We start from the raw sequence: 144179 nt of genomic DNA on the forward strand, positions 1-144179 counted from the left end.
CTTTCCCTTCCTTCACCAGTCATGATGGACGTACCCACAATATATTGACCACAGAAGAAAATGAAAACGTAACTGTCCACACAAAAACATTTTTGAGATAATGTGCTCAATTACATGGTCTTTCTGTTTTCCAATTCTAAACACTAAACAATCAAAACCGTGCCTATAATGTTTGCTCTAATGTTTTCACAAGCCATAAGCATATTACAAGGATGTACAGTGGGGAGTCTGCAAGCTTCAGGACTCAAATTCTATCACTGACCACATGGTTATCTTTCCATGTAAAGGATTTCTTAGCTATTATATGACAAGTCACGGACTAGCTGAAACAATTTCCAAGTCACACCTGATAAGGACCTATATGTATCTAGGATATATGTTAAGAAATCCATATAACATAATAACAATCATCATCATAACAATAATAATAATAATAATAAACAACCAACTATTGTAAGTGGACAACAAATTTGAATATATATTATACCAAAGAAGATACATGACTGGCTTTCAATCACTTGTAAATATGCTGAGTCAACAATGAGTCATTAGAAATACACAAATTAAAATCACAGTGATATTTCACAAACCCACGAGAATGGCAATAATAAAAATGCACTGGCAAATACAACTGATGGTGAGAATGTGGAACCTCTTTATGAGGGACTCTGTTGAACTTTTCTTGAGGAGATGTAAATAAACCTATTTAGAGCAGATGAAACACAGATTCCACCCAACTCTAGCTTGGTGAATCAATGAATTTATTGGATTTACTTACAGGACAGGACTTCTTATAATCAGTTACTTATAGGAACGTGGATGACCCCCAAATAGTCATATCACCAAAAGGTCTCACCTCAATGGATAAATATATCCTCATGGCTTTAAAGCTGGAATACCCCCATATTGCCAGTCTCCCCACCTAAATTTCTACACGCTATGTACTCTAGCACAGAGGTTCTGAACCTGTGGGTCAAACTCATTTGGGAGGTCAAATGACCCTTTCACAGGGGATCTAAAACGATTAGAAAACACAGATATTTACATTACAATTCCTAATAGTAGGAAAATTACAATTATGAAGTAGCAACGAAAGTAATTTTATGTTTGGGAGTCACCACGGCTGTATGAGGACCTGTGTTAAAGGGCTGCAGCATTGGGAAGGCTGAGAACCACCGCTCTAGCACTTCCTACCTCCTGACCCCCTTCTTAGGAGGGGGTATCTATAGGCACAATTGCAAGGGTCGCTTATAGATAACCACAACTGCCCTGATTAAGATAGTGGTGGTGGGGGCTGGAGAGATGGCTCAGAGGTTAAGGGTCCACTGGCTGCTCTTCCAGAGGTCCTGAGTTCAATTCTCAGCAACCATATGATGGTTTACAACCATCTGTAATGAGATCTGGCGCCCTCTTCTGGTGTGCAAGCATACATGCAGCCAGAACACTGTATACATAATGAATAAATAAATCTTTTTAAAAAAAGATAGTGGTGACTGTTATGCTTGGAGGCCAGGGTTCCATAATTACCTTCTGCTGCTCTTACATTCCTTTAGCCCCCTCTTCCATGGTGTTTCCTTAGCCTTGGAGGGGGTGCCATAGATGTGTGGCTATTTTTCTCCATTGGTGGTTGAGCACTGGACAATATTACAGCAGCAGTCACTTGTTTGACTAAATATGTCTCCATAGTAACTACTACTCAGTGCAAACAGAGGCTTCCCTCTGACAAAGGCTGACAGTGGCAGTAATGCATGGGTACAAACATAAATTCTTAGAGGAGAATTGATAGACATATCACGTCCATTTAGCAGAACAGCAGCAGTGGCTTCCCCACCAGGTCCTATGACTTCCCTAGCTATGGGCTTTTGACCAGACACTTAACAGTACCAAATGTGAATTCTCTCTTGTAACGTGGGCCCCAAATTCAATAGGAAACTAGTTGTTGCATTTGTAACAATCATGCCACTGTTGCATCCGTGGAAACATCTTGCCTGGCATATTGGTGGTAGAGCAAGCAGCAGTCCCTCCCCCAAAGCTAGGTCTAACTGTTGATGGCATTTTCCTCCAGCAGTTTGTACAGAATCTCCTGCAGCCATGAAAGCTAGCCAGCAGGGAAAAGCTTACAGCTCAGTCCCAGTCTCATCTCTCCATGGTCTATAACAAAGTCTGTGCTACCTTCAGTACTAGGGACTTACTGTCTGTCTCGTCCTGGTGGGCAGTCAACAGCAGCATCAATCACTTGTATTGTTTGGGTGGTGGGGATGGGGGGCTTCAGGGACCTCCCCAGGCAACAATTCACAGGGAGGAGACCCACCCCTGGCACTGGAATGTTATGGCTTCTGGGAACGTCTTTTTCCATCCACAGAGGGCACCTTCATCAAACTCTTGTAACCATTGTTTTAACAATCACAGGCACAGGCTGTCGGAGGATTGTCTTTCACCTTATCGGGTGTCATAAAGCTACCAGGCCTTTCACAGCTGGGTCTGGTCCTTGAGTCCTGCGTCCTGTGTGAACTGACTTCCCATCCTTGCTCCTCCTGGTGCATTTGCAGGTCTTTGCAGTGCTTTTAATATACATCTGTAAAAACACTTAGTGATTAGCATTATATAATGAGAACTTTTTACAAAATGTGGGCAGAATCTCTGGATGTCCACCACCTCCATCTGAGCAGCAGCTGTTCTCAGGAGTCAGCAGCTAAGGGGCTACTAAAGAAAGATGATAGCAAGATTCAACACAGCATATTCCGATCACCAGGATCAACTGTTTCCTCAGAAGAGCAGCGCACGGATGGGAAGCACTACTTTGTTTATCCCTCTATCGGGCACAATTTATAGGAAAAATCGTGAGAATTTATCAACACAGAACAATGATTAGTTCCTTGGGCTAGAGTTAGGAAACTGGAGTGACCACAGAGGGCATAAACAATCTTGACGGGGTGATGCTCCAAAGCTGGATTGTGGTGACAATTATACAACATTGTAAATTTACCACATCAGTAGATTATATACTTTTTAAAAAATAGGTAAATTTATGTTGTGTAAATTGTACCTAATTTTTTTAAATATAGACAGAATTATCACTCCATTATGGAAAAAGCTTTTACAACAGTTTACAGAATTTACAGAATAATGAAGAATGATATTTTTATCTGTGGTTCCCTACTATTCCAAAGCCCCCAAAATCCTTTTTGAAAAGGAAAGCAGTTATAGCCTTCAATAGCTGACTTGGACCTTAAGTATAAATTAAGAAAACATATAACTTAAGGTAAACTCAGTAAAATAACGTTAAGTGAATTTGCATTTAATTAATTACAGCTATCACATATAAACACACTAGACATCTAAGACACATTTAGTCAGACTACTGGCCATCTGAGTTGCACATGTGGGATCACCAGCTCTGTGATCTCAGAGGAGATGCCGTGATATCAGTGGCATTAAAACTCCCCCAAGACTGTTTGCCTCCTTCACAACAGTGAACAAGGAAGGGCAAAAGGACTCAGTTCCATGATGTGTTCAGTCCTCTCTGTAGCTTTAAGGGGAGAAGGTCGTTCCCTTTGTGGCCTGCAGGGTGTCCAGTGTATGGGCAAACTGTACTTGAGAAGAAGATCCCAGAGCAAGGGAAACTTCATGACTGGACAAAGACAGAAAGATTGTCCAGTCTGATGCCTGTCTGAACATATTATAGAACAAGTTTATGAGTCTCTTTTTATCTCCAGCCAGTCTTCAAGGACCCACTGCAGTGGTACCTGGTGATGTCACTACAGATTGACAAAGCAGACCTTTCACATGTCCATGGTCCCCTGAAGATAGGCTACCTCAAATGAAGGCTTCCTTGCTACAGGGCTTTTATTTTTGTAGGGTTTCCTCCCTGATTTCCAGGCAGGAACATGACATTAAGAATGTCAGGCACTCCCAACCGAGGCCTTCCCACATATAAATCAGTTACTTGACAGGACCTGAAATGTCCTTGTCTAGTGCCAAGAAATGAATTCCAAACCCTTCCCTAAACTTTCAGTAAGATGCTGTCCCTGTCCCCTGGCAGCTGCCCACACTGCACCTGCCTCACACGGCAGCTGGCAACCACAGTACTGGGAAGGGAAGAAAGGGGTGAATCTTATTTTTAACCGTGTAACTGCTCTTCCACTCCCATGTAGTGTGCCCAGTATGTTCTTGGGTGAAATAAAATCAATTCACTATTCTTGCTGTTTCCAGACTTTCTGAGCACGGCACAGAATACTAAATTTTTCCCTCCAGAGGAACAATTAGACCGATTGGTTCAGAGACTATCACCAGAAAACATACTGAATGTAAATTACAGTTTAAAAATCATTTCAATGGGGGCTGGAAAGATGGCTCAGCAATTAAGAGCACAGGCTGCTCTCCCAGAGGACTGGCGTTGAAGTCTCAGTGCCCTGTAACTCCGGGCCTAGGGGATCTAATGCCCTCTTTTGGTCTCCTTGGGCACTAGGCAGGCATGTGCTACACAGACTTACATTCAGGAAAACATTCATATACACATAAAAAATAAAAATAAATCCTTCCACTCTATGTTTCCTGACTTTGAAGACACAGTGTAACATCCTGCGCTGAGGGATGTCAAGGCTGCCTTCAGCATGTCTAACCTCAAGTGGTCCTGGCAGTTTCCAAAGGGCTGATTCATTTCCTGTATCATTGAGATCATTGTCCTATGTTCCCAAGGTTTTCTTGATAATTGTAAAATAAATTAAAAAACAACAGATTAAGTGAAATATACTCTACAAATAAATCTATGATTAGTCAAGTAAAAATAAAACGTGGATTGGATAAGATCACCCTCAACTGTGTGAACATTTGTTACTCCAATGGGCAAATGTATATTTTTAAACAAGAGTTCATTGTAAAGGACTATGTTTTTTTAAATTCACTTTCCATTCCGAGTTAACTGCTATTTTAAAAATAAACCCCTCCATCAATTGATTTACTCAGCTTCCTGAGTATGTGCCATGTGATAACAATTAGTGTTAGAAATAGGCCCCAGTTTGACAAAGAAAGCAAAACAAATTGTAACATTATTACTGCCAGAAACATCCTTTCTAAAGCTTGCTGCTGCACCAAATTTGGAAATGGCGTTATTGAGGGGTCCACATCTCACAAGTATTAAAAATAGCCCAAAGCAAACCTAACTCTTCCGACTGGTGGCGTCTGCTTCCTCCTCTAGTGGAGAGGGATTCGTATCAAGCTTGTTTTCTTTCCTTTTATCAGAGAATTTTAGTTGACTTGCTTCGCAGGCCCACAAACCTCTTTGGAAAAATTGAAATAAAATGTCTAAGCCAAAAATGACTAAAGAACACTTCCTTTGTAGAATACAAAAAGCTGTTCTTGGTGCAGTGGGTAAAGGCATTTGCCACCAAACCCTAGGACCTGAGTTTGATTCCCCGAACCCACACGAGGAAAGGAAAGAACTGACTCCTTTGAGTTGTCTCCTGACCTCCATTCATGCTCTGGAGCATGCATGAATGCACAGAGACATGCATTGTATCAGCTAGTTTTATGTCAACTTGAAAGGAGGGAACCTCAATTAAAAAAATGAATCCATAAGATCAGGCTGCACACAAGCCTGTAGGGCATTTTCTTAGTTAGTGATTGATGGGGTAGGGCCCAGCCCATTGTGGGTGAGCAAACCATGGGGAGCAAGTCAGTATGCAGTATCCTTCCATAGCCTCTGCATCAGCTCCTGCCTCCAGGTTCCTGCACTGTTTGAATTCCTGCCCTGACTTCCTGTGTTGATGAACAGTGCTGTAGAAGTGTAAGCCAGATAAACCCTTTTCTCCCCAAGTTGGTCCTTATGTTTGATCACAACAATAGAAAACTTACGTAAGACATGCACACACTAAAAACAAAAAATAAAAAAATGTAAAGTTGATCTTATAGAAGTCAAGTTCTCGAGATGCTGGGAAAAACAGGAGTAAGAGGCATGAGGAAAGGTGGATCAGTGGGTTCTAAGTTACAGCTACACAAGAGGAGGAAGGTGGACTGCGGAGGGTGTCTGTGGAGCAGGATAATTACTGTGTATTTCAAAGGGCTCAAAGAACAGATTTTCAATGTTTTCATCATTAAAAAAAATGGCAAATGTTTGAGATGTTTAACCTGATTTACCACATTACACAAAATATACATTTATCAATACATCACATAAATATCTGCATTTTTTGTGTTTATTAGTCAATTTAAAACAAATTTTATGTAAATTTAAAAGATTGAAAACAGCTACAAACATAATAACAGCTAACAGTAAACTTCTTGTCTAGAGCAGTGTTATGTGCCAGGCATTTTCTGTATGTTTATATTCACTGTACATTTACAGTGGTGATCACATTCTTGTTAGACAAGGCATGGAAAGAAACTGTCACAGAGGAGCGAGGGCCAGGGCCGCAATGCTCAGAGGCAGGATTCACACACACCTCACAATGACTTTACTGCTTGCTTTTTCTTAAGTCAAGGGCCAGGTCATGTGATCAAGGCCTGGCTTTGACAGAAGTGTACTATTACTTTGTAATTATTACTTTCAAATGAAGTAAAATTTACATATAATAAAGTCAAATCATATGGGTCGAGCATTATATTTCTGTACCTGTGCAAACACCTGAATCAAAATTCATCTCTTGTGTCTGGATTCTTTCACCTACTGTGTCTGGGAAGTGACCAATGAACAAGACATCATTCTTAAAATGCTAATTTGAGCTGGGTGGCGGTGGTGCCTTTAATCCCAGCATTCAGGAGGCAGAGGCTGGTGAATCTCTGTGAGTTCGAGGCCCCTGATCTATAGATTGAGTTCCAGGACAGGCTCCAAAAAGCTACACAGAGAAACCCTGTCTCGAGAAAAAAAAAAAAAAAAAAAAAAAAGCTAATTTGAACTTAATGTTAATTCCAAGGTTATTTGAAAAAATTTTAAATGGAAAAAGTGGATTTTAAAATAGCATTTAAATTATTTAATGCACACATTTAATATTAAAACTTTAATTTTTATACTTATTAAAATTGATCCTGGGTTTTGTAACTAGGATTTGATGAAATACTGATGTCACTTAGTTGACTTCTGCAAAGTTAAGTACTTTTTTTTTTTGAGACAGGCATGCTCTATGTTGATCAGGCTGGCCTCTGGGCTTGGTCCTTCCACTTCATCTCTAGTTGTAGACTATAGTCAGAAGCCATCTGTCTTAGTTGGTTTTGTTTGTTTGTTTGTTTTTGTTTTTCTTGTTGTTGTGATAAAATACAAAATCAACTCAAGGGAGAAAGGGTTGATTCAGCTCATAGTTCCAGGATACCTATCATGGCAGGAAATTCCTATCGAGAGGTTTGAAGCAGTTGGGCAAGTTTAGAAGAGAATGATGAATACTTTGTGCTGTGTGGTTTCTGACAAGGGCCCCATGGCAGAAAATGTGCTGCTGCCAATCATGTGGCTGTGAGCAGACAGATACATGAGGACAAGGAGGGACAACAGAGGCCCAGACACATGACGATATGCTACCATGAGAATGATGTGTCCTCAAGAGAAACAGTCCAGCCTCACTGGATATTATCGCTTCTCTTAAAAACCCTACACCCCAACAAAACTACGTCACCAGCCACATTTCAACATGAGCTTCCATAGGAGCAGACTCCGTCCAAACTGTGTAATTGTGTTGCTCAGATTCTTGAAAAAGTCTACGTGTGAGATTTGGGGAGGTGAACCCCAATGTGTGATGTGTGATGGTTGACAGAATTGTGGGACTTACTAACGTGAGCCTGGCTGATAAGAATTGGTGGGGAATGGTCCTGTGGCCTTCAGGACTACCGACAACTAACAAAATGTGTGACAGGAATTCTCAGGCAAGACGAGAGGAGGGTACCTCTGCTCTATTTAGATGGCTTTTGAACAGGACAGTCATCCAAGACAGAAACAGAGTGATGAAGAGGAGAGCCACAGAGAACGACCAAAAGAGAGAGGTGGGCTAACATCACAGACACGTCTAATTAAGAAAACAGAAGTTTAGGAGAGTACAAGAGTTATACCTTCTCATAGGTGTGCCTGAAATAACATAGGCTTTAGAGACACACAGAGCTCATTTGTATCTCTGGTATCTTATCTTTTGATTTTGACAACTTCACAGGCAGCATGAAAACAGAGCACTCATCAGAAACTGCCATTTATTGATGTGACATTATTTGTAAATGGTAATAGAGGTGCCAACTACACACAGGCACACACATGCATGCATGTGTGCATGGGTGTGCAAACTTCTGCATACATATACATGTACAGGCACACTCCTGCACACACACACACACACACACACACACACACACACACACACACACACACGCTCATTTCTTCCTAACAGTCAACACTGTGCTAAGTAGTCACTGTGACAGACCTTCTCAGTCTGTATTCTGTACCACATATCCAAACGTGACACAAACAATCTGTATTTTTTTATGATGCCAACAGATCTCAGAATACAGTGGTGCCACCTAATTAGCACGATTACAGATGTTTCATACATGTGTACCGATATGCATAGAGAAATATTAAAAAGTGACTAGAATTCAAATGCCTCAGTTACAGCTAAGCACTTATGCACTTCCCAGTAGTGCCTGGGACTCAAGGGGAATCTTTAGACAAAAGTTACAATTGTCCAAAAGGAGGGAAGAGAGGGGAGTGGCAAAGAAGCTCTTACAAGAGCCCTGGTGTGCCAGTGAGAGAAACAACAGACTGTCCAACCAGCAGTGTACAGCATCTCACATACTCTAACCTGAGTAATGCACATGCATGGTTCTGGAGTCAGATGGCCATCAGACTCAAACTCTGAACCTAAAGCTTACTGTTTGTATGTGATATTACGAACACTCACTTTTCCAACTATATAGTACTTATTTTTCTCATTGACATGACACAGTACCTGAAGAAAAAAAAAGGCTACCCCCCCAAAAAAAAGAAACCTTAAAAAATAATCCATCACCTATGATTTCTAAGAGAAAACTAAAATCATTCAACACGCACAGTTTAAAAGTGGGCTGATAATCAACGGATAAAGCAACTTGGTAAACAAATGAAGGACAACGATTCTGCTGGTGTATTTTGTGTTGCTGTAACAAAGGACTAAAGTATAAAGTAACCACATTTATCTGGCTCACAATTCTGATAATGAAAGGGTCAAAGAACATCGCAAAGGCTTTTTGTTTTCTTAAGAGTCCCTTCTGGCAAGAACTCACTCAATTCCTTGCAAAGGTGGTTCCTTCATGACCTAATTAGCTTACACTGAGCTCCTCTTCTTAGTGTCTGCTACTTCAAGCCCACAACACTAGAGCCAATGCTTCCAGCATATAATCCAGGATGCCCATGCCATATCTTAACAACAGACAGCAACCTACTATTATCCCATCACAGAAAACAGAAAAACCTGCACAAAATAGGCACGATAGAAATTTCGATAGTTATCTACTCAAAAATCAGACATTTTAGGTTTGTGAATTCACTGTCTTAAGATGAATGACTTGTCAAAGGTTTAACAGCACTTTGAACACAATAATCTACCCTCCTCTAGAAGACTCATGAATGCAGAGTGGCAAACAGAAAACAACCACTGAAATATGGAGGAAGACGTGAATAAGAACAAGCCAACAAGCGAGTCAGCGGGTACAGCCCAAAGGATCTACCAGTGTGCATCACTCCAGTTTCAGAAAAGGAACAGAAACACTATTTGCAGAAATCATGGATGACAGTTTCCTGAGTCTGATGTTAAAGATACCAACAGATTTCAGGGGCTCAGAAAACTTCACATAGAACAAATACATTCACGTCGGTGAAATCGAAGGGCTGAAACAAAATAGTAAAAGGGAAAAAAAGGTTTTTGTTTTGTGAGACAGTCTCATGTATCCCAGATTGGCCTGACACTCACCACATGGCACAGGCTGACCCCAGAGCCTTCTGCCTCCACTTCTTCAGTGCTGGTATTACAGGAGCGGATGGGCCACTGTGCTCAGCAGGTTCTGACCTTTTCACCTCACTGGTATCATCCCTTAAGGGCTCTAAGGTAATCACTTCCTTGCAGCTCCTTGAACAGACCAACAAGTCTTCCTTTCGAGGCTTCCCAGTGTGTTTTCTCTGCATAGAACATTGTCTTAGTTAGGGTTTCTATTTCTGTGGAGACACCATGACCACCACAACTCTTACAAAGGAAAAACATTAAATTGGGGTGCCTTACATTTTCAGAGATTTGGTCCATTGACATGGTGTGACATGGTGGCATACAGGCAGACATGATGCTGGAGAAGTAGCTGAGAATTCTAGATCTTGACACACAGGCAACAGGAATCGGTCTGAGATCATGGGCGTGGCTTGAGCATACATGAGACCTCAAAGCCCGCCCTCACAGTGACACTTCCTCCAACAAAGCCTGAACCTGCTCTAACAAAGCCACACTTCCTAATAGTGCCACTCCCTTTGGGGGCCATTTTCTTTCAAACCACTACAAACATTCTTCTCATGTCTCTTCCCCCTCTTTGCACAAATGGGCTTTTCAATGAGACACTTTAAAAATCATTTTTCACTCCTCACTTACTTGAGCACCCCACCTCTAGCCCACTGGGCTCTGACTCCTGATCCCTCTACTCTCCCAAGCTTTATTTTGTCTCATAGAGTATTGCTTATTGTCTGTCTCCAATCATTAACAGCTCATCACTACAAGGGCAATTTTAAATGTGCTAATGTATACAAATGCTTAGAATCTATGAGTACAATTGCTATCATATGATTAGTAGCTATTTATGCTAATTCTTTTGTAGAACGAAGGCAAGAAGTCAAATTGAGAAGCCTTGACCGCCAATCAATCATATTTAAAACATCAATTTATGTGCTCGCTTCGGCAGCACATATACTAAAAAAAAAAAAACAAAACAAAAACAAAAAAACAAAAAACATCAATTTATTTCTTGCTGCCACAGCAGGTAAGTGCTTTAGGTGTTGCAAAATTGTTGCTGTATCAGCTGGAATGCCTCTGGATTTCTGATTGGCAGTAGCTTGTGAAACAACATTTATTTACTTTACAAGAACTGGGAGGTTGTAGGCTCAAGATTCCCAAGTGCCAGAATCCAGTTCCAGCAGGAGTCCAGCTCCAGCAGATCAGAGAAACTGAACAGGAGATGTGGAATTCGTAGCTAAACACACAAAGGAGATTTATCTGAGGGAGCAAAACTTAATTCCCTTTTTCTTTTAATATTTATTATGTATACAGTGTTCTGCTTGCATGTATCCTTGCAGGCCAGAAGAGGACACCAGATCTCATTACAGGTGGTTGTGAGCCACTATGTGGTTGCTGGGAATTGAACTGAGGACCTCTGGAAGAAGAGTCAGTGCTCTTAGTTGCTGAGCCATCTCTCCAGCCCCAATTCCCTTTTTCTTTATTTTTCCCTTAGTCCTTTTATACCACCTAAGAAAAAAATCTCTATGCAAGAAGGAAATCACAAGTTACATATTTTCCAAAACCAAATTAAAATCTTTACATAGGAAGAAATCACATTATGATCACAAGTTACATATTTTTCTTAGAAGCCCGCATGTAGTTAAACATTCTCCTTTGTATTAATTTTGTCACCATAACATCTTCACCCCAAAGCAATAATTCTTTTATTATTAATTAACAAAGGTTTAAGCAAGCAGAGTGTATTTCAGCCAGTTCCTTTGTACTAGCAGGCAGCTGTCTGTAGTTCCAGTGTAGCTAATTCCTATTCTATTGCTACTTTACAGAACTTTATAAGGAAGTGGCCAGCTAACCATCTATCTTTCTTTACACACAATAGGGTCATTTAATTTCCTCTCACAACTTTATTTTTTCAAGGTGCCTACCAAAGCCTGTGACTACTTCTGTAAGCTACATGATCGAGCAACTCAGACCTAACCTTGGGTGCAGGGACATAATTACTTTCTTTGATCTTCAGCCTGCTTTTCCACAGGCAGAATTCAGGTGTCTATACTGCATGAAACTTCCTTGTTTCCATTTTCTATCCTTGGCAAATCTCACAGCTCTAAGTGTCATTGGTCTATAAAAATCATCTTCATTATGATCTGCAAGTAAACTGCCTCGTGAGTAGTGGGATTTTCCCATGGAACAATCATATTATACTAGATACAGTAGGATTCCACTCAACAATCACACCATGAGAAATACAGTAAGAACATAATAGCAGCAAGCAGAAGCCAGCAGAAACAAGAGGCACTCTGGAGACAATCCCGCCCACACACACACACACCAGGGTTTTGCCTCTCTGGGGTACACTCAACGTAGCTGTGCTAGCCAGTGAGCTGTACTCCGTAAGCTCTACTGCCAACTGCAGCTCCTCTGACATGGTAACCGCCACTCAGGTCAGCAGCTTTTGTTCAACATCATGGCACTGGGCAAATGGCTACAAGTTGTGGATGTCATGTATTCTCACATCATGTTTAGACAGGAAGAGCCAAACTATTTTTTTTTCTTGGTAATTCTTTCCCAGAATCCCTCTATATGGCTACCTACCTCTAGCTGCAAGAGAGTCTGTGAAGAAGGAAATTCAACACACAGGTCCTGTATCTGCTAAGTATGAAAATGGCTTTTTACTACAAGCAACTAACTGTATTTTCTGTAGCTGACAATCAGAATCAGCTGGGGACCTGGGAAAGAAAAAAAACAAAACAAAACAAAACAAAACCCAGGGCTATAACTGAGGGGGAATGAACCACAATGTCCCAGGAAAAGGAACTCCTTAAGAGGGTCTATGAAGTGTATGATTAGAGTTGGAACATCAGTAATAACCCTAATATATTCAGACACAATGGTTCTGATTATCTGAATATTAAGGCAGGGCAACTTTCACTTTATACTGATTCATTACAATAAAATGAAACACAGTCAATTCATTTCTACATGATGAATTCCACCAAAATGTTTGTAGGCTAGAAAGGGTAATTCTGACATGGTTTCCCCATGTAGCTGTGGCGATCTTGGAATTCACTATGTAGACCAGGCTGGCCTCAAACTTGATACCCACCCATCTGCATCTGCTTCCTGAGTGCAACTATTAAAGGTGTGTGCCAACATGCCTGGTTCTTAAAGAAATATAAAGGTACTAAATATATCAAGGTTCACTTTCCAAAGCAAACAAGACAACTATTCCTAAAGAGATAAATTGTAGTTGTGGTTTGTGCCTCTAGATGACACCCTTTCTTACACATTTCTCTCTAGGTAAAAAATCAGAAATAGCTGAAGCCAGGTGCAGTGGCACATGTCTTTAATCCCAGCATATGAAAGTAAATTCACATCACACACACATTTCCTTATGTGTTTGTAAAACACCACTATGAAATTTACCAAAAAACCCTAGCATCATCTACTACCAAAACCCATAGTAGATAAACAAAAGGGGAATAATACATACTGCTGCACACATTCAAACTGGCTAAGACAGGATAAAGACAGGGAGAATTTGGGGACAAAGGCAGAGAAAAACCCCTTGCCCTGGAATCTAGTTGAAGCCTTTGCTAGCAGCAGAGCAAGGATTCCAGCACAATCCACAATTGTTGGAGGTCTGTTCTTCCCAGCTCTAAACCTGTCAGTTTCTATTAGTTTCACCAGAAACTTTATATAGGAAGGGCATGCACTAAGCTCCTTATGCAGTGGCTTCTGCTTTTACATGATCAGATTATGATCCCATTCATGAAAGAGCCATCTCACCAAGAGACAGAGGCATTTTTTTTTTTTAAACACTGTAGTGGTTTGAATGAGAACAGACTCAGATATTTGAACTTGAACTCTTGATTCCCCAGTTGGAGGCAGTTGGGGAAGTTTGGGGGGTGTGTTTTTGTTGGAAGGCGTGTGTCACTGGAAGCAGGCTATGAGAGTTTAAATCTGGCTCCATTACCAGTTCGCTCTCAGCTTCCTGTTCCAGCTGCCATGCCTGCCTGTTGCCATGCCTCCCTACCACAATGGACTCTTATCTCTCTGGAACTATAAATCCAAATAAACTCTTCTATAAGTTTTGTAGGCCATAGTATTTTATCACAGCAACTGAGAGTAACTAATACACTTATGAAACTTGAGATGCAACCCATGAGTACATATGGCTAATGCCAAGCCAGGTGACTGCTCACTCTTCCTTGTGAAGCCCATTTCCACACTTGGCTGCACCTACTTCCTGTGCCTCTTCTTTTAAAGAAGCCCACACTTGTACTCCTGTGTATGTCTTACTTTCCTCTGAGTTTAAGCCTAAATTAAAATATCTTCAATAAAATTTCTAATCCTGCTTCACTTGACATGGGTATTGTGTGCATCAGGAAAATCCATCAAACCCAAATGCCTCTCAACATTAGAACAATGTACAATAATGTAAGATGAGCAAATCATACCTTCTATAAGAACTTGAGTCAATTTCTAAATTTTTATAACAACAAAAGAGCCACACATACAAGTCCAAAACCAGAGTTTCACATTTATTTCAATGGTTCAGAAAATATATACACACATATATACACATACATACGATGTCATATGTGTGTGTGTGTGTGTGTGTGTGCGCGCGCGCGCGCGCATGTGGTGGTATTGTGTTCCCCAATATATCGTGCACTCTAATAAATTTATCTGGGGTCAGAGAACCGAATAGCCACTAGATATAGAGGCAAGAAAATGGTGGCACACACGCCTTTAATCCAATCACTTGGGAGGCAGAGATCCATTCGGATCTCTGTGAGTTTAAAGCCACACTGGAAACAGCCAGGCATGGGGACTCACATCTTTAATCCCAGGAAATGGTGGCAGAAAGTAGAAAGGTATATAAGGTGTGAGGACCAGGAACTAAAGCTGGTTAAGCTTTCAGGCTTTCAAGCAGCAGTTCAGCTGAGACCCATTTGGATAAGGACACAGAGGCTTCCAGTCTAAGGAAACAGGATCAGCTGAGGAATTGTGAGGTGAGGAAGCTGTGGCTTGTTCTGCTTCTCTGATCTTCCAGTGTTGACCCCAGTACCTGGCTCCAGGTTTGTTTTTATTAATAAGACCTTCTAACAATTCGTGTAACATGTGTGTAGATTAACACACAAAGAAAACACAGTAAAACATTAAAATTGGGAATCAAAGTACAGAGTGTGGAAAAGTTCACTGTATTGCCTGCCTTGCTACCTTTCTGTAGCTTTAGGATTTTAAATATAAGGACACACATCTCAGTAATTACACAGAGCTAACCTACACCACCTACACGCAGAAACACTGGCAGCAAAGTGATAATGCAGAACAATGAGAAGGATAACCTTGTGAGGGAGAACATCGCAGGAGCTTCTGATACTGCAATACCTCCACTCAAGTATTAATGTTGGAGTTTCTTTTCTAGTTATTAATATTATATAGTTCACACATTTTTTTTCTGAGTACATAATTCCACACTGGGAAAAGGTTTTTTTTAAAAAAAGGGATAACATATATAAAAATATTTTTGAAGGAAAATCACTACTCATGATTTTGTGGGTGTGTGCATGTATAAAAATAAATGGTTTTGCCTTGTAAGGTATAAGGGGGCTTTTGCTAAGGAAGCCACACACCCAAGGTCAGGCTATGGAAATGTACTCACTGTGAGCTAATCATCTTAATTTTCCAAGAGATAGTTCTAATACAATCACCAATTCTCAACACTGGATAGCTTGACATTAGATAATATGTTTTTCTAAACAATTTCCATAGATTGTAGAACATGCTACAGTAAGAGTTTCCATACACATTCTGTATATACAGCTTAGGTTCTATTGTGAAAACCTGAAAGTTTCTGTTGTTCAAATGTTATAAATAATTTATATTGCTCCTGGGTCAGTTCTACCGATTCTGAACAGCCTTTTCTGACACCCCCATTAGGATGTCAGTATGTCTGCTGAGCCCTCTGCGGCCGACTCCCTGCTGTCATCAGGCCACCTAAGTGTCTCCATCCTCGTCATCTGAGTGGGTGTCATCATCTAAATCCTCATCACTGTCCTCCTTCCCTTTGCAGCTTCTTCTGTGGTTAAAATCTTGATTTTCAGTATTTGCTGAAGTTTCTGGTTCTCTATTAAACCTAAATAGAAGAAAAGTTTATGATTATTACCCAGGCTTTCATTATTAAATGGTGGAGGTTAAAAAGGCCTTACTTGTCTCTGCCTATCAGGAGCCTACAGAAAGAGACAGAGAAGAACCTCTTTAAAGACAAGCTTCCCCGAGTCAGCAGATTCTAACACTGCTGTGAGAAGAGCGGACTCAGGAGTTGGTAACAGGAGTCCATTAGGGACAACTGCTTCGAAACAAGCCATTCTGCATAATGAAGACGAAGCCCAAGGCTAAAGAGTTATTTTCTTCAACATATGTCACTTTATACTCTAATAGAAAAATTTAACAAAACTGTGACCCTTTTCCTGCTGGGTAGAAAAATGCTTGTATTAGTGGGAGAGATGCGACTTCAAACTGAGTCAGTGCTGCCCAAGAGAAAGCCCGTGGATGAATTGCTAAAAACAAACTCCAACGTAAAAGGAAATACTCACGGAATAACGATGTCTTCTTTCTTTCCACACTTTGCACAAACTTCAAGTTCACAGGCACATGGTCTACACATTATGTGGTAAGAGTCTTTGACCGTCTTTTGTAAACATTTAACACTGAAAGAAGGAGGGAAAATTAAATACTGATTTTTACTACTTAAGATCTACTTGATGTGACAAGAGAAGCTGTGGCTGAAGTATGGGTTCAAAGCCTAAAAGCTGAAAACTAGACTTAAAGCTCCGATATTTGTCTTTTCTCTGTGTGTGACCTCTGCAGAGGTCAGAGGTCAACCTGAGGTAGGTATCATTTCTCAGATACCATCATCTTGTTCTTTGAGACAGTCTCTCACTGTCTTGGAGCTTGCCATGTAGGCCAGGCTGGCTAGTCAGCAACACACAGACCTGCCTGTCTCCGCTTCCTCAACACTGGGAATGACCAGCTCACAGCTCCGTTTGCACCTGGCTCTTCATGTGTGTTCTGGTGACTGAACTCAAGACACTCACGTTTACACAGCAAACACTTCACTGACTGCTCTGTCTCCCTGGACCCTAACATCAAGCTCAGACATTTATCTTATATCATGTTAAATAACGGAGTATTTCTAGATCAAAACTCACAGCTGCAAAACAGCACCTGATGGTTGACCACCTCCTTAAAGTTTTTAAGTGTCATCAAAACTTGTTAAAATAATATCTATATGCAAATCCCAACTGCATACACTACCAATAACAATCCACACAAAGAATAAAGCACTGAACAAAAATTCTGTGAACTACTGTTGGTTGTTATTTTACTTTTTTGGCTCTTTGCTCTTTTGGGGGCCCACCAACAGCTCTCAAATAACACACATGGAGACTTATTATTTCTTATGAATGTGCAGTTTTAGCTTGGCTTATTTCTAGCCAACTTTTCTTAACCTAAATTCTCCCATCTACCTTTCACCTCTGGGCTTTTTCCTTTTCTTCTGTAAGTCTTACTTTCAACTCTTATTCCATGGCTGGCTGTGTGGCTGGGTGGTTGGCCCCTAGCATCCTCGACTCCTTGTCCTCTTCCACCTCCTTTTTTCTTCCCAGATTTCTCCTCCCATTTATTCTCTCTGCCTGTCAGCCCCACCTATCCTTTCCTGCCAAGCTTTTGGCCCTCCAACTCTTTATTAGGCCAATTAGGTGTTTTAGACAGGCAAAATATCACAGCTTCACAGAGTTAAACAAATGTAACATAAAAGAATACAACATATCTTTGCATCATTAAAACAAATGTACCACAGCATAAACAAATGTAACACATCTTAAAATAATATTCTACAACAGTAAACCTAATATACAGAACTAACTGAAACATTACTAAAAGAAATGAACACCTACATTGGCTATATCAACCACACCCAGGGCAGGTCCCATGCCCAGAGTACTTGGTCAACACAAAATGAACTCAATGATATTTTTGTAAACTTTTGTTTTGGCTTTCTTTGTTTTGATTTTCATCTTTGTGGGTTTTTTGTTGCTGTTGTTGTTCATGCTTTTTATTGTTGTTAATTTTATTTTTGTTTCCTGTTTATTTTTTTGGGGGGTGGCATAAAATTGGGTGGGTAGGGTCTGGGAGAGTTGGGGGGGGTAGGAGAAACATGATCAAAATATATCATACAAAGAAAAATTTTAATTAAAAAAATTGAAGACCACCCGGGGTGGGGGTGGTTCATGTCTTTAATCCCAGCACTTGGGAGGCAGAGGCAGGTGGATCTCTTGTGAGTTCAAGGTCAGCCTGGTCTACAGAGTGAGTTCCAAGACAGGCTCCAAAGCTACACAGAGAAAACCTGTCTCAAAAAAAGCAAAACAAAACAACTGAAAGACCTAGCTATGAGGGAAAATGCCCCAAGTGTAGCTAGTTTTCCTGCCTTGCCCACAGTCAGGACAAATCTTTGTCACCCTCCAGTCCCACAGCCGCTCAGACCCAACCAAGTAAACACAGAGACTTATATTGCTTATAAACTGTATGGCCGTGGCAGGCTTCTTGATAACTGTTCTTATAGCTTAAATTAATCCATTTCCATAAATCCATACCTTGCCACGTGGCTGGTGACTTACTGGCGTCTTCACATGCTGCTGGTCATGGCGGCGGCTGGCAGTGTCTCTCTGCCTCAGCCTTCTGCTTCCCAGAATTCTCCTCTCTCCTTGTCCCACCTACTTCCTGCCTGGCCACTGGCCAATCAGTGTTTTATTTATTGACCAATCAGAGCAATTAGACATACAGACCATCCCAGGGACTGGGGTAATCAATAAAGTGGCAATATTCTAACAAATCTACAGATTCAATGCAATGTCTACTAAAATTCTGTCTGACCTTAATATTTCAAATGTTTTTATTATTATGTCTGTTGTGATAATCTGGTAATCTGTGTGTTGCTGTTACACCTGGTTCAGGACACCAATAACTGTGATATATAACACAGCAAAGCAACTGGTGTGTCACATGGGTTCTGACTATTCTGCTTACCAGGCAAAACCACGGCCTCCTCCTCTCCCTCCTCCCCTTACTTGTGTTCACAGTATCGAAATTAGGCCACTCACAGCCCTGCGTGGCCCTGAACTGTTCAAATGAATAGAAGTCACTGATCTCTTCTAAATCAAAAGCCAGAAACAATTCCACGCTGTGAGGAAGGTATACAGAAAGCCGAGACAGCTGGAGATAGAACTAAATAGCTAGCCAGACTGTAAAGGCAAAGACAAGTTCCTGAAGGGAATTAAAAGTGCTACTCTCATGGACACAGGAATGGCAAGACAGGAACAGCCCTGTGGTAGAGATTACTATACTGGTGAAGATGAAAGTTCCAATCTGCTGCATTCTCACACACCAAAGCCTAATCCAGAACAAGTCCCTAACTTGTTTTAATTCTACAGTGACTAAGGGAGATGAGGGAAGCTGCAGAAGGAATGTCTGAAGCTGGCTGATGTTGGTCCATGAAGTTTAAACAATGTGTAAGTTCAAGGTCTGCTCTAGGACCACAGCAATGCCGCTGATCTAGTTAAGATAACAGACGAAGGTGGCCACACTCCCCTGAAGATTCCCAATGTAAACAGTAGTGAAGAAGAAGAGGCCCAGGCCTTTCTGCAGATAGGGAGAAGTCAGTTCCAGGTTCCAAGGCTTGCCAGGAATGCTTGCCTGTCTTGTTAGGGGCCAGAGTAGCTGCTAACTTTAAACAAAAGGGCAGCGCTCACCTACCGTTTGGAAAATCCTGGGGTTCTGTAAATGTGCTTTGGCTATGCTCCACAAATGGAACAACAGAGCTAGGATGAGGACACAGCTGTTTATAAGGTCATTTAGGGAATATTTAAGCCCACTGTAGAGATCTGCTGCTCATCTGGAATGCCCCGATCACAAAAGAGTGCTGATATAGACAATGAAATGTGTGCATTTTCATGCCTGCTAACACAACATCCACTCTGCAGCTCATGCATCAAGATGTGTCAACTTCCAACTCTTAGGACCTAAGAAATGCATTTTGTAAAGCTACAGCTGCCAGACAATTCTTGCCATGGATCTGAGAAAAAAAAAAAAAAAAACCCTCTGGAAAAAGTTATCATTTTAGATAATGCCGAGCAGAGGCTGAAGCGGAAAGATAGCGGGGCTCCAGGATTTCTAGAAGGTAAATGGGCACTGGGACAGCTCATCACCAACTACATCAGCCCTAAAAAGGGATGTGTAAAACACTGATTTGTCTCAGATGTAGCTAAAGAACTGGTCAAGAAAACATGAACAGAAGCAGGTGATGTATTTTTATTTGATATTAAGGAGCAATAAATTGCATAGAAAATACACAAATTTAATTACTGTGAACAATAAATTATTATTTTCTCTAAAAAAAATATAAGTGTTACAAATCAAATCTTGAGATACATACATCTTGGACAGGGGGTTCATCCTGAAAACACAAGGCTGATTCAGCACTAAAACCCAATAAAGGTTCATAAAACAATGTTCTAAGAAAAAAACATGGCCATTTAAGATTTAACTAGAATCATCCTGTGTGAAGTAACCCACAGAAAGACAAATATATTACGTATTAACTTATATATGGATTTAATTCTAAGTCAATGATAACCAAGCTGCAAAGCACAGACCACAGAGGTTAGGTATGGAGTAAGGGACTGAGGGTATGGGTGTTGTGGGATATTTGATCACACTGTTAAACCTGAGCATGTGTTTGCATAAATTAAATAAGATCAGGGCTAGGAGGTGGAGCCAGGAACTAGTAGACAAAAAATAACCCTAGAGAATCAGAAGGAGTCTGGAAGATGGATAGAGAGATGCACAGGAAGTAGTAGGGAGGGACTTTGAGTGTGGCAGTCTTTTTTTGGTTTGGTGGAACAGAAGGATGTTCTCTTTTCTGAGATGCCAGCAAAGAGGGAAGGCCAGCTAGTTGTTCCTCAACCTCTCTGACCCAGCAGATTTTCACCCCAGCCTCTGACTGAGTCTTATTGATAAATAGAACAACAGAGATCTGGTTAAAAATCTACATTTAGTGTCAGTGGCAGGAGGCAGATCTGGCCTGGGATATAAAAGTTTGTCTGTCAGGATCAGAGCTGAGGTGCTCCTGCTTGTACATCAAGTGATCTTCCCCTAGTGAGTCATCTCTCTACCCCTGCAGCCCACATATTTTCAACACATATATCCCTAACTTACAACCCAATAATCTCACTGAGATCTTTATTCAAGGAAAATGAAAATGACTGTTCATACAAAACCCTGTCTGAATATTAACAATGGTTTAACTTTAAAGTGGTAAAACATAGTACACTCTAAATGTTTCTCAGCTGGTCAGTGCATAAAACTCTGCTGTGCCCCTTTCAATGGACTCCTACTCAGCAAGCAGCCCTGGGCACACAATATGGATGAACTTCAAACATCACATTTGGCCTCAGAAATGGTACTCACATCTCCACTGTAAGATTTCCTACATCTGGCATTCAGGCTTTCCTGAATGTACAGAGAAGGAAAACAGATGGGTGTTTGCCAGTGCTTGGCAAAGGGTAGGACTGACTGAAGTGCCAAGGAGAAAGTCGTGGGTAATTACAATTTCTTCTCTTCCACTTGGTGCTGACCTCACATCTGTATAGGTTAAAACTCCCACTGTACACGGCAAAGGGTGGATTTTAGAGTGCACAAATTACACGCCAAGAGCTTCAACTGTGAGAAATTAGAGTGTAAACAAAACTTAAAATAATAAAAACCTTTGACATAGGAGCTAAATGAAAACAGTTACTAAATTTCTGTGGTAAACTGTTTTGGTATACTTGGATTCCAGCATTTCAAAAAGCTTTACTAAATTATTCTGTATTTAAAAATAGATTTAAAGATCACACCATTAGGATCATAAGGAATAAAATCTCAATCATTCCAATGGATTATGAACGTTTCCATAACACTTTTAGCTTTAATTTCTTTCTTTTTTTTTTTATTAAAGATTTATTTGTTATTATATAGAGTGTTCTGCCTCCATGTATACCTACCTGCACACCAGAAGAGGGCACCAGATCTGATTATAGATGGTTGTGAGCCACCATGTGGTTGCTGGGAACTGAACTCAGGACCTCTGGAAAATCAGCCAGTGCTCTTAACCTCTGAGCCGTCTCCCCAGGCCAGCTTTAATTTCTTAAAGTTCTAAAATAATGCTAAGTCTCTCTTGGTTTAGGTCATCTGATAATTCAAGGAAATGACAGAGTGTTTTTCTTTTTGATAAATATTTGTCCCATGCTAGAGACTGTAGATGTAACAGTCTTATTAAATAAGAAACACAGAGCCAAATGCAGAATTAAAAGCCCAAAAGGTCAGAGCAGTAGCTGAGAGCTGAGACTAAGACCACCTTCTTACCCTTCACTGCTGCTGCTGTCCTTCCCCTGAGAAAGAGAGACCTACTTCCTGTGTGTCTGTCTTTTTATTGACTTTCTGTTCTGCCTTCTCATTGGTTGTAAACCCAACCACTTGACCTCCTCGTCACTGCCTGTCTATACAGACCTCCAGGTCTCTATGGTTGGTATTGAGATTAAAGGTGTGTATCTCCAAACTGGCTATGTCCTTGAACACATAGACTCTGCCTGCCATGTGACTGGATTAAAGGCATGAGCCACCACCACCTGGCTTCTGCTATGGCTTGCTATTAGCTCTGACCCCCAGGCAACTTTATTTATTAACATACAAATAAAATCACATTTCAGCACAAATAAAATATCACCATAAGAGATTTCAAGAAACAACAGATCTTTATGTAGTTAATACAGGGCTCAAATTGTATTCATGGGAACTTTCAATGTTAAGATTTACATATAAATCTTGAAAATGGCTCTCTTGTTTTACAGTCTGCAGCCAAAGGGGTCCTGATCCTTTAGCTAGTCCATCTGCTTCAACAAAGGTGACTCCTAGGAATCACACATCAGCATGTTACACTCAGTTGTTAAATGCAGATCCTTCGGCTCCATGCATTGTTTACAGAACTGAAAGCTTGGGAATGAGCCCCATGAATCTGCTAAACTCTTTAAGAAATTTCTATGCCCACAAACATTTGAGAACTCTTGACATCCATAATAATAAATGGGGTTTCCTGGCCCTGGTAGTGATTACAATAACCAATTCTAAGAACAGAATGAAGTCTGAAAGCAATTAGTGAAATTCTTTCTGAAAACCAAGTTTTGTTTAGGATGGTATCCCTGAATGAAAATACGAAGAGACTCACTTAAAACAGCATTTCACTTTCTATAGAGGTGATGTATGTTTGGACAATATAAATGACAACATTCTTTACAGTCTCTATTTTCTATCTCCCAAGAGGAATGCCAGTGTGCCCTTTCTTTCAAAACACATAATCCAGGCTTTGTGCATGTGCAGTGAGTACAAGTGAGTTCCCTAGCTAACACAACTGCATTTAAAAAAAAAAAAAAAACTCAATACACCACTTAGTTTTAAACCCAAAGGACCTTGATCATTAAGTGTGAGAATAGTTTACATAGCACTTTAATTGGCATCCATTCCAAGTTGCATAAAACCCATAAAGTATTTTAAAACATCTTTAAAACTAGCTATCAATCTCTAATCACTCCTGAGTACTTTTCCTTATAAAATTTGTAGTATGAAATAAATTTAAATTCACCTAATTATTTATCTTTCTTAATTTTCCCTGAAAATTATTGCATTAAGGAAATATCACAGGTGTTAATCTTAGTTTTTCCTCCTTTTTTATATTCTGTGTGTGTGTGTGTATGTGTGTGTGTGTGTGTGTGTGTGTGTGTGTGAGAGAGAGAGAGAGAGAGAGAGAGAGAGAGAGAGAGAGAGAGAGAGAGAGAACTACCATTCAACATTCAAGTTATTTTGGCTATGTATATATTACAACTAATCAGTTTAAATGGAAAATCTGGCTAAATTAAAACACAATTTGCTCTTATAAGCCATATTGACTGATAAAGCAATCAGTAACACAAATCTTGAAAAATAACATAATTTGTTTACAATGCAAAACACAAAAGAAAAAACAAGCGCCGACTACTTGAAATCAGGAACAGACGGGGAGTTTTCAATGTATCATGGCAAGCTCTAGAGAATATTTTGAAAATAAAACAGTAGAAAAGAACATGATTTGGAATGGGAGACTAGCTCAGTTTTGACACTTCCCTGTTACCTTTAAAAGTCACTAGAACTTTTTGAGTCTCCCTCTTCATAATGGGTACCCGAACAGCTGACACTTGAGCAGGACAAGTCAGTAGTCCTGGGTTCTACAGCATCTGAATGACATTGTGTCCACTGCCCCAGCAAACTCATAGTAAACAAAAACCTCAGGACTTAGCATTGTCCTGACAGTCGAAGGAAGATCTGTGAGTGGAACCAGTGGGCCAAACAGAAACAAATTTCCCTCTGCTGCTTTCTCAACTCTGCCTTAGTTTCCTGGTTACCATGTTCTGACTGTGGCCATCATTAGCCCTCTGTGGTATATGCACACAGGATGACTGACACCTGGGTAAACAATGACTGTCAGCACCTCACCCTTTGGTATGCAAATGAGAAACTCAATATTGGCAGATTCACCAGGTACTTCCCTCCAGTGGCAATAAGCAACCTATGTTGTTTACAATAAGGAGAGTCTAAAAATAATCTATGGGATTAGCTTCTACTAGATTTTTAAGAACTTTTTTAAGGAAAACACCTCCTATTCCTATTCCAAAAACTTATGTAGTAGTTACAATTCATTTCCTGGTGTCTCTAGACTATACACTCCAGACTAAATAGACAGGTAATACTACCTCCCCTTACTGCAATAATAGCCTGGAGTAGGTTAATTTATCATCATAGCCATCATCACCACCACCACCACCATCATCATTTTGAGACAGGGCCTCTCATCATTATCACCACCACCACCACCACCATCTTCATCTTGAGATAGGGTCTCATCATCATCATCATCATCATCATCATCATCATCATCATCTTGAGACAGGGTCTCTCTGGCTGTCCCTGAACTCACAAGGCTAGCCTTGTAGACCAGGCTAGCCTTGAAGTCACAGAGACCTTTGCCTCCGTGAGTGCTGAGATTAAAGGTATGATCGACTATGCCTGGCTTGATAATTCTTAAAACAATACAAAACATTCACCTTTGGCCAAGAGCAGCTTATTAACAGAAGAATGAAAAATGTTTAGGGCTGGTGATTTTCAATGCTATGGAATGTAGGGACACAGCTCTCTTTGACTCATCAGTCAGTAGCACCTCACTGGTGAAAGGCTGTTTTGTTGTAGTTGCTTTTTGTTTGTTTTTTGTTTTTTACTCTTTGGGGGCCCACCACCCAGCTCCCAAATACATATACAGAGACTTATTCTTTTTTTCTTTTCTTTCTTTCTTTCTTTCTTTCTTTCTTTCTTTCTTTTTTTTTTTTTTTGATTTTTCAAGATAGGGTTTCTCTGTGTAGCTTTGCGCCTTTCCTGGAACTCACTTGGTAGTCCAGGCTGGCCTCAAACTCACAGAGATCTGCCTGGCTCTGCCTCCCTGAGTGCTGGGATTAAAGGCGTGCGCCACCACCGCCCGGCTTGAGACTTATTCTTAATTATGAATGCCCGGCTTTAGCTTGGCTTATTTCTAGCCAACTTTTCTAATTTAAATTATCCCGTCTACCTTTTGCTTCTGGGCTTTTACCTTTCTTTATTCTATATCCCTTTCTTCACTTCTTACTTCATGGCTGGTTGTGTGGCTGGGTGGCTGGCCCCTGGTGTCCTCCTCTCCTCCTCCTTTTTTCTCAAAATTTCCTCCCTTCTCCTCCTATTTATTCTCTCTGCCTGGCAGCCCCACCTATTTCTCTATCCTACCTAGCTACTGGCCATTCAACTCTTTATTAGAACAATCAGGGGGGTTAGAGAGGCAAACACAGCTTTACAGAGTTAAACAAATGTAACACAGGCTAGACAAATGGCTCAGAGGTTAAGAGCACTGGCTGCTCTTCCAGAGGTCCTGAGTTCAATTCCCAGCAACCACATGGTGGCTCACAACCATCTGTAATGAGATCTGGTGCCCTCTTCTGGCCTGCAGTCATACATGCTGTATACATAATAAATAAATAAACCTTTTTTTTTTTTTTTTTTTTTTTTTTGGTTTTTGTAACACAAAAGCAGCACATCTTCACATCATTAAATAAATGTCCTGCAGCATAAAAGAATGTAACACATCTTTAACTAATATTCTACAACATCCATGCTGTACAACTTATTTCACACGCTTTCCAGGCGAGGGACTGGCGGAGCTGGGCCATGGAATACTTACATAAACGGTGATAGATGTTTATTTTGATTAAAAAATAAAAAATATGATTCAGTATTTTTGATGTCAGAAATTGAGCAACAAAACCAAACTTTTAAGTCTAGTTTTCTCTTTGTTACATATATATTTGAGGTCAACCAAAACCTCTTCTTGCATATAGTATTATTCATATTCATAGACCACCAAAGTGATAGAATAGCAGGAAACAGACACCTGGTGTACATCGGTCATCCCAGCCCTGGGTAAGCTGAGGTGGCATGGCAGGAGTGAGTCCAAGGGTCGTCTAAAGGGCACCATGCGACTTGGTCTTAGCAAACAAGCAGACAGCAAAACAACAGAACAAATGAGAGAGGACCTAGAGCAGCTCGTGGTCCCCTGCACTGTTTGTGAGGGGCGGAGGGTGGGAGCGACTCGGCTCCTCTTCCCTCTCCCAGGCTACTCTCGACAAGGTTTCCTGTAAGCATCAGCCACACTACTCCCCCAGTCAGAGTCCACGACTTTTCTGACCCCTTCTCTCCTGTTCGTATTGTATTACTCCTCTGCAGTCATATGTTGTATGCCCGGGGTCTCTGTTGTATGCCCGGGGTCTCTGTTACGATTCCCAGCCACTTCTGGAGTCACATGACCTTGCATTCGCTGTCAGCGGTCAGGCAAAATGCTTAGTCACTCCAGGGCCTCACTACATAATCTGAGCTCAGGTGGTCACATAATATATACGCATGCGTGGTGTAGCTAGAAGGCCACAGTTTCCCCTCCGGTAGGCCTACTCATGACTATACTTTCCCTTCCCTAATAAAAACTCTTATAGTGGGTGCTATTGTACCTTGTGTTCTCTTGAGCCTGGTAAACAATACCGACAAATAAATAAGTCTCCCCTTTTACTAATAACTACCACTTCTAGCCATCTGCTCAAAAACTGCCTGGGGCCCCATATCTCTAGAGAGATTATAAATTCTTGCTGATAGAAAGTCTTCATATTTTCTATCATATACAGTACAATGTCTTGTACACTTAAGCTGCTGTTTAAAATGATTGTGAATTGAACCACATCTTATCAGGCATCCCTGCATTTTTTTCAATTAGAAATTAAAGAGCTATGTCTGGGATAATATCTCTATTAACCTGGACTTTTCCAAGGGATATTTATTGTTCCTCATAAAACAGTTATATAATTGTCTTTAAATTCAGCTCAGTCTCTTGGTTCTAATAGTTAAATAAAACTTGTTCACATAAGACATGGTTTTCTAGCAGGTGCCTTTAAGGGGTGGGTACTAAAATGCAGTGATGTGATAGTTTTGTTTTTTGTTTTGCTTTCAGACCACGTCTCATGTAGCCTAGACTGGCCTCAATGCAGCCAAGAACAACCTTCAACTCCTGATTCTCCTGTCTTTACCTCCAAAGTGCTGGGATTACAAGTGTGTGCCACCAGGCTCCACTCCTACGACACAGTTTTGAAAGGATACTATGTTTAATATAAGGATATTATATTGGATGGTTTTATGTCAATTTGATACAAGCTAATGTCATCTGAGAGGAGGGAACCTCAGTTAAGAACATGCTTCCATAAGATTAGGCTGAAGGTAGCCTGTATGGCATTTTCTTAATCAGTAATGGATGGGGGAGGGCCCAGCCTATTGTGAGGAGTGCCATCCCTGCACTAGTGCTCCTGGGTTCTAGAAGAAGGCAGGCTGAGCAAGCCATTATGAGCAAGCCACTAAGTAGCACCCCTCCATGGCCTCTGAATCAGATCAACTCCTGCCTCCAGGTTCTTGTTTGAGTTCCTGTCCTGACTTCCTTCGATGATGAACTGTGATGTGGTGTTTGGTCACAGCAATAGATATGCACTGACTAAGACAACCTCTTTAGGTAGGCTAGCCCTAAATATTCAAGATCTTTTCATTTCTCTTTCTCCTCCTTCCCCAAACTGTGTCAATTTCCTGACAATTCTCTGTAAAGAATTACTGAAATAATTCTTATGATTACCCATCAACTGAAAATAATTTCTAATTTTAGAGGATATATCATTTCCCAAGCCTAAATAGTAAATATATTGTTTGTCCCACTTAGTCTAAGACCCTAATGTAAAAATAGAAATTACAAATTGGACAAATAACCCAAGTGCTACATTTAATTGGTAAAAATAAAACAATCTATAGAAAGCCAGTCCTAAGGCCATAAGCACATACACATCCAATTTTTGCCACCTGAATTATGCACTTTACAATTACACAGAGAATGAGGGGTAGCTTGCACTGATCAATGGCACACGTCATTCATCCAGCTCTAAGAACAGAAGGGAAAGCACCTTGGGTGCCATGGAAGTTGCCTATCTATACAGGGTTACAGTGTCAGAAAGACCAGTATTGCAGCAGTGTCTGCTCAGCCAACACATATAATTAGTGAGTGCCAATGGGCTGGTACTGAATGTAGTATCGGAGCCAGACAAGCAAGGCACTGGCACTAATGACCATGTTCTCTGCGAACCAATGACTTGTTTCCTCTGAAAAACGAGGGCAGTGCTACTCTTTCCTGTTCGTTCTCTTTTGTGGTTTTCGACCAGGCTGTTCCCGAACTCCTGGGCTCAAGCTATCTTCCTGTATCAGCCTTCCTTCCCTGGGAGGACAGGCTCACACCACATTTAGAACTGGGGAATTGTGGAGAGTTGGAGGATTAACTGACAGAGCCAAAATTACCTGAGATACCTAGTCAACAGCCACTGCCATTCATCTCTGTATCTGACTTAATGTCCTTTGACTGTCAGGTAAAACCTTTGGAAGGTATTAACTTGATAGACCACTAGTTTCTACCATCCCAAAGGCTAGGAGTGTGCTCAGCTAGCATGAGACCTATAGAAGGGACCAAGGGACCCCGGCCTCAAGGCAGCTGCCTACTCACTGTCCTCACTAGTGGATTTGGAAGTGTCTTGATTTCCTTCTTTTGTTCTGTGACTGTCAAGTTAATGTAAACACTTCCATGGGGGAACATGCCACTCAGGGCAACTCAAGTCTATGTCCTTAGCTACAGGCACTCATATTTAGCTCAGAAAAAAAGAGAAAGACTATCTCTTATTTCTGTTGGAGTAAGAGCTGTCTTCTGCACTGGATTCCTTTTAAAAGCATGATGATTGACTGAGGCTGTGGGAGAAGGATCCCGTATTTAAGACCAGTCTGGGATATATAAGGACTTCCAAACTAGCCTGAGCTACATAGTGAGACCCTATTTCAGAAAAATTGAAACTAATTCACTAATCAGAAGAAACAAAGGGATTAGTCTATAAAGAGTACAGTTAAGGTCTTAGTCTTAGAATCTGATTAGAAAGGAAGAGCTCCTGGTGTGGCACCCTACCTCTGTGACCCCAACATCTGGGAGTGGGGAAGAGATCAGAGGTTCAAGGCAAACCTGTCTCAAAAGACCAAACTAAAGGGAAGGCACAGGTCCCAAGGATATGGTGGCATGAGGTTCTTGGCAGAAACTCATGCCCTCTCTCAATGTCTTCCAAATATGACTTGTTTTGGCTTCTCCTACCTTATAGAAGCCTCCTCCCGCCCTCCATCTCCTATTCTTAACACTGCAGCAGATAGATCAAACAATCTATCTTTCCCTACTAGACTCCTCAAAACAAGAGGAATAACCCTATAATCGTTTTTGTTTTCACTTTCCATTTATGTGGAAAGCGTGTGAGCCGACATGATGAGCTGCTGGAGCCCACAGAACCCACAAGAGGCTATCACATGCCAGCACAACTGGAGTTACAGGATCATGAGGCACCACATGGGTCCTGGGAATGGAACCCAGATCCTGTGCAAGAATAGTAAGGACTCTTAACCACGGAGCCATCTCTCCAGCCGCTCTTTAGTTGTTAAACCACAGGATTATTTATCTCTGGTCCAACAGACATGTCTGCGAACAGGTGAGACGAGGTACAACAATAACTTTAAAAGGAATAGTAAAATTTATTCAATGCAATTAAGTATGAAGTAAGGGCAAGAGATCTTATAAAGTAATTGGTCTAAAGGGTGTCAAGAAATTTTGACACCTTTTAAATTTATATTAATGGTTAAAAGATTTTGCCCCTTTCTCAAGAGGTGAAAGAAGGCCAGGAATGAAATGAATTCTGTTTTTTAAATGCCCTGGGCCAGGGGGATTATATGTTTAACTCAAGACAAAGAAAAGCACAGGGAGTTTAGATTCAAATGCAAATTCAGCTAATCCCAAAGCCCTGTTTTCCTGCTCTCTCAGAGCCCAGCACTAAGCCTTCCAAAGGTCCCTTCCCTCCACTCAACAAAAGCTTGGGGCTTCATTAAATCTTCAAATGTCACCAATCTTGTTTATTGAAATGTTGAAATGGTCTGGAACTGTGAACTGCATGTACTTGTAGTTTAACATACTCTGCTTAGAACCACCCTGTGCATTTCTTTTTAAATATGTGTATTTATAGAAAGACAAATAGGTTTTACTTTTAGATTGTGAAATGCCTTTTGTTTCAGGTAACCAAGCAACATTCTAGTAAAATAAAATAAAAAAAAAAAACCTTTAAAATATTTATTTATTAAGAGCGAGAGAGAACACCTGTGTACATGCTCATGAGCATGTCATAGCACCCAGACCACCCACCAAGCAACCTTTCCCTGGTATCAGTTTAGACTCGTTATAAAGCAAATACTCACATTTCTATTAAAATTTCTAAGCTACTTCTCTTTCTCTTTTCATCCATTAAACAAAATCACCAGTAATAATGCATTAGCCGTTGTTTAACTTTGTCCCAGTATTACAGAAGAAGCTGACATAGAATAGGCAGCCAGTCACAGCCTGGGGCCTGGACTACAGTTGGATGCATTCAACTAATTACTTAAGATATTCAATATTTGATCATGATTTAGTTTGTGCTAGGTGATTTTGCTCTACTATACGCTAGAGGTGCAGAGCAATTTAAGGTACATAAAGGGAAAATATGATAGGATGATACACTTGGTGTATTTTCAAGCTGAGGTACTTCCATTTATACAATGGGTTAATTAGGATCTAAGTTGAGGAACATCTGTGTATTTGGGCTATAAATCTTAACAAAGGATAATTTTTCTAGGTGGTTGACTTAAGTAAAGTATTTAACATTTTAAACTAAGTTTTACTGTCAGCATCATCAGCAGATTCAAATTTCTTACAATATGGGATATATTTTAACACACAGTGAAACAAAGCAGATACAGGTGAAGTATATTCCTACAACACTACAGTCATGGACTGGGCTGTGAAATGCCTAATGTGCCACATGTCAGTATAATCAGAAACTCATGGTGTTCTAAGACTAGACAGTTGACCCCATGAGTAACACTTTTAGATTACAAGAATTTAAAACATTCTAACCAAAAAGGTGCCTTGGATTAAGGACTATCTTAAACTTCCAGAATCCAAGTTACAGCAGGTATAGGAAGGCCCTTATGTGAAAAATTCTGATACCTAAAAGGCATCCTTATGCACAAAGACAGAAACAGGAGGAACTGAACAAATAAGCCACACACCACCCGCACCGGCCACCCCTGCCCACTGGCTTATGACTCACTGCTGCACTGCTTTGTTCTATTACATCCCCCCCATGGCTTCCCACATTTCAGCACACCTGGTGTGAAACACTCCAGTTTAATCCTCTTCTTCCTTTCCCCTCCCCCTTTCCTTCCTGGTTTCTGGAGAGAGGACTGAACGATGTATCTCAAGCTGGCCTAGAACTCCCTATATTTTAGGTTGACCTTTAACTTGTGATCCTCCTGCCTCAGCTTCCCAAGTGCAGGGTTTCCAAGTGTGGGCCTAGCTTGGACGTAACCATTTCTTCATTTCCTTATGAAGGTTGTCATGCTATATAAAATGTGTATCAATTACATTTGCAGGTTTGGGTCTTGTTCTGCTTTAGATACTGAATCCTAGCTAAGATCCAGAAGGGCAGATGAAAAAGGCTTTTCCTCCCTTGTCTTCCTGGAGCTCTGCTTTGACTAGTATTTCTCAGGCTCCTGTGAGTTATACTTTCCTTTGCATTTGCTTAAACTTCCTTATTAGTGATTTCCCTTGATGACTGTCTTAGTCAGGGTTTCTATTGCTGTGAAGAGACACCAGGACCATGGCAACTCTTATAAAGGAAAACATAGGGTGGCTTATAGTTTTAGAGTTAGTTCATTATCATCATGATGAGACATAGCAGCATGCTGGCAGACATGGTTCTGGAGAAGGAGCTGAGATTTTTACATCTTGATCAGCAAGCACAAGAAGTGAACTGTTCCCACTAGACATAGCTCCAGCATATATGAGACCTCAAAGCCCATCCCCACAGTGGCACACTTCCTCCAACAAGGCCATACCTACACCAACAAAGCCACACCTCCAACAGTGCCACAGTGCCAATCCCTATGAACTTATGGGGTACAATTACATTCAAACCACCATAATGACTTATCTGTATTTTGTTTTTATACAATACTGTATTTATATAATACCTCATTTCCTCCATTCTGAGATTGTGACATGACCTTCAGTGTGATAGACAGCAGGCCCTGAGTCTTCTTTAGCCCTCATCTCCCTTGATGGAACAATGGATCTTATGAGACAGACGAGAAATAACCACTTCTAGAGAAATCTGCAAGTTATCTTTCACATAATGGCATACTCCTAACAAAGACAAGCACACAGGACATAGCACAGACTACCAAGATTAGAATACAAGTAATGGACATGGAAGAAACAGTTAAGTGACTTCACCTGTTACAATGTCTGCTAAAAGGCAACACTGTAACGTCCATTGTGTATTCTTCAAATTGCTTTGGGAGAAAAGCTGCCAGGGGAAAATGGAAAGCAGTGGTGAAACCTTACACACTTTATAGGGAAGGCACCTTATAGGAAAGGCTCTGAAAGCACATACCTTGTGTTTGACTTATTAACTAAAAGTACAAGACTTACTACATAGCTAGTTTTTAATTGCTACCTAGAAAACAATTATTCATTCATGGAAAGCTAAAGTTGGATGCTCTAACCACCTATCTTACAGCTTAATTTCCCTGCTGCCAATTTGGATGAGTTAGCGTAAGATTCAACAGGCTTGTTTATAAGTGATGGTTTATGGTTTTATAATTCTGGGGATTGAATTCAGGATGTCAGCATACTAAGCACACACTCTCCCACTGTGCTATACCCTTAGCCACTGGAAGGATTTTCTTTAGCAAATATGCCAGAGAACGGGAAGAAAACACTAAAAATAAAAAATCAAGACATGTATAGCACTATCTAAAAGACTCAGCAGAAAAGAAAAATGTAAATACTTTACATTTGATTGGATTGTTTTATATTGTATACAAATTATATATATTGAAATTGATATTGTTAGAAAGTGCTATATGTATATTTCTAATTGTACTTATAGCATTCATTTAACAATATAATGCAATTTTCTGATCCTTGAATGTTGTTATTACCAACTATTAGGATATAAAGAAATGAAAGTTAGTAGTTAGACATTATAATAGAACTTGTAGTTATATTAGGTATGTTTTCAAGATTGAGCAGATATATTTTAGATAGACAGGTCATCTTCAAACCCTTCAGAGATCTACAGAATATGGCATTTAGAATGTTTTAATAACTTAGAAAATTTTTCTTTTTTGTTATGACTATGAGACATGTCGGCTCCTGGCAGTACCAATCTACTTCAGAGAAAATATGGGCATTGAAAAAACTGCAATTGGAGTTAACTTTCATTGTGGCAAAAGTTAGCCACTGGACAACAAAGTATCCTCAAATCAACTGCTGACAAACAAGACAGACAGGACACCAAACAAAGGACTACTGATTCTTGCCAAAACAAGTGTGGTTATGTCTTTATCAAAAGGCATCTTCTGAGGTCAGGACAATATGGCACCATCCCTGGAGTGGCCTTTGCAATCCGGAAAAGGTACAGTGCCCTTTTCTTCTAAGGCAGCTGAACAGGCAGTGGGCCGATGGCTTCTGATGTGCAATGGGACAGCAGCTGAAACAGTTATTCTTGAAGAGTAATTAAACTCACGCCTCTCAATAGTAGACTGACATTTAATAGAGGGATGTGGAGAAGAATGGGATGCTGAGTTGAAGCCACATACACACACACAGCCAAGAAGAATGGACAGCTGAATTAAAAAAACATCAACAATTTCCAGAATTTAAAATCCTGAATCATGACATGACACTAGTGGAATTCAGGTGTTTCTGGTATATAGACTGCTCTCACCCAATGTGAGGTTGAACTGTTGACCTTGTGTACATCCTACTTCACAAATGAGTCTGTCAGATACACTAAGCCTATAGGCTGAAGATGATGCCCCAACACTGCGGAGAAACCTCAGATGACTATCCAAGCAGCTGGCTGTTTCTGTCAACTCACAATTTTTTGGAAGTTGCTTGCATGTACTTCCTGTTTTTATTTTTGTTAGCTAATATTATTTCCTTCTTGGGTCTCTGAGGGAGTTGAAGATTAGTTAGTTATGGTTGAAGATTAATTAGGATAGAAAGTGAATTAGATACAATAGGATAGATAATGGAATTATTTTCTCTGAATTTGTCAAATACAAATGAACTAGACATTGTTTAGGTATTTATTACTTGTATATATTGTATATAGTTATTGTACTTTTATATATAGTTTTTCTTATGTTAGTTATAAGATTTTTCCTTTTTTCTTTTTATTAAAATAGAAAAGGGGAAATATGGTGATATTTTATTTGTATTTAAATGTTTTTTGTATGTTAATAAATAAAGTTTCCTGGGGGTCAGAGCTATTAGCAAGCCATAGGAAAGAAGGGCAGTGGTGGTGTACGCTTGTAATCCCAGCACTTGGAAGGCAAAGCTAGGTAAGTCTCTGTGTGTTCAGGGATACAGCCAGCATTGGATACACACACACATTTAATCTCAATACCAACCATAGACGACATGGAAGTCTATACAGACAGGCCGTGACGAGGCAGTCATGTGGTTGGGTTTACAACCAATGAGAAGGCAGAACAGAAGCTCTATATAAAGACTTTAATACAGGAAGTAGCTCTGTTCGGAGAGGTAGGACCACCGCAGGAGGAAGAGTAAGGTTTTAGCTCTTAGCTCTGACCTCTTGGCTTTCTTCTTTGTATTGGTTCTGTGTTTCTTATTTAATAAGATGGTTGGCTACATCTACACTCAGCAATACTTACAATGAAAAAAGGAAATACTGAGAAAGCAATGCAGGGAAAAAAACCCTAAATAGCTAATTTAGTTTTGACCCTTTCTTGAGGCTTTTTAACAGTATCAAGAAACACATAGATATGCAAAATAAATAGCCAAAATTAAAACATCCACAGCTATGAAATATCCTTTTTCTTTTTTCTTGGAGATGGGGTAGCTCTGGCTGTCTGGGAACTCACTATGAAGACCAAGTTTGTCTTGAAGTTACAGAGATCCTGTATAAAGAGTTGCTGTGGTCCTGATGTCCCTCCACAACAGTAGAAACCCTAACTCAGACAGTAGTGCACCTTCTTTCTGTATCAGGAGCCTGTGTTAACACAGTGGACCCTGCAGTCTGAGCCAGACAGGGTCTCACCCTCCTGAGACTTCACTGATCATGTCCAAAGTGGCTTATGATTTAGCTAGTGAGTATCTCACCAGGGCATCAGGAATGGGGAAGCACGCATAGCCCTGAAGTCTATACAAAAGTCACCTTTAAGCCTGAATAAAGGCTTAAACTCCTGAATAAAGGCATGTGCTATCATGCCCACCACTATTAAATATTTTAAGTAAACAAAATCTCCAAACCTGTAGTTCTAGATTTGTAAAAAGGCTAAAATAGTTTTCACTGGAAATTAACACCCTGCGATAACCTTTACTGGAGTCAGATGGCTATCACAAACTCCTCCGATTTCCTCCCATTAAGAGAGAACGCACATGCAAGTAAGATGGTGGGTCAGGACTGTCTGTGTTTCCTGGCCCCCAGGAACAGCCAACAGCCCTCACAAACCTCAAACCCAGTCTCCAGCAGATGGGTCGGTGGTGCAGAGGAATCCCATTTTTCATCACACTACATCACTTGGAGTGCAGTGGCAAAGGGCCACCTTAAAAGGGCAAGTACTTAAAACTGGGCAACTGTGTGCATCTGAGAACAGAGAGCTGCCACAAGGCAGAGAGGCTAAATTAGCCTGCCATGGTTCTATGGTCAGAAACAGTCCTATGGGTTGGTTGTGGAGAGCAAGGAAGCCTAGCCCAGGAACAGAAGGGCACAGAAAAAAGCATCCCTTCTCTCCTGAGTCCTGGACCAGATTTTTATCAACTGACAGTAACCCTGGAAACTGACAGTCCTGGTCAACCTCTGGAGCAACTCACCTGTCATTCACTGCTTTAAAGCTAGAGAGAAGCAGCCCGGGTGGATACCTGACACACACCTGCAGCGTGACTGATGACTCCAAAGGCCTAAAGGAGACTTTTGTACAGACTTCCGGGCTATGTGTGCTTCCCCATTCCTGATGCCCTGGTGAGATACTCACTAGCTAAATCATAAGCCACTTTGGACATGATCAGTGAAGTCTCAGGAGGGTGAGACCCTGTCTGGCTCAGACTGCAGGGTCCACTGTGTTAACACAGGCTCCTGATACAGAAAGAAGGTGCACTACTGTCTGAGTTAGGGTTTCTACTGTTGTGGAGGGACATCAGGACCACAGCAACTCTTTTAAAGCAAACTTTTAATTGGGTGGCTTACAGTTCAGAGGTTCAGTCCATTAACATCATGGTGGGACACAATGGTGTGCAGGCAGACGTGGTGCTGGAGAAGAAGCTGAGAGTCCTACATCTTGCAGGCAACAGGAAGTGGACTGAGTGTCACACTGAGAGAAGCATAAACAAAAGAGACCTCAAAGCCCGCTCCCACAGTGACACACTTCCTCCTAAAAGGCCATACCTACTTCAACAAGGGCACACCTCCTAAAAGTGTCACTCCTTTGGGGGGGCCATTTTCTTTCAAACCACCACAACTACTAAAATGAAGACACCTCTGGAGGGCACTGAACATTTGTGACAGACAGGCTTGATCACAGCATAAACCACAGTAAAGACAAGAGTCCACAACCAAGTCAGCTCCTACCCTTGTACACAGACCTGGACGTCTCTGAGTGATACGGCTAACTGAGGTCTCACTGAGGTCTCGAGAGGAAACTGCTCAATGAGATCCTCAAATACAACCAAAAGGGACATTCTAGCAGATGATCAAATCACAAGGAAGAAATGTGAAATCTACACAGCACAACTCTTCAGAAACACCAGAGTGGGTACAATGCCAGGAGATTTAAGGTTTACTGTAAGAAATGAACACTGCACAGGGTGGTGGTGGCACATGCCTTTAATCTCAGTACTCAGAAGGCAAATACAGGTAGATCACTATTAGTTCAAAGCTTGCCTGGTCTACACAGTGAGTTCCTGAACAGCTAGAGCTACACAGTGAGACCCTGTCTCAAATAAACAAAAAAAGAAATCAACAGCTGCAAAAATGAATACAAATACCAGACTAATTCAACCCAGGACCTAGGAAGGAAAGTCAGCAGTATAAAACAAAAGTCACGGCCTGAGGAAATGGCTCAATCAGCAAAGTGCCCACACAGAATCATAAAGATCTGTGTTCAGATCCCCAGTACCTACAGAAAAGGTAGTGTCTGCCTGTAATCCCTGTGCCAGGGAAGTGGAAATGGGGAACCATCTTACCTAAGTCAAAATGGCTATCGCCAAAAGAAAAAAAAAAAACCAAACAAACAACAACAACAACAACAAAAACACAAATGAGGGCTGGGAATACACGTCAACAATTCAAGGGTATGATGAAAGAACTCTTATAAACACCCGATAGGAATGTAAACTTTGTGCAGCCACTATGGAAATCAGTTTGGAGGTTCCTCAAAACTGAAATAAACAAACAAACAAACCTAACAAGTGGAGACCTTGTTAGTACCAATCCTGGGTATATTCCTGAAGGACTAAGTCAACATACCATAGAGATACTTGCACATCCACATTCATTGCTGCTCTATTCATAAGAGCTAGAAAGTACACTACACGACCTTCAGTAGATGAACAGGTTTAAAAAACAACAACACGGTACATATATGCGATGACAAATTAGTCACACAGAAAAATGAAATGACATTTGAAGGAAAATGAATGGAACCAGGAAATACTACGAATACAATACTACAATTACAATATTGCCTGTCTTCTCTCTCTCACATAGATCTAGGTGTGTGTATGCCGTGCTATTAGAAAGGGGCCATGAAAGAGGAAGACAAAATTGTAAGGGACGGGGGTGGGGGGGGTGAGAAGGTGAGGGTAATGGAATAGCTGTAGTATGAAAGCACAAGTAGGGACTGTTTGGAGGGAGGGAGAGGGTGGGCAAGAAGGGGGCAACAGAAGGGGAAGACCCTCTACTAGAATAATGTATAACGACACAAATATGTGCAAATGCCGTAACGAGACCTGTTAACTTTGAACGCTAACTTACATGGTTTAATAGATAGATTAGATATAGACAGACAGGTAAACAGATACATAGATACCAAGTGAAAAAAAGAGAAATGTAACTACTTTTAGTATTTTTGCCTTACATATGCATATATAAAGCAACAATGACCAAGTATATTCTAACAACTACTACATGAAACACCAAATTAAATAATATAAAAAGAATACACTAATATTTATAGTAAATATAGTCATGTTCTTTGATACAGCTATTTTATCAAATTGTTCTTACTCAGCTGAAATAAAGGATGATACAAAAGTGACCCAGAATTATAGAAAGGTTAAGGGAAGAGAGATAAGAAACTAAGCTGGGTATCTTTTTTTTTTTTTTTTTTTAAGATTTATTATGTATACAGTGTTCTGCCTGCATGTATGCACTACAGGCCAGAAAAGGGGACCAGATCTCATTACAGATGGTTGTAAGTCACCATGTAGTTGCTGGGAATTGAACTCAGGACCTCCGGAAGAGCAGCCAGTGCTCTTAACCACTGAGCCATCTCTCTAGCCCCTAAGCTGAATATCTTTTCATCTTGACTTAAGTCTCCAAATGAAGGAAACTGTAAATTACAAACCAGTGATTCATATATGATAGTCAATTTTAGTAATCTTCATGGAATTAAGAGGTCAGACTCCTTTTAAGAATTGGCATAATATCTGTATATAATGGCACAGGCCAATAAATCTCAGCATTCTGGAGGCTGAGGTGGGAGGGTCATTAGTTGGAAGCTGGTCTAGATCACACAAGGACACACCCTTTCAAAAAAAATTCATAAACACAATCTATAGTAAATACTACTACTTAATCAGTGAAAAGTAACATTTTATAATAACTAGGCTTTTCCCACTCTTCCTCAACTCACCTACTAGGAAGTTTCTATAAAAATTGGACAAAACCATGAGTCATCTGTCTGCTTTCATAAACTAAGACGTGGCATTCAAAATGAAATTCTACAGAAGAGGAGAGGATTGTTTTTATTTTTTCTCAAGTTTATCTAAACACATTTGAGAGTTAGAAAATGGACACTATGACACACATATCACTGGGAAAGAACTCACCACTTCTTAGGCTTTGACAGTGGTTTGTACTTGCTGTATTTTACACGCCACTCAAGAACTTCTTTGCAGCGCTGACACACTCCATCATGAAGTTTGGCATTAATTTTCTAAAAACAAGTAAAAATACATAAATTAAGAATCACATCCATAAGCCAATATGGCAAGTCCCATTAAAAAGGTTCATGGGAATGTTTTAAAAATAACCTTGAGTGGGCAAATGTCTCAGCAGGTAAAGGTGCTTGCCAACAAGCCCGAGGACCTGAATTCAATCTCCTGAACCTACATGGTTGAAGGAGAACCAACTCCTGCAAGTTGTCTTCTGATTTCCAAGTGCATGTGATGGAGCACACACCCACACGTGCACACAAAAAATAAAAACAATTAAAAAGTTAAATGCAATAACCTAACTTTATCTATATAACAGTCCATGACATAGCATGTGCTCTATGTATATTATTCAACTTGGTTCTTTAAAAGCCAATAGTTCCTAACCTGTCAACATGTTAAAGAGTTTCCAAGGTGACATTGACAACTTCCTCATTGGCCCTGAATGATATGAATACTGGATAATTAAGACACATGAATTTTACTGTTTGTAAACTAAACCTACATAAAAATCTAATAACAGAAACACAAGATTATTATTTCAACAATTCAAATTCTACCAATGACTCTGAATTAAATTGAAAATTCAGAATTATCAGTTTATTTGGGATGGCAGTAACTGAAAGTTAAGATGTGCCAGTGAGAAGCAAGCAGGAAGCCAAATGGCATTTTGTTTCTTTTTTTTTTTTTTTTGCTCCTATGTAAGGAAAATGTTTTACAAAGGTTCCTTGGAGGCCCAGCCTTAAACAAACAGAACTCCTCCAGCTCTCTTGGTTTTATGAGAATACAACATGAATGTACACATGATGTAAACATGGACAGCTAGTAAAGAAAGGACTTTATGAGGAAAGAAAACATTTAAGACTTTATTATCAAAATGTGTTTGTATGAATAGGCAAGTTTAAATGTACCCTAGGTCCTCTGTTAAATGTACCCTAGGTCCTCTGTAATAGTTTCGTATCTTATGTAAGACATGTTCACATGCTACAGGATTTAGGTTCTGAGAATTCTCTCATTTCTTTTGATGAAAGAGGAAGGCTGGTCTTTGCCCATTGTTGGAAAAGATATTTGCCATTGTAAAGGACATTTTCTTTTCTTTTTCTTTTTCTTTTTTTTTGTTTTGTTTTGTTTTGTTTTCTTGGTAAAATTTCTCCAAGGGGGGAAAAAAGTACATCACACAAGATGCAGATTCTTTGGGTGGCTATTCCATAATGAGTTAAAACAGTATTTGGATTAGGTCAGCTGAAGCAAACAACTGGAAAGGCCCTGCTAGCCAGAAAAGCTGATGAGGGGGGCTGGAGAGATGGCTCAGAGGTTAAGAGCACTGGCTGCTCTTCCAAAGGATCTGGTTTCAATTCTCAGCACCCACATGGCGGCTCACAATTGTCTGAAACTCCAATTCCAGGGGATCTGGCATCCTCACACAGATATAGATGCAGGCAAAATCCCAATGTACATAATAAATAAATAAATCTTTAAAAAAAAAAAAAAGCTAGGGGCTGGAGAGATGGCTCAGTAGCTAAGAGCACTGGATGCTCTTCCAAAGGACCCAGGTTCAATTCCAGGCACACCCACATGGCAGCTCATAACTGTCTCTAACTCCAAGATCTGACACCCTCACACAGACATACACACAGCTAAAACACCAATGCACATAAAATAAAAATAAATAAATTAAAAAAATAAAAGCTGATGAAGGTGAAGTAATCTGACAAAACTTTTATTATAAGAGAATATATTTCAAGGGCATTTTCAACATCCATAAAGTATGCTTTAAATACTTATATCTCAGCTGAACTCTCATGAAGAGTACACTGTTACTTATGAACTATGTGTGGGTTTATTCTTTCTTTCTTTCTTTTTTTCTTTCTTTCTTTCTTTCTTTTCTTTCTTTCTTTCTTTCTTTCTTTCTTTCTTTCTTTCTTTCTTTCTTTCTTTCTTTCTTTCTTTCTTTCTTTCTTTCTTTCTTTCTTCCCTCCCCTCCCCTCTCTCCCCTCCCTCCCCTTCCTCCCTTCCTTCCTTCCTGGCATAGCAATAGACAGACACAGGCAAAGAAAGTTCAGCATGTCTCCCTCTGTTTATTGTCACCATGCTATACTATAGAGAAAGCTTCATGCCCACACCAAAGCCCTCTGCTCACTGTCACCATGCTATATACTACAGAGAAAGTTCTGTGCCCACATACCAAGTCCCTCTTCCTCTGCACTCTGGCACTCAGTTGACCCATACAGGGATGGCTAAGAGGGGCAGACTTCAAATTCACAATTTGTCAATGGTCTTACATCATCTGCTGCTTGAAAAATCTTACAACTTGTATTTGTGTCATTTAACAATTTTAAGACTACGTTAATGGCTTTGAACCAAAGTCACAACGTGAAACAAACTTTCTAACTAGAGTAAGTATCTGAGGATGCAGGAAATTTCATTAGCTGCAATTGTAGTACATTAACATACACTGCTTGCCAACCAGGAAGCATTAGTTGGTTTCTTGTTTGTTTCTCTATACAATTTCTGACCAGTTCATCTTGATTTATGAAGCCCTGCGTAATTTGGAAACTGGTTTCCTTAGGGTGGATCAACTGCAGAACAAAACAGGTCTTTGTGGGAACTTGTTCTGAGTGATCGGTGAGGTAGTATAAACAGAAATCTTGTGTAGGGGTCACGTGATCAACTGGAACTACTACAAAATTAACTTGGTTTTTATGTGTTAAGAAATGAATGAGGTTGGCAACAAAGACTATGTTCACTTAAAAGTACATGCATACAGAAAGAGGGCAATTCCAGAGAGGTGAGCAGAGACAGCCAGATCCTACTTCTAGGAATTGCTCCGTGCCGGGCAAAGGAGATGGCAGTCTTACCTCACACACTCCTATTTATGTCTAATCCTCCTTCGGCAACTTGTTTTAGTATGCCCCTCAAGGTAGACGGTCACAGGCTACTGTGCAAATATAAATTAAAACTTGGTTTATGCTGGGTGGTGGTGGAACACACCTTTAATCCCAGCACTCCAGAGGCAGAGGCAGGTGGATCTCTGAGTTCTAGGCCAGCTTGATCTACAGAGTAAGTTCCAGGACAGCCAAAGCTACACTTAGAAATTCTGTCTTGAGAAACCAAAATAAATAAGTGTGTGTGTGTGTGTGTGTGTGTGTGTGTGTGTGTGTGTGTGTGTGTAGAGGGAGAAAGAGAGAAAGAGAGGGGAGAGAGAGAGAGAGAGAGAGAGAGGGAGGGAGGAAGGGAGGGAGGGAGGGAGGGAGAGGGAGAGGGAGAGAGAGAGAGAGCGAGAGCGCGAGAGCAAGCGCACTAGCAAGCTTGGTTTAGAAGAAAGATCAATCTGTTCAACAGGCTGCTTTCTAGATCTTTTATTTGTTTTTTTGTTTTGTTTTGAGACAAAAGTCTTGCTATGTAGTAGTCCTGGCTGGTCTAGACCTTGGTGTATAGCCCAGGTTGGCCTTAAACTCATGGCAATCTCCCTGTCTCAATGTCCTAAGTGTAGGGATCACAGGTATACCCCAGCACATGTAACTTCCAGATTTTTAAAGGAGTAAAATTGTACATACTTAGGAATTAGTTGCAGAAAATCAGGTACAGAAAAATGAAGTGAATACTTCTTAAAAGTCAAAATTAATGTAGTACATCAAAAGATACTCCTAGTGGAACGTAGAGATAATGTCTTAAAATGCCTTTGCTTATCAAGCCATACCAAGCATATGTTACCATGTAATTATCTCTGCTATGAATAGTCCATTGCCAGACAACAAATCTTCCATAATGGAATCCTAACTAGGAACTGGGTAAGCATTTAGAGTCTTGGAAGGTAACAAGAGCAAACTAACTACAACATGTATCAACAAGTAGATGAGCATTTCACAAGTTATAAAGTATCACTTAACAGAAAGATACACCATTTGGAAGAGGAAAGGAATTTAAAACAACTAGTAATTTTTCTTTAGGATGCTTTTGGTATGAGGTAATTATTTCAGCAGTGCTGAAATCAAAACAATTGCAGATGTCGTGTCTCATTTCGCTTGATTGGGAAAAAAAATTCTTAAAGGAAAATGTCTATTCCAACTGCTGCCAACAGGGATCACCATAGATGGGCCTGGCAGCCTTGCTGCAGGTAAGTAAGGAGTTTTACTCAGAGATAGCTAGCTACATTACTGCTACTCTGGAAATAGGAACCTTAATGTTAATTATATTTCAAGTGCTCTACAGGGGCAGGGCAGAGACTAGAGAAGGAGGGAGGGAGGGGGAGAGAGGGCGAGTGTGTGTGCTTGCTCTGGTATTGGGGAGTGACATCCTGAGTGCATGTGTTATTCACATAGGCATGGCCTCAGGCCCATGAAGGAATGCCAAGGCCTTCCTTCTCCCTGGGGTGAGGATGAAGCATGAGAAAGCCTTAAATCCTCTGGTCATAGGTCTATAAAGAAGGCCCAGTACATCACAAGACCACCTTGAAGAAATAGTATTATCAATTGAGCCCTTCTACCACGGAAGTGTCAAATCTGCACAAAAGTTGAAACAATCTGGTGTGGTGGCTCATGCCTGTGATCTAACACTCAGGAGACTGAGGCATAAAATGGCTATGCGTTTAAAGCCAGCTAGACTACAAGTTGAGACAATCTCAAAAATATATGTGTATTTACACAAACCACAGACATACAGGAGTTTTGCTTGAATGCGAGTAGCAAGCCATGTATTATGAGTATATAATTTATGATATTGGAAAATAATGCTTTAAAGCCTCTATAAGCTGCATATGTAACTCCGGAGGTTGCATGTCTTTTCCTGTTGCAAAGAAAAGATTTTAAGTTGTAAAGTCTGTTATCAGACATGAACAAGAAAATATTTAAAATTTGTGTGAATAATTTGAGATTTATGAATTTTATGAACTAAAACATAAACTACAAAAAATGAAAATAACATTATTTCTGCACATCCCCACCTCCTCGGGAGACTATGGTCTGAGAAAAAGAGAAAAAGAGAAAGCTGTCATTGATGGTGTGGTGTACATATTATTATTCACACGCAAGTTTGTTTTTATACATACTTAATATGGAATTTGAGCTTTTGGATGGTAACAAATTAATTGTAATACAAGCCGTTTTTCATTTCAGCTAACTTTACAAATAAGCATTCTGAACAAATAAAAGTGTCTGGTTTAAAAATATATATGTGTATTTATGTATGTAGATAAATATATGTATACGTACATACATGGGTTGATTTCTACATCTAGCTATAGGCACAACGCCTAAAGACAAGCACGGAGTCTGCCCTTCCCCATTCCATGTGTGTACACACTTGCAGAAAGTTACAGACACGGAGGCATTTTTCAGAGTAGCCATACATTTTGTGAAGACCAGTTTTCCCAAATGCCTTTCAGAACTTGGAACTGTAAAATCTGTTTCATCTGCAAAGGCATGCAGTGTACTCACTGTGGCTTGAATCTGCATTTCTCTAACATCACAGCGCTGCATTTCTTTTCTGCAATGCAGCCTCTTGTTGAAGCATCTCATCTGCTTAGTCTTCTGCCCAGTTGTCTTTTATCAGACTCTTCATGTTCTGTACTTATTCTGAATATCAGCCCTTTGTCAGATAGATGTTTTGAAAAAATATTCTCACAACCTAAGATGTGAGATATATTTTTATTACCCCTATTTTCTTAGCAGCTGATGTCTTTAAATTTTAATGAAGAGCAAGACAGTAAGTTTGTGAATTATGAATTATACTTTCTAAAATCTAAGAGACTTTTGTTGGAGAATAACATAAAATTTCTACTTGTTTTCTTCTAGAAGTTCAGCAATTTTAACTTTTACATTTAGTCTATAACTCATTGTGAGTTCATTTTTGTACAGTACAGCATACTAAGAGAGGTTCTTTATCAGTTATACACAATGTCCAATTGTTCCAGCACCACTGGATTGCCTCTATTTGCATTAAAAAATTAAGTACATGTGGGCTTTCTCTGCACAAAACAAACATCCTGTCATTAATATATGTGACCATTCTTTCTCCAATACCTCATCGTGATTATGGCAGCTTTACAGTAAGATGTGAATCAGTACCGAGTTCTCTGATTTTGTTCGTTGTCAAAATTGTTTGACTATTACAATTTCTTTTAAATTTCTATTTAAATTTAAGAATGTTTATTGATTTCAACAACAAAAAAGCCTGCTATGGGTTCGATTGGAATCACACTGAAAATATAAGTCAATTTCGGGGAGAACTGGCATCTTAACAATATTGAATTTTCTTTTAAAACAATTTTTTACAATCATTTATTCATTTTGTGTGGTGAGTGAGTGAAGGATGCCGCATGCCATGGCATGCATCTGGAGGTGAGAGAACAACTTTTGGGAGTTTCTTATCTTCATCTGCCATGTGGGTCCCAGGGATTGAATTCAGGTTGTCACACTAGGGGCAGATGGCCCTGTCCTGGTTTTATAATACATGAATACTGCATACCCAGAATAAACCACAGTTCGTTATGATATTATCCTTTGAATTCACTGCTTTCACCATGCTGACATTTGTGGGAGATTTCTGTTATGTCATAAGTGATATACATAGTTAAATGAGCTTTTTTTAAAAAAATAATTTTGCCTAGTTCTGGTGTCTAGCTTAAGTTACTAGTAAATTCATATACAATAGCTGAAAGGACTTAAAACAGGTTTTATATACCTCAAAATACTACATTAAAAAAACTAATAGAGAATACATTCAAATCCATAATTTTAAACGTTTATAAATACAAAATGGTTTAGTCATACTTCCACCACCCTCAATATTTGTATTAACTAAAGAAACTCCTCATGGTAAATAGCTTGCCCCCTAGCTTGATTATACTTAGACATATTTAGGATTCAACTTTTTTGTTTGTTTGTTTGTTTTTTGTTTTTTGTTTTTTGGTTTTTTGATACAGGGTTTCTCTGTGTAGTCCTGGCTGTCCTGGACCATACTCTGTAGACAGGCTGGCCTTGAACTCAGAGATCCACTAGCCTCTGCCTCCTGCTTTAATCTGCTGGGACTAAAGGTGTGTGCCACCACTGCCTGGCAGGATTCAACTTCTTCTGTAGATAAAATGACTAGGGCAGGGAGGAAAACACTCAAATGTCACACGGAAGTATCTCACACACCTTCAATAGTCTATAAATGCCTCTGTCTCTGTTGCTAATCCCCGTTGGTGTTTTTGTTGTATATTAACAACAGTATCCACTTCTGTAAGGTTATGGCTAGAATGTATTATTTTATAGATGAAAATAATGTTATTGATCATATTTAGATTTAAGACAGTATGCACATTTTCCTATGTTCACAAAAAAAAAAAAAGGTATGCTCATTTTTGTACGACTTGATCAGTTCAGGACACCGAGACTGCTTCCTTAAACATCAGAAAAAGTGCTTGTTGCACAGGCATGAGGACCTGAGAGGCATCCCTAGCACGTGAAAAAGCGAGGCTGGGGGCACACCTGCAACCCATCACTGGAGCACAGACAGGCCATTGCAGGATCTCGCTGGACAGGCAGCCTAGACAATCTAGCTCCAAGTTCAGTGACAAACACCGTCTCAATAATATATTAATAGTGTGAAAAATGACAGAGAGAGAAGACACATGGCTTTGACCTCTAACCTCCACATGTGCACACCCACAAATACAAAACATACTCACACGTACATGCACACACTCACATATATGTAATATGCATATATACCCAGGTACAAATTTTCAAACTAGCTTGTTTATTTGCTTGAGACGGGGATGTCTATGAGTCCAGGCTAGCGTGAGACTCCTTACGGAGCCCAGTACTCCTGCCTCATTCTCCCAGATACTGGGATTATAGGAAGTGTGCCACCACCATATACAGTTTTAATGTGATGATGAGAAATGTGACTGTCTGCCACTCTCAGGATTAATTGGGTAAGTTACTGAGTCTTACTGAGTTTATGTTTTACTATTCCAGAAAATGATTCAGTAATATGATTAACCCAGAAATACTTGCCAGGTGAATTCTAGTAATGAAGTATCTACAGAGAAATGTAATACAGGTAACTATTAGTTTCCATTTTTAAAGAAAATGATGTTTTTCGAACAGTATTAGAGATTAGCTATAAACATTTTGAAACTCCTATTTCTGCAACATTGTTAATTAGAGATTAGCTATAAATATTTTTAAGTTTTATTTAAAAAAAAATGCCCAGTCTCCCATTAGCAAAACACTCTAGTATTCTAAAATATCTAATTTGTATGTATGTACCAAATACATAAATGTTTGGTTTTCAGCATGTATCATTTTAGTTAAAGATGTCTAAAGCATAAAGTGAGGCCCACCTCTATTGTGGCATAGAATAACATTTTCCACAAAGCCCATCTTTCTTTTATTTACTCTAAATTTATCACAAGTATAAAACACCAATAGGAGAGAGGCAAAAATGTATGTACACTACTTCTCAGATGCTCCTCTCTCTCAGTGAGCCTCTAACCTAAGTCCTTTCTTAGAAGCCAAGAAAGAATGTCGATTCTTCTCCCACTTTCCTTGTTTACTCAATATCATCTGGAATAATAAACAATCCCATTTTCACCAGGAAACTGAATATAAAATGAGTTTGGGTCATTCCAAACAATGGGCTATTCTCTCCCAAGTTGGCAGAGCTATTGTCAGCTGCAATTAAACAGAGTGCCTGTGCATAAACTGGCTTACTTTGGCAGCAAAGTACACAGCTCTGATTTTCACTGAGAACTTCATAGACGCTCACTTCAAAGGCACACCACTGGCCTGCAGGTGGGAAAATGTGCTGGGATGTTCTCCTGGTAGAAGAAAGCCGTTACAACCACTTCATGTAACTCACATTTTATTCCTCAGGTGTTGGGGATCTAAGGGCAGCACCTTGCATACTCAGCAACCCTCTAGCACTGAGCTGATGATCCCCAGCTCTACTCACTCATTGGTGAGGAAAACAAAGTAAGATGGGATGCAGAATGTAACAAATACTTTCAACCTATTTCCCTAACTGGTTGTTTCCAAGCTACCTTCACTACTCACTCCAGGACATTTTCAGCAAGAAAATCATCCAAGAAAAACTGCTCCGAATAGAAACAAACAGTTGAAGTTCTGGCTTCATGGGGCACAATCCTTTTCTCCATCAGATTTCACCGTAAACATTGACAGTGTCCATAGTTCCACTTGGGGATGTTTTGTCTTTCTCGAAAGTAAGGTTCATCTTAAAAGGAAGGGCCTCAAAGATCTTCAGCCCATCTCTCCTTTCAGGATCCCTGGCCGAGACTTCCTGGCTTAGTCATGGACTTCCTCTTTCTCAGGGCAGGTGCCTGTGCAGTCATCCTTTGTTCTGAGACTGTTTACTCAAGGTCAACAGAATGCATAACTTCAGCATTAGCAACCAGACTCCAGTTCCAACTGATGTGATATCATCTGATGTGGCCAACTGCACAGAAGGAAGCAGGTCTCCTGCAGAAATCCTTGATACCGTCAATTCCCAGATTCAAAGCAGTCACTATCTTAGCAATCAGATCCATTCCTTCTCTGTCCCAAATGTCATCTTTGAAAAGGCTCCTCCGTGGTTCCAGTAAACAAATTCCAGGTCACTTTTCACTCCTTCATGGCCTCGGCCAGGGATACTAAAGAAGAACAGAAATGTCTGCCAAAGTGCTGCCGTACCTGTGAATTTATTGCTATTCAATAAATTTTGATGTCATAGAAATGCCAGGCATGTTCATCTATGTTTCTGACCCAGTACGGTCAGAACAAATGTAAGGCTCTAAATTTGATCCTCATCACTTTAAAGCAAAGCAAGTGAACAACAACAAAACACAATTACCAAGAGTTGTTTTCCATTGTAAAATATCTGTCGTGTGTGTGTGTGTAGTGTTAAATTCCTATTTTGATAACACCATACATCTGCAGAACTCTTTACATTCTGCAAGTTGTTATTAAACAGTGACTCAATCTCTCTTCCCCTTGACCCCATGAGTGAACATTCTTTCTGACTACTCACATTACTTAAGTGCCTCATACAATGGAAATACACAGTTTTCGTCATTTTGTAACTACTTTATTTCACTTGGCAGTATCCTCAAGGGTCACAGAAGCAGAATACCTCAGAATTTCTGTCCTCAAAAATGCTAACAATGTTCCACTACTACATTAATATACTCTGCTTATCCAGTCATACCTCTGGGGGCTCTTCTGTTTCTTCTGTTTTAGCTGTCAGAAACAATACTGCTATAAACAGACCAAGCTTTCAAATTCTTTAGGGCAGAATCAGACGCAGAGTTTTAGGACCTTATGATGATCCTGTTCCTAACTTTTTAAAATGTAGCACTGGCCCATACATCTTTATGCTAATGCCACACTATTTTTATTAGCTTTGCCATCATTTTTGAAATAGAGAAATGTCAGTTCTCCTTCTTAGTTCTTTTTCAAGATGCCTTTGGTTATTTGGGATCCCTTGAGATTTTGTGAGTTTTAGAGTTTTTCATTATCTGTACAGATGTCCCTGAACCTCCAAATTGGACTGAAGTGAATTTGTAGATAACCTCAGTAGCACTGATATCTAAATATTAAATCTTCCATTCAATGAACATGAACATGAGGCATTTTTCATTTATCTAATGCCTTCTACTTTCAAATCCAGCAATGGCTCACAATACTCACTGTGACTCTTTTCTATCTTTAGTTAATTCTATGTTTCCAGTCTTCACCAAACTATTATAAAGGAATTATTTAATTCCCTTTTCAGAGTACTAATTTTTAGTGGACAGACATGTAGCTCATGTTTGTGCATGGATTTGTTCCTGCTCCTGTGCTGAATGCATTTACTAGTTTTAACTGATGAAGTCTGGGGAATTTTCAACATATAAGGTCATAACAGCTAGCTATTAATAGGGTTACTTTTACCTCTTTTTAATTTGTGTGCATTTTATGTCCCTTTTCTTACATAACTGTCCTGGCTCCAACTTTCAGCACTAATTGACAAAAGCAGACAAGCAGTAACACTTTCCAGAGCCAGGTTTAGGCTGGGTGTGTTGGTGCAGATCTGTAATGCCAGCACACGGAAGGCTAAGGCAGCAAGATTCTGAGTTCAAGGCCAGCCTCACACACAGCTACACTTTGTCCCAACAGCTCAGAGCAAACAAGCAGCAAACAAGCAAACAAACAAGTAAACCAAACCAAAAACCCATTTATACTTTCACAGCTAAGTTGCTGCTCACTGTGAGATTTTTATAAGTGGCTTTTTTATTTTGAGGGAGCCTTTCTATACCTAGTTATTGAGTGTTTTATTGTGTGAGTATTGAATTTTGTCAACTGCTTTTATAACTTCAGTTCCAATAGTCATACAGATTTTTCTTTCATGAACTCTGTTCATGTGGTACAAGTGCTGAATTATTCTTATATTCTAGCAATGAATCCCACTGGACTTTAATGTTTAATCCTTTATTATTTACTTACTTGTTTTATTTTTATTTATGTGTGTATGTGTCTGTATAAATGTATGCTGTGGGAGTGGGGGTTATCCACAGAGGCCAGAAGAGGGCGTCAGATCCCCTGGAGCTCACGTTTCAGGCAGTTGGTAGCCAACTGATGAGGGTGCTGGGAACTGGACACAGGTCCTCTGCAAGAGCAGTTCTTAACCACTGAGCCCTAGTCCTAGCCTATCTAATCCTTTTTATAACCTGCTGAATTCAATTTGCTATCATTTTCTTTTGCCTGGTGATTACAATAGCTATCATATTGCCATGATAAAGTGCAGGCAACAATAACCGTAAGTGAAAAGGACTCAGCTTAGCCACAGTCCTAGCTATGTTGATTCTGTTTCCATGATGAGGCAGTAGCATGTGATAGAGGATATTCACTTTATGGAGAACAGGAAGCAGAGAGTTTAAAAAAAAGATACCGTATAATCCCCTAGTGACCTACTTCCTTCACCTACATACCACCTCCTAAAATTCACAGACCTCATTAAAAAACACCACCAGTTAGGGGCCTAGACTTTAACACAGCCTAGGGCAGGACACTTCAGACTCCAGTGATGTCTTAGTTACTATTCTATTGCTGTGATGAAACACCATGACCAGATGACTTATAAAAGGAAGCATTTTAATGGAAGCTTCCTTACAATTTCAGAGGGTTGATCCATAATCATCAAGCAAGGAGTATGGCAGCAGGCAGGTAGGCATGGTGCTGCAGAAGTAACTGAGAGCTCACATCTGGTCCACAAGTTGCAGTAGCGAGTGAGACTGGGCCTGGTGTGGGCTTTTGAAACCTCGAGGCCCACTCTCAGTGACACACCTCGTTCAACAAGGCCATACCTCCTAATCCTTCCTAAACAGTTCCACCATATAGGGAACAAACATTTAAACATATGAGCCTATGGGGGCCATTCTCATCAAAACCACCACAGGCAGTAGTAGAGCTCAGAAGAGAGACTGCTCTGTGGTTTTCTTGTAGTGTCTTCATTTGGCTGGGATAAGGGTAATATCATAGAATGAGTTAAGATGTGTCTCCTGTAGGCTTGGGGAGATCAATGAGTTTTCCTTTAAATGCCTGGTGGACTACCCCAGTAAAAGCATCAGGTCTAGAGTGCTTCTTCATTGGGGATTTTTCTTATTTCTGATTCAATCTATCAACTATAAACTGACTCATTTTCCATTTTGTCATGATTCAGACTAGGTTTGGTACTTCTAGAATCCTGTCTCCTTCAAGTCAGTTGTTGAAAGCATCGTTTTATAATCTTTTTTAATTGGGTAGAATTTGCATGAAATTGCCAACTTTCATTTTTGGTTATTGTCATTTGAATCTTCTTTTCTTGTTGTCATTTAACCTACGTAAAAGTTTGCCAATTTTGCTTGTATGTATATTTTAATAATTTCTTTTTTGAGATTAATATAATTATATCCTTTCCCCCTTTCCTTTCTCCAAACCCACTCTCATATATTCCTCTTTGTTCTGTTTCAAAATCCTAGCCTCTTTTTTTCATTTGTCATGGTTACATACGTGTGTGTGTGTGTGTGTGTGTGTGTGTGTGTGTGTGTGTGTGTGTATGTTGCTAAATACATAAATATAACCTGAAAACTCTTTTGGTTTCATTGATTTCTGTCTTTCTTTTTTTCCTTTTCATTTTATTTGTCTAATCTATTTCCTTCCTTCTGGTGTCTTTTGGGATGGTTTCGGTTCTTCTAGTTCTTTGCCAGTTGCACTGCAGACATGGAATGCTTCGGAATTTGCACATGGGTTTCTGGTACAGTGCTGCTTCAGGGTATTCATGGTATGTTATGATTTTCATCTACATATTTTCTTTTTCCTCGTGATTCGATTGATCTATTTAATACAAGGATATGTTTCACCTCTACAAATTCGTGAATATTTTTAGCTTGTCTTCTATTACTAATGTCTGACTTCACCCATTATAGTCAGAGAAATTACACTGAGCAGTAGGATTTCTATCATTTAATCCATCGCATTAAGACTTAAGAAGAAGGTAGATTTTGCTGCTGTGGGGTAGTGTTCCTTATGAGTTCACAGGCTGACTGTGCACTTAAGGCCTCTGTTCCTGCTTATGTTCTGTCTAGTTGGATCCTTTATTCAAGGTCTTCACCAAAGGTGTCACCTGTTGCTAAGCTACTTCTCCCATTAAGTCTCTAGATTTTTGCTTCATTCAGTTTTAGTGGTCCATTATTAGGCACATGAAAGTTTTTAATTATTATATCTTATCATATTAATTTTTAATGCAATGTCTTTGTCTCTTCTAATTTTTTTTTTATTTAAAGTCTATTTTGTCTGACATTTGCAAAACCACCTCTACTCTCTTTTGCATGGACTATTTCTTCCATCCTTTAACTCAGAATCTCAAGATATTCTCTTGTAGACATTGTACAGCCATCCTTAAATCCATTTCACCAATCTCTGCCATTTGGCTGGACAGCTAAACTCTAGTTTTTCACTACTGAAAATTAAACCTAGAGCCTGCTAAGTAGTGCTCCACTACTGAGATTATCAATCAGCTCATTTATATTTTATTTTCAAACAGGACTTTACTAAGTAGACTTGAATTCACTCTGTAACTTCATTCTGCCAAGTAGCTTGGATCATAGGTCTACACTACCAGTATTCTACACTGTTGTATACTGCTTAGATATCTCAATGTAGTTATTTATAACAGGTACTGCATTGGTTACTTTTCTTGTTATGACCTAACAAGAAGCCATTTAAGTGAGGAAGGTTTTATTCTGGCTCATGGTTTGAGAGACTACAGACCATCATGGTGGAGAAAGCATGGAGACAAGCAGCTCCATGGCTGCAGGAATGTGTAGCTAGGTCTCTTAACCTCACATCTTGGCAGACAAGAAGCAGAGGGTGCCCAAGTGTCAGTAGAGTCAGAGATCTTTGAGGCTCATCCCTAGTGAACCACTTCCTCCAATGAGGCTCTATTTCCTAAAGGTTCCAATACCGAAGCCTGGGGCCAAGTGTTCAAACACACCAGCCTATGGTGGACACTTCACACTCAAACCACAGCAACTATGACACCAGCATTCTTGTTATCAAAAGAAACCTAGTAAACTAAATAAACTGAGTACAAAAGACTGCTACTATAAATTCATAAACCACATGCCTAATCCTTTATAAAAATTCTCCCTGCCACTTTTACAACATTCCTGTGGTTAGGGGTAGGCATTAATTATCCTCATTTTGCATATGAGAAACCTGAAGCTCAGAGAATTAAGAGATTTACCTGAGGTCACAAAATTAGTCAGGAACATCAGAGACTAAACTCATCAAAAGATGACTCTGAGCTTAGGGCATGGAATTAAGTTAAAAGTGGAAAGTGTCCCCCTACAGCTTTCAAGGTCTTCTTTGTGTTAAGAATGAAACAATAGAAACCATGCACCCAATTCTGCAGAGCACACACATTTCCACTTGTAAGGTGTTATAACTTGACCCTAAACTGCTATCCTGGTATGCTAGCTGCTTTGCTAATAGGGCCAAACCTAAGGGAGTCTTTGCAGTATACAGTAAATTATTTCTGTAAAGAACATTCTAATTCAGAGAAGAAAATATTATCTTCATTAAGCAATGTTCTAGAAGAGGAGGACACCTGTTCACCATGCTGTTCACAGATCAATATCATGTGACAGCCAAACAATGAAGGGTCAGTCACAGTGAGCAATATGGACTAACCTGTGTACAATTCACCTGGAATGCAAAGAGCCCCACTCAAACAGCAACATGGAAGTGTCACGAGGCAACACTCATAGTTTTATAGCCACTCATTAGAACTTAGTCACAATCTGAGATCTTGTCCAACCAGTAAGGTATGCCCTAAGTTAGTGATCTTTAAAGAGACAAACTAGTCACCATTGTTACACAGATTTTAAACAGACTGGAATACCCTTTCCTTCCTAATGGCATATACTAAGAATGTGTGAATTTAACTCTTTCACGTAAGTAACAAACAAGCAAGCCACAAACCAAATGACTTACCTTTAAAAATAAATCTATGCATTAAGTCATACACTTGGAGGCAATAATGAATGAGCAATTTCCACCTGGAAGCCAGCAACATCTTCAAAGATAATTGCCTTATTCTGATGACATTTATGTCACTGGCAATGGGGTGAAGAGCTAAGTCACTTGAGTGGGAAAAACTAGGTTTATTCTGTGATTCACTTGGTTTAAAACTCATTTCACATATGACTTCCCTAATTAATGTTCAGTTGAGAACATTTTCTTGTTGTTAAAAGAAAAATAGTACAAAGATATTTTTGAGCAAATGAATATAAAAAGCCAAGGGAAAAAAGTAGATTTTAATGAAGAATGCAGATTATCTATAATAACTACCCTACTACAACATTTTATTCCTTTTATTCCATTTTAATCCTTTTCCTTGTCTTCTCAAATCATCCGTGTATGGAGTGAAGAAAGTGGTATTGTTATTTAATGTTATTCTAACTTACAGAGTTGATGTAACTCATCCAGGGCTGTCGAAAGAGTGACTCAGTAGCCACAGTAGCAGACTGCTAGGTTTTTTCCGACTCCAAATTTAGGACTCTTTCCAGTGTATCAACCTATAAATGTGTCACGGATTAGAATTAAAGATAGTATGTACCATGACCATCTCCGCTGTTCATGGGAACAGCTCAAAGTAAAACCTAATATGTATCTGGCACTGCATACGGTACCTCAAAGATCCCAAAGATGGATCATGTCCAGTCCTCCCCTAATGGGCTTCATATCCACAGAGAAATAAAGCAATGCATATGGAAGGAATCTGAAGAGCAAGCAGTGTCTGTGGAGGAGTGCCTACGGTGCTTAAAAGAAGAGGTTGGCTGCGGGCTTCTTCAAACTGGGTTCTCAGGAGGGTTTAGACAACAGATCCTGGCTAATTCACAGCCTTCAAGACTCCAAAACTACCACCTCATGGCACTCAACTCCCCAGGAATAAAGCATCTCGACTGCTGCGACAAATCTGCAAGGCATTATACGATAGAAAACACATTTTATGCTTTCTGCGACCACTGTTCTGCTCAAGTCTTCAAAAGGTTTCTGATAGAAGCCTACAGAGCTGCACAGACTATTCACAACACATCTCCTTTGGGTATTCCTTATACTGCTCCAGTCAGAAAGTCAAACTAGAAATAAGTTCATGCACAAAGAGAACAGGAAAGGGAACTTGGAAGCCTTTCCCGAAAGGCATGTGACCTGATAAAGACAAATGAGGTAGTTCAGACAGCTGCTTCTACAGGAGGATACATTCCTGAGTTAAATGCTAGGACTGGGCTGGAGAGACGGACCAATGATTAAGAGCATGCACTGCTTTTGCAGGGAACCTGAGCTTGGTTTCCAGCACTCTCACTGGATTGCTCACAAGCCCCTATAATTCCAGCTCCAAGGGATCTGACCCCGCTGGCTTCAGTAGGCACCATCATACATGCGCACATACCCACAGAGAGATGAAAGTACATGCATGTAACTAAAAATTAATAAAAATAAATGCTAGGATACAGGAACAATGTTGCACTTCAACTTTTTCTTTCTTGCACTGCCAGAGTTCATACCCAGGACATCAAGCATACCAGGCAAGCAAGCACCCAATTACTAAGATATAACCCCAGCCCAGCATTTTAACTCTGTACTAACCCAACTGAAATTTCATTTCTAATCCTCAATTCAGCTATTTAATTTAAAAACAAAAACAATAACAAAATACCCCAGACACTTTTATTATGAGAAGTTTTCAGGGAGCTGGAAAGATGGCTTAGCAGTTAGGAGTGCATACTGCTCTCGTACACTGCTCTTGCAGAGGACCCAAGTTTGGCTCCTAGCACCCTTATCAGACAGCTCACAACCACCTACAGCTCCAGCTCCAGGGAGTCCAAAACCCTCTTCTGGCCTCCACAGGCACCTGCACTCACATGCACATATACACACAGACACAGACACAGGTACATACTTTTAAAACTAAAATAAATTTAAAAAAAGGATCCGCCACTCTCAGACCATCAAGAGGGCTCAGCTGATAAAGGTACCTGCCACCAAGCCTGACAACCCAAGTATGAGCTCCACGACATGCATGGTGGAAGGAGATAACTGACTCCCACGTACTGTCCTCTGACATTCACACATATGCTCTGGCACATATCTGCGCACACACAAAATACAAACACACGGCTAAATAATAAATAAATAAATAAATAATATTTTTAAAAAAGACCTCCAGTGCAATTGCTCACCCCTGTTTTTTATACGGCGGCCTTACCGCCCAGCCAGCCCATCAATTCTTCCCTTCCTCTCCACCATGCTGGCATGGACTCAAAGCCACAGCTGACAGCACAGCCTGACAAGTGCCTTGGCAATGCTGATGCTTCTTTGCTGTGGCATTCCTACTCCCCTAAAACAGACCCAACCTTCAGCCGCCATTTATTTAGATTTCAGGGTGAGCTGAAACCTAGAACTGGATATTTGACTTCCAGCTCTGCCTCCCCTGTATGACTCAATACAACACTAATATTATACTTCATGGTCTGATACAGGTGCTTGTATATTTTTTCCAAACTGGCCTCGAACTCACAATCCCCTTGCCTCAGCCTCTGGCATTACAGACATGCATCATTATGCCTTGCTTCTGGGTGACTCTTTAACTCTGACATCTAAGTCACAGCCTAGAACTACAAAGAATTCAAAATAAAAAAGACTTCCTTTATAACGATCTTTAGACACTGACCCATTGGCCACGTTGAGAACCCTGAAGCCTTGAAACTGAGAAGAATCTGCTTTTTTTAGGAGTATTCACCCCACCCCTGTGAGCTAGTGAAACCTCACTCCAAATGGCATCTCCTTTGCCATAAAGCTCTTGTAAAGCTCTTGACAGATCCTTCTATCCGAAGTCTAGGCCTTTGTCAGTGTTTGAGGAAAGCTCCGTTCCCATCACATTTGCCTTCTGGGGTTAGTTCTTTACATAAACTGGTTGCTTAGCTAAGTCCTTCACATCTCAAGTTCCATTTCACTTTCATTACTTTGGACTTCTAGGTTTTAAACAATCTATCAGGATAATCCCCCAAATCACAAATGTAGTCATTCTCCAGTCCTGTCCATGGCTGTCAGACAGCTATCCTACCAGGATGGTTAAACTTCTGGAACCAGCACACAGGAATCTGATTTACAGAATTCTGCCCTTGTTTTGGGGGTTTTAAGATGTTTTCAGTCATTGACAATATCAAACACACCTTCTCTTGTGGAGTCCTGCACAGCTTCTTTACCAGGACACAATAGATAAAGTCCTCAGTTGTGCAACTCACAGTTTGGAGTTTTCCTAAAATGCTTAGAGCCGATGAGTAATCTGCTCAACCCATGTATGCAAGCCTATTTCTGCACTACGCAATACAGTAGCCACCAACTAGAGGCAGCTACTTTAAATGAACTGAAGTTAAAGTTCCAGTCCTCAGCTGCACTGAGAACAGTACAGGTGGTGACCACACTGGATGGCGCTGGAAAGACGACCCGAGGCACTACAGACAGGTCTACTGGGTAGTGCTGCATTGATGCATCAGATCTGAGAATCACTACTGCCCTGGAAGTGAATTCACATTTTATAATCCCTGCCTTTGACTGGCAGTAAAGCTTGGCTTTACTTTGTACAGGATTCACACTCTGCTTCCAGGCACAGGCATTCCATGGACCCGCCTTTCTCTTTTGTGGCATTCTCTCACATTAGACAGCTGTTCTGACTTTGTCTTTGCATTATTCTGAAATCCAACTAGAAAAATCTTGACTACCAACCATATTATATCACACAATTGTAAGTTTAGGAGTTGTCTATCTACCTTATGCCTTATGAATTTTCTTATTCCAAAGACCGAATTTTATTATTGCTTATCTGTTTAGTGCATGTATTATAAAGGTCTCCATATTTAAACTATATAAAAGCACTTGTTCACTTTTTATGAGTGATGTAACCTTTGTCACAAGCCACCGCCTCTGTGAAAAGTCTCAGTCAAACATACGTCCAATTTTCCAGCATTCTGCTTCCTCCTTAGTTCTCGCCAGTCAGAGGACACACAGCCTCTGGCTTCATGACAGTTCTTGTCATTGTGACACTCTCCATAACATTTTTTGCTAGAAGCATCTTTTTCAATTGTCTAAGATCCCAGGTTTTTTCTGTCATTTCATGGGGGAGGGGGGGTTCACTCAGCCATTTTGAATTAGAAACATCAATAAAAAATTTTTTTCTGGACAGTAAAAACCAAGTCTTAATAAACACATCTCTAGGGAAACCTTAAATTAGAGTTAGAAACCACAGTAAGCCATGACTTTGTTCAAACATCCCAAGGAACAGCTGACCATGGGCAGGATCAAATAACTGCCCATACATTCCACACAAAAAAATAACCACAATGTTCTCTTTTATACAGATAACAGATGATAACTTAACCCATATGACTCCTACAACTTTATAAGAAACAATCAGTGCCATCATGTCATCCAGTTTATAAGAAACTTGAGATCATATTACTATAGAATCTTGTGACAAAGGCTTCTGATGGTATAGTGAACATTCACTACACAAGGATATACCATGATGTCAATCATATTACTCAAATTGATGACTTCAGTGACATGAGTAACTTCAAGACAAACAAGTCAGCCACCTGGTAGGAAAGGGCTGAGCAAATAACAAATAAACCTTCACAGAATAACAAAGCATTTAAAGTAATCCCTAGCTTAGCTTGGAATTTCAGACCCATGATGTTGTAAATGACCTACAATATCAAATGACCTTCAAAATGGGGTTTGAGTATTATAAAGGTATAACAGAATTCTAATGATGAACCATAATTTAAAATACACAAACAGCTCCATCATCTACAAGAGTTCTTCCTGTTAATAGCATATGACTCCATCCAAACAAAAACAAACAAAAAATATACCATACAATTTTGTTCCCCAAAAACTGAATATTTACATTAAATTTACAGTGTTCTAACTGTTCCAACTAGAATAAACTTGCTAAGATATTAAAGAACTATCTACCGTAAGGTTTTGAATTGTTCTTTGACATTCCGAAGATACAGGTAAATCACAAGAGTTAGGATTTTAATTATGTATTCACCTCCAAAGCTATGGGACAGTTCAGGCTTAAAAAGGGACAAATTGGTCACTGTTGGAAAATCAAGTCACACACATTCTTTTTGGCCAAAGGAGGATTACTTGAAGCTATAATATACACATGAACAGTGAAGCATCAGGATGCTGTTCTACATCCACTGAACGCCATTTCTGTGGGTTCCCCAAGTTATGACACAAAGTTTATTTAAAAAATAGTTCATATTTCCTTAATGAATACATTCGAGAAAGGGGGCTGATGTTGACTAGGAGAAATGGGTTCTACAAAGTTACATAACCTCATTTGTAAAAATTCACTAAACTGCTTCATAATCTATATACTTCTCTATATGTACGTTACATTTCAATAGAAGTTTATTAAGTAAAAACATTGCATATGTAATTTTTCTACTTTCAAATTTGGTTACTAGACTGAGATTAGAATGGGGGATACACATTCTACTCATTGTTTTCAGTGTTTAGCACACAATAGTGGCTCACCACACAGGTAGATTGACATAGACCAGTAACCAATGATAATAAATCAATGGTTCCATTCTTTCATGCCACCTCACAGGACTGTTCCTACAATACATATTATATACAATGAGATATTTTTTTAATGCTGTACCCTCCATCAGTGGGCAATAGAGAGCATTTGTGTATATGAGTGAGGAAAAGAAAGAAGCCAAGATATGTGCACTAGTAACTAACAAGACATGCATCATATGCATGGTGAGGGCAATACATGTGACAGGTAAGGAGAGCTATTCCAAACACAATGAGCCAGAAAAAGCATAACTGAGTCAGTAGCAAATGAGCATGGTGAACATCTTAGTAAGATAAAGGACTGGAATACCATTTATGAAAGCTTAAGACCAGGTCAGGTTTGAGATGGGGGGCATTTTCACAAACTTAACAAGCTCTTACAGTACAGATGAGCCCACCAAGACCATGAGAGTTCAAGCAAATTGCTCACAACCATCACACAGCTAGTAAATATACCCAAATAAACCTAGAGAGCTGCTTAAGCCGCAGAAGCCTTCAATCCTATGCTTCTGCCACCAGACAATGTACTGTCTCCACTTTGGCAATAGGCATAAATATCTGCTTGTATTCTTGTTTTGGAATTACTAGGAAAAACAAAAATCTTTCTCATACTCTTAGACCTTTGGTCATTTACTTGAGTATTTCTGAGTCAGGAACTCTTCCTCAAAGATCATAAGGAAGTCCTGTTTTCAAAAGACTGCATGAAGTAATATTCTTAGCCGATTCTTTTAATTTAGTTTCATTTTCAGATTAAACTACCAGGAGTGTCCAACCTTTGACATGATGGCATTTACAAACTTTATGCTCTGGAACCACACAATTGAGTCACACATACAAAAATCAAACAAAAAAATAAATTATGTTTAAGTAAGTTTGCAATTTTCTGTTGGATCACACTCACAGATCTCCTTGGGCACATGTGACTTCATGGTCTGGACATACCTGAAATTGACCTAGAACTCATAGTCGCCAGTTATGGTTTGAGTCTGCACTGTCCCCATAGGCTAATGTTTTGTATGTTTGGTCTCAAGCTTGTGGCACTATTTTGAAGGTTGTCGAGATGTGACATAGGATCTAACTATGGTAAAGTAGTCATTAGGAGTGAGATCTTCAAAGTTAAATTCTTCTCTGGTGTCTTAGTGAAGGCTCCATTGCTGCAAAAAGAAAACATGACCACGTCAACTCTTATTAAGGAAAATGTTTAATTGGGGCTGGCTTACAGTTGAGAGGTTTAGTCCATCATAATCATGGCAGCATGCAGGCAGACATTATGGAGAGGTAGCTGAATGTTCCTCATCTTGATCCACAAGCAGCAGGAAGATACGGTCATACTAGGCCTGGCTTGAGCATTTCAGACCTCAAAGCTCACCCCCATTTCCTTCAACGAGGCCACACCTCCTAATAGTGCCACTCCTTATGACCAAGCATTCAAACACAGGAGTCTATGGAGGCCATTCCTATTCAAACCACCACACCTGGTTCTGGCTACTGTCTCTGTTCCTGGTCTACCCTTATGTGAGGAGCCTCCACCACCCACTCCACCTGTCATGAACCAATCTGTTCCAGTCATTATTTCCCTGCCACAGTGTAGTGAAACTGACCCAAAGTGAATCCTTCATCCCTTCAATGGTTTCTGTCAGGTAATCTTGTCACAACAATGCCAAAGGAACTAATACAGTACAGATTCTTCCATTCTACTCAATTTCTTACTCTCTAATCCCCAATCTTTCTCTCAGAGGATTATAATTTATCAGTTATTCCTTTTTTCCCTTTTCATTTTTGAATTATAATGGTCCTATCTTTGTCAAAGCACTTAGCACAGTCAAATGTATGGCATTTACTGAATACCATCTGTGTACATGTCCACAGCCTCAGTATTGCGGACAAAACAAAAATCATGGCCTGGAAGACAGCTCAGTCACAAAGGATTTTGGAACTGATCCTCAACAGCCATGTAAAATTCAGGTGAGGCAGCAGAGTGTGCCCGTAAGCCAGCACTGGGGATTCCTGAGGCTGAGCAACACATCTAACCAAAATGGTGAGCTTTAGGCTCAGTAAGAGACACTGTTTTCAAAAATAATGTATGGGGGTTGAAGACATGGCTCAGCAGTTAAGAGCACTGGCTGCTCTTCCAAAGAACCCTGGTTCAATTCCCAGCATCCACGTGGCACCTCACAACTGTCTGTAACTCCAAGATCTGACATCCTCACACAGACATACATGCAGGCAAAACACCAATGCATATAAAATAAAAATAAACAAAGAAAAATAATGTATGTAAAGAGTGACAGATTAGGATACTCAAAACATATGCCCCCACAACAAGCATACCCATGCACATGCAAACACACCGACCCTTGTTTTTGTGTCTCTTATATCCTAAGGTAGGCTATAAATAAAAACAGTATTAAGTCAGCAATTATGAAAATTAAGGACTTAAGTTTTGTTGTCTACTGAAACAGTACATTAGAACAATCCTGAGTTAAAGATAATTCTTATAGTTTTGGTTTTAGGAACTGCATAATAGTGGAGGCATTAATGAAACTAGAGAACACTGCTGGGTAAAAACACTAGAGGAGACAAAAGCAGTTCTTTCTTTGCTAGGGCATGCTTCACTCAAGAACAGAGGTCAAGCAGGTCATCAGACACTTAATCCTGAAGCTCCACAGAAAGGCTGAGCTGGAGGCTGAGGTCTGGGAGTTATATGTACCATAGATAGTACTTTAAGCCATGGGCCAAAGGCAGTGAAGAATGGTTTCTTGACTATTTACAAGGCGGTAACTACTGGGTGATAAACGCGAGGACTGGATATTGTTATTTTTTGTAAATAGGCTTCATATGATAGGACAGTCTTGGGTTCACAGCAAAACTGAGAGGTACAGAGCCCTCTCATTTACCCACTACCCCACAATGCACGCCCACTCCATTACCAACATCCTCAGAGGTGTACGTTTCTTTTTTTTTTTTTTTGGTTTTTCGAGACAGGGTTTCTCTGTGTAGCTTTGCGCCTTTTCCTGAAACTCACTTGGTAGCCCAGGCTGGCCTCGAACTCACAGAGATCCGCCTGGCTCTGCCTCCCGAGTGCTGGGATTAAAGGCGTGCGCCACCACCGCCCGGCTTTTTGTTTTTTGTTTTTTGTTTTTTGTTTTTGTTTTTGTCTTTTTGGAGGTGTACGTTTCTTTACTATTGATGAACCTATTCTGACATACACGGAGCACTCAGACTTGCTTTTTATTTATTACTACGTGTGTGTGACAGTGTGCTTATGTGGGCACACTCATTCCAAGGAATGCATGTGGAGGTAGAGAACCACTCTAGAGAGCTGGTTCTTTCCTTCCACCGTGGGTTCCAGGAATTGAATTCAGGTCATCAGATTTATGCAGCAAACACCCACTGAACCATTTCATTGGCACCCAAATGACTATTTTTAACCAACAATTGCACAAAGACCATTGACCTAGTCAACTCTAGTTTTTGCCCAATAGACTATACAGCCAAAGATGTGCCTAAACTTCAGATTCTTCTGCCTTTACCTCCCAAGTACTAGAATTGCTGGTATATGTCACGATACTGTTCATGCAGTGCTGGAGACCAAACCTAGGACTTTGTGCTGGGCAAGTACTCTACAAACTGTGCCATATCTCCAGCCTCTCTCAGGGATATCTTTAAAGAAACCATAATAAGCCAATAATAGAGAAACTATTATTGGTGAAACTATTAAGGGTGGATGAGTAATTAAGGAGTCTTGTGCCTTCAAGTTGCTAGACAAGCAAGAGAGGGTGAACTTACAAAATGAGGGCTGGCCTTAGGGAATGTCTTACTTAACTTTAACTGACTGTTACTTGGCATAACTTCAGTTGAGGAATTATTACCCAGCTCAGACTGGCCTGTGAAGATGTCTGTTAGGGGTTGACTTGATTGTTAATAGATGTAGGACAGCCCAGTCTACTATGAGTGGGCCCAGTCCCTGGGCAAGTAGTCCTGTGTTGTAGAAGAAAGCTAGCTAAGCATGAGTGTGTGAGCAAGCCAGAAAGCTCCATGGCTTTCTGCTTAAGGACATGCCCTGACTTGTCTCAATAGGTAAAAACACTAGAGAGGACAAAAGCAGTTCTTTCTTTGCTAGGGCATGCTTCACTCAAGGACAGAGGTCAAGCAGGTCATCAGACACTTAATCCTGAAGCTCCACAGAAAGGCTGAGCTGGAGGCTGAGGTCTGGGAGTTATATGTACCATAGATAGTACTTTAAACCTTGGGCCAAAGGCAGTGAAGAATGGCTTCTTGACTGTTTACAAGGTGGTAACTACTGGGTGATAAACCTGAAAACCAATAAATCCTTTTCTCCCTAAATAGCTTTTTGTTGTTGTTTTTCAAGCCAGGATTTCTCTGTGTAGTTCTGGCTGTCCTGAAACTTCCTCTATTGATCAGGTTGGCCTCAAACTCAAGTGATGCATCTGCCTCTGTGTCCTGAATGCTGGGATTAAAAGCATGCACTATTATTACCTGCCCCCTAAATTGCTTTTGGTCAGAGAGTTTTATTACAGCAACAGAAACCAAAGTAGAACAGGGAGAGACAGGCATTTTATCTTTGCAATAAGAAAGTACAATAGATAGGGACAGGCACAGGCACGGGTAGTTTGTTAGACGTAGTGATAGAAAAGTAGGAAGCTGGACCTGAGCAGGGTTTAAAGTCTGCCAAGGGTGTGCCACAGGAGAAAGAAGGGCATGGGGGCAGTTATAGCCTGACTCACAGATTGGTATGGACACGTGAGAATACAAAGTACAGTGAAAAGTGAAGGGTTAACAGATAAAAATAGCCAGCGAGATCAACAACAACAAAAATGTGTGTGAGGAAAAGGAAGCATGTAAATAAATGCTAGTCACTTTTTTTTCTTTTTTAGTTTCTGGGTAAGCCAGCTATGTTAGGGCATGCTTTTAATCCCAGCACTTGGGAGACAGGCAGGTGGATCTCTCTGAGTTTATGGCTAGTCTGGTCTACGTAATGAGTTCCAGGACACAGAAAGACCCTGCCTCATAAAACAAAACAAAACAACAACAAAACAAAACTTTGTGAGTAGAAGTGTTACCAGCCACGGTAAAGGTTAGAGTCTGACCCTGGGAGTAGACTTCTGAGGAGTGGAGTCTAAAGCTGAGGTCAGATGCTGGAAGGATTACCCAGGGGTACACAGTGATTAAGTGATACTAAGTATGACGAGAAGGACTGTGCCATGGAGTAAGCCAGGCACCAGTGAAGAGCTGCAAGGAGGTTGGTCACCTGGAAGGACACTAGTCCGACAGTATGTGGTTTTCTAAAGCTAGACTTTTCCTTCATGAGGAGGAACTGACTAAGGCAGCAAAAGGGAGAAAGGTGAAGATGGGGGACAAGAAAAATGTCTTCATTTGTGAGGGAAGGGCAGGAGGGGTAAGAAATTTAAGAAATGCTTATTCCAGCACCATCTCTACTGATTGATACTGAACTATACATTCCGGAAGGCGAAGAGGAAGGGCTACCGGAGGGCTCTGTAAGGTTGGAGGACCACATGCGCATAGGATGTGTACCAAAATCAACGGAAATGTCATGATTTCCCAGTGGTTAATGCAGAGCCAGCAAAAACAACAACCACACACAAGCCCAGGGCCTTCTGATTACAGCAGAGTTCAAAGTAAAGCACACAGAGAACTCATTCTGAGAAATCAACACCAAATCCTCCCCAGCACCTGCCTGGGGGCCCCATCAAATTCACCAGGCCTCATCTTTTCAAATCCCCACCATCTCTCTCCCTCACAGTGAAAGATTAAAGCTCCTGCATGTGAACTTCTGGGAAACAAAGCACATGGTTCAGACACCTCTGCTCTGAGGGTCATCTCGGGGTCACACTGCTTCTAGTGCAAACAAAACCACAAAAGAAAAGGTGGTCATGGTGGCACAAGTCTGTAATTCAGGTTACAAAGCAGGTTGAGGCAGAAAGAGCCAGAGTTCACAGCTTATATATCGCTAGACAGATACATCTGTGAGACTGTCTGAAAATTTAAAAAAACAGCTGAGGAGGTAAGAATCCCCAGTACTGAAGGGGAAGCCCCACATTCAAAAAAGAGCTTTCAAATGACTTGTCCTCTGAGTCTCATCATACAGCTCTAATTAATGGACAGCCACATGCTAATTATGGAACTTTGGGAACACCATTCACTCCCCTAAGCCCTAATTTCCCAGTATGTAAAATGGAATAATTATAGCATTTATCCCAGGGTCATTCTGAAGATTAGATAATGTGTACCAAGATGGCATAACATGTAACACACTGAAGTAGATAACTACCAGCCATTAATACAAGTATATTTCAAAATTACTCAGACAGTAGAGCTACAGACTTCTATTTTTCATCTGCAAGATGACAATCAGTTTCCAAAAGTGAGTGAGTTCCATAATAAATCAGTTCACTGGACACTTTATAAACCAAACAGTTCCAAGAAAGTTTTAATCACACAATTACCTTTTCAAGTTGTAAAACAGCCCAGTGCTTTTTGGGTTTTGTTTGTTTCACAGCATACTATTGTACACCTCTGGATGGCCTGGTACTCACTACATAGTCCAGCCTAGTCTAGAGTTCAAGCAATCCTCCTGCCTCACTGAAGCCAAAAGTGCTCATCTCAGTGCTAGACAAACTTAGACTTTGTCCCCACAACAAAATCAAGTACAGTGCATAATATTTCCAAAGCAACTTGACCATAAAATGGCACTGGAGATCTAAAAATATACACTTTGGGAAATGCTAACAAAAAGAATGCTGATTATAAATATGAAACAAAAAGCAGTTTCTAGAGAAGGGCATATGCTCTTCCCATTTCATTACATTAGTTACAGTTACTCACCCAGGTTTTTGTTTGTTTGTTTGTTTATACACACAGTAAATAACTGTGAAGAACTCAATGTTTATTAATAGGAAACTGGTTAAATAAGTTACTCTATATTTGTATTATACAATGTCTTATAATGATTAAAAACCATAAACTTGGCTGAGTGTGGTAGCCCAAGCCTGTGACCCCAGCAACTGGGAAGCTGAGGCAGAACTGTGTATATTACACAGTGAGTTCTAGCTAGTATACAGACTGTCCTGAAAGAACATTTTAAAAAAGGGGGGAGGGGATTGTATTTTATTACAAGCATGCTGTATCATACAGAGATTTACAAACATACATGTGACTGTTAACAATGACCACACCTGACCCCAGAAAAGTAATCTGTATACTCTATAAATTGTTACGATGATTTTTAAAAGCATGCCCTTCTTTTCTACCTCATTTTCTGAGGCTTGGAGCAGCTTCGAATCTACACAGATTATCATATAATTACACTCGGCTCATACTTGTATCTCTCTCTGTCTCTTTCCTTCTTTTTTGGTTTTTTGAGACAGGGTCTCTCTACATATCCCTGGCTGTCCTGGAACTCAGTATGTAGACCAGGCTGGCCTCAAACTCAGAGATCCCACTGCCTCTGCCACACACAAGTGCTGGGATTAAAGGCCTGTTACCACTACGCCCAGTGGCATTAACAACCCTTCACAACCACTTCCTACCATCATTTCAGAAAGACATGGTGTCTAGTTTGCACAGCTATGCTCATGAGTTCCATTCATTCATTGATCAACATTCATTCCATTCTCTTAATTAAAAGAGAGAAAAAAAAAAAACCTACACAGCCCTTTGTGCCCTGTAATGGACTCTGGAACTCTCCACTCATCCATTCCCTGTCTTCTCATACATCACAGCACCCTCTAGGAAAGCCAGCGTCCTTTAGGAAAGCCACCATGCTTGATTTGTATCTCTATTTCTTAAGAACAACTTTTTTGATGATCCACACAACCATCTTGACAGTAATGTTAAGAGCAGACATAGAACTAGCCCCACATTATAGTGTAAGAACGACAGAACTAATGTGAGGTCTCTCTTCTGCTAACCCAGTTGCATGAACTTCTAGGGAGAGGAAGAAACAATAGGCCAAAGAAACAATTCTTCCTGGGTCGAGCTCAGTGAACCAGTGAGTTCAATTTTAATTATCATCTCACAAAAACGTGGGCTATTTACAAGAGCAAGGACAACTGGTGTGTGGCTACCCCACAAAGAATATGTCTCTCAGCATCCATCGGCCAACCATGGAAGCTTACATACATTCAGGTAGAGGTGATGCCTCTTAAGTCCCTCCCCACTCCATGACAGACCATTAATGGGCCCAATCCCGTGCATGTGTCTCACAGGTAATCACCGGTGCCAAGGGTTCAGGAGGTTACTGGCCAGGTGGCTCCCAGAAAATGATGTTCCACATTACCAGTGTTATTTTCATTACACACCATCTCCTCTCCAGTAAAGGAAGCGAAGATATCCAGACAGAATCAACAATGCAACGAATCTCAATTTAATGAGATTTAAATCTCTTTTGCTCACTGCCTTTTTCAAACCTGTAAGTGGCCTGATGGCATGGCTGATCAGTGACCATAAAAAACAGCCTCAGAAAATGGGAGGTCACAAAGCCCCGTTCGTACCACTTTACTGTTAGATAATCCTCCTATTAAGCTGAAAGGTCTTTGGAAGACTTGAGCAAGCTCCTTTCCTGTTCTACAATATATTCAAATATGAGAGCAGGCACTTTATCTAGACACACATCCTAATAAAACGTCTAACATGGCTAGGCATGGCGGTACACACCTCAGGAGACTGAGGTAGGAGGATTGCTGCAAGTTCAAGTCCAGCCTGACTGTCTCAAAAGGTTAAAAACAAGTGGAGGCAGTGTGGGAGTAGGGGGAAGGTTCCCTAACACTCCATTTCCTCTGACCAGTCTTGAATTTAAAAACTGTTTAACCTGGGGTCCCAGTTTTCTTCCTCTCGGGAAAGAACTAATTAGTGTATCTCACAATTCTATTTAAATCAGGTCTAGTCTTCCTTTCAAAGCTCTCTACAGACTTTAAGATGCTACAGGGACAGTGGGAGGAAATTATACTCCACTACCCCCACTGCTGTTTGGGCCAAATTGTGGACTGATCCACTTTTTTTTACCAACTTCGATTCCCTAAGTTCTTCTAGAACACAGGGAAAGCGGGTGGCAGGTTTATGGACCCAGTGCCTGCTAACCTAACATGTGCTCTGAAGGCCTAACTTGAAATACCCTTCTTTACTCTTCTTCACTGAACTGCCTGCCTTTCCCCTTAGCAACTTCTACTGAAATCTGTCATTACAGATCGATCTGCTTAATTACTGTCCGTATCACTCAAAAAACTACAAGCTCCATAAAGATAGAATCAATGTTTCTGAGCACTGACCACCCTCCCCATGGGTATAGAGCCCTGCACATGAAAGGTGTTTGAAAGGGGAAAAGAGAGTGCAAGTTACTATAAATGGATTGCTTTCTTAACATTTTAAAATTAATCACCTGCCGACCACCTACTATGTCCCAGACTACTTACTCCTTTGTTAGCTTCAAAACAATACTACCAGATTTCTCATTTGAGGCTAACATCATAGAAATTATTAAATTACTTCAAGAAACAAACTGAGGAAATTACATCAACTCTTGTTTATGTAAAGATTAACTTTATCTCATGTAAAGCTGGCCTCCAGGATGACTAAAGCCGATTATCTGTTCTCCATACTGTTATGGGGAAGGGGATATCTATCCACAGAAAACCACTAGTCATGCATACCTCGTTACCTCGTCTGAATTTTCTTCCAGTTTACACAAATTCTGCTAAATTAGATAACTGTATAAACAGCAAGCAACCATTTTTACAGAAGCCAAACAGTTTGCTCTTACAACCTCAACAAAACTTGAAATAACATTTTCTTGGTGAGGACAGTGATACTAAGATCGTACTCCCTACAAACCTATGGGCTTGGAGTTTTCGAAAAACAATCGCTGCGCAGACATAGAGAAGAACTGCAAAGAGACACTCTTGGACACTCTTGTAATAATCTTCAGTTTCCTGCTGCAGGGGCGTGATCCAGATGGGAGCATCCAAGGGCTCCACTGCCCCATCGGTACCTTAGGTTGGATGAAGGCTGCCCTGTCCAATCTTGGCGCCACTAGTGAAATGTGCTGACCATAGGATGTATTCACGGAACCCAGCCAAGTCAAAGGAAGGGCGTGGGAAAAATATTTTAGACCGGGTTGCAATGCAGCCAAGACTAACTGGGCTGCAATCCACGCTCACCCTGGCCAACTTCTCTCATGTCCTCTCTCCCCTTCCAATCACTTTTTCCTGGAATCGCAGCCGTCAGTACAACAGGCAGGAGCCTACCTTGGTCTGAACACTCTTATCGAACTTGTCATTTTTGAAGGTGAACGTATTCTGGTGCTTCTGAGGCCTGGACCGAGCCACGTTGCCTTTCTGGGAACTCATCACAAACTCACAAGCACCTTAAGTCGGTGCAGCAGCCTTCAAGTTACAGGGAAGCGAAAAGAAACTCCCGCCCCAGGTTGAGACTCTCCACAGTGACCCGGAAGAAGTTCTTCAACTCTTTCCGTCCCATCCCCACCCCACCCCACCCCCACCCCCGGGTCGGCCCCACGTGACTCATCCCGGAGGTCACGCTCCGCGGCTCGGCGCGGCGCCTCTCCGACCACCCCTTTCGCGGAAAGCCACCCTCAAGACCTAGGGAGCAAGTCCGGCTTTCTTCGAATCTAGAATTCCCCCATTGGCCCGAACGCGGCTGTCCATCACACCGGAGGGGCGGGGACCCGCCGTTCCTATTGGCTCTTCTTTTCCGCAGTCCCCGCCTCCTGCCGAACGCTCCCAGCCTGTCCGCGGCTCGGTAGCGTAGCGACTCCGCTGCGCGGTTTGTGATTGGTGGAAGGTGGGCGAGGCCGGTACCCTGCCCGCCTGCAGCCCGGAGCCTGGGTCAGCCTCGGCGCCCTCCTTCTAGTCCGTGACCAGCTCCAGCCGGGCCGCGCGCGCCGCTCGCGTCCGCTCCCCCGCCCCCTTCGCCCCGCGTCCTTCCCGGCTCGCGGCCGCGCGCTCCGCCGCCTGGCGGGCTCAGAGGAGGCGCCGAGGGAGGCGGGCTGCGGAGAAGCCACCGGCGGCCCTTGCGCTGCGCGGACGGCGACCACGGCCGCGCGGGACCCCAGGCCGGAGAGCCCCGGCGGCGGCCGCCCTCGCGCCGGGGCCGTTAGTCAGCAGAACGCGAACGCGCGTGGCGGGCCCACCCCCCACGAAGCGCGCCCGGCCACCGCAGCGCTCGTTCGCGTCCTCGCCGGGCCGGGCCGGGCCGGGCCGGGCTTGGCCGGGCTTGGCCGGGCCGCGCGCGCAGAGTCGGCGGGCGGCGCCCCGCGGAGGACAGCGCGTCGGCGGCCGCGGCCGCCCAGCTGCAGGTGCGTGGGGCCCGGGTTTGCTGGGCCACCGGGGGGAGTCGCCGCTCTGCGCCGGGGATCAGGCCGGGAGGCTCCGGAGAGGGGCTGCGGAGCGGAGACCGGCGCGTCCCGGGCCTCCTCTCCCGCAGGGAGGACCGCAAGATGGGGTCGGGCGCAGCTCCCCTCCCTGGATCTGGGCCACTCGGGGGCCCTTAGGCTCGGCTCGGTGGGTGTCCGGGGCCAGGCAGCCTCGATTTCAAATGGAGTCTGTCGGGAGCTGGAGCGGGGTATCCCGCGACAGGCGGAGCGGGAGCTGCTTTCGATGGCTTGAACTTCTATCCTCCGTGGTTGGGAACTCGAGGAGGTTGGGTTTTGAATTGAAACTTGGAGAGGTCCTGTTTGAAATTGTGTTAAATACTGAACCTAAAAAGTTGTGTCAAATTAGACCGTAGTGTGTGGATGGAGGACGTACGGAGAGTTTAACCTCGGCTTCTTGTTTTAAAAAAACGAAAAACGTTCAGAGCCTTAGTCGAGGTGAGATTTCTGTCAAAAGCTTTAGAACATTGCGTTCCATCAACGGTGCTCTGATTTAAGGGAATATGAAGCCGATTCAGTAAGAATAACGGGGTGCGGAAAGGGTGACCTTTAAATTTTGCCTAGGAGTTTATGAAAGGTATTCTTTATGCAGTATGTAGTGCTTGATCCCTAAGATAATTCATTTACATTTTCAAGCCTTCAATGTGAATTTTGGACATCTTGGGCCAGTATTTGAAACTACCTACTGAGTCTTGAGTAGAACATCGGGTGCGGTTTGTGGTGACATTCATTTGCTTACATGAACGGGGATTTTCGATTAATGAACATTTATTTTGAGGAGAATTTGTGTCCATACATTTGGCGCATGAATTCAGCTGGGTAACATACCTCCTTGTAGCCAATGCAGTATTTTGAACATCATCACTATTGTCGGTGTCCATGCTTGTTACTGAATTTTCTTCTGGGAGAAGGGCATTACAAAAGGAAAACGGAGAAGGCAATCGTGTTGGAAGTTGAAAATGGACAAAATCTCTCTTGTGCCTTCATTACTATTTCAAATCTAGGAGGGAAGAAGTAGCACCCTCACCCATATTTTGACCTCTCTTTTCTCCTAGTCTAGTATTAATAAGGTTAATTGGCAAGGATAGGATTAGATTTTCAGCAAGCTAGGCAGCTTTAAATTTGTCTCTTGGTGTACAATACCCTGGTTGATATGTGGCTTGTTTCCCTAAGTACCATCACCCATTTTGTATGTGAATAAAAGGACAACTGAAAAAGCAGTCTCCTCCACCCCCACACATACAATCACCATAAAGTACTAGGACAAGATCATGTTTTTAGTGGCATAATAAGCCCAGTAGAATGAAGCATTTAGTGTCTTATTCGGTCACCAAATTGGTCTACAACTCCAGGCATGCTGTTCCAGTCTGAATCAGTTTCTACATTAGGAATATAAAACTAATGAAATGTGCCACCTGCTTAGGAGGAGCACTTGTTGCTCTTGCAGAGGACCTGTGTTCCCTTCCCAGGACCCACATGGTGGCTTATAACCATGGCTAACTCCCGTTCCAGGCAAGCTGTCACCCTCTTCTGATCTCCATGGACACCAGGCCTGGTGCATATACATGCATGCAGACAAAACATTCATACACATATAAAAAGAAATCTAAATTTCTTTTAATTTAAAAATGTTCCACCTCCTGAGTTTTTAAGAGAAGAATACTAATTGACAAACTTTTGTGTCTGTGTTTGTATTGGTGTTCTAACAAGTGTTAACAAGGAAATTTAGGGTTTATTAATTTCATCAATTTATTTACCAGTAGATTTCACTTCTACACTAACTTCAGTTTTCCTTGTAATTCTCAAAATAACATCTCCTTTTCCTACCCTGTTAGGGATCTCTCATATACATACATTGCCTTGTCTGTCCCAGACTTGTGAGCTAGAAAAATGACTTTCTGGCTTTTACAGATTAAGATCAGAGAAATGAGCCGGGCAGTGGCGGCGCACGCCTTTAGTCCCAGCACTTGGGAGGCAGAGGCAGGCGGATCTCTGTGAGTTCGAGGCCAGCCTGGTCTCCAAAGCGAGTTCCAGGAACGGTGCAAAACTGCACAGAGAAACCCTGTCTCGAAAAACCAAAAAAAAAAAAAAAGTTCAGAGAAATGAATTACTTAAATTGCCTAAAGTTAGACAATAAGAACTGAGACTTGAACCCAAATTTTTTGATTTGTCCTCAATCCTTGGTGTTGAAGCAGTCTTCCATACCATGTCTATACCCAGCAGTTTTTCTTTAGTCTCTGTAAGGTGACAATATAGCAGTATCAGTGTGGTGGCATAAAATGTAGTGAGGATCCATGTGCCTTTCATCTAGTTGAAACGCAACTGCAAATCAAAAGGACACTTTCCCTATATATTGTAAATTTTCCCAAGTCTTACTGCCTTTCTCCTACTCAGTCATTAACCTTAAATTGTCATGCCTTCTTGCTGTCATGTAAACAGCATCCAGTCCCTGAGCATTATATCTATACTTAAATATATATATATATATATATATATATATATATATATATATATATAATTTTGATGATCTTAAGTTATTTAAGCATGATGCTTATTATCTTTCTGTAACTTATTTTCTCAGTTTGGCCAACATTCATCCATATTTTTCCATATTTGTTTTGTTTTCACTGCTATCTCATGCAAATAGTTCTATAGCCAACTATGTGTACAATAGCAGTCTCAAAATTATATTGCTTAGTGATGATGTCCTTGGTGTCTTTCTGTGTATATACTCTGGCATTTGCACAAGAAAATAGCTTAGCAACAGGTTTCTGAAAAGGTCTCACTGTCTTTGTTTTTTAAGACAGGAAGACCCTAAATAGGCCTTAAACGTGAAATCCTCAACCGCAGCCTCACCAATGCTGGGATTAGAGGCGAACATCACCACTACCAGTATGTCTTTCCATATGTGTATTTAAGTGTGTACTCAATACATCTCTACCTGTTGGTTCTTGGCCCTATATCCTCTTTTTATTTAAAAAAAAAAAAAATTCTTGAACAGTTTTTTTTTAAACCGCTCTTAGTAAAATACCAAAATAATTAAAAATGCATATTTCACAGATCAATACTAGAACAGCTACGCTCAGGTTTTGCTCATATCGACAGTATCAAAACTACCCAGGAGTATGTTAGGTTCTGATGCGGAAGGTTAATGGGGTTGCAGCATCCACATTAGAGTCTAGAAAAGATGCTGGATTCGGGTACTCCGCACCAGAGGGGAGCATCACTGTCGGCCCAGTTGCTGCCACTGCATTCTGATTGGTCTGCTGAATTGCCTTCAGACACGAAAAGCAGCACTGTTGATTTTCTCTGCCTAAGGGTTTCAATTGCTGTGGAGAGACACCATGACCATGGCAACTCTTATAAAGGAAAACATTTAATTGGGGGTGTAGCCAGATGTTTTCCTGTATTGAGCAGCTGCTCCATTCCAAATAAACGCACAGGGGCTTATGTTAATTACAAACTGGTCTGTGGCTCAGGATTATGGCTAACTGGCTCTTTTATCTTTAATTAGCCATTTCTATTAATCTATGTATGGCCAGGTCTTTGTGGCTTTACACATGTTCCATTACATCTTGCTTCCCCAGCGACAGGCAGCATCTTCCCCAACTCCACCTTTCTTCTCCCTGTACCTTTGCTTGGATTTCCCACCTGGCTATAACCTGTCTTGCCATAGGCCAAGACAGCTTCTTTATTAACCAATGGTAGCAACACACATTCACAGCATACAGAAAGACCATTCCCCAGCATGAGGGAGCTTATAGTTCAGAGGTTCAGTCCATTTTCATCATGGTGGGACATGATGGCACGCAGGCATACATGGTGCTGGAGAAAGAGCTGAGATATTTACATCTTGATCCGTAGGCAACAGGAAGTGAACTGAGATACTGGGCATGGCTTAAGCATATATGAGATCCCAGAGCCCGCCTCCACAGTGACACACTTCCTCTGACAAGGCCATACCTACTACAACAAAGCCACACCTCCCAATAGTGCCATTGCTGTGAGTTTATGGGGGCCGGTTACATTCGAACTATTATACTCCCCTTAAAGTTTGAGCAAAACAGAATACAGTTCCCTTTTCACACAAGATAAATTATTTGTTATCATCTGTGTTAATATAACTAGGGAGTGAGTACATTTTTTGAAATATATGAACTTGGAGTTGGTCTTGTTTTTCCTCCCTCTTCTCCCGGTGAATGTCCAGTAGAGCAATTAAAACTCACGGGACTTGGAGCACCCTTATCTTTTTGGTTTGTTTTGATTTGGTTTGATTGGAGAGGTGTAGAGTCAGGGACTCATTGTGTATCCTCTGCTGGCCTTGAACTACTGATCTCAACAAGTCTAGCACCACAGCATTATCTTCCTACAGGGAAAGAAAGTACCTTCTACCTAGCTTTTGGGTTAGTGGTGCCTCATTCATTGTACCTGAAGGCCATCAGTAAGAAAGATTACCCTCATCCATAAATCTAGTCATAGATTACTAGACCACAGAGTATGAGCTTCTCTTTATTAGATAACTGCCAGTTTTTTGTCTGGAGTGGCTGTGCCAGTAATAGATGCAATAGGTTTTTCTACCTTATTAATACTTTAGACTTACTGGATTCTGCCATTCTAAGGAAGATGGAATGGTACTTTAATTCCAGTTTCATTCACATCTTCCAATTATTTGTATTATTATTAGTAATAGTTTGACTTATTTTTGGACATATGTATTCTTTTTCTGTGGTTTTTTTCCCTCAATTTTACTCTATTTTCTGCATAACATATTGGGGTTTTAAAGATACCTTCTTCCACTCTTTAGGGTGGCTTCCACTTTGAATATCCATTTTACTAATAGTTTTTAATTCAATGATTTCATTTATTCAATGTTTTGAAATAGTCCTACTATGAAGCCTGGGCTGGCCTCAGATTAATAGCAGTCTTCAATTTAGCCTACTAAGTGCTGGGATTGTTACCACATGTCGTTTAGAATTTTTTATTTTAGTGTCAGACTTTTGTGTTTTCACACTTAGATCTTGTGATGATTAGTGTTGTCATCTTAACAGAATCTAAACTCATTTGGGAGATGGGCCTCTGGGCATGCCTGTGAGGGATCGCCTTGGTTGTATTAATTGATCCTGGAGCACCCATCCTACTTGCAAGTGAGACCACTCCCTAGGCAGGGTCTTGAGCTGTTGAACACAGCAGGGAACTAGACACCAGTGTGTTTACCTCCCTGCTTTCTGATTGTGAACGAATGCAGTGTAACCAGTTGCTTTAAGCTCTTGCCATCTTGACTTCCCACCATAATGGATGTACTGTCCCTTGAACTGTGGCACAGAATTAACTTTCTCCCTTTTAGCTTCTTTTGTCAATAGTACTTTATCACCAAAAAGTAAGATCTGAAATTCATGTGAACTTTTTCTGTAATAAAAGACTTACAAATTAAATGTATTCATTGAAAGAAACTACCTTTTTATTGAAACCGCCTTTTTAAATGTTTGTTGACATTATAGTGGTGATCATTGTATTTTGTTAGTATCCCAATATCGAAAATTAAAATTTGGCAACTCTTGGGCTGGATTTAAGACATGAGTTTTGTTCCAAGCACCCACATTGTGTGGCTAACAACTACCTGAAACTCCAGCTTCAGGGGATCTGACATCCTTTTCTGGCTTCCATGGGTACTGTGTGGGTACAAGCACATTCATGCACATGTACACAATGAATAATAAAATTTGGTAACTATTATCATTGCACTATTTCTTTAAGAGAGGGAATGTTTCTTGGAATCTGCAACCATTCCTTTAGAGTACAGATTGAACATCCCTAATGTGAAAATTTGCACTCTGTGAAATGCACAACTTTCTTGACTACTGGCATAAATGGTCAAAAGTTTCAGATTTTTGAAGCATTTTAGGATGTCTGACTTTCAGGTTAGGAATGCTCAGCTAGTAAAATCTAAGAAAAAATATTTCAAAATAGATTACTCATTTCACATGGTATGCTCAAGCTGTACTCCGATTCTTATGTTCTATCTTATGCTCCATCTAGCACACATTCAGCTTCTAGATGCATAGAACATGGCAGGCACTTTTGTCACTGGTCAGTATCTGAATCCTTCTGATTTCACAGTCAGCTTTACTTTTTTTCATTTTGGTTAGTTTTTTTTTTTTTTTAATAATACCCATAATTCTGGTCTCTGCTTCTTTAGAATAAAATGTCAGAGTAAATTAAAATATTTAAGTATAAGTTGGCTCAGATATAGGGCCTGTTTTGTTTCCTTGGGAACTATAAATAAAACATTTAAACAATTTCTTCTGGACAGCTAAAGAGGAAAAGTGGGAATGTGTCCACTGCATATGCACTGTTCACCATTGTAGGGTTGATTTTGGTGGTGAAGGGAGGCTCATGAGCAAAATAAATAAAGGTACCTAACTTGTTCCCAGAACTTAGCATCTAGCAGAGGATCACTGTTAATATGTATAACAAATAAAATATCTCATAATGTTAGAAAGTGATAGATATTTCAGAATAAGTTGAAGAGGGTCCAGGAGAGCAAAGGATACAATTTGACCTGCTAAGTAGGGTGGTCATGATAGGTTTCATTGAACAGGGGAGAATGAGCCAAGACATGCCAGCAGTGAAGGAATCAGCCGTTCCGATAGTAGCAGAATCCAGTAAGAGTGGACAGAACAGTCTTGATAATAGGCCTGTGTGCCTGGCTCTCCCACTTGGAAATTGTGTGAGCTTAGAAAAGTTAATTAACTTAAAAACTTACAGTCTTGGTGTCCTCGTGTATAAAAGTATGACAATATAAGAAAAGTATTATTAAGATTAAGAGATAAGTAAAAGGACCCACCCCTCACTTTATTCTCATGTGGAACTCTGTACTTTGTTTTCATAGTATATGTCACAGCTTATAATTATCTGCATCGTGGTTAGATAAAGTTTATCTCACCCCTTCTGAGATATTGATGGGAGGAACCAGTCAGTGCAGTACTGTTTCATCAACTTACAATCACAGACAACCTTGAAACCTGTATGCATTTGGAAGTTACCCTTTACAGATTAGTTGAGCGTTTTGTGTTTATACAGTCTCTGAATTAGAGCTTTAGACTGTATTGCAGGCATTAGCTTATTAATCACCACACATCTCAGTGTGATGAAAGTGGTAGGTATGTTTCATACTGCACTTTAAAACTACTGAGGATGCTGAATCACATAGTGCCATAAAATCAAAGCAAATTTGGACCACATTGGGTCATTTTTTTAGGTCCCCCCCTCCCTTTCTACAATATTGCTAAAATTCACTTAAAAGCAGAAACACATAAGCCATAAATCATTAGGTTTAGCTTTTGGAAAATCACTAGGAAACGTGAAATTAATATTCTGGTTATGACTTTGTTTTTAATTTTTCCCTCATAGAGATCCTCAAAATATTTGAGAAGTGTTAGAAATAATCATAGAGTAGCAAGACTTTATCCTTAAAAATATGGTGTCTCTGGGGCTAATGAATTCTTTTTAGTATGGCTCTGTTGGGGAATTTCAGATTTATTTTGAAGGTATATAGTTACATGAAATGATAGGAATTAGAAAATACAGGCAGGGTTGGGAATATAATAGCTCGTTGAAAGTAGTCTTGAATAGTCATGACTGGGCCCTAGGTATAATCCCTAGCACTAGGGGGAAATGAGTATGGTGTATACTTACTGAAGATCAGGATAAAGAAAGAATTGAAACAGCCTCATTGATTTGTAGTGGGTAATCCCTATAAGACAAAAGTATAGGCCTCCAGGAACAAAAATGGAAGGCTGTTTATCAGTCGGTTGTAATAAACTTGCTTAGCTTCTGAATTTAGGGTGTTCTTAAATATGCTTTGAAAACTGAGATAATTTGACACAGTTTGTGTAATAACCTCCAAAGAATTCTGTCCCCAGATTGTGACCTAGATTTTGTTTCTGATTAGTATCTTACACAGTGTACAGATAAAGGTAACCTCTCCCTCTCCTTTCACTCCTCTCTCTCTCCTCCTCTCCTCTCCTCTCCTCTCCTCTCCTCTCCTCTCCTCTCCTCCTCTCCTCCCCTCCCCTCCCCTCCCCTCCCCTCCCCTCCTCTCTCCCCTCTCCCCTCTCCCCTCTCCCCTCCCCTCCCCTCCCCTCCCTCCCCTCCCCTCCCCTCCCCTCCCCTCCCCTCCCCTCCTCTCTCTCTCTCTCTCTCTCTCTCTCTCTCTCTCTCTCTCTCTCTCTGTATAAAATTTGGTAGCTTGTATCTGAAATAATACAATGTACCTTTAAAGTGGGGTGTGGGTTTCTGGCTGTTTATCTCAAGCTTGCCTTGAGTCTTCCTGTCTCAGATACCCAAATAGCTGGTTACATTTTCTTCACCCAGTTTACAGGTTACATTTTACTTGAAGCTTAAGAGACTTCAGTATATCTATTATTACTTAAATGTTTAGAGCAAGAAGGTAGTATTAGTGAGGACTTCTTGTTCATAAAGGGCATTCCAGTATAAACCACTAGGGTACTAGCTTTATCATTTTATCTGTTAGGAACCATAAAACATTTTCTTTCATAACATGGAAATAAAAAATCAAAGTGAAACTTTGAAGAGAGTATCTAAAGCAGACAGTTCAGGGCAGATTTTTATTTTCCCTTGAGAAAGAAGTAAACTTTACATAAAAGCTTTGTTGTGGGGGAGGTGGAGTTCGTATTTGGAGGGGAATGATAGAGATGTTATCAATAGATCATGCACAGTATATGCAAATGCACAGAAACAAAAAACGAGCATGTGTGGTTTCCAAGATCAGCATGTTCAGGAGAATTAATGAGTAAATAAGAGTAGAGGCCAGGATTCACAGGGACTCCTCTATAGCATCCTAAAAAATGTAGGCTTATTGATGAGGGCCTACAGGCAGATAGACAAATGTAAACAGGAAGGCGACATCACCTGGCCAGTGCAGAGGATTGATTCAATAGCTATGTGGTAGAAATTGCACGGTGATTGTAGAGTGCCTAGTGGAACATAGTTAAGACATGGCTGAGAGGCTTGATGGAGGCTACAAGGGGAAGAAGGGTTGGTTGAAAGTGGCAGAAAGTACAAGGAAGCAAATGCAGACTGAAATATTTAGAGTGTAGAGTTTAATGGAAAGATTTTTTTAAAAAAAGTAAGATTTAGATAGGTTTTTGGTGTTCTTAGTGTGTAAGTGACAGCCCTGAGTTTAGCCAAGCATGGTGGCTCATTCTTTAAACCGTAGCAGAATTATTTGAGGCTAGCCTTGTTTGGGTAGTAGCAAGGTTGGGGTATAGCTTTTGTGAGGAAGGGAATCGAGAGTTTGAGTGAAATAAAAAGATAGCCAATTTTTCTGAGAAAAAAAAAAAAAACTTGAAGACTGCAGAAATTGAGGTTGAAGATTAGCTTTAAGAAGGAAGAAAAGAACAATAGTAATAATACCAAGATGATACATTAAAGTTGAATAAAAAGTCATTGCACTTTGGTATTATAAGAAAATAGAAGAGATACTAGATGACAATTCATTTTAGGCCTGAAAAGTAGAGATTTGTAGCTGAAGAAACTCAGATATGGGAGTCTGTCTCTCATTTTGTGTGTGTGTGTGTGTGTGTGTGTGTGTGTGTGTGTGTTCATATGACTGAATGGAGAATCTCTGATCATTATAAGTGAAACTTTCTCAGGAGGAAGGAGGTAGTCATGATTTGATCAATTTCCAATGTTTAGACTTGAATCTTACCAGCAGAGTTGCAGTTCACAGTTGAGAAAACTGAGGCACTAAGAAACCGATTGCCTAAGGTCACATACACAGGGTCACTAAAGGTATGATTTGAATGCGCGTGTGTCTAGTTCCAAAGGTCAGGCCCCAGGTTAAAAACTGATGTATTAGGACCAGCTTCTTCCTTTTTTTTTTCTTCTTCTGACTGTCCCAGAACTCAATTTATAGACCAGGCTGCCCTCAAACTCAGAGGTCCACCTGCCTCTGCCTCCCAAGTGCTGGGATTAAAGGCGTGCACCTCCACCTTTCGGCAAGACCAGTTTCTTTGCAAAAAGTCTGTCAAAACTGATCACTAGAGTTGCATTCTGGGAACTCATATGTCCTAACTTTCACATGGACACTGAGACACATACACGTTCACATGAATACACAGATATGTGAACATATAAATGAGTGTAATTAATTTAAAATAATTTTTATTTGCAAAAAAAGATGAGAAGGCTATTTAGGTTTTACCTAGTAAAATCACTTCAAAGAAATAAAAACAACACCTGTTAGCATTGTTTAATTTTTTTATAAAATGTTTTGGTTTTCTCAAATAACATTTAACATTATAAAAGTGGGAAAAACAACCTCAGAATAGAAGGCATCTCTTTAAATAAAAATATGTTGGCTTAAAATTGATATACACTCCCCACTTCTAAACATAACTGGCTTTATAAAGAAAAATAGCTAAGATTGGTGACCATGCCCATAATCCCAGCACTGAAAAGGCTTAGGTCAAAGATCCTGATCTTGAGGCCAGTCTGGGCCACATTAGCAAGACTCTGTCTTTGACCAAATAAGTAAATAAATTATATTCGTATTAAATTTATTTGGCATATCTAATTTGTCTGTAACCCTGTTTTGCCAAAGAATGGTGAAAACTATCACAAACTAGCACTATCTTCAAACCACCACTGCCTAGAAATAATTACAAAATAGCAACTCTGTATGTAAAAGCACAGTACATTACTGTTTCCAAACAAAATCCATTATGACTGAAGATTTGACTGTTTTAATAAAAACTGTTGTATTCCTGTGGGTTTTTTTTTTATTTATTGGGGGGATGCACGGAGCTGGACTCAGAGATTTGCCTACCTCTGTCTCTTGAGTGCTGGAATTAAAGTTTTGTGCCACCACATCTAACTCTCTTGTTAATTCTGTTCATCGTTAAACAGCCAAAAAAAAAAAATATATATATATATATATATATATATATATATATATATATATATATATATATTTTATAGTGACAAACTGAAGTGCCTGAAAAATAACAATTCTTAACTGTTCCTTCTCATTCCATCTTTGGGGAAGAACTTGGATTCTTGATGAGACATTTTTTAGTTAAGCTACTGCAATTGAGGTCTCCAGTAGCTAAAGCTGACCATCTTGAGTAAATGACCAGGGAAGACACTTCCAAAGTTACATGTACAGCTATTGTGATGTTTGGGGCATCAGTTAATACTTCATCAACTAAGGGACATGTGCTATCCCTAGGGTTGCATGAACAAGCTATTCAGTTTTTAAATGGCCCCCAGCCATTTAAAAATGAATGCTTCAGGGAGATCAATCTTGCCTATAAGCATACATTTCAAAGTTATTACATCATCTCAAAAACTCTTAAGCATACAGGAATGTGTAATTTTTGCCAATTCAAACCTTTAAATTATCTCTTCAAAGACTAAGCTGACCAAGATGGCAACACACACACCAGGTGGAGGCATGTCCTTTCTTGGAAGGATGAGATTTGTCTGGGATTTTTTTTTTTTTTTTATGTAGCCCAAGATGACCTGAAACTCAAGATCCACATGTTTCTGTTTCCCAAGTGCTAAATTACAGTCATTGAACACTATATTTAGAACCCTCAACCCTTGACTCTTTCCCACCATCTGAATGACCTTTTTTATTATTATATGTATATGATATTGGGGAGAGTGGTACCATAGCATTCTTCTTGAGATCAGATGACAACTTTGTGGAGATGATTCTCTTCTTCCACCTTTATGAGTTCCAGGCATTGAACTCTGTTCATCAAGTTTGTACAGCGAACCCTTTACCCACTGAGCTATCTTGTTGCCCACCCTCCCCCTCCCAGATAGCACATTGTAATTTAAAGATTCATTTTTTTTATTATTTTTATAAATGTGAGGGGATATGTACATGTGAGTGTCAGGTGCCCACGAAGGCCAGACATGTCAATTCTCTCTGGAGCTGAAGTTACAGGCAGTTGTGAACCATCCAGTGTGGATCTGGGGACTAGAACTCAGGTCCTCTTGTAAGTGCATTATGTGCTCTTAAACTATTGAGCCATCTCTCCAGCCCCTCATTCCCATGACACTTTTTTGATATGTTTTGTTATATTTTACATTGTGTTTTTATGTGCTAGTATTTGTGAATGTGTCCATGTGAATGCAGGTGCCCATTGAAGTCAGAGACATTGCATCCCGTGAAACTGGAGTTGGGAGCCATCTGACCTGAGTTCTGGGAACTCAACTCAGATCTTCTGCAAGAGCAGTACAAGTTCTTAACTATTAAGCCATCTCTCCAGCCCCTCAAATGAAATGTTTTAAAGACTCTGTAGCCTTATGAAGAATACATAGCATAGCTTGATGTATAAAATTATATAGTAAGTAATGTTAGAGCTATAATTGATGAGTTGGTATAGAATTGGTTTTTATATGCTATAGTTAATGGACTTAACCAGGTAATATATTGTAGCATGAATCTTAAGTTCTTATTAATAAAATCAAACCTGAGCCAGGTGTTGGGGTGAACACTGGAAGATCAGAGAACCAGAACAAGCCACAGCTAACCTCACCTGGCCAACTTCTCAGCTGATCTTGTTTCCTCAGACTGGAAGCCTCTGTGTCCTCATATCCGAATGGCTCTCAGCTGAACTGTGCTGCTCAAAACCTAAAAGCTTAACCAAGCCAAATGCTTCTAGTTTCTGGTCCTTACGCCTTATATACCTTTCTGCTTTCTACCACCACTCCCTGGGATTAAAGGCATGGGTCACCATGCTCGGCTGTATCCTTGAGCACATGGATTTCTGCCTCTGAAATGCTAGGATTAAAGGCGTGTGCTACCACTGCCTATCCTAAGTATGTAATGGCTTTTCTGTTCTCTGACCCCAGATAAGTTTATTAGGGTACACAATATTTTGGGGAACACAATACCACCACAATATATGTCTCTGTGTAGCAATGTAATGCATTATCCTAATAGTAATTCTCACCTCAGTTGTCTGTTCACTTGATTGCCTTCTAGATTTTAAGCATTCAGAAAGTAGGTTTCTTGTAATACACAGAGTGAAATGTAGATAAAACAAAACACAGTGGTGCTAGTTTTCAGAAAAGATTTAAGCCACAAATATGTATATATTAGTGCTTAGAATGCCAATCAAAAAAACAAAATAACCTTCTTGAAAACCTGCTTGGCTTTATCTCTACTTATAGTATGTGTAGTCTTTGTAATATGGTGACTGACTTCATGGAATAAACACAATCTAGTAAAGACAATAGACACTGGACTGGAGAGACAGCTCAGCCATTAAGAACACATAATACTCTTGCAGAGGACCAGAGTTTAGTTCTGAGCACCAACATCAAGTGGCTCACACCTGCCTGTAAGTCCAGGTCCAGGGGTTTGGATGCCTCAGGCCTCTGTGAATACATATACTCATGTACACATACCCATACACAAACACATAGTTAAAAATAACAAATTACAAATGTGCAGACATTAATGAAGCCCACATGTAAATGTATGCCAGGGAGCACCATGTTCAGCTATAAAAGCATATGTGAACCCTGTAAACTACAGCAGTGAGTTGAAAGTGCCAAGATTAATTGAGAAGTGATCTGAGCCCAATTCATACAAGACCTTTGAGAACCTGTAGAGAGTTCAGTTTTATTTGAAGTATAGAAGAAAGCTATCAAGGTGGGTTTTTGTTTTTGTTTTTGTTTGAGACAGGGTTTCTCTGTGTAGCCCTGGCTGTCCTAGAACTTGCTCAGTAGACCAGGCTGGCCTCAAATTCAAAAGATCTGTAAAGGCCCACTCAAGGTGTTTTTAAAGCACAGAGTTCATTACTTTTAAGAAAGTATAGGTTCAGATTCAGAGGACTTGTGAGTAGAAGAAATTCACATTTACTTTCCAAAAGTTTTTCATTTGTTATTTATATTTTAAATTGTTCCTTTTTTTACTTATTAATCTGTTTGTCAAAACCAGGAACTGTTGCAGAAGAGTAGTAAAGCTAATAACCAGTGCAAATTATATTTTCTTAATGGCTGTACTCTCCTTAACAATTACAGCTTCTCTTCGAGCACATGCCTTGGCTGTAACATTAAGATTGCCAGTGTTTCCTCTTCAAAATAAACATGCAACTAGTTAATATTATGATGTCTTGAAATTTCCCTGAGATACTAGTCCATAGCCCCAGGCAAGTTCTTAGGACGTGTAACCACGTATTTTGCTAAACTATACAGAATGTCTCTAGTCCGATTGCCAGAATTGTTCCCTTCGAAAACCTTTTGAGCTAGGCCTCCATAGTCTGTGTAACTCTTAACCACCACTGTCTTCTGAGCTCCTACTATGGTAACCCACTAGGCTCTTCTTGTAGCATTTAACCACTTTTCTTGTTCGAAGTTCCAAAGTCTGTCACAGCAGTAACCCACTCCCTGGTACCAACTTCTGTATTGGTTACTTTTTTATTGCTGTGTAAGACACGTAACTAACTCTTAACAGAAGATTTATTTGAGCTGACAAGGTTCCAGTGGGTTAGAACCCATGGTGGTGGAGTAAAGGCATAGCCCCAGGAAGCTGAGGGCTCACATCTTGAATCACAAACACAAAGCAGAAAGAGCAAACTCAAAATGGCTCAAGTCTTTAAGCTCCCATAGCCTACCTGCAGCGGCACACTTCTTCTGACAAGACCACGCCTCCTAAACCTCCCCAGATCGTGCCACCAACTGAGAACCAAGCATTTAAATCCCCAGACTAATGGGAACATTTAATTCAAATCACCCCACTCTTCCCTTGTTGCCATACTTGGCCAACAGTTTAGAACACTTTGTTGGCCTCTATCAGCTCTGGCTAAAATACTTTTCAGAACTTCGCTAGTAGTCATTTCTAAAAGAAAAACTAATATATTTGCTGTGTTCTCACCCCTTTTAAAGGGAGACTAGAACAAACTCAAATTTAAGTCTTGAAATTTTGTGGTGTGAAGTTATTTACATTTAACATTACATGAGTCTCTATATAGAATAACTTGAAGTAATACCATATTTAAATATAGAACTAAATCTGGCTAGGCAAAATGTGCCCACTAGCACAATGGTGACAAGTCTGTGGTAGGGGTAACCAAATCCTTTCTAATTTGGTTTGAGGTGTGCTCCACCTCAAATTTATATCTGATACTGTAATGCTTATGGCTGGAGAGGTCATACGCGGCCCTACGGGGCAAGGTACTACTTCTGCTTTTTAATTGAACATATTGTACTTACCTAAATGTCTCCAAAATATTTATATTTGTGCCCATAGATTAGTTAGTGGAGCTGCCAGCTTTTGTCAGAGATGCTTCCTTGTTGGTTGGTTTGTGAAAACAGTCTCAATATGTAGGACTGGCTGTCCTGGAACTCATTAAGTAGACCAGACTGGCCTCAAACTCACAGAGATCCACTTGGCATGAGATTTTTCATTTTGCAATTATCAGCAGTAACTACACAAACTCATACTGGTCAAAGTGATGAAAATAATTGACTGTTGAATGCTCTGCCTTCAGTGGGGCATCTATATAACCTCTTCCACAGCTAGGGAGTGTTATGAAATACTTATCCCCCTGGCTTGACATGGCTATTCGCCAAAAAGAAAAGAAAAATCAGTGGAGTGGAGGTTCTCCACATTTGTTTTTACAAAAGGCAGAAGCCTCTTGAGAATAAGATTCAACGAATGATATATGTACAATATATTTACTCATTTGGATGGGGCATGAGCCTTAGACATATGAGTACTGGTCTAGTCAGTCTTTAAGGAGTTATAAGTTCTTGAAGTCCAGATCTAAGAATACCTCCCTGATGGCAGCCTATGAAACCCGTAAGTATACTGTTGAAGTTTTGGGTAGATAAAGGCTCAAACTTGTAAGCAGTAGCTTGTAATCATGGAACTGATGTCTACCCAGAGAGCCCTGCACTCACCAAAAGATAATAAAGGGAGGAACATAAATACATGTTGCTCCTAAGCCTCTCCCACAGCTCCAGGCTAGATTTCCTGTGTAGCATGTATGCGGTTATCTACTTACTCTCGTTAATGGTAGCTTTTGGACAGTGATGTTTCACTCTCACTCTGAATGTGCCTCTTGCATCAGCATTAGTTCTATTAAACTTCCCAGTGCTTGGGAATAAGCCTGCCCGTGGTTTATAATGTTTTAAAAGACGTTATTTCCTGATGTAAAGTGTATCATTAATCATTAAAAAAGAAAGTACCATTTTCAGGTACAAAGCACACCGGTCCCCTGGTGGATCCAAAGATTTTTCAGCCTGTTGACTAATCTTTCTTCTAACCAGTGTACAGACGACAGCCAGTTTGTCTGGCTCTGGGTCTAGTGCCTTCTGTCACTTACTGTCTTGTCTAGGTGTAAAGTCAGCGCAGAGTAGATGGTGTGTGTGCTTTGAGCATGGATCTGAGGTTGATTTAAAATGTCAAGCCCCAAAACTGAAGGTAGTGTCTTGGTGGAAGACAGTGGGACTGCTAGAAAGCAGCTGAGCAGAGACTAGGTAGGAATGTTAAACTAGAACAAGAGGGTTCAAAAGAAAGTAAAATGTAGAGGCCTGAGATAAGGCCGTGAGATGGGGGCCAGGTTCAAGGGCCGGAAGCTGGGTCAGCTTCAAAGGTGGTTTCTGTGCCACTGTCTCTCACTCCCCTACTCTCCTAAGCATACCCAAGCAGTCTTCCAGGCTGTCATGGAAATGAGTCATTTGGCTGATGGCACTTGAGTTGCCAGTCCTCACTGCCGCAGTGTAATTTACATTTCAGATACTTGTTAGACCTTGCTTAGTTCTCAGGCCAGCTTTGCAAGGTCAGTAGTTTCCATTATATACATTATTCAGGGCTCACATATCTACCTGTGTCCTCTGGACGTTGAAAGTGAATGTTAAATTTCAAAACTTGAGTACATATCAAACATTGTGCAATTAATATTCAGTACTGTGTGTCTCTTAAACAGCTTCCTTTTGTGATTAGCCATTTCTCTGACTTCATTCTCTAACATTTCAATAGTGACAGAGGGTTTTTGTTGTTTTTAAGATAGGATGTACTTATACAGTTCAACCTAGTCTCAAACTTGGAATCTTACCTTGGCCTCCCCACTGCTGGGATTATGGGTGTATATCATTACATGGTTACTACAAAAGTTAAAAGAGGGGAAAACAGTAAGACATGGCCCTTAAACTGTAGGGGAATATGAAAATAATGTTAAGTATTGGTCATAAGAAACTGATTTTTTTTTTTAGTATGGGAACTGCCCAACTAAGTTGTATTAGTTTAATATACATAACCTTAATAGAAAAATGTAATGAGAGAGATAAGGACACACTTGAAGTCATTCTCAACCATGTATATAAGTACAAAAATCTTGGGCAAATAATAGCAAAGCAAGTCTAGCAATGTGTAAATGTTATTATACATATTATTACCAAAACAGCTATTTCAAGAATAGAAAGTTGGTTTTCTATCATTTAGCCCATTAAAACTCTTTGGAAACTAAAAAAGAAAAGACACTTCCTTAATTTCTTTTTTTTTATTTCATTTTATGTGTATGCATGTTTTGTCTACATATATGACTGTGTACCACGTGTGTGCTTGGTGTCGGTGGAGGCCAGAAGAGGGTATCAGATCCATGGAACTGGGAATTGAACCCAGCTCCCCTGGAAGAACATCCTGTACTCTCAACCTCTGAGCCATCTCTCCATCTCCCAAATTCCTATAATTATAAAGGATATTCATTTTAAAATCCTATGGGAAAAATTATCCTTGAACTGTCCATTAGATATTGTGGTCCATGCTTGTAATCCCCACATTTTCCAGGGCAGCCAACCTGGACTACATAGCAAGACTGTGTCTCAAAGGGAAAGAAAAAGCTACGTCTGTTTTACACTTAAAACCAGGAGCTTGGACTGGGCAGTGGTGGTGCACATCTTTAATCCCAGCACTCAGGAGGCAGAGGCAGGCGGATCTCAGTGAATTCTAGGCTAGCCTGGTCTACAGATTGAGTGAGTTCCAGGACAGCCAGAACTATTACACAGAGAAATCCTGTCTCAAAAAAAAAAAAAAAAAAAGACAGAAAACCACAGGAGCATGTTTGGCAGTGCTCGAGATCAGGACCTCTGGTAAGGTAAGAAAATGTCATAAGCAAGCGCTCTGCCACTGAGCTACAGTCCTGGCCTATGCTCTGTCTCAGGTACGCTTTACAAACGGAAGTTGAACAGTATGAATCATGTGACTTGCTAAGATCTGGGCACATTTGAAGACCGCCTTCCTTTTAAAAAGTCATCCTCAGAATCCTCAGGAGAGAAGAGCAATAGAGCTGTGCGGTGTAAGCACCAAGGCCAGAATTGGCTTGTTGGTTTGCCATTGTGTTCCAGTGCCACGCTTCCTTTACCACACTTGAATGTCTAGTCCTACCATCTTCTTATAGCCCAGAATTCCAGAATGGTGTGTGTGTGTGTGTGTGTACACGTGTGTACATACCCATCATGCCTGCACTCTTATGTTTATACATAGGAACCTGGATTCATTTCCCACCCAAATGGCAGGTCCAGTTCCAGGGTATCAGCACAGTGGTTTGGAAAACAGCTCTGGGAAATGACAGGTTCTGTTATCCTACCAGTGACACCTCTGTCTTCTCTGCACCTCATTACCTACCTCATCACTACTACAGAAAGTTATAATTCATTAAGTTGTTAAATACAAATCAGTGTCCTTGTAGGCTGGTGAAGTGCTTCTCCTACAAGCGTGAGCACCTGTGTTCGATTGCTAGCACCTTCCCAAGTCCCAGGCTTAGTGTCCAGCATTGGGAAAGATGGAGATAGATCCCTGGAGCTCACTGGCCTACTCATGGTGAAGTGAGAAACCCTGCCTCAGAAAATACAGTGGGTGGATGGAGAAATGGCTCAGCGCGTAAGAGCAATTGTTGCTCTCATCAGAGGACCCGGGTTTGGTTCCCAGCGCCACTTGATAAATTGCTGTCACTTTGTCCATTCCAGTGTTCCCCTCTTGTTAACAAATATCCATTCTGTTTGTCCACTATTGGAGTAGGTAGACTCAAAAATACTTTTTTTTCTGGTGTCTTCAGCTGCCCATTCAAATCATTAAGCTTTAGTATTTTTGTGGGTATGATAGGAGGTGCATTGAACATGTAGGTACATGCCAGGGGTCGGTCTGTCTGCCTGTCTGTCTGTCTATCTATCTATCTATCTATCTATCTATCTATCTATCTATCTATTAATCTATCTTTTTGACAGGATCTCAGATTTGGCCCTGGCAGTTCTGGCCAGCAAACCCCAGGGATCCTCCATTCCTCCTCCCCAACCCCAGGGGATTACAAGGACATGCCACACCACCACACCCACATTTTTTACATGACTTCTAGCTCAAGAAGGAATTAAGGTCATGGCAAGCACCAACTCCCCAGCCCCAGGCATCAGTTTTTGTCACCAAAGTGCCCATGTGTTCTGGAGTTTAGCGTGGTGGTAGAGCACTTAACATGCACCTGCAGAGAATATTAAGATCAAAACTAATGGCCGGCAGGCTTAGCAAGGGTTAAGGTAGGCCAACTTGGCTGTGTTGTTCAACTCTGTATTTTATTTTATTTTGTTTGAGATGGGGTCTCACTATGTAGCTCTGTCTCTTCTGGAACTCTGTAGACTAAGCCGGTCTTGAACTCAGATCTGTCTTAAGATATCTAAGGATGTGTATTTCAGAGTGTATGCCTATAGGAAGGGAAATAAGGATGGAGACTGATGTGCATTATAGAAAGCAGGACAGTCTGCCAGGGAGGAGGAAATTTTATACCTCTTGAAAAGATAAGATCACTTCTGTGTAAAATAGATTGTCTTAGTTAAGGTTTCTATTGCTCTATAAAACACCACAACAATAAGCAACTTAGGAAGGACAAGGTTTATTTCATCTTACAAGTCCATCATTCAGGGAGGTCAGGGCAGGAGCCTAGAGGCAGGAACTGAGAGGAATGCTCCTTACTGGCTTGCCCCTCATGGCTTGCTCATTTTCTTTTTTAATTGTATCTTTAGGACAGACATATATATGTAAGTTTATGTTAATGACATAAGCAGTTCTTAGTTCCTTATTTTTTGTTCACCTAATACTCAGCAGTCACTTATTAGCACTTTGACCATTATGAATCTGTTCATTAACTGCAGAAAGTAACTTCTGGCAAAATGAAGAGCAGCACTAATTTATGAGTAGTAGCCAGAAGAAGGAAGTTTTCAAGCCACTTGTACTTGATTTCTTTATGTCCTATAACAAAAGTATGTTGTGAGCTGGGCGGTGGTGTCGCACGCCTTTAATCCCAGCACTCGGGAGGCAGAGGCAGGCGGATCTCTGTGAGTTCAAGGCCAGCCTGGGCTACCAAGTGAGTTCCAGGAAAGGCGCAAAGCTACACAGAGAAACCCTGTCTCGAAAAACCCAAAAAAAAAAAAAAAAAAGTATGTTGTATCTTCAACAGTGGAGTATCACAACTTAGTTATGGTGGACAACAAAGAGCAGTGTTATTTTTCCGGTCCTCTGAGGCCTCAGTGACCAAATGAAGGTATCCCATGCCTGGCACTGAGATTTTCATTTAATAACCATGTTTTTTGGAGGAAGCATTGTCCAGCTATACAGGGTTCCTATGTTCAAACTCATTTTGATTGTATTTTTTTAATTAGCTTACAAGTAAGGTAGTGTGTTTCCAGGATACAATTTCATGCATCTTTAGTTTTGGTTAACCTTTTCTCCACCCTGTTCTGTCCCCTGTCCCTTCACCACTCCTGCTTAAACTTTTAACCCTAAATTAACACACACACCCCATACTTGCATAACACATGCATTCTGTCCCCTTGCCCGTCAAGGCTTCGTCTTCCCCACAATAGGCTCTTTCTAGCTTCTTGATCTCTATAGACACTCCAAATTAACACACAAATAAAAACTTCAAAGCTAGGAGCCACATGAGAGAGAATGTGTGACATTTGTCTTGTTAGGCCTTGGTTGTTTCACTTAATATGATGTCCTCCAGTTGTATCCAAATTCCTGAAGATTTTATAATTTCATTTTTCTTTAGAGCTGATTAGAATTCCATTGTGTATATATACCACATTTTCATTGCCCATTTGTTAACTGATGGACTTTTAGACTAGTTCCATTTCCTAGTTATTGTAAATAGAGTGACAATGAACATGGATGTGTAAAGAGGATGAGTCCTTTGGTTCGATGCCCAGGAGAGGTATAAATTGACTTATTGTATTTAACTTTCTGGAAAGCATCCCCAAGGATTTCAATAGGGACTAAACCAATTTACATTTTGTGTATAAACGTTTCCCTTTCCCTACCTCCTAACCAGTATCCGCTGTCACTTGTTTTCTTGATATCCATTCTGACTAGGGTAAGATGTAATCTCAAGGTAATTTTAATTTTCATTTCCCTCAGAGCTAATGATGTTGACATTTTTAAAATATATATAACCATTTCTCTTTCACTCTTTTCTTTTTTCAAAAACTGTTCATTTCTGTGTTCAAGATACCAGTCCTCTATTGGGACTGTAATGCCAAGGGTGTTCTCCCATTCCCTGTAGGATGTGTCTTCACTTTGTTCAGTTTCCTTTCCTCTACAAAAGCTTTAATTTCATGAGAAATACCCATTTGTTGGGATTGGCCTTGTTTCATGAGAAGCCAAAATTCTTACCATTACCTGTATCTTGAAGTACACTTTCTACTTTTTCCTTTAGTAGGTTTGAGTTTAAAGGCTTATGTTGAGGCCCTTGTTCCATTTTGATTTTAAGAGTGACAAGGATTTAGTTTTATTTTTCTACCTGTGGATATCCAGTTTTTCTAGCACTGTTTGCTAAAGATTTCATATTTTCTTTATTGTATTTTTTTGGCATCTTTGTCAAAAAATCAGGTGACTGTAGTTAACAACTGACCTTATATCTAAATCCTCTATTCTAGTCCATTGATTTACATGTCTGTCTTGTGCCAGAACTTTGAATTTTTATTAGCGTGGGTCTGTAGTATAACTTGAAATCAAAGTATGGTAATAATCCAGCACTGCTCTTCTTGTCAGGATTGCTTTAATTATCCAAAATACCTTGTGCTACTTTGTGAGTCTTAAAATTGTTTTGTTTTTCTCTTTCCGTAAAGAGTGTCACTGGAATTTAGATTGAGATTGCATTCAATGTATAATTTGCTTTTGGTAGATAGCCATCATCACAATATTGATTAGCTCAATCCATGAGCATGGGAGGTCTTTTCATCTTCTGGTGTCTTCCTCAATTTATCTTTTAAGTATTTTTAAGTTTTCATCATAGAGGTCCTTCATATCTGTGGTGTATGGTTTAGTCCAAGGGTTTAGTAGGGGGGTGTTTATTTATTGGGGTGTGTTCTTACTTGTTTGTTTGGTATTTGATAATGGAATTGTTTCCCTGATTTTTTTTTTCAGCTTTTTTGTTATTAGTATGTGGGAAGACTGTATGTAGGTTTTTATGTATTATTTTTATATTCTGCCACATTGCTGAAAGTGTTCTACCAGCTCTAAAAATTTGCTGGTGGAGTCTTTAGGGTCTCCATGTATAGAATGTTATCCACAAATACAGACCCTTTGGCTTTTCCCTTTCCTATTTGACTTTTTCCTTTCCTATTTGTATCCTTTTTATTTGCTTCTCTTGTCTTATTGTTCTAGCTGTTAACTTTCAGTACTGTGTTAGAAAAGTAGACACTTGTTCCTGATTTTAGTGGAAGTACTTTATTGTTTTCCCCATGTAATATAATATTGGCTGTACGTTTGTCATACTTAGCCTTTATGATTTTGAGATATGTTTCTATTCTGAGTTTTTCAGGACTTTTAGCATGAACAGATTTTGAATTTTGTCAAATACCTTTTCTGAATCTATTGATACTGATATAACAACAGAATTTCTGTTGTTGAATCTGTCCACTCATATAAAATAAAATTTATTGATTTGTATATATTGAGTCATCTCTGGAATAAAATTCCTCAAACTTGATCAGTGGTCAGTGATCCATACTATGTGTTCTTTTGGTTTTTCGAGATAGGATTTCTCTGAAGCTTTGGAGCCTGCCCTGGAACTTGCTCTATAGGCCAAGCTAGCCTTGAACTCACAGAGATCAGCCTGTCTATCTTTCACCAGTGAAACTGGTCTAATTTTTCCCTCCATCTTTACTAATTTTGGTGTCAGGCCTTATACTAGCTTTGTAAAAATAGTTTGATAATTGTCCTTCCTTTTCTGTTTTATGGAATAGCTTGAGAAACATTGAGCATTAGTTTTAATTCTTTGAAGGTCTGATAAAATTCACCAGTGAATCCATCTGGGCCTGGACTTTTTTTAGTTGGAAGAGTTTTAATAGCTATTTCAATCTTAGTGCTTGTTATATATCTGTTTAATTTTATCTCATCTTGGTTTAATTTTGGGAGGTCATGTTTATCTAGAAATGCATTCATTTTTTTTTCCAATTTAGTGGAATATATGTTTTCAAGGTGCACCCTATTGTAATGGCTTTCTTTTCATCTCTAATTTTATTTTATTACGTGTGTGTGTGTGTGTGTGTGTGTGTGTGTGTGTGTGTGTAAGTTCATATCAGTGGGGAAGCCAGATATAGATGGATTTTTTTGGCCACCAGCCCCCAAATCACGGCTCAGAGACTTATTAATGTGAAACCTATAGCTTAGGTTTATCCCACTAGCTCTTTACTTTAAATTAACCCATTTATATTAATCTACATTTTGCCTCGTGGCTTTTTACCTCTCTTCCACCTTGTACCTCCTGTTTTCTCTTCTTGTACCTCATGTGTCCTCTGCCATCTCTCTGGTGCCTAGATTTATCTCTTCCTCTCTTAGTGCCCGGAAGTCCTACCTAACCTCTTTATGTCTAACTAAAGGCCATTCAGCACCTTAGCCTTCTTATTGGCAAAGACACATCTTTACAGTGTACAAAAAGATGATTCCACAACGACAGCCAGAGGTTTCGGATCCCCAAAGTTGGATTTACAGGAGGTTGTGAGCCAACCATTGTGGGTGCTGGGAATCAAACCCAGGTCCTCTGCAAGAGCAGCAAGTGCTCTTTACTGCCAAGCCATCTCTCCAGCTGTTTTTCAAGTTTAGTGTTGTTTTGTTTGTTTGTTTGTTTCTTTTGTTTGTTTGTTTGTTTTATTGGTGTTTTGCCTGTATGTATATCTGTGTTCAAAATGTTGGATCCTAAAGTTACAGACAGTTGTGAACTGCCATTGTGGGTGCTAGGGATTGAACCCAGATCCTCTAGAAGAATAGGAAGTGCCCTTAACTGCCAAGCCATCTCTCCAGCCTCTCACCTCTAATTGTATTAATTTGGGTTCTTAGTCTGTTGGCTAAGTGTTTGTCAATCTTGTTAATCTTTTTAAAAGAACCAAGTCTTATGATTATAAATTCCTTATTCTTGAGAATTTCATATATGTGTACAATGAAATGTGATCCTATCTAGCCCCATTTCCCTCTTCCAGAATGCCCTCTCTGAACTTCATATCCTTTTTTTCTTTTTTCTTTTTTCTTTTTTCTTTTTCTTTTTTGAAGATCCACTGGTCATGGGAAACCTATCCGTGACCATATCCTGAATAAAGAGTAATTCTCCCTCCCATCAGCAACTGTACACTGCCAATAGCTTCTCACTGTGGGCAGGGAATGGGGCTGGAGATCCTCTACCCCATGTGTCTTAGGGTTTCTGTTGCTGTGAAGAAACACACAGCAACTCTTTAGGGGAAAACACTTAATTGGGGTGGTTTACCGTTCAGAGTTTAGTCCATTATCATTTTGGTGGGACGTGGCAGCATATAGGCAGACACACTGTTGGAGTAGCTGAGAGTCCTACATCTTGCAGGCAACAGGAAGTGGTCTGAGACACTGGGTGGTATCTTGAGCATATATGAGACCTCAAAGCCCACCTCCACAGTGACATACTTCCTCCAGCAAGACCATACCTACTCCTACAAAGCCACACCTCCTAATAGTGCCATTCCCTTTAGGGGCCATTTTCTTTCAAACCGCCACACCATGCATGCTGGGATCTTTACTGACTTGGTTTTGTGTAGGCCTTGTACAAGTAACTGCAGCTGCTGTGAGTTCATGATCTAACAGCCATATCTTGTCCAGAAGACAGGATTTCCCAGCATTCCTCTCTATATTCCATCCCTTAAATTCTTTCTGCTTCCTCTTCTGCAGTGTGTCCTGAGCTCCCAGCTTCTTTGGCCTTCTTATTCAATCATAATCAACCATAGGCAGATTGTATAACTGTTCATGCCTCAATTGCAAAGTGGGTTGGATCATAGTCTCTATGTCAAAGCACTTTTGAAAATGCTTAAATGAGTTAGTGTCTGTGGGAAAAGTTGTTTATAAACTCCCTGGCAGTGAGTAAAGTGAGTTGGTTCAGTTGATACTGCATACTCTTCTAAGAATTAGCTTTGGCTCTCTCTTGCTCTTATTCTTTATTTCAGTAATATCTGTGTTAATGTTTTCTTTTTTTCTCTGTGCTTATTTGTCATTATGATTTGAATTCTCTTGAATTTTTTGTGAGTCATAAAAACTGAAATAATAGGTTTGTGATGTGAAAGGATTATATCACTTGATTAAACTGCTTCAAGGGCTCAAAACCCTATTTCTGTGTGAATGTAGCAGTGACTAGTGTCTTACCTGGCTCACTTGTACAAATTTCTTTTCTCAAATTTATATACAAGGTTGTTTTTGAGTATCAAGATGTAAACATAAATACATACACGCACACACACACATTGCTGACCAATAGTGTCTCCAAATGCTTTTGTTTGTGGGATTCTGAGAGTTTTCATCAACTTACACACAAATTACCAACTAACCTAAACACACCTTGTATCCTATTTGTAGATAAACTTCAATGTTTTTGTTAAGTAGGATAATCACTACTTTTAGAAATATATAGTATTTAAGTCTGTCTATTCCCAGGAATGTTTGCCTCCCTCCAGGATTTAAAGTATTTTCAGAACAATGTGAGCAAATCTATTTGGGAGGGATCTTGATTACAGTTAATAGACATTGATTACCAATAATATTTATTGATGTCTTTGTTTTAGCCTCTTGTATGAGAGTGCAGAGTCCATATTGAGTTATTAAAATATTTGTTGTCTCCTTTTCTTTTTCAGAAGATGAATAATCTTTCATTTAGCGAGCTATGTTGCCTCTTCTGCTGTCCACCTTGTCCAGGGAAAATTGCTTCAAAATTAGCATTTTTGCCACCTGATCCAACTTACACTCTGATGTGTGATGAAAGTGGAAGCCGCTGGACTTTACACCTGTCAGAACGAGCGGACTGGCAATACTCTTCCAGAGAAAAAGATGCTATTGAGTGTTTCATGACAAGAACCAGTAAAGGCAATAGAATTGCTTGTATGTTTGTGCGTTGTTCACCCAATGCTAAATATACCTTACTCTTCTCACATGGAAATGCTGTTGATCTTGGTCAGATGAGCAGCTTTTACATAGGTCTGGGGTCCCGGATTAATTGTAATATATTCTCATATGATTACTCTGGATACGGTGCTAGTTCTGGAAAGCCAACAGAGAAGAACCTATATGCAGATGTTGAAGCTGCCTGGCTGGCTCTTCGGACAAGGTAATCGTTATGGGGATCACTTTTTACACTTATGGTGGTTAAGTTATATTGTAGAACAGCAGAATGGAAAGCATTTTTAACATATATATGCCTTGAACTACAATATGAGGATATTTGCCTGTATGTATTATATATATATTAAACTAACTGTACATATATAAACTACTATTAAATATTAAATATTTATATTATATTAAATAAATATGTATTAAATATATATACATATTAAACTAAGTATCAAGCAGATGGAAATTTTGTATAATAGCCAAAGCAGTCTAAAAATAGCTCAGATTTATATGTGGATGTCAGTGCCAATGTGAAAGTATGTTGTGTTTTGTTTGTTTTATTTTGCTTCTGTTTCTGTTTTTTAAGACAGCATTTCTCTGTGTAGCCCTGGCTATCCTAGAAGTCATTATGTAGATCAGACTGGCCTTGAACTCAGAGATCCACCTGCCTCTGCCTCCCCCAGTGCTGGGATTAAAGGTGTGCACTACTATGCCTAGCTTAATCTTTTTAATATATCCAATTTCCAGTATTAATGAAGAACAGGAGCTGAATAAACCCTTAAATAATTCCACAGACAGGCCCGGGTGGTGGTGGCACACGCCTTTAATCCTAGCACTCCAGAGGCAGAGGCAGGCAGATCTCTGTGAGTTCGAGGCCAGCCTGGTCTACAGAGTGAGATCCAGGAAAGGCGCAAAGCTACACAGGGAAATCCTGTCTCTAAAAAGTCAAATAATTCCACAGACTAAAAAATATTAAAAGGGTTTTTATGTTTTCTCTCATGTTAAACCATGTCTTAGTTTGGGTTTCTATTGCTGTGTATAAACCCCATGATCACAGCAAAACATTTAATTGGGACCGGCTTATAGTTCAGAGGTTTAGTCTGTTATCGTCATGGCAAGGCAGCATGCAGGCAGACATGGTGCTAGAGAAGGAGCTGAGAGTTCTACATCTTGATCCGTAGGCAACCGGAAGTGAACTGTCCCATTGGGTGTGGTTTGAGCATATATGAGACCTCAAAACCTGCCTCCATAGTGACACACTTTCTCCAACAAGGCTACACCTCCTAATAGTGCCACTCCCTATGGGCTGAGCATTCACACTCATGAGTCTTTGGGGGCCATACCTATTCAAACCACCACAAACTGTAAATACGGTGCAATTGCTAGTAATGTAAGTAGTCTTGGGAAATTAATAGGCTTCTAAACTTGTTTCCTCATCTATTTAATGAAGAGGTTATGGTAAATGGCATCCAAGATCCTGTCCAATTCTAGAAATTTATCCTCAATTAGAATATGAATACCTTGAATTTCTTTTAAAATTCTGCCAAGTTTAACACGTCTTTAGTATATCCTTAAAGTAGTTCAGTGCATATGTGTTAAAATGTTTTTTATTCTGTTTTTATACAGTTTTATTTAACCAAAAGAAAGGAAATACAATATGAACTTATTGTTTAAATGATCTTTTTAAGAAAATTGAGAATCTCTAATAATAGTAGATTCTGACCTGATGGATCAACAGGGACAAAAGTGAGTGTGGTAGTCTATGCAGTCCTCTCCCACAATCCTCTGTCTGTGTGCATTCATGGAAAGACTAATGGATTGGAAGTCAGTTTATCTGTGTTCTGCATAATAGGTTTACTATCAACTCAACTGTGATTTTGAGTAGCTGGTCATTAAGCAGCTTAAGTAGATTGAATGGTGTCTAAAGTTCTTTTTAATTCATTATTCTCAGATTATTATTGCTTAACTAGAACCTCTTGAGTCTTGGTCCTCTTGAGTTTTGATACTACTGACTTTAGCCCCAAACCTCCAGTTACTACATGCTGTTAGGCAGCTGACAGCAGTAGTATGGTCTCAAAAGTTATGCTGATGTTGCAAATGCTCATCCTCCCAGCTTCTTGGCTACTGAGAGCTTTTCTGAGTTAAATAGCATGTCCAGTCAGTTAGGAATAGGTGGAACCCACCTCTGGTGGTACCCTGTATACTTGTGAAGGACGGATTGAAGAAGCTGTGGGGAAGTACGTCATTGTCTGGATAGTAAAAATGGTCTGGAATACCTGGGAGAGGACATAGGAAGAGTTTGCCTTGCTCCTGGTGAATGGTCACATTCTCAAAACTCTCCCTAACCTCTCTAAAAGATTAGACACTGCTGTCCAGATTAGTCTTAGCTGTCAGAAATAACCACTCTGCCTTCTAAGTGGAAAAGCATACTGAAAATCTCTGTAACCTTTAGCCCTTACATTCATTAGCTCCTGTGACACCTCACCTACATCTGAAGTAGTTTACAGTTGGAACAGTTACACTGTTATCTAATTTCCTTTCTTTTGGTTACTTAAATAAAACTGTATAAAAACAGAATAAAAACCATTTTAACACATATGCACTGAACTACTTTAAGGATATACTAAAGACATGTAACACTTCCTGGAGCATCTTAGGAGTCAGTGAGCTCACATACCTAAGTGTGTAGTGCTGTCAAAGGGGATAAAGTGATACTCTTAATGTTTTTAGCATGAATTCTGTTCCTACTTAATTAAACAATGCCATTTGGAACTCTATGTCATTTGATTATATTTGTAAGTTTTGGTCCATCTCTGAATAACCATAGGGTGATTTCAAGAACTACTGTAATTTGATCTTGACTAAAAGTATAAGTTCTGTATTCTTTCCATACCATAACTTTATGCAACATCTCATCACTATGGCCAGTTTAGAAAAAAAATCATACAACCTACTCTTGATGTACAGAGCAATCAATAACATCTGTTTTTATTAATAGAAAATAACACTAAATAAACACTAAATATTAACCATTAGTCCAGTGAAATAAATATAAATGGTACTATATAGTCCAAGCTTAAAATTTCTAAAACACAATGAATGTCTTAAATTTTTTTTCATAGAGTTGAAGTTGTAAAAGACCTTAGAAATTACTTTGCTAAAAGATTAGAATTGAGCATGAAATAATTCAGAGTAAAGAGCTTATTGTATTTTTTTTTTTTTTTTTTTTTTTTTTTTGGTTTTTCAAGACAGGGTTTCTCTGTGTAGCTTTGGAGCCTGTCCTGGAACTCACTCTGTAGCCCAGACTGGGCTCGAACTCACAGAGATCTGCCTGCCTCTGCCACCCGAGTGCTGGAATTAAAGACGTGCGCCACCACTGCCTGGCTTAAATTTTTAAATATACATTGGCATTGTCTTATTGTGAGACATTCTATAGCAAATTTTTAGAATAATGGAATATTTCCTTCCAGTCAACTGTATCTTTTGAACTTGTGAATTTCTTAGATACGGCATTCGTCCTGAAAATGTGATTATATATGGCCAAAGCATAGGGACGGTACCATCTGTGGATCTTGCTGCTCGGTATGAGAGTGCTGCTGTTATTCTCCATTCTCCTTTGACCTCAGGAATGCGAGTGGCTTTCCCTGATACCAAGAAGACCTACTGTTTTGATGCATTCCCAAAGTAAGTTCAACATTCAAAATCATTTCTTCCAAGAACCAGTAAGATATACCATTGAGCTTCTGCTTCATGTAATTGATCACATAAGAATCGTGGGAAACTAGCTTGAAGAGAGTGTTAGCTCATGACTGATAAAAAACAAATGCTGAAATGTTTGAGTGTGAAATGGCCTTAGATCCTAAGCCTGAGCAGGAAGGAGTGCTGGAAACAGGAGAACAAATTTGAATATAAATTAACAGAGCAGCAGGTTGGAGGTAGGATTCTACAAAGAACAACTTGACTAACCCTAACCCTACCCCTAACCCTTGAGGTGCTAAAACAATAGGAAGTTTAGTGAGCTGCACAGCATGAGGAAAGAAGAATGGGCAGAGAAGATGGGTACTGATCCGCAGTCAGTTGGATGTAACCTACAGAGGACGTTGACTGTGAAGTGGCTCAGGACCTTTTGCTGACATACATAGTGCTGGATAGATTTGAAAGGAGGGCTGCTGCTTGCTTTCCAAGGCGACGAGTGCTTGCCACCTGTCCTCTTCATACTTGAAAAAAAAGTTAATGGCCTATTTTTCTCAAGGACAGAGCAGGCAAGAAGGCAAAAGCAAAAGCTGGTAGTTTTCATTCGGTCTTCTTTCCTCTGTTGGCAAGAATACAAAGGATATTTTTGTGAATGGAAGGCCAGAAGCCAAGTTATCACTTGGTTCTTTAGCAAAAGAACAAAAGTTATTTCAAAAGCATTATTTATTCAGTGTTGGGCTAGAGAGATGTTAAAAACATAAGGACCTAAGATCAATCCCTAGAACCCATTTTTAATTAAGAAAAAAACACACAAAAAAAGTAGTGGTACTCACATATAAATACTTGAGTATCAGAACTGGTGTGGGGTCGGAAATAAAAACTGGTAGATCCCTGGGGCTCCCTGGCCACTGAACATAGTATGCTTAGCTGAGTGATGGGAATTACAGAGTTGGTTGGGTAGATGCATAACTCACTCATTCTTTTTATCTTTCTTATGATTGACATACCTAGACATTTCCCAGAAATAAGCTAGGTGAAAAAGAAAATACACTATTTTAATCTTGAATTACTCTGTGGTGAACATTTCTGTATTGTTTACTAGAAAATAGAGCCTTGAGAGGGCAGAGATTACTTAGCAGTTTCACTGAGTAATAAGATATTTCATCTTATTTTATAGTTAAAGGGTTCTCTTGGGGGGGGTGGTTGCAGGAAACATGTTTGTAAGATTTCCTCTGCATAGTTTCTCCTCCCAAGTTGCCTTTCTGAAATTCTGTTTGTTTTGGTCTCTATCATACATTTGAAGTGTTCTCTTCAGTATCTCATCTTATGTAAGAGAGGAGAACCAAAGAGCTACTCTGATACACTATGCAAAGAAAACTGGAACCTTGGCCTTGGATGAGGAAGCCTGCCAGCTAGCATTCTCAGAAGCAAACAGGCCCCACAGAGCCAGCCGTGTGTGTGTGTGTGTGTGTGTGTGTGTGTGTGTGTGTGTGTGTGTGTGTGTGTGTGTGTGTGTGTGAGAGAGAGAGAGAGAGAGAGAGAGAGAGAGAGAGAGAGAGAGAGAGAGAGAGAGAGAGAGAGAGACTGACTGTGTGACTATGGTACCTCTTCCCTAAACTGGAGTCCTGCATCTACAGACTTCCAAAGTTAAAGGAAGAAAGTTACTCAGCTTTAAGTCTGGGAAAGAGCGACTTGATGGTACTTTAAACAGACTTTGAAGGACTCCTTCATGTTTCAGTCCCCTCCCGCATCTCCATGGCAATGCCTTGGCCTTCTGGCCAACTTGCTTCTTCACTTTGCCTTCTGTTTACTTTACATTATGTTTTTACTTATCTTTTAAATCCGTTATCTCATACATTCATTTGCTTTTCAGCTTTAAACTTTTTATGTTAATATTCTCCCTGTTTTTTAGTTAGTTTATAACCTTAAACCAGAACAAAAACCAAACCATTTTGCTTGAATTTTAGTGACTGAGAGAATAAAATGAGTGCAGCAGGGAATAAAATTAGTGCGGTCAGGTGTCATCCTTGGTTTGTGCTTCTTGAAACCTAGGGGAAGCTCAGCACTGTAGAAAAGCGTTCCAGGGTAAGGGTGACAGCGAGTGACTCAAGCAGAGGAGCCGTGCAAAGGTGACTTCCTCCACCCGTAAGAGTTCACAGAAATCCTACTCAGACCTAAGTGACTTCCATTAAAGCTGATTTGTACACCTCTAATGGTTGAACTTTCTCTTCTAACACAGGAAACTTTCTTTCCTTTTTATATAGTTCATTGATTTTTTTCTTCCTTTCTCTTTTGCTCTCCAGTATTGACAAAATCTCTAAGATAACCTCTCCAGTATTAATAATTCATGGGACTGAAGATGAAGTCATTGACTTTTCGCATGGCCTCGCATTATTTGAGCGTTGCCAAAGACCTGTGGAGCCTCTGTGGGTTGAAGGGGCAGGACACAATGACGTGGAGCTTTACGGACAATACCTTGAGAGGTTAAAACAGTTTGTGTCACAGGAACTGGTAAATTTGTAAACTACTCTGTAAATTTGCATACTGGGTTTTCTTTTCTTGCTGAACTGCACTCCTTGGTAAAGAACCTAAAACCTGAAGGTTGTGTTTACAAATCATGTATGTTGCCTTCATAACTGTACAGGTAATGATTTGTTAACAGACTTAATGAAGGTTTTAATTACCAGAACTAGAAACTGGAAATAGCAGTATCATGCAGTCAGGCTGTGTAATTTATATTTTTTCTGTGAATTTTTTTTAAACATCAAGATGAGTACTGTATGAAATTTTAATTCTATAAAATCAAATGCTGTAAAAGTATTGCCAAATGCTTTTGCATATCAAAAGCAAATTTATAAATATTTTTAAACATCTCAATGTACTAAATATCCTGATATACAAATATAATATTCTTTCAAAAAGCTGTATATCTAAAGCAATTCAAGTACTCAGAATAAACTGTAAAAAAAAACTGTATGAAAACACCCAAGTTAACTAGAGTTGACCTATACTCTGTTGTACAGGGATAGAGGCTTAAATGGTTATTTTATTGTCAAAATACATTGAGATTTCTGTATTCTCCGATTATAGTACATTATCCTAAAAAACAATGAAGTCTTAATTTTTATGCCATCTGTTAACTTACCAGCTATTCATCATGTAAATGAGAAGTCCTGATGGCGCTGAATTTTAACTAGTTCTGATTTATGTTTGGTACTGTGAGACAACTACTTAAGATTTTCATTCAGTTATTTAAGACATTTAGGGCTTCAAGAATGATTTTGTATGCAATGTTGTTTTCAATTTTGACTAATATTAGAATTGTGGTAGTCTTCCTTATATGAATACTTGAAACTCCATTAGTTGTTCTTCAAGACTACAGACAGACTCACTGTTTGGTCCCTTTCCACCTTGGCTGTTTTTAAGAGTAGGGCCTGTTCTTTTGGATTACTATCTGAAAATGTCATGGGTTTACTCCTGAATACAGGGGATAAGAAAACATGTCATACATTTTATATTAACCAGTATAGTAAAAAATAAATAAATAAAGCTCACACACAAAAACTAAGTTGCCTTTCCTTGAATGAATCTTGCCTGAATAAATGAAAGTAAAATAAAAATTAAACTAATGGTATGTAGTCTAATTTGTAATGAATGAGAATTGAAATAATACACACTGTGGATATGTTTTTAAGGCCTTATGTAGTTTTCATTGTTCTGCTTGTTCTGTGGTTATGTCTAAGATTATAGTATATGATTCTTCAAAGTATATCAAGTATTGTGAATGCTTTGGTTCAGATATGTCAAATTAACAGTAAAACAACAAATGTATCACTCAGCTGTGCTTGTTTGCCTTCTTCTGAACTCCTTATCCCCACATTAAAAGAGTAACAATCAAACACCTTTATGGGACATTTCTAAAGTTTTCTATATTTTTAAAAAAATTGTAGTAACATACAAATTGTCCATTTAAGAAGGTTAGTTTGGTATTCCCACAAATTGAATGGCTGGATTGATCAGGTACAACCTTTGATATTCCACCACCCTCCTGGTCTCTAAATAATCCTATTTTATCTACTTATTTTTTATTTTATTTTATTTTTGAGACAGGGTATCACTATGTAACTCTGGCTGTCCTGGAATTCTTATGTAGACCTAGCTGGCCTCAAACTCAGAGATGCACCTGCCTCTGCAACTCTCCTAAGTGCTGGGACTAAAAGTGTACATTACCATGCTTGGCTCCAGTATTCTACTTTCAGGTTAGTTTTTTTAGCATCTGTATAGAAAAGGAAAATCCCATGCTTATCATTCTGTATCTGGCTTATTTACTTAACATAATGTTCTTTAATTCCATCCATTTTACTGCATATGGCAGGATTTTATTCCTTATGGTTAAGTAATACTCTGTTGTGGGTGTGTGACACATTTTACTTGTTCACTAATCTCCTTGTTACTATAGTTATTTAATGAGTCAGAGCCTGAGCCCTGACGCTCCCAATAAGCCAAGTCTTCAATAAGCCAATTAAACAATAGTAAAAAGTAAGATGGGGGAGGGGAGGGAGTGGTCAACGCGGCCACATTGAAGAGACGCAAAGAAATCCAGTAAGCCCTCTTTTAAGTCCATTTTTGGTGTCTTGACATTAGGTTTAAGTTTGTAGAGGGCCAGCAGTATGCTAAGTATTACCAGCTAAGTTGTGGTCCAGCCCATCACTGCCTCAGCTCCAGTCTCCTTCCTGACTCTCTCAAACTTGCCAGAGTTAAGGTCAGAGCCTGTTCCTAGCAACCCTGACAAGCCAGGCTTGGCATACATCCTCAACAAGCCCATTAAAAGAGCCAGATTAACGCTGAACGTATTTATTCAGTATGGTCACACATGGAGTTCTTACTATTGTTTCCTGTGTTTGGTGGTCCTATCCAGATAGCCATTGCTTGTACCAGTTTCTAGAATAGTTCATTTCTATTTCCTCTAGTAGTTTGAGAGTACCAGCTCTTTCTTTTAGACCTTAAGTTGCTTTTTACATGGAGTAGAAGAAAGGAGCCTTTTGCCATCCAGCTTCCTGGTACTGTTTATTGAAGAGGCTGCGCTTTCTCCAGTGCATGCGTGTGGTGCTTTTGTTGAGAATGTACTGGCTGTGAGGTGTAGACGTTTATTTCTGGGATCTCTGTCTCTATTGATGGGGGTGGTTTTTTTTAGGGTAATAAGAGCATTTTGATTTTGGTTGTTATGACTTGTCTTTTTTTTTTTTATGATTTGTTTATTATGTATACAGTGTTCTGCCTGCATGTATGCCTGCACATCAGAAGAGGGCACCAGATGTCATTACAGATGATTGTGAGCCACCATGTGGTTGCTGGGAATTGAACTCAGGACCTCTGGAAGCAGCCAGTGCTTTTAACCTCTGAGCCCTATGACTTGTCTTTTAGGGTATTGTAATGCTCCTTGCTTTGTTCATTTTGCCCAACTTTGCTATTTGAAGACTTTTGTGCTTTCATATGAATTTCAAGATTGTTATTTCTAGTTCTTAGTTCCTTGAATAATAATACTGGTATTTTGATGAGGATTGCATTGAAATATAGATCATTTTAAGTAATATGGACATTTTTTAAATATTTATTGCTTCTTCAACCCATGAACATGGAAAGTATTTGCATTTTTCTTTTTGTGTCTTTGATTTTTCTCATCAGTGTTTTATAATTATCATTATAGAGGACTTTCACTTCTTTAGTTAAGTTTATTTAAGTTGTAATCATTTTGTTTTGTCATAGCTGTTGTGAATGATATAGCTTTCATAATTTTAGCAGATTTCTTTTTGTTGTTGTTTTTGTTTTTTGTTTTTCAAGACAGTGTTTCTCTGTAGCCCTGGCTGTCCTGAAACTCACTCCATAGACCAGAATGGCCCAGAGCTCAGAGATCTGCCTGCCTCTTCCTCCTGAGTGCTGAGATTAAAGGTGTGCGCCACCACTGCCCACTGTTTTAGCAGATTTCTTACTGATGTATAGAAAAACTATTAATTTTGTATCCTACTTTATTGACTTGGTTTATCCTTTTTGTGGAGTCTTAGGCTTTTCTAACTATAAAATCATCATCTGCACACAGGAATAATTTGACTTCCTTCCTATTGTATGCTTTTTATATTGTTCTCTTGTGTAATTTTCTAACTAAATCTTTTAGTGCTGTACTGAGTAAGAACAGTGTCCATGATGCCTTTAGTTGCTGTTGATAATGCTTTTAGCTTTTCCCGACTCACTGGGACATTGATTGAGGGTTTGTCATATGTACTTAGTTAGGTTAAAGTGATCTTTCTGAACTTAATTGTTTTATGGTTTTTATCACAATGCATTGTTGAACTTTATCAAATCCTTTCTTTGCATGTTGAGATGATCATATAATCTTTAATCCTTCATTCTAATTAGGGGATTTGCATATGTTGAAACAAGCTCATGTCCCTAGGATTAAACCACTTAAAAATGGTTTAAAAAAAAAAAGTGATATGGAATTCAACTTGCTAGCATTTTGGTTTTTAACAACAAAATTGTATATTGTATATTCTCTTACTTTTGGAAATCAGATGTCCAAGGGCAGGGTATTGGTTAGTTTGTGTTATGAGGCCTCTCATTGGCTCCATGGATCCTTTCATAGCCCCTCGCCATCATACCTGTTTATGTGCATCACTGATTGTCTTACTAGTTTTTTGTGCGAAATTTTTGCATCTATGTTCATAAAGAACATTGGTGTTTTCTCTTTGTGTTGTGTGTGTCCTTCTTTGGTACCAGCTGCTTAGAATGGGTTTGCAAAGTGTGTCACTGTGACCAAAATACCTGACATGCAGCAGCCTGAAGGAGGGAGATTTGTTTGGCTTGGCATTTGAGAGTATAGTCCATCTTATCCAGGAGGGTAGAGTTTGTGGCCGTAGGAGAATATGGCTGCTTGGTCACATCACTGAAGCACAGTGAGTGAGTACTCAGCCCAGAACTCGGATGGGGTGGTAACCCAGAAAGCCCATTCCTTGTGACCTACTTCCTCCAGTTGGGCCATACTTTCTTTAAAGGTCCCAAGATCTCCAAAAACAGCACTTCCGCTAGATGCCAGGTGTTCACATATATGGGGAGGAGTCCCATTTAAACTGTAGCAGATGTTCCCTCCCCTTTATTCTTTTAGATTAGCTTGAAAGAAATTGATGTTAACTCTCTTAATTTCAGCAATTTATTCATGAAACCATCTGATAGGGCTTTGGTTGGGAGATTTAACTGTGATTCAATTCCTGTTCATTGGTCTTCAGGTAGTTTTGTGTTCTTATGGATCTATTTCAGTAGGTCATAGGTGTTGAGAAATTTGTTCTGGAAGATTTTCCAATTGGCTAGCATATAATTCTTCAGAATAGTCCCTAATGAGCTCTTGTATAATGTTAGTTACTATGTCTTCCTTTTCACTTCTTGGTTAGTCCAGGTAAAGGTTTGTCAGTCTTTTTAAAAAGCTAACTCTAGCTGGCTATGGAGACCCATGCCTGTAACCTAGCACTCATGGGGGCTTAAGTAGATGTGTCCTAAGTTTGAGGTCAGCCTGGGCTACATAAGGAGACCCTGTCTCAGACAAATTTAAAGATCCAACTGTTTTATTGATAGTTTCTGTTGTTTCCTTTGGTCTCTTATTTATCTCAATCATTATTTGTTTCCTTCTGCTAATTTTTATTTGGTTTGTGGTTTGAGAGATGATGTTAAGTCGTATATTTTAAATCTTTGTGGGTTGGTTGTTTTTTTTTTCTGTAGGCTCATTATTAACTATAAACTTACCTCTTGGTAGATCTGAAATTTTTAGCATATAGTGGTTTAACAGGGTTCAGCTTTTCTGAACCTGGGCCTTTGGTGATTTTTACCAGTTCTTTCAGTTCTTTCTCCTATGTAAGTGTGTGTGTGTGTGTGTGTGTGTACGTGTACACATACATATTGTCAATTTTTTCTTAATGGATTATATGTATAGGTGTTCAGTTTAAGAGCTTAATAAATCAAAAAGAGGGCTGGAGATGGCTCAGCAGTTAAGAGCACTGGCTGCTCTTCCAGAGGACCCGGTTCAACTCCCAACACCCACATGGCAGCTCACAACTATCCAGTTCCAGTGGATCCTACACTCTCACACAGACATACATGCAGGCAAAAACATCTATGCACATAAAATTTTAAAAAGAAATGAATTGTTAATAAGTAAATAAAAGTGAACTTTTGAAATTGTAACTGATAGCAATTGTCATATTCTTGGTACATTTATGTATTTTACATGACCGAAACTTAGCTTACAAGCAACTTTCCCTGAACAAGTATTACATTACAGAAAGCCAGATAAACCTGCAAATCTTAAGAAGCTTAGTGATCATACAGCCTGACCCTGCATTTTACAAATGCAGAAACAAACCCAGATGAGGTAGTTGTTTGCTTTAGGGCTAAGTTCATTAGCACTGTGGTAGGACTCCTAGATCCCACAATATAGCTGTGATCCTTTTGGGTTCTAGCTACACAACTGAGGCTGGCTTGACCCTGCAGTCCTCTTGCCTCACTCTCTGAATGCTGGGGTTGCTCAGTTACCCTTTTGGATATTATAGCACAAATGTATTTGCTCTCCAGTGCTTAATTCTGTGTTTTAAATAACTAGTTTTGCATTATCAATATTGGATATTCACTCAATAGCAGTAAGTTGTCCCTTTCATATTTCTCAATGAATTGTGTAATTAATGCTGACTTATTTTATTTACTAGGTGAAATAACAGCTTTTTAGATGTCAGCACCTAGTAAGTATGGCCACATGAATAAATAAGAGTTTATCACATTTACTACAAATTATGACATATTGAGAACAATTTATACTTACAGTAGGAGTTGACTGAGGTATAGTTTGCAGAAACGAGAGGCAGCGTTTATCCCATTTCTAAATAGATGATGCCTGTGACTAAATAGGGGATGAGTAATGCCGAGGAAGGAAGCGAGCACCACTAGCCTGGAAGTGACCTGCTTGACATTTGAGATTTAAAAACAGAAAAAGAAAAAACAGGAAGAATAGAGTCTACAAATGTTGTTCAGCTGTTTAATTGGCTTGTGTGGATCCAGATGGACTGGACTCTTCTATTTCCTCTTGGCCACCATGACTAAACATGCATAGTACAATTAGAACACTCACAGGAAAAAGCTTTAATAGTATGATTTAAGAATAAAATTCAGCCAGGCACTGAGGTACATGCCTGTAATTTAAGCACATAGGAGGTAAAGGCAGTAGGAACAGAAGTTCAAGGCCAGGTGGAGCTGAGTAGAACTTGTCATGGAAAACACCAAATTTTTATACTGGAAAGAAGGAGGAAACGCTATTTTGTAATAATCGAGAGTGATTTTTTTTCTCCTAAAATAACTGGTAAGTGGTGGAGGTGAAAGCTCCATGGAAGAGTGCTTGCTGTACACGTGCAAGCCCCCTGCATTTGATCCTAACACCACAAAAGTAAAAAGTTTATATATTCCAAAGTAACAGCTTAAGTCAGTTTTGAATTGGTGTGGGGAGGCTAGCAGGCAAATTTGTGGGCATAGGGCAGTCTGAATCAGAATTTTAAAATGAGCTTGGCATGGTAGCTCATTCTGTAATCCCAGCCTCTGGGGAGGATTAGATGAGAGGATTGCTATGAGTTCCAAGCCACACTGGCCTACAGAGCAACACCTTGTTGCAAAAAGCACAAAAGAATTTTGATGAATTATTCCTTTCATACTAAGTGGATACATAAAGTAGAAATCAAAACTTCTAATTAGCATTCTATATTTCAATAAATTAGATGGAGCATTTGCATTTAAGTACATTGTTTCTTTTGTAAATATCAGAAGCCATCTATACTACCATTAAAGACTTCGTATTATTTCAGCCCTGTGAGTATCAAAGTCAGGTCTCCAAACCTTCTAGATCCACTGTGAGAAAATAGAATAGCTGAGTCCATATGATACTGTCAAGAGTCATCACTAAGTCTGGCTGGGTAAAACATTCTGTAGTAGAGTACCCTAAGTATAGTGTGCCCTAAGCAAACCCACCACAAACCTGAGAAACTGGAGTAGACATATGAAGTGTGTGTTGGTTAAGCTTAGCCCTGGATTGATAATCAGCTCCACAAGAAAAGTGATAATTAAAATTCCTGAATACCCAGTATAACACAGTGAAGGAAGAGAAACCTAAGTATGAAATAACATCAAATGCAGTGGAATTATCCTACAAAGGGATAAACACAATGGGAAAAGATGGCTGTCTTGGGGTGAGAGGTAAGGGCAAACAAACAAAAAGCAAAAGTTTCCTTCTCCCATGTCTTTATATAAGCAGCTACCAGAAAGTGTGGCCTGGATTTGGTGACCCACCTCAGATAATCCATTCAAGAAAATCCTTCATAGGTATATGCAACTGCTTAGATTTTAGTTGATTCCAGATGTAGTCAACTTCAAAATTAGTTGCAGTTACGAATATCTAATCCTAGTTCTTTGGGGTATTATGGCACGAGTCCAACAGTCTGGGCTATATAGAGAGACCCTACCTCAAAAAAAAAAAAAATCTGAATAATTTAAGCTTGAATACGTATCCATATGCCTTTGATCCTGACACCCTAGAGACAGAGACAAGCAGATCTCTGTGAGTTTGAGGCTGGCCTGTTCTACACAGTTCCAGACCAGATGGGGCTACACAGTGAGTAGCTGTCTCCCACAAATAAGGGGGGGGGTAAATAAAATTGAAACTTGTATTAGTTACTTTGGTGTTCCTATGACAAAACACCTGAGGAAAATGACTTAAGAAAGGGTCTCTTTTGTCTTACACTTTCAGAGGGTCTCAGTCCATCCTGGGTGGGGAAGCATGGTGAAGAGAGGTTGGGGTGGCAGCTGTGTACATGTCAGCATAGCAGGAAGCAGAGGCACTCTGGAACTGAGGAGCTGGCTAGACTTTTGAAGGCCCACCCAGTGTGACCATCCTCTCCCGGCCAGACGTGCCTCAAAGACTCCAACCCTCAAACAGCAGCGTCAGATGGGGAACATTTCAGATTCAAACTGTAATGAAACTCTTAAGTGGTTAAAATGCTGCATTGACGGGGACTGACCAGAAATCAGTCACTTGGCACTGTTTGTACCCATATTGTAGACACATCTGGACTGTTGCTGTACATTGGAAAAGCCAGATTACCAAAGAGAAGTAGCAGACCATGATGGAGAGAATCTAAACAGGCTTGGGAGGAAGGATTCTGGTGGCTGCCCCAGTCTCCCATCCTTCCCAGTGTGGCGAGAGGCTGGTTTGGGATGCAGTGCTTCCAGGTCCCTGGTCTCAAAGAGCTAAAATAAAAGCCCACCCAAGCTGCAAAGTAGCAAACAAACTATTCAAAGCAAACCTCTAGGACTGATCAGAAAATAGATTGCAAGATAACGGCAGGCCACGTGAGAAAAATAGAGGAGGGGTCCAGTAACTGCTTAGGGCTCTCATATTTGGTTAAAGAGAAGGAATTTGCTTGATTACTAGGGGTTTAATTTGTGTGGTTATTCTGATAGATTAGATCACAATCATTTGTAGTACATGTCCCTTCCCATGATGCATACCCAATTATGCAAAGGCATATAAGATGGTAAGTTGGGATATTGGCCCTAAAATTTAATTTGCCACAATTTTGCCTTATTGGGCATGCATTCAAAACCAGTTCAGGGCTGTCATCCTTTACATTCTACCCAGACATAAGGAGCACAGACTCGAATAGAATCTAAGTTTGATGGTTGTTGAGGTAAAAAACCTGAGAGGGCTGTGTGTGTGTGTGTGTGTGTGTGTGTGTGTGTGTGTGTGTGTGTGTGTGGTGGGAGTCCAAAGTTGCTAGGTGCATTATTCGGAGAGGTGTGCACAGTACATGCAGGTAAAGGGATCAGGCTGCCACGTGCAAGAGAAGGGGGGAAATGAAGTAATTGTATTTTAATTAAAATAAGTAAGTGCATAGCCCAAGCCAAGTAGAATCCCAGCTTGCTAAGCTGTTCCCTGTGCTCATGTGCCTTACCAGTGCCTCCAGAAAGTAATTTGCTCAAGTCGTATGCTATAATTTAAAAATGGTGAGAAAGAGTCACACCATACAACATGGCCCACACGGAGGTTTACTGAGGCGAGGGGAGTGAAGGAAGAGAAAGAGATGGGAGATGGGCAAAGCCCGCCTTTTATAAGGCAGTGTGTGGGCTGGAGAGATGGTTCAGCCGTTAAAGGCTAGGCTCCCAGCCAAAAATTATAAGGTAATGTGCACAGGGGGGTGCTGAGGATATATCCTGTCAGGACCCTAAGGGCAGGCCAGTAAAAATACCTAAATGCTAACATCCTCATTCCAAGATTTGAATGAGAGGCATCTCTCAAACCTGCTCGTTCTAGGAAGTTCTCTGCACAGTGCCCAGTAACATGTATAATAGGTATATAAATGTGGAGTCGGGAGTATATATAAAGCTACAAATAATTTTTAGTGATTTAGCTAGATTTTTATTCTTCAAAATGTGCTAGTTTAACATCAGAGTTGCAGAAAAGGCACTGAGTCCCTGGATCTCTGTAACTAAAGCTTGTCTTTTGATCTGTTCCTGTTGCTGTGACAAAATGCCCCGACAAAGGCAACTTAAGGGAGAATGGGTTTGTTTCGGTTTACAATTCAGAGGACAATCCATCATGGTGGGCAAGTCAAGGCAACCGAACTTAAAACGGCTGGGGCAGAGATCAATAATGAATGCTTGCTTACTAGTGCCAGCCTATTCTCTTCCTAAACATTCCATTCTCACTTCCATTGATGTAATCCAGAAAAGCACCCAGAGGCTCTCCTCCAGACTCCCTCAAGGCGACAATCATCTAACCATCGGGAAGCTGTCCTGGTGAAGTTTTGGCTGTGTGTGTGTGTGTGTGTGTGTGTGTGTGTGTGTGTGTGTGTGTGTTGTATATATTCATACATATATATCATAGACATTAGCATTGCGTGCCTGATACAGCACAGCCTAAAGCAACCATACAATGATGGTTCACTAAGAATGCCAAGGCTGGGGGATCGGAGCAAAGGAGAGCAGATGTACCTTTTGTCCTGTCCAATCCTGCCCTGCTCTGATCCTGCCCTTCTCTGGTGACTCTTTGTCTCCAACTGTGTCTGTTGTCCCCAAACATGCTGCCTTTGTCTTCCTAGCTTTGCTGGTTAAATTGGAGAGGCCAGAGGCAAGACAGCCCTGGAACATGAAATGAACATCCCTGGTTTGACGAAAGATTCCTCTGAAGTGGCAAGTCATGCTCCTTTTTCCTTACGAAAAATCCTGACTCTTCTACCTCAGAGCTTCTCTGCCGGCATAGCGATTCACATTTTATTTGAGAAGGTGTTGGTGTTTAAAAACCTAATTATTAGCATGCCAATATGCTAAGATCTAATATGTTGTAAGAAAAATTTAATTGTAAATAATTGTTTACTGTATTATTAGATTATCTTAAAATGGCCCCAAAATAAAACAGACAAGCAACTCCATCTGGACTTGATGACATGCTTCTATTATGTTTTAATTAAAATATGACATGGTTCGCCCCTTTTCTTTCTGTCCTCCAACTCTTCCCACGTGCTCCTCCCCACTCAAATTCAGGGTTTCTCTCAGTCCCAGTTCTCAATCTGCTGTGCTGACAGCGAGGTCACTGCTTTGCATTAACCCACAATAAGGGATTCATTTTTGTTTGTTGTTTGTTTGGTTGGTTGTTTTTTGGGTTTTTTTGTTTGTTTTGGTTTTGGTTTTTCAAGACAGTTTCCTGCTTTAGCTTTGGAGCCTGTCTGGAATTCACTCTGTAGACCAGGCTGGCCTCGAACTCCACAGAGGCAGAGATCTACCTCTGGGGATTAAAGGCATGTGCCACCGCCACTGCCACCACCACCACCACTGCCAGGCCGCCATGAGGGAGTTTTTCAAATGAGCAGTTCTGTTTCAAAGGGAGGAACTCTGAGAGCTGCTCTCAAAGAGACACTGTTCACTCAGCTGTCCTGAAAACCAGTCTGAGGAGCACAAGCCCTCTACTTGCCTCCAGGATCTCGCTGAGGACTTTGGCCCAGGCAGCTTCACGGGAATGAGCACACTTCACCTGACCTTGGAGAAGTCGGAAGGAACACCCCCCTACTATAAAACGTATGTGAGCTAGAGAGGTGACATAGTGGTTAGGAATACTTATGCTCCTACAGAGTCCTGGCTTCAGCTCTCAGCACCTCATCAGGTGACTCACACTCTCTTCTACATAACCCGCACTCACAGGCACACATAAAACTTACCCACGTATATGTGTACACATGTCTAATAATTGTTAATTCCCTGGGACAATTGGCTGAAGTGCCTATTTAACATATCAAAGTGGACCTGGCTCCCAGGTTCTCCCAGCATTGCTCAGTCCCTACCAGTTACAGGGTCCTCCTGGCTTGCATACCCTGCCCCATACTCTGAACTCTCCAATTTTTAAATGCATGCCAATGGATGCATTTAATTGTTTGACTTAAACCCCCCCCATTAATACTCTGCTGAATCTACTAGTGTATCTTTTGATGAGGTTCTAAATGCTGTCCAAACTTGTATGTTTCTGAAAAAGAGGCTTTTAGAGGGAGATCCCAAAATACTCTAAAGCCCACATCAAAATGTCCCCACTCCCAAGCCTGTCCCACCAAATGAGTCCTGTGAGTTTCCAGAATAAGGATGCCTGGGACTTTGAATAAACAAAGGAAAACTTAAAAATTCACAAGTTCTCATGGAGGAGACCAGATTCATAAGTCCTAAAAGGTGTTCAGTACTAATGACCAAATTATTTTTGTCTGACATTTCCATTTTTCTGACACTGCTTTTATACATGTCCCTACAAGATGCACATGTGAAAGGCTCTTTAAGATTTAAAGCTAATCCAATTCTAAGGATCTCAAGTTCTAATGATCACAACTATTCAATTGCTGTTCATTGGCTGCTCCAGTACAGTTCCATCTTGCTGAGCCCTGCCCTACCCTTAAGTTCCCGGTCAAGCCCACCTGCCAACTGCCAGCACTTGGTATTGCTTTCTCTGATGACTTCCCTTTGCTAGACCCAGGCCAAACCCTGATCCCCTTCCGTGGGATGAGCAAAGAGGATAAATTATTCATGCTTCCTGTACAGGTGCACAGACTGCCTTCGGGATGCATACTTCAGCCCTTGCAGTTCCGCTAGTCTGATTTCATGAACTTGTCTGTTTCTCCTGTCTTGTCTAGGTTCTCTAGCATCTTCTTCACCTCCTCAGAGAAGCTGTTTGCTCCCAAATCTTTGTCTCGTGTTGTATCTGTGAGACATCTTGAAAGGGACTGTATTAAAGGAAATATCATTATCAGACAGAACACTGGACCACAGACTACTCTGATCTGCATGGGAGGGCCCGGGAAGCACTAGAATGGAAAGAGAGGGAGGCATCCTGCAATAAATGATTGGTTTTTAATTCTGGTCCTGACACTGTGGACTTTACACAATTGTTCTGAACCTCCCAGTCTCAACTTTGAAGTGTTTACAAGAATGTATCTGACTTCACTTTCTGTCTCCACCACCACCACCATGATCACCATGTTTACTGGAGAGGCGGCTCAAACTCACTGTGTAGCTAATGCTCCCCAAGAAACTTGAGATCCTCCTACCTCAGCCTCCTGACTGCAAAGGTTACAGGAACCACCATACTGCCCCTCTCCCTCTTTGTAAATTACCATACAAAGTTAGTTAGCTGTCCTAATGGTAGTTCCAAACAAAGTGTGTTATAGTTTGCACTGGCTGGTTTTGTGTGTCAACTTGACACAAGCTGAAGTCATCAGAGAGGAAGGATCCTCAGCTGAGGAAATGCCTTCATGAGATCCAGCTGTAAGGCATTGTCTCATTTAGTGATCAGTGGGACAGTGCCCAGCCCATGGTGAGTGGTGCCATCCCTGTGCTCTTGGTCCTGGGTTCTATAAGAAAGCAGGCTGAGCAAGCCCTGGGGAGCGAGGCAGTAAGCAGCACCCCTCCATGGCCTCGGCATCAGCTCCTGCCTCCAGGCTCCTGCCCTGTTTGAGTTCCTGCCCAGACTTCCTTCAGTGATGAACAGCAATGATGAAATGTAAACCAAACAAACCCCACCCCCCAAACTGCTTTTTGGTCATGGCGTTTTGTCATATCAATAGAAACCCTAAGACACTTGGTTCTCCTCACATTTCTACCCTGCTACCCGGAATCTCCCCTAGGCTTTCAGTTCATGTGTCCTTTTGCCTCCCCCACTTACTTGGTACCTGCTTTATACCTTTTCTTGGCCTCCTTTTTACTTTTTGATCCTTTTTATACCAATTCACACACACACACACATAAAAATCGAGGATGTGCATATGAAAATAAAATAGGTAGCAGTTGTCATTCTGTTTGGTGACCTTCACCTGGCTCAGTGTGAGACTTTCACACTGTGTTTATTTTCCTGCAAATTTCATAGTTGCATTTTTCTTTGCCTCTGGGAAAAACTCCTTTGTATATATGTGGCACACTTTCATTTATCCATTCATCTGTTGATGAGCATCTAGGCTGGCTCCATTTCCTCCCCATTGTGAACAGAGCTTGACTTTTTACTGAGTCTTCCCAAAGAGTAAAGAAAAAGGAGAGGAGGGAGAGACTAAAGGAGGGGAAGGGAAAGATAGGACAGGAAGGAGATGGGGGGGTGGGGGAGACCAGAAGGAAGGGAATAATAAGGAAACCCCACGGGTTTGGCATTCCCCAGACCACCTAAAACTGAGGACAGGTGAAAGCCTATGGTGACCACAAAGCATGGGGGAAATTATTATTTTAAAGGTGAACACAGAGACAGAAGGAATACAAATTTGAGGATAGTCTGGGCTACATATGGAAGCTGTCTTGAAGAAATGTTTATTATTTATTTTTATATTAACACCGAATGTCAGACCGAGCCTCTGAATATTAAGTTAGCTCATTCTCACACAGACACCTCAAAGTCTGGTACAGGAAGTCACACACTGATTTACCCCTTCATTGTGATGAAGGACACAATGAGATAGCATCTAGATATGCAAACCAAAGTAACCTTAAACTAGTAGTGATCTTCCTACCTCTGCCCCTAAAGTGCCCCTAAAGAGCCACCACACCCAGCTTCATGTACTTGTTTGAAATGATTTCTTTAGAGAATTCTAGAAGGGTCAGTACTGCTTGTTTGGTTTTGAGAAGAAGTCTTGCTATGTAGCCAAAGCCAGCCAGGAACTGCCAATCCTGTTTCCACCTCCTGGGTGTTAAGACTGTAGATACATGCCACTCATGCCCAGCTGCTTTGCGAATGCACTATGGACTTCCTCTTCTGAGGAGTAACTCGTACAGTATTATGCACTAATTGTAAACACTAGGAAGCACAACAGCATACAAGAAACAGCTCTATTGCAACAGTGTGGCTACAGCGTATTCAAGATTTTTATTCTGGACAGAAAATTGAAATCAGCCCCACATCTGCTGATTCCAGAGTCCCATCTACAAGTAGGGTTGCTAGACAAATCTTGTTGAATGTCAGGTACACAAGAAATTTCAATTTGTCAGTGGAAGTAAGCAGGAGACACTGCCCAGAACTGTGGTGGTATTGTGTTCCCCAAAATATTGTGGACCCTAATAAACTTATCTGGGGTCAGAGTACAGAACAGCCACTAGATATAGAGGCCAGAAAATGGTGGCACTCACACCTTTAATCCTAGCATTCCAGAGGCAGAAATTTGTCTGGATCTCTGTGAGTTCAAGGCCACATTGGAAGCAGCCAGGCATGGTGACCCACGCCTTTAATCCCAGAAAGTGAGACTTTAATCCCAGGAAGTGATGGCAGAAAGCAGAAAGGTATATACGGTGTGAGGATCAGAAACTAGAAGCATTTGGCCTGGTTAAGCTTTTAGGCTTTTGAGCAACAGTTCAGCTGAGATCCATTTTGGATGAGGACTCAGAGGCTTCCAGTCTGAGGAAACAGGATCAGCTGAAGAACTGTCGAGATGAGGTAGCTGTGGCTTGTTTCTGCTTCTCTATCTTTCAGCATTCACCCCAATAACTGGCCTCAGGTTTGATTTTATTAATAAGAACTTTTAAGATTCCTGCTACACAGAACAGCTGTCCATGGTCTGAGCAGCCCTCATCCTCCAGGGACTTCCACTCTGGTACAGCTGGATCCTTGATATCTCTGCAGAAAAAATTTCACGATAAGCCAGTTAGAGGCACAGTCAGAATGTATTCAATCTATTAGAAAGTTAGCTCAACAGATTTAGGCATAGAGGTTAGAAAGAAAGGCGCTCAGGGAGAGATGAAGACGTTCCTGAGATTGTGGTGTTAGGAAGCATTTTCCCCTCTCTTCCAGTAAGTGAGATCATAGCGTGGCATCAGGATGCTTTGGGTGGGATTACAATCAGATAACGTAAAACCAGGAGCCACACGGATTGCAGAGGGATCAAGACATACTTTAATGGGACATACTGTAATGGGAGTTTCTCCTCGTGGGAATTCCAGAAATTACAAGTCTACAGCCAGGAAAGAAGAAAGGCCATATTTGCTCAGGACTCAAGCATGGATTGTTGCTATTTTAACATTCTTTTCTTAATTGTCACATTCTATATAAGAGAAATATTGTCTCTATGCATAGAATGTTCACAACAAGTGTTGTTAACTGTGTTGGAATTCTTGGCAACCAGCCGATGGGAAGGCTCAATCAGACTCTAGGGTCAGGGGCCCCTTTCCCATCCAGTGTCCCCATAATTGTCTGTGTCTATCCATCCTGCCTTGAGATTACAACCAACAGATATTTTTTTTTTTTGTTGTATTTGTAAAAGTACAAGGTTGTATTTTTATTTTCTAATTCTGGCAACCCTAGTAAGAGGCAATATTTAGATTCTGACACAGGGAAAGAAAATCCAAATGGAATATGCTAATTCCACACAGCTACGAAGAACTAAATACTAGTTTCATGTTTCGGAAGTAGCTGAAATTTTTAGAACAGAATAATGGAATGGAACAAGCTGCATATGAAAGAGCCGGAGAAAATTTCACAAGGACCTCCTTGATTTCTTGGCTCAATACTACTCTGTATGTATGTATAGCATGAAATCCCCTAGGGCAAAGACTAAGCATTGCCAAATTCACACATAGCTTGGGGGTATTTCAGTCCCATCCATCCAGACCTTGGGGATGTCTTTGCTGATATGGGGTTATAGATACTATAAAAGAAAACTCTAGATTCAATATTTAAAAAAATCTAAAGTGATCCCCAGAATTGGCAGTGTGGGTCATGGCAGAGCTCTTGCTAACCATGTGAAAGTCCCTGGGCTCAGTCCCCAGCAAAACAAAACAAAATTTAACAATGTTTTTAAAGTCTCAATAAATCAGGGTAATCTTTGCAAGTAACTTAACTGACTACAGGTGCTCTGCGATTGTTACACCAGCACTGAGACCCTGAGGAAGGAAGATCATGTGAGGCCAGCCTGGCTACATAGAGAGACCCTGTTGAATGGCAGGAAGGAAGGGATTATTAAAGAGAAAAACAAAATGTCAGCATTTGACAATGTACCATTCATAAAGTACAGCATCCAATAAAACTCAGCTTGCAAAAAACAAATGGCTTCTGACCACATCTGGGAGAAAAAATGACACAGGGCCCAAAGTGACAGAATGGAATGACCTGAGGGGTCATCATGGCTAGTTTTTAAGTCAACTTGACACAAGTTAGAGTCATCTGAGAGAAGGGAGCCTCAAATGAGAAAATACCTCTATAAAGTTGGGCTGTAGACAAGCCTGTAGGACAGTGTTTCTCAACCTGTGGGTCACAACCCTTTGGGGGAGGTGGAACAACCCTTTCAGAGGGTTCACCTAAGACCGTTGGAAAACACAGATATTTACAGTTCATAACAGTAGCAAAATTGCAGTTATGAAGTAGCAATGAAAATAATTTTATGGTTGGGGGTCACCACAACATGAGAAACTGTATTAAAGGGTCACAGAATTAGGAAGGTTGAGAACCACTGCTTTTTGTTATTAGTGTTTGATGTAAGAGGGCCAGTTCATTGTGGGTGGGGATACCCCTTGGCTGGTGGTTCTGGGTTGTATAAGAAAGCAGACTCATCGAGCCAGGAAGGAGCAGTCCTCCATGGCCTCTGCATCAGTTTCTGCTGCCAGGTCCCTACCTTACTTGAGTTCCTGACCTGACTTCCTTGGTCAATGAGCAGTACTGTGGAAGTGTAGGCCAAATAAGCCCTTTCCTCCCAAAGTTGCTTTTGGTCATGGTGTTTCATCACAGCAGTAATAACCCTAAGCCAGTTTTGAAGCAGTTACTATAGGTATGCTCAAAGACTAAATGGAGCAGATTCTGTGGGCACATACCTGCAATCCCTGCTACTTGGTCCTTTGAGGCTAGCCTGGGCAGTTTTCTGAGACCCTGACTGTTAGGATAAAGCAGCAGAAAGATGTTTGGCGGGCTGGCCAAGGTGTACCTCTAAGACATCAAGCCACAAAACAGATCTAATGTGAGAGGTTTACGGGGGGAGAGGAGAGAGTGAAAGACCATCTCAGTGGGGACACATGAGAGAGACAGAGACATACATACAGACAGACAGACCTGGAGACAGAGGGAAGGAAGAAGACAGAATGATCTAGGGTGGCCAGGATATCTCTCTCTCTCTCTCCCTCCCTCCCTCCCTCCCTCCCTCCCTCCCTCCCTCCCTCCCTCCCTCCCTCCCTCCCTCTCTCTCTCTCTCTCTTTCTCTCAATTTTTCAAGACAGGGTTTCTCTGTGTAGCCCTGGCTGTCCTGGAACTTGCTCTGTAGACCAGACTGTCCTTGAACTCAGAGATCTGCCTGCCTCTGTTTCCTGACTGCTGGGTTAAAGGCATGCACCACCACTGCCCAGCTTTAAATGGGAGCATGTTGCTATTGCAACGCTGTGAAACTCTTATAGTCCCGCGACAGTGAAAATGCTCAGCACCTGGCAGCATCGGGTCATGAGATAGGCTGCTGCCACAGCTGCTGCTGCAGATTGGTAGGGGGCCAAACCCACGGCACTGACTCAAAGTAAAATAGGCCTAAGGATGTAGCTCAATGGCAACACACTTGTCTAGCAGACACAAAGTTCTGGGTTCAGTTCCTATGGTAGTTTGAATGAAAAATGGCCCCCAAAGATCCATAGGGAGTGGCCCTATTAGGAGGTATGGCCTTGTTAGAGTAGGTGTGGCCTCATTGGAGGAAGTGTGTCATGGGGGTGGGCTTTAAGGTTTTAGAAGCTCAAGCCAGGCCCAGTGGTTCACTCTCTCTTCCTCTGCCTGTGGACCCAGATGTAGAATTCTCAGCTCCTTCTCCAGCACCATGTCTGCTTGTGTGCTGCCCTGCTTCCTGCCATGATAATGGACTAAACCTCTGAAATTATAAGCAAACTCAATTAAATGTTTTCTTTTATAAGAGTAGCCATGGTCATGGTGTCTTCACAACAATAGAAACCCTAACTAAGACAGTTCTCACTACTGCAAAAAATTAAACAAAAATATTTAAAGGGAAATAATATAAGACGAAAACTATAAAGACATAAAGTGGGCGTGATGATACTCACTATAATCTGCCACTTAGGAGGTCAAAGCAGGAAAACCTCTGCAATCTTGAAGCAGCCTTGTTTACCCAGCAAGCTCCAGGCCAGTCAGAACTACAGGGCAATGATGTAAAGAATGGAATCCACCTCTAGGTAGAGAGATGCTTTTGTCTCTTAATGGTGGAAGAGATCAGGGACCTGGTTAGGTGACCAACCCTAGGAAGGCAGGTTCCTCTTATGATAATATACTTTTCCTTCTCAGAATTCTCACTCCTAATACAGTCCCTACATGTCCCTGAGCCATAAATATCCAATGCAAATCAATACATTTGCCTGCAACATACTGGTGAACACAGTCACAAACTCACCTGCGGGGTGGTGTGCAGCTCATCCATTAGTGGAGTCTTACCTGGTGTGCTTGAGGCCTGGGTTTGATCATCAGCATCACAGAGAAAAACAAAAAGTCCAGGTGTGGGGGCTCACAGGGGCTCCCTAGTAAGACCTTACTCAAGGTCAGCGAATCTGGGCTTGCTTTACCCAGCAGGGCTACATAATGGGATGATTTGGTCACAGGCATGGTTACCAGGTGTTTTGACGGGTCAACACTTGGCTGTACATTGTGCTTTGATCTTGAAAGGGGGAAGTCTTTTGCCTTGCCCCTTGGTATTGTATAAAAAGTCCTTCGGAATAAACCTTGAGGCGGCTGGGTATTGACCCAGGGCCCTCCCAAAGCTATTCTGTGTCTCTGTCTTCCTCTCTATCTCTGCCTATATTTCCATCTAATTCTTCCTCATTCTTCTCTCCTTCCCCAAAGAACCCTTCAGCAGGTTGGAGCTGGACTCCGACAGACTCCCACACCCAGGTGCACTTTACTTGATGAAATCCCATTCTCTTTACCTCCCTGGACTCATGACATTAATTAGGTTCTGTAGCCACCTATCTCCATCTCCGGGTTTAACTATTTCTCTTTCTTGTCTTTTTCTTTCCGACACTGGCCAGAGCCTAAGTAGGCTTCAACACTGCCTAGCTATGGTACTTTGAATGAGATTGGTCCCCACAGGCTCATACATTTGAATATGTGGCCCCCAGTTGGTGGCTATTTAGGGGAAGATGAGGAGGTGCAGCCTTGCCAGAAGAAGTATAAGTGGGTGATTTGAGGTTTTGAAAGACTTGCCATTTTAAATTCTCTCTCTCTGCCTCCTGCTTGCATTCCAAGATGGAGCAGCCGCTCCAGTTGCCTGCTTCCTCCTTTCTGCCATTATGGACACTAACCTTCTTAAACCGTGAGTGCTGGTAAACTCTTCTGGAGGTTTCCTTGATCATGCATCTTATCACAGCAATGGAATAATAACCAATACTCTAACTAATGCTTCGCGTTGTCTTACTCTTTTCCTAAGCAAACCTGACCTCCACCTGCCACCAGGTAGCCAACCTCCATGCCACTTTATCTCAAGCAGCAGGGTTTGTGTTCCTTCTCTGCTCCATTCTTCTCCTTCCTCCCAGACAGCTGTGAGATTTACAGCCTGCCTGTCCTGGAGCTTTCATTTTAATCTTTTTTTTTTTTTTCATTTGCATTGGTGTTTTGCCTGCAGGTATATCTGTATGAGGGTGTCAGATTCCCTGGAACAGGAGTTACAGACAGTTGTAAGCTGCTATGTGGGTGCTGGGAATTGAACCTGGGTCCTCTGGAAGAGCAGTCAGTGCTCTTAAGGACTGAGCCACCTCTCCAGCCCCTCATTTTAATCTCTTATAAATTGTTCTTGATCTTGCCTTTGAGTCTGTTCATAATTCTTTTTATTAATATAACTAAGATGCCCACGACAAGACTTTCAGGTATCACATGATGGCTCTGCTAGGACTCCTCAAGATTTTCAGAAATACTTCTTACCTGTCTATTCATTAACTGGCAGAGAAAACTGACCTAAGCCTGTACCCCTACACAGCATCAACACCCTGTCTGAAAAAAACAAATCAAAAGACAGAAAACGAATATCTTCCTAATGGCACTTCACTTCAGGCTAACACAGCATGCAACAAACACACATGGAGGCAGGAAGAAATTCTGGCTCACCCTTTCCCAGGAGACATCCATTGATGGGGGGGGGGGGAATCCAGAAAAGACTGATTTTCACCTAAAGAGTTCATTTTCAGGTATGAGAAATTAATCAATTCTTAGAGTAAGTCAATCCAGTAAATACTGGTCTAGAATGCAAGCTTTTGCCCTAATCCACTACATCCTGGAAATGGAGATTGCTGACTACAGAACCTAACTGAAGTCATGAGTCCAGGGGAAGTGAGGAGAATAGGATTTCATCAAGTATAGTATACCTGGGTGTGGTGGTATTGTGTTCCCCAATATATCGTGCACCCTAATAAATTTATCTGGGGTCAGAGAACAGAACAGCCACTAGACAAACATGAAGGACAGAAAATGGTGGCACTCACACCCTTAATACTAGCCTTCTGGAGGAAGAGATCCATCCAGATCTCTGTGAGTTCAAGGCCACACTGGAAACAGCCAGGCATGGTGACTCACACCTTTAATCCCAGGAAGTGAGCCTTTAATCCCAGGGAGTGATGGGAGAAAGCAGAAAGGTATATAAGGCATGAAGACCAGAAACTAGAAGCTTTTAGCTGGTTAAGCATTCAAGCTTTCAAGAAGCAGTTCAGCTGAGATTCATTTGGATGAGGACTCAGAGGCTTCCAGTCTGAGGAAACAGGATCAGCTGAGGAACTGGTGAGGTGAGGTAGCTGTGGCTTGTTCTGCTTCTCTGATCTTCCAGCATTCACCCCGATACCTGGCTCCAGGTTTGATTTTATTAATAAGAACTTTTAAGATTCATGCTACACCTGGGCTCTTTGTTTTTCTCTGTGATGTGATGATCAAGCACAGGCCTCAAGCACACCAGGTAAGGACTCCACTAATGGATGAGCTGCACACCACCCTGCAGGTGAGTTTGTGACTGTGTTCAGCAATATGATGCATGCAAATGTACTGATTTGCATTCGGGATTAGTCCACCTTTTTACTTGCATATTAAGGGAAGGTTAGTGCTATTTAATAAGAAAGGAATCCTAATCTGGTGGTGCAAGCCTTTAATCCTGGCACTTGAGAGGCAGAGGCAGGAAGATCTCTGAATTCCAAGAGGCTAGCCTGGTCTACAGATCAAGTTCTAGGACAGCCAGAGCTACGCAGAGAAACTCTGTCTAGAAAACCTAAAAAAGGGAAACATATTTTTGCCACTTAAAGAAATGAATTTGTATCCAGGTGGTGTGGGCATTGGTTCTGTGTGGTTCTTTATATCTGAATAGTCTTCTTCCCACATGTGAAAAACACATGTTTTATCTTTGGCCTCTAATTTTTCTTATCTCTCCCTTTCTTCCTTTTCTCTCTCCTCTCTTGTGTATCATTCAGTATTTCCCTGTGAAGGATGGATAGCATCCTAACTGGGAAAAGCAAAGCAAACAGTAACCACTGTTCCAGTTTGCTTTCTGTTACTGTGATCAATACTGTGGCCAAAAACAACCTAGGGAGGAGAGGGTTTATTCAGCACACATCTTACAGTCCGTCTTTAAGGGATCCCAGGGCAGGAATCTGGAGGCAGGAACTGAAACAGAAGCCTGATTTGTTCTACCTGGCTTTCTCAGCTTCCTTTCTTATGCAGCTCAGAACCATTCTGCCCAGGGGTGCCAGCATCCTCGAATATCAAGCATTAATCATGAAAATGTCCCCATAGACTTGCCTACAGGGCAGTCTGTTAGAGATAATTCTCACCTGATGGTCCCTTTACCCAGGTACGTCCAGTTGGTGTCCCGTTGACAAAAAAACAAAAAAATGAACCAGCACACAAGTAAGCAACCAGTGTCACTGTCTTAGGATGACATGTAAAATCCCTGGTGTCCGGAAAGCATGGATTTGTGAATTCGTTATGGGAATGAGCAGAAACTGACCTGCTCAGACACAGTTGGTTTAAATTCACTGCCTGAATTTGCTCCCCACCCCAGAACACTCACTGGAAGCATATACCAGGCACAGTCCCAAGAGAATCAATTTTCTTTTAGTGCCAAACTTCAACTCTGTCTACAAGTAAAGTAAGGGGACGTGCAAGGACAGTTCCTTTCCACTACCGTAGCCATTACTCACGACATATTTCGAATTCAGACACGGTTAGCTACGCGCAAGCCCTAGCATTCCGAAATAGACAGCCAGTAGTCTCTGAAGAAGATGCCAGCCCATCAAATGACATTCCAGTGAAACCGTCGGCTAAGGCCTGACCAGGTTCAGGCTGACGTGGGTCAGAAGGGACAAACCGCTGTCCTAGATTGTCTCAGGTGGACAAAACAGAAAACAACTGAGCATACCCCTGGGACTGTAGCTTGTTCTTAAAATTCCTGTGACCAAATGGAGTGCGGGTGTGGGGCAGAAAGATACTAAATTAACGTAAACACGTTCAGACTGTAGAAAAAAATGTGAGGAGAAAAGGATGAAGAAAACTCATTAGAAAAGGGGTTGTTTTGGTTCTTGTGATTTCTGGGGAGGGGAAGGGGAGAGGATATTAGTTGATTGATATATTCTTTTTTGAAAGAAAAATATTTACTTTTATTTTATGTGTATGAGTATTTGGTCCACATGGATGTATGTATACACGTGTGCCTGGTGCCCACAGAGGCCAGATGATCCCCAGGAACTGGAGTCACAGTTGGTTCTGGGAACTGAACCGGATCATCTGCGCGAGCAGCCAGTGCTCTAAACTGCTGAGTCATCACTTATTGACATTGCTGTATTTGTGCTCTGACAGTTTCCAGCTGTATCATTGTATCTCACCGGGATGGAAGGGTGGGGAATACGGGTTCTTTCCCAGAAGGTTAGACACTATAAGAACGAAGGGTACATGGTGTTTTTAACTTCATGTTTGAAATATTTAGGAGTATTCTAGATACTAAGATGAGAATTGAATAATGAATAGTTGATTTCTGTGGCTTAAACTCAAAAACAAAGAACATTATCCAAAGGCCTGGAAACCTGGAATAAAGCTCTGATTAATGAGATTAAACTGATAATAGACTTGTGTACAAAAATACAACAAATAGTGTTTCACAACCCTCCCATTCCCTTCAAAAGTAGGAAGCAATCTTGTACTTGGCACATAGGGGCACAAATATTTGTTAAAATGAGTAAAAATAACCAAGAAATGCAAATTTTAAAATGACTTAGATTGGTCAAAGACGTAGATCTGCCAAAGAACAAAGTATTTTATTTTAGTTAAAATAGATGACATTCTCCATCATAAATCTATAGCTATGACCAGGATAAAATAGTCTGTACAGTCTTTAAAAGGCCAGAACAGAATTGTAATCAGATTTGTGTTCGCTCTTGCCCTAGGCTGGGGGTCTCCAACATAAATCCCCCTCCTGAGGTCTCTTTTGTCATTCTCCGTAAGGAGGCTAGTATCTTCCCGTTTGTTTCAAGGACTACAGGGGACGACTCAATAAACACTTCAGTAAAGAAAGAGTTTTTCACATGTCATTTCTGTTCAGTTGGGAGCTCTGCTTCAACCCCACCTCCTCCCCCTCCAAACCCTGCTCCTCTCAGAAAGCCCACCAAGCAGTGGCTCCTCCCCAACAGCTACTCAAGACCTTGCCTACAGGGTATTTAAGCTCCGGTCCCTAGACCTGCCCTGCGATTCCCCCACCCCTCACTTCTGGGAGGCTTGAGAGTCACCTGGGGGTGCTTTTGCTCATTAAACCTGGTCATTTTGATTTGGCTTGACCTGGCTTATTGCGTCGATGGAGAAACCTACTGCTGGGGATCCAAAAATACTTACCATTTTGAATGGGAAAGTTAGCAACATTCCTGGATATACAGAAAAGCATTCAAATAGCTTGTCTATGGAATCTCATTCATTTGGGTTATTTGGCTCCACCAGCTGATGAGGGAGCTGGCCCATTTCCAGTTGGAAATTGTGATTTGTGTGGTTATTGTATTTTGTTGGAAATACTTCTGGAGGTTACTCTCACTAGAATGTTAATTTAAATAACTTTAAATAATACACACATTAAAACAATGACTTTATTTTTAAACGCCCACATCCTAATTTTGCTGCCAAGCTTTGCAGAGGGGAAAAAAATGTATCCACGTGAGGTTTGTGAATAGGCATGTCGTTAGATTATGAAAATCAAAGGTTCTTCTTAACGTTCATCTCCTGGGCTGGAGAGATGATGCAGAGGTTAAGAGCACTGGCTGCTCTTCCAGAGGACACGGGTTCAATTCTCAGCACCCACATGGCAACTCACAACTGTCTGTAACCCCAACCACTGGGGATCTGATGCCCACTCCTGGCCTCTGCAAGACACCAGGCACACATGTGGTGCACAGACATGCATGCAGACAAAATACCCATATGAAGTTCATCCATACAAAGTTCATCTCCCCAAAAAACTTCAGTGATTGGACAGTTGAATGAATTATATAACCGTGCATTGGATTGGCATATGTGTGTTAGTTTTCCATCACTGTGACAAAGGTACCTGAGATGATCACCTTTTAAGGAAGGAAGGTTTGTTCTGGCTCACAGTCTCAGCCCTTGGTTCCTTTTCCCTGTTGCTTGGAGCCTGTGTTGGCACAGAATGTCATGGCGGTAGCCTGTGGTAGAGAAGGCCTGTATATCTTATAATTGCCAGGAAGTAGAAAGGACAGATAAGGACAGGGGCCCAATCAGCACCTTGAAGGACATATCTCCACCTACAAAATTTTCTTTCTCTAGGCGCACTTCATTTCTTCCATCTTATGTTATTTCATGTGTTAGGTCGCAGGCCCTCTGTATGTCTAGAAATGAGCTCAAGCAGGACCATAGGATTTCTGACAGTTAGATAGAAGCCAGAATTCCTTAGGAAATTGTGAAACCATCCCCAGAAGTAGTCCCCCTCCCCCCAGCTACTGGTCCTCCTCATCATCGGCATGATTTGTCCATGCCTCTCACTCTCAGGCTATCTTGACACCACTTACTCCTTTCTATCCTTTGTGCTCTCCGGTACTCTATCTTGCTGTCTCCACTACTCTTTCCCTAGCTTTGGCCATACCCAATCTTCTTTTCTGTCTGCTCTGGACTCCTCCAGAGTCCTCTGGGTCTTCTCTCCCTCTTCCCACCATGAAAACCTTCCCAGTAATGGAGCAGTCGTGTTGGCAGTTCCCTTACTGCATGATGTGTGTGAGTGTTTTGCTTCTATGTCTATGTACCACTTACAGCCTGTGCAGGCCAGAAGAGGGTGTTGGATTCCCTGGAACTGAAGTTACAAATGGCTGTGTGTTGCCATGTGGGTGCTGGGAACTGAACCCATGCCCTCTGGAAGAGGAGCCAATGCTGGGCCATTTCTCCAACCTCTAGGCCCCTCCTTCTCCTCTTTTTCTTCCTTCTCCTCCTTCTCCTCCTCCCCTTCCTCCTCTTTTTCTTTTTGAGATAAGGGTTCTCTGTGCAGCTCTGGCCAGCCTAGAACTCTCTTTGTAGACAAGGTGACCTCAAACTCAGGGATTCCCCCTGCCTCTGCCTCCAAGTGCTGGGATTAAAGGTGTGTGCCACCACCACCTGGCTGTAGGCCCACTTCTTAAAGGTCCCATTACCTCCCAAAAGTGGCACAGAGTGGAGACCAAACCTTCAATGAATAAGCCTTTGGGGGATATCCAAGATCCAAACTAGAGTAGTATATGAACTTTCCTGAAACTCAGCTGTGAATGCCCAAGTGGGGTGTGAGTGTGACCTAATGTACTATGACACTGACCTGTAATACAGTGTTACTGCTGTGGGATGTTCTGTATGGCAAATGTGTTGCTCTGATTGGTCAATAAATAAAACACTGATTGGCCAGTGGCTAGGCAGGAAGTATAGGTGGGACTAACAGAGAGGAGAAAAAAGAAAGAACAGGAAGGCAGAATGAGCCACTGCCAGATGCCACCATGACAAGCCGCATGTGAAGATGCCAGTAAGCCATGAGCCATGTGGCAAGGTATAGATTTATAGAAATGGATTAATTTAAGCTATAAGAACAGTCAGCAAGAAGCCTGCCATGGCCATACAGTTTGTAAGCAATATAAGTCTCTGTGTTTACTTGGTTGGGTCTGAGTGGCTGTGGGACTGGCGGGTCACAAAGATTTGTCCTGACTGTGGGCAAGGCAGGAAAACTCTAGCTACATGTCACCACATGTTTTATTTATTTTTAATGTGACTCACCTGACTTCATGGTTGATCTTGGTGTTCAGCTCTTTCTAAAGAGAGAAAGCTCATTCTTCTGTTTGGGGTTTTAGCCTCTGTTTCTTAAATATCTATGTGTTTTGGGAAATTTAGGTAAACTTTCTATTTCTGTTTTTCAAACAGACTTTGCTATGTAGGCTAGGCTGTCCTGAAACTCAGAATCCTGTTGTTTCCATCTCCCAAGAGTTCTGACTGCATCACCATGCCCACCTGACAATAATCTCCTTAAACACCTTTTAATTAAGCCCAACCCTCATGAATATTGTACCTGTTTTATAGTTTTATACACCCTAAGGTTCTGTTCATTATTTTTCCAACTTATTTTTTTTTCTGTTGTTCAGATCACACAATTTAACTTCTAATGTTCTGTCTTCAGGTTCATTGATTTTCTTTACTATGACCTCTACATTCTGCTCATGATCTCATTGATGGAAGTGTTTTTTGTTTTGTTTTGCTTTGTTTGTTTGTTTGTTTTAAAACAGGGTTTCTCTGTATAACAGTCCTGGCTGTCCTGTAACTCTTTGTAGAAAATGCTGGCCTTAAACTCACAGAGATCTTCCTGCCTCTCTCTGCCTCCTGAGTGCTGGGAGTAAAGGCATGAGTCCCAGCATTTCTTTTTTTTTTGTTTGTTTGTTTTTGTTTTTGTTTTCAAGACAGGGATTCTCTGTGTAACAGCTCTGGCTGTCCTGGAATTAACTCTGTAGACTAGACCAGACAGACTCTGTGTAACTCAGAGATCCACCTGCCTCTGCCTCCTGAGTGCTGGGACTAAAGGCCTGTACCACCACTGCCTGGCTCTATTTGGCTTTTGTAATTTTTTTCTTTTTTATTTATTTTATGTGTCTGAGTGCTTTGCCTACCTGTATGTATGTGCACCATGAGACTGTTTGCATGACTTGTACCCTCCAAAGACAGAGATGGGGCATTGGACCCTTGGAACTGTTGTTACAGATGGTTGTAAGCTACTATGCATGTGCTGGGAATCCAGCTTAGGTCCTTTGCAAGGGCAGCAATACTCTTAATTGCTGAGCCTTCTCTCTAACCCCTATTTGGCTCCTCTCTATATCAGCTACCTTTGTCTAAAATTGTCGCTTTTTCCATTTGTTTTAACTGGGCTTTCGTTACTTAGTGAAAGTATTTTTATGACGACAGCTCTTAAACCCTTGTCAGATAATTCCAGCATTTGTATCATCTTGGAATTGGTCTCTGTTAGTTGTCTCTTCTAGTTCTCCTGGTTCTTTGTTTTGCTGTTGTTGTTGGTTGTGTTGGGAATCTCCAGCTCCGGCCCCATTCCAAACCCTGCCCAGATGTTTGGCTAGGAACCTGCCCCTAGTCCTCCCATTCTAAACCCCACCCTCAGAAATCCACCAAGCAGCATACCCACCCCCCACCCCACCCACCCCCACTTCAGCTCCTCAAGACCGCCTACAGGGTTACCGCCTACAGGGTATTTAAAGTCTGGTCCACAGACCTTCCATGAGGTTTCTCTCTTCCCCTGAGCCCTCCTAGGAGTGCTTTGCTCATTAAATCTGGACTTTTAATTCGGTTTGATTTGGCTTATTGCATCAGTGGAGTTACCCACTACGGGGATTTTCAAAATACTTACCAGGTTGGTTAGGTTTTTTTTGTTTTTTGTTTTTTGTTTTTGTTTTTGTTTTTTGTTTTTTTTCTTTTGTTTGTTTGTTTTTTTTTTTTTGGTTTTTCGAGACAGGGTTTCTCTGTGTAGTTTTGCACCTTTCCTGGAACTCACTTTGTAGACCAGGCTGGCCTCGAACTCACAGAGATCCGCCTGGCTCTGCCTCCCGAGTGCTGGGATTAAAGGCGTGCGCCACCACCGCCCATTTTTTGTGTTTTTTGAGACAATATTTTGTCTTGCTATGTAGCTCAGACTGGCCTGAAACTCCTGGTCATTCTTCCCCAGCCTTGTAAGTACTAGGATCACAAGGAAGTGCCACCATGCCTGGCTTTTCCTGACTCATGAAATTAGTGATTCTCCACGGTATCCTGAGCACCCTTGCCAGCATTCTGAGACCCTGGGGGATGGTGACACATTGTTATTGTCAGGTGATGTGGAATATGGCTTGCTTGTTTGGCTTCCATTGAAGCATAAAAGCAGAGAAATATCACATTGTTGCTGGGCGCAGTAAGTTCAAGTCCCTACCCTGAGGCCTCTGCCACCAGATTATAGCATGATATAGTATTGTACAGGGTAGGGCAGGACAGCACAGTGGAGTGGAGTGTACATGTAGCACAGGACAGGACAGGACACTGCCTTAGAGTTTCTATTACTATGATAAAACAGCATGGCCAAAAGCAACTTGGAGAGGAAAGGTTTCATCTTACAAGGCTCAGGTCACACTCCATCACTGAAGGAAGTCAGAGCAGAAACTTGAGGCAGAAACTGAAAGAAGCTGAGGCCGGTGAAGGAACGATGCTTATTGGCTTGCTCTCCATGGCTTGCTCAGGATCTTCTGCCCAGGGCTGGAACCACCCACAGTGGGCTGGATCCCTCCACATCAATCATCCATCAAGAAAACGTCAGACAGCCTCGCCTACGGACAATCTGTAAAGAGACATTTTTCTCAATTGAGGTTCCTCTACCCAGACAATTCTGACTTGTGTCGGGTTGGCAAAAACAACAACCAGGACGTTTACATAGTTAGGATTTACTGGCTTCCCACCCTGTCCTCTCTGTTAGCACTGCTTTGGGAACAGCACCTACTCAATGCTGAGTGAAGAAGACCTGACTCCCCACATATCCCCTAACATCTGGGGTAGAAGTTGCTGGAGGCTCATTTCTGCCAGACGCCTGTAAAACTCCTGACTCCCCACTGGTTCTTCCTTAACCTCACGGGGTGAGGTGGGGAGAAGAGGCCCTTGCAGCAGCTGAGCAAGGACATAAGCTTAGGCTCTTCCCTCAGCTCTGCTATTGTGAGTAGTGATAGGGTACATTTAATGCTTGGTATTTAACTAGAGCAGAGAGCAATTCAAACTGAGGTGTTCTGCAAGGCCACTCTTTTCCTTGTCCTGTAGCTAGAAAGAACTGGCTTTTGTAAGAGCTGCTTGTCTGCACCTGTTAGCATTCTCACACTGCCTGCTTCCTAGCACCTAGTCGAGATTTTATTAGGCAAAGTGGGGTGGGGGGGTGGGGGTTCCAGGCTTCGTGCTCTTTTAGTCAAACTCATCTTTTCGCTAGCACTGTTGGACACAAAATGACCAGGAGACACGGGAAGATATACATTTACTCCTTTGTGTCTTGGAACCGGAAGTGCTCTCCAATTCCTATGATTTTTACCATCACTTTTCTTTTTTTTTTCTTCGCCCCACCCCCAGCCCTGTGCAAGTTTTTTGTTCTCACTGCTGTGGCACCATGAAGCAGCAATTCTAGGAGCCACAGCGGACACCGAAGCCGGTATTCTTTTCACGTCTACCATGCACAACCCTCAGGCTCAATCCACCAAGGATTCTAACCAGGTTCTCCATCATGAAGGCTTCACCAACTTTCAGGGGATGTTTGAACCTGGCACTTTAGCGCTTGCAAATGCCTTCAGGGGTAGGCTAAGGGAAAATGCCTGTCACTTCTGCAGTTTCCAAATGCCCTCTGGGACAAGCCGCACAGGCACTTCTAAGCCTGTACATCTCTTCTGCTGGCCCAGGGCTCCATCAGCAATGGGGACTGCCGCTTAGAGGGGCGCAGTTTGTGCATTGCACAAAGGCATCCGGCCAGGGGGACAAAAGGGAGCTAAGATTCAGCCCAGGCTCTGCTTGCCAAGTCATGTACCCACAGGACTGCATCACCCAGAGGGGGTGCCTCTTTCAGATTCGCACAAAGGCTCCCTATACGGGATCAGCTGGGCCCTGAACCTAACAATAGCAGCATTGCAGCATCTCAAAGGAAACATTCTCTTGGATTCCATAAACTCATTATGCTTGAATATTCAATTGATACTCATACATAATTTATGTCATCGTGTCAAAATCATTTGTTTTTGGAGTGTTCAGGCCTACTAAAGTAAGCTCAAAATCATCAGAAGTAGGACACATTGCAAGCTGTAGCCACAATCAAAATGGCTCTTCAAGGGGATTTCCCATTGCCCCCCCTGAGAAGGCACCTTCCCATGTATGAGGCCTGTAGATTATCAGCAACTGGGTAGATACCCTGGGCTTTCTGATTCATTCAGCACTCTCCCCAATGACTGTAAATACATCTTCTTTACCACACAGACTCATTACATTTCAGTAAGTCCTTCTAAGGCAAGTGAAAATCTCTGCTGTGTGGGATGACTTTCAGCATCATTGACGAAATCTGGGTACTTAAGCTTCAAACAGCTAAAGAGTTGTGAGAAGCCATCGATCTAAATGCATATAACATTGTCATTTGATTTTAAAAAATGGGAGAAGTGAGAGGCGGCAAGTTTCTCCTACAGGACAGACTCGAAGGGAATAATTGTGAAGTTCCCTCCGCTTTTATCTTTACATAGAAAGGTCACCCAAAGCAACTCCGTGTTCGCCAATCAGTTATTTGTCCTTTTGTTACAAGGAAAGGAACATGAAAGTGACCCCTACACTTTTGTTTTGAGGCAGGGTCTTGGTATACAGCCCAGGCTGGGTTCAAACGACTACACAGAATCCCTCCTGCCTCAGTCTCCCCAGGGCCAGAACTACAAGTAGCCAGGACCACAGCCCTTCCCCTGGATGTAGCCACTTTTTACTCTTTATTTCAGCTTTCTTCAACCTCCTTCAAACACTCTTCCTACTTAGCAGTGTCACTCAATTCTAGAACAAATAGAAATCCCAGCGGGGATCTTAAGTTTTAAAGCTAAGTGGTTGTAATTTTATACTTTGATTCTACTTACGATGCTTCCCAACATTATTTAAGGAGTGGCTTTGTTTATTTTGAGATAGGGTTTCACTACATAGTTCTGAAAGTTCTAGAACTCCCTATGTAGACCATACTAGCCTCAAACTCATAGAGATCCACCTGCCTTTGCCTTCTGAGTACTAGAATTAAAGGTGTCTGCCACCATGTCTAGAGGCTTTGTGTTTTGAGTTTTGTTGTTGTTGTTGTTTTTGTTTTTTTAGATTTATTTATTTATTTTTTTATGTGTACTCACATGTTCTTGTGAGAGTTTATGAGCACCATGAGCATGCAGAAGCCTATGAAGATCAGAAGAAAGCATCAGTTCCTCTGAAACTGGAGTTACAGATGGGAGCCGTCATATGGGTGCTAAGAACTCAACCTAGGTCCCCTGCAAAAACAGTGAGCACCCTTAACCACTGAGCAATCTCTCCAGCCTCACTTTGTTGGTCTTGTTTTTGGATACTGTCATGCTGCGTTGCCCAGGCTGACCTGAAACCCTGGTTTCTCCTGCCTCAGCCTCCCAAGTGCTGGGATGACAGGCGGCCCCACTGGGCCAAAATGGATGGTTGACTGCTGAATTACTTTGTGTGTTTTTTGAGCCACTTTGTTTGGCAACCCAGACTGGATTGGAGCTTTTCATTTTCCTGCCTCAGCCTTCTGGGTCCTGAGATTCCATGGTCCAGGTCTAGAATGGTTATCTTGAAAGGTAGATTAAATCACATTTGACTAAAATGGCCCTTTGAAATGCTTTTCATAAACCTCCATTTCTATATTGCTGTAGAAATCAGTTTTCAGTACTAAAATGTTGAGTTTTGAAACATGTTAAGAGATATTTCCCAATGTAAGAGATTAAAGTAAAACAAGTCTCACTTGAGGAAAAACAAAAATAAAAACAAAAAACAATTAAACAGGCTCTGAGAAGTTAGGGGTACAGCTTAGGGTGGATCACTTGCCTGTGAGCCCTGTGTTCGGTCCCTCATAACAGAAAACAAAAATAGCAGGTGTAAAGAGTATGTCCTCATTACGTCACCAGCCTGCAATGGCGGCCCAGCCTAAAAAGCAGCGTGCCCTCTCTGTGCTCTCTCTTTCCTTACTCCCCCCACCCCCATATTCCCTCTGTCCTCCACGCAGTCTCTCTCTCTGTCTCTCTTTCTCTTTTCTAATAAAGCTCTAGAAAGGTAACCATGGCTCGTGATTCTTCCTCCACTTCAGCATCCAGTGCTCTCTTCCGTTGGCATGGCCGCAAGCGCCACCGCTTAACCAGCAGCGGGTTCTGGTGGAGATGGAACACAGCGGTAGAGTGCATGTTTAGTATTCACAGGATTCACTTCCCAGCACCTGTGTAAAGGGTCAAGTTCTGGTCCACACTTTGTTACATGCCACAAGAGCTGGGCTAAGAAAGACACTTTCCCTGGACCTTTGTTTCCTTATCTGAAAATAAAGAAGCCAAATGAGATGTTGCGTTAATTAGATGTTTGGACTCTCGAGTCTCAGTGTCAAGTAGTTTTTGCATTATGCTTCAGCAGCCTCAGATCTTCAGACTCAACGATGATTTCTAACTTACAGATGAAGAAAGCAGGGCTTAAGTAATTTACCTTCCATCTCAAGGCCAGCCTGTGGGTCACCTGATCCTGTTCCAGATCTGTTTGATAGGAAAGCCCATGCTTCTCCAGTGAAACCCTCCCCTCTCAGCAGGCCTAGTGGAGAAAAAGCCGCCTTATTCCAAAGATGAGCCCATGGCTTCCGCAACCTGAACTTAAAATGCATGGACTAGAACTGCGGTTTGGCTCAGTGGCAGCTAGCATTGACGAGACTCTGGGTTTGATCTCTAGAACTAGAAAAGAGAACAACAAAGGGGAATCCACCTATACCCTAAAACCCAGCTTCTTAAGCTGTGGGTCATGACCCCGTATGGCATTGTGTAACTGAATGTAGGGCTTGCAACAACTTTGGCAATGGCAAAAGATTTTGCAATGTGCGGCTAAAAATGAATTCAAAACCAAATATGTCGTGAATCTGAGGTGCTTCTGGCAATGCTTGCCCAAGTGGCATCATGTGACTTCACTGGAGCCTTTCACTAAGCATACGACATGTGCACTTTGCATTGTGCATGCCATCGGGCAACACAGCTCTGATGGGCTGGGCCTGAAGCACCTCAGCTTGGGTTTGAGATGATCGTATGTTATAAATAGCAGCATTTTCACTGTACAGACAGTTTCCCACTCTTATAGAAACACGATGGCTTTTACAGAAAATCAAAGCACTTAATCCTTTCCTATCATCAATTCTCAGCATGTGTAAGGTTCATTTGCCTTTGGACTGTATTATGTAGGGATGCTGTTGGAGTTGCTGACAGGAGTTTCATAAAAAGGACATCAAGTAAATTTTGCTTGGGATTAGGACAAAATTTTCAACAGTTTCTGAAATGGCGCCAAACATACTTCTGCCATTTTGTGTTTACAGGAAGTGTGGTTTTCAGCATTGACAATTATACATTGACTATGAAAAACACTGATATTACTCTACATCCTTTAGTATCAAATGTTCAGCCATAATGTATTTTTTATATAGAAATAACCAAACATTAACCATGGAAATTTGATTCTATCTTTTAATACAAGGTAAAATTATATGCATACCAAAGAATTGCTTTAATATAAATGGCCCCATAATAATATAAACACTGGAAACAGTAACTGGACTTAGTGAATTATCGAAAAAATAAAAAGAAAGGAAAAAAATTAGACATGAAACTGAAAGGAGCTATATTGGAGGGATTCCGGATGAATATGACTATGTTTCATTGTATGAAACTCTCAAGAATAAAGAAAAATTGATACATAATATACATAACTGTATGATTTGTCATCAGTAAAGGTTTGATTTACATACATATTTCATATACTGTCACCCAAGGTTGTGTAAAATTCTCAGGCAGAGGGATTGCAACACTGAATGAACAAAAGATCACATTAGAACAGGACCATCGCCGGCACCCAGTGGTCTGACAGGCACCTGCACATGTGGCTAGCATCTGAAAAGCCACCTGAAGCACTGACTGGTGGCCAGGCCACAGTTGTAAACAGATCCCCCACAGGGAGACCCTGAAATGAGAGTAGGAATGTCTGCACCGCAGACTCCTGGGAGCCAGGGAAAGGATGCCCAGAGACTCAGATTTGAGATGGAATCCAGCAAAGTAAGAAACAGGCTGTAAACAAGCAACCCTGGAAAGGAGCTGTCTCCACAAAGGCCAGCTGACTGATTAAAACTTCAAGGACTGTGGAGAGTTTGGAATGTTGCGGTTCTAGGGGCTAATTACACTTTTTCTTGGTCTAAGAGCCATTCCTTGCCCACCTCTGTGTTGGCTCTAAAACCCTGATAAACAGATAAAACCCTTTGGAATGTATTAACAAAACCCTATTCTCTACAAATCAAAGGGCTGAGATAATATCTGAGGCCTGTAGCTGAGATTTCTCCACTGTGCTTTAACTACTTAATGTTTCCACCAATGTGCTTGAAAGCTTCCTTGATTTATAACTTTCCTTTGTTTTGTGGCTATAAAAACTTGATGAAACTGCTTCCACATTGGAACATGGTATTTGGGGGAGACCTAAATCTATGTTCCTGGGACACGGTCACTAAAAATTGGCTCCAGAATAAACTAGCTCTTAGTCTCTTTGAGATGAGAGTTGTGTTTTTGTGTTGACAAAGGCCAACTTGCTTCGGTACCCTTCACTCCACTGAGCTCTCTCTCCTCCAATTTATGCTTCCTTTGTTTAATAACTCAGTGCCAATTTAGCAGGCCAGTTCTGTGCTGTTCTGTCCTTCCCCACCCCCATCCCACCCCCTCTCCCTCCCTCCCTACTCCTTCCCTTTTCATTTTCCATTCCCCAAGTCCCTGGACTAACCAGGTTATGAGTCTTTATGTCTTCGCCTCCTGAAAGCCGGGAATGACTTTTGTCATTTGATAGCATTTTTATATCACTCTCCCCTTCCTGCCAACCTTCTACCCAAACTGCCTGACCACACTTTTCTTTCACACTATTGTTCCCTTTTCTTTTCTTTCTTTCTTTTTTTTTTTTTTTTTTGTTTTTTTTTGTTTTTTTTTTTGTTTTTTGAGACAGGGTTTCTCTGTGAAACAGTCCTGGCTATCCTGGATCTCACTCTGTAGACCAGGCTGCCCTCAAACTCACAGAGATCTCTTCCCTAGTGCTGGGATTAAAGGCGTGTGACACCACCACCCGGCTTGTTCCTTCTTCTAAATGCATGTCCCTCCTCCAAGCTTTTCTCTCAATTTAATACTAATCACTAGTCTTGCTCTGAGTCCCAGTGGTTTGTTTGTTTGTTTGTTGTTTGTTTGTTTGTTTTATATTGTTTTGTTTTATTTTTCCTCTTTTCCTTCCCACTCATACCCACAGTAACTAATATATTAATATTGTATACTATTATCATCACCCCTTTATTTCCTAAAATAATGGTGCTTTGGGGTGATTAATTTTTTGTTTGATTATTATTGTACTTTCATTGTGGGACTACCCTGTAATAGTCATGTTTGCAGATGGTACTCTAATTTCAAGAGAGTACTGGGAATTGAGCCTTGTTCCCCAGCCACCACTATAGCAGTGAAAAACAGCATCTCAATGCTATAACAGCCTAGTTCCTCTTCAATATTGAAAATATTTCATCTGAAAGACTAAGATTGACTTAAAATATTTAAAAATCAATGAATCCAGGGGCTGAGGAGATGACTTAGTTGGTGGGGTGCTTGCTGACAGGCATGAAGAGTTAAGTTCTGATCTCCCAAATCCATGTTAAAAATCCAGGCATGGCAATACATGTGTGTACCCAGAACTGGGGAGGTAAAGAAAAGAGGATTCCTGTGGCTTGGTACAATAAGATATGTAGTGGGTAGCCATTCCAGCTTTGATCTGGAAGTTCCAACCCCCAATGAGGCTTCGGTAACTGTCACGCCTACAAGGCGGGGGCCAAGAGAGGGCCCTGAAAACCCGAGATCCAGATGTGCCCTCTCTTGGTTCCTGGACCCTGGACACTAGAGGTAGACTGAGCAGAGTTCTCTAGAGAACACCGCCGAACTGCGCTATGCCTTTCCCAGACCCTGCAACCTACCTATCCCTTCACTTGTAAGTTACACCACTAAATAAACCTCCCTTTTAATTATGTGGAGTGGCCTTAATAATTACACCAATAGAGATACTGTCTCAAAAAATTAAGGTAGAGGCTCTCTTCTCCCTGGAACAACTGCATCTTCTCATGAAGTACCAGTTCATCCCTGAGACATGATGGTGAAAGTTGAAGTGAATTGGATACCTGGTCAGCAAGATTCCCTTCATTGACCTTAATCAGGTATGGTTCTACCCACAAATTCTGTAACACAGTAAAGAGAGATAAAAAGAACTTATTGCCAATGGGAAGACTATTTCCTTCTTCCTAGAGTGAGATTTTGCCAATATCAAATGGGGTGATGCCAGTTCAGAATATGTTGTGGAATCTACTGGTGTTTTCACATCCATAGAAAAAGCCAAGTCCACTTGAAAGGTTAAGCCAAAAGGGTCAACGTCTCTTCCCCTTCTTCTAATTGCCCTATGTTTGTGATGGGCATGTACCAGGAGTGGTACAATGACTCACTGAAAATCTTCTGCAATGCCTCCTGTACCAACAACTGTTTTTATCTCCCCTGACCAAGGTCATCCATGGCAACTTTGGCATCCTTGTGAGACTCATGACCATTGTTTATATCATCATCAACACCCAGAAGACTGTGAATTGCTTCTCTTGGAAATTGTGTTGTATGGCCCAGAACATCATCCCTGTATCCATTCATACTTCAAATCTTTGGGCAAGGTCATTGGAGAGCTGAATGGGAAGCCTTCCAGGTTCCCACTGCTAGTGTACATGAGGATCTGACATTCTGCTCAGCAAGAACATGAGAAGAAGAAAGGGATCCTCAACTGCTGTGGAGTCGTTGCCTCAACCCAGCACTCAACACAAATGAACATCTCTCTGCACAGTTTCTATCTCAGACCTCCAGGAGATGGGGAAGGGCCAAGGAGCCCTACTCTCACAAATACCATCAATAAAGTTCACTACATCCAGAAAAAAAAAATAGTAGAGAGCAATAGAAGAAGACACTCAATGTTATGAGATGTTTGTACACTTTGTGAAAATGTATTGCTGTGATTGGTGTAATAAAAAGCTGAACAGCCAATATCTAGAAAGGTTAGGTAGGACTTCCAGGGACAGAGAGGATTCTGGGAAGAAAGGTGGAGCCGCCAGGAGACAAGGAGAGGAAACAGGAGGTTCATTATGGAAGAGAGATAATGCCATATGATAGAACATAGACTAATATATATGGGTTAATTTAAGTTATGAGAGGTAGTTAAAAACAAGCCTTAGCTAAGGCCGATCTTTCATAATCAATAAATCTCTCCATGTTGGTTTTTTGTGAGCTGGTAGCCCAAAGAAAAACCCATCTACAACTCAGTGTCAAATATAAACACACACACACACACACACACACACACACACACACAGAGAGAGAGAGAGAGAGAGAGAGAGAGACAGAGAGACAGAGAGACAGAGAGACAGAGACAGAGAGAGAAGAATGTATACACATAGACATACAAAAAGAAACAAAGAATTTCAACCAAGAGAAAACCTCAGATGCACAAATCCCTAGTATAATTATGCAACCAACAGCCCCTCAGAAGTGACTAATCCCAAAGGAATCACCTCCA

General features: G+C 40.8%; 2 protein-coding genes across 2 annotated transcripts; one reads left to right on the forward strand and one right to left on the reverse strand.

Annotated features, from left to right (window-relative positions):
* Positions 1–15455: 15455 nt before the first annotated feature.
* C1H9orf85 (chromosome 1 C9orf85 homolog) lies at positions 15456–71685 on the reverse strand. The gene is made up of 4 exons (XM_028893880.2): positions 71468–71685; positions 39919–40025; positions 16541–16654; positions 15456–16080 (listed from the first exon to the last, which is right to left on the reverse strand). The coding sequence occupies exons 1-4, from the start codon at positions 71567–71569 to the stop codon at positions 15942–15944; spliced, it is 462 nt and encodes a 153-aa protein (XP_028749713.1). The 5' UTR covers positions 71570–71685; the 3' UTR covers positions 15456–15941.
* A 769-nt stretch (positions 71686–72454) lies between these two features.
* Abhd17b (abhydrolase domain containing 17B, depalmitoylase) lies at positions 72455–106644 on the forward strand. Its single transcript, XM_028893893.2, has 4 exons — positions 72455–72537; positions 98791–99260; positions 102551–102730; positions 105043–106644. The coding sequence occupies exons 2-4, from the start codon at positions 98794–98796 to the stop codon at positions 105260–105262; spliced, it is 867 nt and encodes a 288-aa protein (XP_028749726.1). The 5' UTR covers positions 72455–72537; positions 98791–98793; the 3' UTR covers positions 105263–106644.
* Positions 106645–144179: the final 37535 nt, after the last annotated feature.

This window comes from Peromyscus leucopus, chromosome 1 (genome assembly GCF_004664715.2).
Source record: "Peromyscus leucopus breed LL Stock chromosome 1, UCI_PerLeu_2.1, whole genome shotgun sequence".
Taxonomy (NCBI): Eukaryota; Metazoa; Chordata; class Mammalia; order Rodentia; family Cricetidae; genus Peromyscus; species Peromyscus leucopus.

Excerpts from the sequence above, each read along its gene's own strand:
- C1H9orf85 (XM_028893880.2), bottom strand. The coding sequence starts at position 71,569 with ATGAGTTCCCAGAAAGGCAACGTGGCTCGGTCCAGGCCTCAGAAGCAC. Across the intron at positions 40,026-71,467 it reads ATAAGAGTGTTCAGACCAAG|AAAATTAATGCCAAACTTCA; the intron begins GTAGGCTCCTGC and ends ACTTGTTTTTAG. Across the intron at positions 16,081-16,540 it reads AAAGAAGACATCGTTATTCC|GTTTAATAGAGAACCAGAAA; the intron begins GTGAGTATTTCC and ends TCTTCTATTTAG.
- Abhd17b (XM_028893893.2), top strand. The coding sequence starts at position 98,794 with ATGAATAATCTTTCATTTAGCGAGCTATGTTGCCTCTTCTGCTGTCCA. Across the intron at positions 99,261-102,550 it reads TGGCTGGCTCTTCGGACAAG|ATACGGCATTCGTCCTGAAA; the intron begins GTAATCGTTATG and ends TGAATTTCTTAG. Across the intron at positions 102,731-105,042 it reads TGTTTTGATGCATTCCCAAA|TATTGACAAAATCTCTAAGA; the intron begins GTAAGTTCAACA and ends TTTGCTCTCCAG.